Genomic DNA, 144,179 nt, shown 5'->3' with positions numbered 1-144,179 from the left:
CAGAACAAGATTCCCGTTTTCTGGCTGGTTGTGTGTTTCAGCTGCAGAATCACTCCACAGCTATGCAAAACTCCTTGCTCTGAGCAGCTGACAACATTTAATCCAAGGTCGCTGATTTGCTTTAATTATTGTCATTTTCTTTTTTTTCCTATCAGCCACACACTGCATGGCTCTCTGCGCTCCCTGATGCACAGATCCGGAAAAACCCACCCCACACCTCTAAACTCCTGAACCACCCTGGGCAAATACTCCTCAGCAAATGGCCGTAATTGTCCCAAAGGTGCACAGAGGAAGAAAGTGGGCATAAAAAAGAGGCAGCCTTCAGGCAGTTTTCACATGGTTATCCTCCCTGCGGTGTCTACCAGCCTCTCCCCTTCCCAGGCCTTAGCCCGGTAGCTCAGAGGGCTGAGAGCCAAGCTGCCTGCTGTCACAGAAGTCTGTAAAGTGAAGAGGAACCCTCTAAGGTTTCCCTCTCATTCTTTCCTCTAAAACAGCCCTTAACAGAGAAAAGCACTTGAGGACCTCTGCTTCTCTTAAGCTCCTGGATTACAGAGCTCTCCCTTGAGAGCAGGCTCTCCTCCCAGGAGGAGCAGGCAGGAGCCCTCCTGCAGCTGGGGTAACGCCTCGCCACGCCTCGCCCCACCTCGCCAGCGCTGGGATCTCACACCCACTTTAGCACCGGCAGGGTTCCCATCTGAGAGGCAAAAGCAGACAGGACCTCAAGGGAGGTAAATGCATTTCCCAGCCCTATTACCTCCCACGTGGGCTCCCATTTGGGGAGCCGGGTGCAGCCAGAGATGGGTGCTGTGAGCAGCAGCTTCTCCCTCGTGCTTCATGTAGAAGTCATCGGGGCTCCCCCGGAGGGGCTCCATGCTGGGACAGGCAGAGGAAACAGTTTTCTCTCCTGGAGTTTATTCAACCCAGGATGCACTTATTATGTCCTCAACAGGAAGCCCCTTCCAGTTATCATTATAATAATGCATGTCTCCATGGATACGTAGCTTTCTTTATAATAATTCACCCATGAAAAGGCAAGAAAAACAGCCAGTAGAAAAAGCACTAAGCTCTCTTCTTTTATTTTTGTTTCAGCCTCAGTGAATAGGAATTCACTTCATGTTTTAGGAGTCATTAAGAGCCTAAAGACTGTAGCAGCTTTTAAAAAATTGGCCACTTAAATCTGAGTTGCAGTGACGTTACTGGTGAGACTGAGCAAAGATGGCCCTGCATGAGAATGAGCAAGTCCCTGCCCGGAGTGAACCACACAGCAAGCACAAGACAAACCCACGAGGCCCAGCTTGTAGCCCCAGCTCACGGGGCAATGCACTCGGCCTGCACAAGGCCCCTGACGTTTCTCCAGCCAGCAGGAATCCCGCACTGGGGGCAGACGCTGTTTCTGTTTCGGTACTGCCCAGGGAGCAAACACACGTCCAGCTAAGCCAGGCAGCTGAGGTGGCCTGACGCTGCCACTTCTCCTTCTCTCAAATCCAAGGCCAGAGAAGCAGCAGGCAGGTATAACTTAGAGCAGCTCATAACATGCTTACATTTGCACTGACTGCTGCCGAGTGAAAGGGCCGACCAGCCAATAACGCTGCTGGGAAGGAGAGCCCACAGCCCAGGGCACTGCGCGTCCCCGACGATGGCTTCTAAAATGTTGCCAGAACCAAACCTCCAACTCCCACCTTTATAATAAGCCCTAGACTTGTAGACTTGCAGGAGAAGATCCATTTCTTTTTCAAACCCTAATTAACTGAGTCCATCTTCTAATACATACAATTTCTCCCACTGCAGCTCTTCTAGCCAGACGCCACAGCACAGGCACTTTGAAGTGGGAACCCTGCAAAGCCCTAAAGGAGCGGGACGTGGACTAACGTTGTTTTATGCAAGGCAGTGGTTTCACATACACTTTAAGCTGGCACAAGCTAGGACAGCCAGCAGATGAGACCGTCCTGCCCTCTCCCCAGGTTCCAGTTGCTCACTCCCAGCTCCACTCCTTCATGCGTGCTGACAAGCATCTGTGTGGCCAAGTGGGGAAGTGGACCGGGAACTTATCTGCATGAAAACAATGTCCTTCACCAAGGAGGGCAGTTCTGGAATGGGAAAAAGCAGCCAGGGGCAGAGGAAGGGCTGAACTGCTTCTCTTGGCAGTAATGTCTGCTTATACTGGCTCAAAGTGCATGTGAAACTACACTTAGGATTATTTAGACAATTAATGGTATTGTTACAGAAATGCCAGCTCTTGGGCAAAACCCCTCTGGCCCCGACTGTTCCCCCATCGAGTCAGTGTAACAGCTACTCACTGAGAGCTACTGTGAAAAATGCAGGTTCCTGAGCGGGGCAGATCCTATTCGGGAGCAGAAAGCAATGAGAAGAAGGCAGGCACTATATCCTACGGATAATTTTTTAGTTACGGTCAGTACAAAACCCTTAGCTGAAGGAGAAAGATAAGCTTTGTTTCTACATGTGTATGTGGGGCTGGGTGCAAGAGATGCCGCTGGGTGGGCTGTGAAGTTCCTACTGTGTCACAAGAGCTGGAATTAATGCGCTGGTTACAGCCTCTCTGCTCAGCCTGGCTGCAAATTCACGCAATCCAGCTACACGCTTCCACAGTAGTAAAGCAGAGATCCATGCAAATAAAAGATCAGCTTCAAACAAAAGCCTGAGCAGAGCTAATGAGGGCTTTGATCCTACAATTAGATCCATGCAAACATGCTCCATCCAGGCCCAGAGGTCTGTCACACACAACAGCAGTTGGGCTTGCAGCACAGGCAACCACTACAAGAGCTTGGCCTCCATCCAAATGGCCATCAGGAATCGCTGTGGGTGTATGCTGGGGAAACAGCATTAATATACCAATTAAGACGAGAAGCACTAGTTGTTCAAGCCAGGCAGCAATCAAAATACAGAGTTTTCCAACCCCACTCAAGAAAGGAATGCACACGACTGAAAACCTGCACAGAACCAGCACAAGGAGACGGGGCAAGGAGGGTGTGCTGGTTTTTTTGTTTGCTTGTTTGTTTGTTTTACTGTTTCATTTTTTATTTAGCTAGGCCATTATTAAACACTGTGAACTGTTGCCATCTATTCCATTCAAACATCACATCCACATTTCTAGAAGTCGAGGTACCCAAATTTCAGGGGACATGTCAAACTGAAACAGCTTAGAAAGTAACTATTTGAACCTGCATCTTGAAACTGCTGACTAGAATTCAAAAAAGAAATCTCAAGATAGAGTTTTTTGGGGTAATACATAAGCAAATCAAACATAGAGCAACAGGAGGAATAGATGAAAAAATGATGAGGCAAGGACAGTGACATAAGCACCACGTTTAAAATGTCAGGATCATCAGCAGTATCACTTATTCTTACCCATGAGTCTTTCAACATTACTGGAGTTCTTTAATGCTACTTTAGTCCTGTCTACAGTGTCTCTGAAAGCTGAATGACACGATACAATCAAGGCAAAAACATGCCAGTTCGTTCCCAGGTTAGTTGCTTTAGGAAACTTGTAGCATTATATACTTACCTGCAACTGGCCAGAGAAAACTGCTTAGTTCATCTTCTAATTCATTCTGTGGGACATGTAAAGAAGTATTTTATGAATATGCAAATATACCGTGACATTTTATGTAGTACATTGTTACAATATTCAAATGAGTATTAAAGATTATAATAAAAGCAAGATAACTTAGCACCTACAAAACTTTATGCTTTGTTTATGAGAAATTTAAACAAATTAAAAAATTGTTTCTAATTTGTCTGATATTTTGTATAATATCGGAGAGGAGAAGAGAGGGGAGGGGAGGGGAGACATGACCTGAATATACCCTATATTCAAAAATGCGCTTAAAAACAACTGGAACCTTGAAGATGTCTACAGCTTAGTTTAATGCCCAATATTTGATCTTGCTTCAATTTCCTAGATTTAGAGATTAAAATACCTATTTTGACGATCAGGTCTGTAAAAAGACTACCAAAAAGACATGGAGACTTTCTCTTCTAAACCTCAGACAAGCAACAATAACAAACAAACACTTTTGAATGTCTGTATAGTAACAGACATAAAATGAGTTGGCAGTTTCATTCCCATTCCTAGTTAAGAAATCTACATGTTGCCAAAGCCATCCACCTCTACTGACAATAACTGGCTTTATCTCAGCAGAGAAGATGAGAATTGGAAGAGTCCAAGACTGAACAATCCTCATGTCCTGAGCTGGTTTTATTGCTGCAGAACTAAGGCAGCATCACCAGCACGCTGCCAGATGCACCTCCTTCTGTGGGTAGCTGAAGAGAACACATTTCTTCAGCTTTTTTGGCCCTCTTCATAACTCTTAGCTAGAGGAGAGAAGAGGAAATAAAGGAGAGAAAGGACTTTGTCAAACCAAAATCTAGGTAAAGGGCTTGCTAACAGCCCATGGTTCTGTGCTCCTTATGTCAACACTGGATGCTTTCTGGCCCCTCTGATGTCCCCACAGCAGCGATTAACTATTAAGCATCCCTGAGCTGTGTCAACATCACTGCTAAAAATGTGGAAACAGAAGACTGGACAAAAAAAAAGCCATGTACCTTTTTAACCTCGTTGGAAATATGAAAAGGTTATTTACCGAGGAGCAAAAATACACTAGAAGAAATATTTAAGTGTATTAAAAGCATTTTGTCAAACAAGGGGAATCTGGAAGTACATCCAAGTAACATGGCACAGAACGTAGTTTACAGAGCACTATCTGCCAAACAGAGCCTCTTGTGTGAGAGGCTGAAACAGGCAGCCTGCTCCAAGATTAAGTCTCTCCTGTAAGACACTGATGGTCTAAATAAATTAACTGAGTTAGAAGCTGAACTTTGGAATCCAGAGAGGTACCTAACGAGCTGCTGGCTGCCTGGGTTACTGGAACACCAAAGGGACAAAAGGGGGCGACATTACAGAAACCAGCACAAACCAGCGGTGAAAAACCAAAGAAAATCCTTGTGGAACTCTGCAGCCATCTCTCCCCCATTTAAAGAGCCATTTCCCACGGACACCTCGTAACAGCCATAATACAATTGGAGATTACTGGCACCACAGTAATAAACGTTGTACCTACAGCCACTATCCTTCATTCTCAATGACCTAAAGCAGCTTCATTTATTACAGAATTTTCACAGAAATAAGAATAGATCCAAGCCCTCTGCAATCAATGGAAATACTTCCAGGAGCTCGAGAGGGCTTTGAATCAGGTTCCTATCTCCCAGCGAGTCCAGGCCTTTGCTTTATCGCAGATTCACAAATACAGGCTCTGACTGAGTTATAACATGCTCCTCTAGAACAAACCAAGGCTCACTTAAATTAAAAGACAACGAAAACTCAGCAAATAAAAAGAAGTCGTTCTTTTACAGTGTGCCATCTACCAGGGGAAATCACTACAAGATGCATCTCTAGCTCTACCTGTAGCAGGGAGAGTGCAGGGCTCAGTGCTCAGCACCACATTCCTCCCCACAGAGCCCAGCAGCTGCCCCATGTCTGAGCAGAGCCAGCCCCAGCTGCTCCAAAAGGGACCTGCAGCCAGCCAGAGCTGAGCCACGAACGACACTGGTTGGGCTTCTGGAGAGCAGATTGAAGGAAGGGGGAAAAAACAAATTGCTGGGCAACAGCAGCCAGGAGAGAGAGGTGAGAAGCAGCCCTGCAGCCCCCAAGGGCAGTGCAGGAGGCAGCCTGGTGGGAGGGTATGCAAAAAGCCTGGCAACAGGGCTTCCCACAACACAGCCCCTGAGATACAGATTTGTATTAGATTTCCAATGGTACTTACCACCTCTTACAGTGGAACATGCACTGAATACTTACTGATGTAGAAGAACTTCCCCCAGTTTATATTTTTACATCTTTTGTATCCTGCTGCCACACCAAACATTGCTCCCTACAAAGTAAACTCCTGCTTTGCTTAAGCCTTTGGAGGGGAGTGGGAAGAACAGGCCCTTCTTGGTCTTCTTCAGTCACTGCAAACATAAACCTGTGCTTGGGAAACAGCAATTCCCATCTTTCTAAGGTTTGCATAACTATAGTTATTTTCACTGCTTTCACTGCTTTTCTCTATCATAGAGATTCTTCTTTTTACCTTCACACAACATAAAAGTATGCTAATCTTCCATCCCAAGAAGCCCAGGAATGAACATAACTCATGTTTCCAAAGTCAGCATCCTGATTACTGTTTTGGGTGCTATCTTTTGCATTTCATAATTACACAGGAAACAAACTTCTGCTGGAATTAAATTACCTGTTATCAATCACTCCAATGTATAAGACCAAGGAGCACAATCTCTTATTAGTATGCAGACATGTCCGATGCTTTTAAGAGAAAGATCCCTCTTAAATTGAATTACAGCAAAATGTTTACTTGAAACAAACACATGGAATAGTTTAGCTATCAATATCCCCATACTTACTTAAGGAAAAACAATCCTTTACAACATCAGTAATAAGCTCAAAGCCTCACTGTTCAGTGATCTTACTTTCTTCTAGTCAATACAATCAACATAAAAGTCTATGTGTGAGAAAAATGCAACAGGGGAATAATTCAACTCCAGCAAGAGTGAAGCATTTGAGCACCAAAGATGTGTGTTGTGGCAGCAATCTTTATTGCTTATTGGAAAGAATTTTGTGTATAAATGTATTTCTTTCTCATTATTCAAAACCTACGATGGCACTTTCTTGTACACTGCATGCACGCGTATACAATGTAGGCAGTGTGATCACCTTCACCAAAGTGCAGGAAAAGCTACGATAAAGGGAAGGAAATGTGTTGATCCACAGTAAGTAGTTTCATAGCTCCAGCACCCAACCTGGCCAGTAACTACTATCCACAGAGTCTGCTGAAAGAGTGCGTTCTTCCCATTCCCTTGTCTGTTGCAAAAAAACTTGGATTGATTATGGAATATTTCTTTGATGGCATCAGTAGGTAATGAAACGGCAGCCTGATGCTACAGACTGGGCCAGCTCGCGTGCGGGCTGACTCAACACTGCCCAGTGCTTTTGCACCACAAAGAAGGGCCAGTTGGGGCTAACTGAAATGTATTTAGACACAAAACTTGACTAACGATTTGTATCTTTTCCTCTCAGAAGTCATCATTCACTGCTTGGGTTGGAACACCAGCAGTGCAGAGCAGGACTGCATGAAGAAGGCATCTATACAACAAAACTTACCACAACTGGCAATCAAGACGTGTAACTTTAAGTCCCAGGAGGTTCTTCCTAATACAACTTATACACACCCCTGTATGAAGTAAGTCTCAGTTCTTCCTATCTTACTGCCTGGGCTGCTGCCTCATGCAGACCGCCAGGGACTTCTAGATCCCTGGTTTATACACACCACCTGTTGGTTTTTGTAAAATAATCTTTAATATTTCTGAGAGCAAGTAATGTTTTGCACCAAACAAATGCCTTGGGGCCTTCCAGAATCTGAAAGCATGGTAGAAAAAAAACAGCTAGATGGAAACAATAGGCAGGTGGAGAACTAGAGCAATCCCACTTTTCTGCACTCTAGAATTAAGTTCTATCACACGCAGGTCTTCAGAGTTCTCTGCTGCTCTGTGTGCTGTATTCCTCCAAGGACAACTTTAGAAGAACACAAACAACAGACAGAGGGTTTGTCCAGATAGGTTCTCACCCCCACTCACAATAATTCCTCTGGCACAGACCAAGGGCCATGTCCAACATTCATCTACACCCAGTGAAACTATTATTTGGGGGAACTGGAGAAATATGTTCATAGAAAAGCTTTACACCCAATATCAAGGCAACTATAAATAGATTTCCCTGGTATCTGATTAATGGTAGGCACCATCTGATCTTAATTAAGTCAATCTGTTAACTCTACACATTGAGAGCCTTACCCCTCGGTTTGACATACGCACCATATGGTTCATTTTCCAACTGGGAAACCTGCTCTATAAACCAATAGCAGCTCTCCCAGGTGAAATACTGTGTTTATCATTCTATGACATAACACAGCTAAATTACTTACATGATCAACGACTGAACATGGAGAAATCTTTCCATCTATTTTCAGGTATACACAGCCTATTTATTTATTTTTTAATTCCATTTCATGTTGTCTTTTCTCAGCCAGCATTTGAATCTGTTAACCTGCTCAAGGACGTTCATTAACAGGGAGAGAACCAGTCATCTCCCTGTCCCCTTCCATGTTAAATACTAAACACAAGTAAACAAGTCCAGGATTTAATTAAGTTTTGAAAGTCACTGTATTGCAAAGTTCAATGCAAATGATGGAGTATTGAGAGAGAAGAAAAAAAATGTCCTACCTTTTGCACAAACTTCCTGCTCTACCTCTAGTTTCAGCACATGTGTTTCTCCACCCGCCTTTCAGTGATATTCCCTAATTACACAGTGCAGTAATGAAATACACTCAAAATCAGTCAGAAATCTGCGAAGCAAATAGACTGTGTACAGCACATGGGGAGAAGGGAATCGACTCAGCTCACACTATTCAAACAAAAAAACATGCATTTTCAAGCACTCCACCACTGCCAGGCTGCAGCACGGCAAGGATTTCAAGTTAAATCATTGCATAATATGATGGTAATGAGTTTCTCAGCTATCATTATGTCTCTGTCAGATGGTAATAAAATGGAGTATTTGTCTCTGTTCTTGGTGTGCTCAGAGAATATGCAGATATGCCAGTCCTCATTATATCTTGATAGAAACAAAACCTATTAGCACAGGTGCTGTACGTTTTAATGAGGGAGACATGTAGAAACTAATCCAGGTCAATTATAATGAAATGGTTACCCCTAGCTGAAACTGATAAAAATCTAATTACAGCCATATCAACGGGCTGTTTCATAGATGCATTGTGTTGATCTGTTCATTGTAGAAGTGTATAATGGGTTTTCACCTCAACGACTCTAGGTAATTGGTAGGTAAGGAATTATGTTTGTATGGTAGGTGTTGTTTCTCAAGTGTGTATCAATATGTAATGGATGACTATTCCTTTTAGGAAGAAACATTTTTAAACTGTTTTGTTTCTTACAGTCAAGACAATGACGCTTCCGGAACAGGACAAGTCATATTCCATTGATAAGTTACAATGAAGAAGTTTGCAGCTTTATCCAGGTCACTGAACCTTTAAGTTGAGTCCTAACTGCAATCACAACGACCCTTTTCAGGACCAGATCAAAGTAACCTACAGATAGCCAGGTACCAGTGTATTCACTCTTTTCAACTGAACTACAGATGATTTAGCAAGTGGCCCTGCTTAGCCCATTGTTTCAAACCCTGCCACACCAACCTGATCCAGAGCTTGTCCCAACCCACATTCAGGACACAGTGGAAGGCTGTTAAATAAATGCTGTTAAATAAAAAACAGGGACAGAGCACCCTGCTCAGGCAAATACAGGATGCCAGGTTTTTAAGTTAGCATGAGATCAACCCACTCGTGCCACTCACCACGTGGTCAATAACCCCATGCTTAAGTTTTCAGAGAAGAGATTCAGCCTGCCTGCAGCAGACATTGCTCTCGTTAGCACGAGGCTGGCCTGGCTGTATTTGCACGGCTTTGCCTTTGTGGGCCTTGCTATCTGCTGAAACTGTCCTGCTTAAGAATACAGGGCTGGGGGGAATAAATATCTGCAGGCTACCCAAAGGTCTGCTTGATGTTAGCCTCCGTGAGCAGTAATCAGAATGTGTTTTGTCTTGAGCAGGCCATGTGGAGGGGTGAAATAGCTGCCTAATTTTTTCTTCTTTTATGACTTACATCCTGAAAGGAAATACAAGCTCTGCTATGAGACTGCTCTAAATGAACTCCAGATGAAATCTCTGACTGGCCCAAACTCCCACTGACTTCAGTGGATGCTTTGAACGGGCACAAAGAATGAGAGCCTGATAGCTCTGAGCTTGAAAACGTATTCATATGTGGCTGCCCCATTTGTTTCTAACTCACTGAAAGCAATGGAATTGCTTCCTTGTTATATTTGTGCATAAGCATTTTTCCAGATCACAGCCATAAAGCGCTAGATAAAAACAGTCGTAGAGCCTCATAGCTTTGACAGTTGTCTGTACTGGATGATTCAGAGAATTACTTTCTTCCAGTTATCCATTTATGTACTTCCTTTACCTCCTTTAATCCTTCTTTGCCTAAAGTTAAGTTGCTTGAAATTTGTATTTTCAGCTCTTTTAGCTGCTATGCTCAGAGAGTTACAACGTTAGAACAATATTTAGTCTTTCCATTTAGTCTACAAACCCATACATGATACTGAACAGCCCCAGATTTATTTCTGCCATCTAAACACATCTAAATGCATCTCCTTTCCCTCCGTGGCATAGCGAGCAGTTTGCCAAGAGGGCTTTCTGGTTTCTCCAGGCACACAATGCAACATTTTCCTAAAGGATGATGACAGGCAAAAGAACTGAAATCAAGTTTATACATTTCTTTGGAAGTAGGTTATTTAAAATTCAAATTAACATTAAATAATAATTGTTGGAGTAGTAGAAACTCTCTTTTGCACAAGGGAATTTGCTAAGCGGGGATTTACTGGGTCATTTTTGAAAGTGGTTACAAACAATAGGTTCAAGGAAGCATGTTTGTTTTCTTATGTACTGGGATCCTTGCATTCTAGCACTGAAATCTTACAGCTTGTTTTCGGAAAACCTGTATTCATCGCAGAAGACCTATCCTGATCCCCAAAGCAACTCTAAGCAAGCTGTGCAGCCAGAGCTGGGCCACAAGTACCATGGTCAGAGCAGGGAACATCCCTGGCACACTGTGTTTAGCCCCATCCATCCTTAAGAGTGCAAGCCTTCCTCCAGGTGGTTATCCTGCACTGAAGCCTGTTATCCTGCAACAGCACTGTCCTGTACCTGCTTGCTTCATGGTCTAAGAGACACAAAGTTGCTGTTGAGGATAAGGAGGCTTTAGCAGCCCTCATTTCACACTCCCCTGACACGTCCCCAGCCATTCGCAGGCTCTCGGCAGCCGAGTTGGCCTCAGTGCAGCAAATGTGATGCGGCAGGGCTCTGTCCTGAGCCCTTTTGTGTGATGCAACAAGAGACCAAGAAGGAGGGAGCAGGAAGACTGAGAGGAATAACCAGAGATAAGATGTATCCACTACTGAGTGATTCAACAGCAGGGCCAGCCTGAAATGATTGCTCTATGTGCAACTGAACGCAAAGCTCAGGTGCTCCTCAGAGTGTGCGTAATTCTAACCCACCTCTCACAGAAACCGACTGCCTGACAAAGAGCACGCCATGTAACACGATGACCCAAATCGTTCTTGCTTACAAGTGCTATACAGGAGCCATAACGCCAGGGAAACGGGCAGAAAATCTTACTTGTGTTGAATGTGCACATATTGCCATATGGGTGTCCATCAAACATCAATCATCTGTCAACAGAGAAGTATGAAAATCACAACATACATGGAACAAATTCCTCTCTCATCTGAAATATGAATCCCCATTTGTTCAATTTCAACAACCTCCTCGCTTCCTCTCTGCCTTTCAACCTCCCCAAACTGCCAGATGATAAATTTTGCAGGAGTTGAACAGGTAGCCAAATTCTTGCCACAATCTGACCGTGGAAAAAATTACTGCACAAGACAATGTTGTGTGCAGCAAAGAGAGCTATAGGTGAGACTTAGAAGTGAAGCTACACTTGCTGCTTATATATGCTCTCAAATTAACAAGAGATAATCTGTGGATGGCCTACTGCCTATGGCATCAGTTCACAATTTTAAATCGGATCTGGGACTTGGCATGTTCCTGATGGAGATCAGATCATGTTGTTACGTAATAACTGATGGCCTTTGTAGAACTGGATCTGTACTGGCAAGGTTAACTCAACACTGATAAATAAATCACATATACATTTCAACAATCAGTGAATAGCCTTACAGATTTACTCAATACTTTATTTCCTCCAGTCCAGACAACCCATACATAAATTACTGGAGGCTCTTGTCTTCTCTTCTCTCTCTCTTTTTTTTTTTTTTTTTTTTAAACACTATCATCATTTATTTTAAAAGAGCTTATTTAGAAGTTATCAAGAATGCATACACGCTTATTCACCAGTGTAATTGCCTGGAAACTTTCAGTCTTTCTGGTGTGGCACATCTCACCTTGAAAGGGGCATTTGCATTGAGAGTTGAAAACAATTTTAAAACTCAAGGCTGAGAACACCTAGGATTGCTATTACTCATCTTTACCAGGCACTGACAGTTTTAAACCTCCCGAGTACTCAGATAGCTATGTAATTTCCTAAGGGAGTCAACTATTGTGAGACACCATTGTTTTCATGCGATAGCACTTTCAAATCATTAGCCCACCAGATTCTACACTTATCTGTAAACAGGTATGATTTATAGCTTGTAGGATGGGAAAAAATCAGACTTAAAAATATTATATTTTAACCAAAAAATGTACTCTGAATTTCTGAGGAAAATGCCTCATCACTTCGCTATTTATATTGGGATGGTACAGAAGAGAGATGAGTAAGAACGTCATTGTTGTAGGCACTGTGTAAACACAGAAAAAGACAATTCTTTTACAAAGAGCTTAAGCTCTACACTTACATATCAATTTGAGGTATCACAAGGGACTGATAATGCAAAATCAAAGTACAACTAAATACTCTGTTCTACCACACTTCGGAAAATGGGAATTACAAACAACCTGGAATTCAGACAAGCTTCCTACAGCCACTACGGCTGGATCCACACACCATCAGGGATAATGTCTTCCAAATGCTGGAAAGGACAACAGGTTTGGGGTGCAAAACCAAGAAAGAAATCAGGCATAGCCATTAGACAATAAAACATGTTTTAAGGGGACCAATAGCCCTTCTAAAAAAAAAAAAAAAAAAAAAAAAGGAGACTAAAATTAATAAACATGACTTCAGAACTGCATTGCTATATTTAATAAGGGATCATTAAAAAGCAGTAAGTTCTCAAGGAGTCACACTGCAAACAAAACGTAGATGCCAAAAGATGATTTTGAAGGATAAACTAAACTCAGCGCTCCCTAAGCCCTGCTAATATTTACTTGGGAGATGTTTAAAGCCCTGCCCCATTTAATGCCAATTTAACTACATTGTTATAATCCATGCCACTTAACTTCTCCTTCACATTTAAACCACCATTTCTACACCCGTTACGTTAGTGTACTGCAGCCAGCGGAAACCAACGCTGTTACAGGAACTTTAGCTGGTGTTATCATTAATAATTGACAGCCACAAAGCAGCTCACAACGCAGCACCACAATTTCTCTCAGCTCTCACTCTGTATGTAGGAGCCACACAAACACCCCCCCACGTTGCAGGATGACAGCTGACTTAATGCTGCTTGGGCTGCGTAACATAGCTTTTACCTGGCATTCGATACATGTAAAGATTCATGATTTCCTAGATAAATCTTTTCAAATTCTGTCAATCTGTCTTTGCTAAATGCATCCAAGTTAGAAAAACATTGTTTGATCTACAGCACAATTGTACTTTCAGAATTAAAGCCAGTGGGTTATTCTAACATCCCGGTGATCGGCTCTCCCATCCCTGCAGCAGGATCATGTCACGATGCCGTGTTTCAGTGGGTGGCCTCAAGGCAACGCAGGAAAGCACAACGCAGCTCAGAGACCTGTGGGAATACCTCGTGGTTCCTTAAAACATCATCTGTAAGTCAGCTGCCAATACAGGCTGTCAATAGCCCAGTAATAGAAAATGACTTCTCTATTTGTTTGCATTTTCAAAAATAGAATGATACGGTTTGGAATTAGGTTGACGTGAAATGGAATGCCTGTGAAACCGAGAACACCCCAACAAAAAACTGCAATTCGCTTTGTTTCTGGTTGAATTACAGATTCACTTAAGTCAATTGATAAATTTAAAGTTTGAAACTGGTGGTAATTTCGAAATAAATTATTTTTAATCAAAAAATAAGAATACCTTTCATTTGAAAATGGTTAAAAAGAATAGCAATTTGTTTCAGAACACAAAATTTCATAAAATTTGAATTAATTAATGAAAAGCATGGATGTCACCAACTATTTCTCATTTGTTTCTGCTGACATTCTGAGCTGCATTTACCTGGTGTGGCAGAATTTTATCCCCAAATATTTTAACTTGTACCATAAATACATGGAGTGGGTGACTGCTCACAGGACACGGTATTGTTAAAATACCACATGCGCAGTCGGTCTGACTGCAGAGCAAGCACTGAAATGCACCGGATCAAAACCTTTAAGTCATCAAGTTCAAACTTCAAAGAGCAGAGCTTCAGGAAAATATCATCCAATGTCAATAACAAAACTCTTCTGGAAGGATACTTATCATACTCAAGAAATACATGATAAGAAATTGAGCCATGCTGTATTCTGCTAGTAACACCACCCTCATTTTGCAATTAGTCTGTCCAAAGGACAGGGAGAGTATGTTTATAAGGCTTATTCCGTCAAACCTCCATCGGTCTTTTTCCTATTTACCCTACACAAAGCAGCAGGAGAAAAAAACATTCCCCTCTGCTGCTATAATCAAAGTAATTGTGTTTCACATCAAAACCGTTTGTTTTATTTACTACATGGATTAAAGGATTAAATTGTAGAGGAGTGCTCTGTCCAACATTTTGTGCTTCTGCTGGAATTCAGCTGCCCTTAATCTGCATATCATTGACACAGTATATTGATAAGATAATTTTCCCATTATGGCTTGTTTGTTTGTGATATATACAGAATTAAAGTAACAAAAAGAAGATTCCCAGGTCTTTTTCTTGAGTGAGGTTAATTCCTCAGCCAGCTTTATTAACAAGCCATGTATCTTGTACCTGCGGATTCTCTCTTGCAGAGGATAGCATGAACTGTTGAAGGCATTGTTACAGGACACTTAAAGGACATTGACTAAAGGAGAGAAGCAAAGTCTATGCCTGTTCCTAGCTCTGGTACAGTGAAGTGAAACAGAGTTGTAATGTTCTGAACATCAATCTGTGGTTAAATGAACCTTCTGTATGCTCTTTCTCTGCCCTTTTGGGATGTCCAGCAAGACCAAGGGATGTTTGCAGGGCATGGTGGAGCCCCTGCCACACACTACCTATATCATTGGCAAGAAGAATGGATTTCGTTTTGATTCTCAGCTGACTAAAAAATAAATTCCTCTTCCAGGCTGCTCAGGAATCCATTTCTGAATGGAGCTTGAGTGAACTGAATCTACTCTGCAGGTCAGCAAACTACTTTCAGAGTACCAGCACTGATCAGCCAGACTGCTGTGACAACTGCCACAAGATTGTGACACTTTCTATACCAGATGAGCAGATGTTTTCTGTGCAAGGGGATCCAGAGGCATCCCATGCAGTCACCTATTATTTCTGCAGCCCTTTCTGTCTTAAAAGAATGATAACCAGATATACCATACACCCTGCTATGTTCCCAGTGCTCTTGGGAAGTGCTTTTAAGTTCCCAGTGCTTTTGCTTCAGGAAATACTGACTTCATAGAAGCATATATGGCATTAGAAAAGCTAATCCAGTATTATTGCTTAATGACCATGAATGAGGAAAATATATTAATAATTGTCCCTATTCCTCTTTTATTAATATTTTTATATTTTACGGGGCATGCATTGCTGTGGTGCTGTTGTTGTTTACAAAGTATTATGCCTTTAAGGTTTATTTTGCATCTCAGGCTTCTGCTCTTTTGTGATTAAATGCATAAAAGCAAGTGGAAAAATAATTATGTAATTTATGTTCATACACTTCCTCCCTCTGGCATGCTACTTCTTGACTGCAATTGTATTTGATTCATGAACAGCCACCTATTACAGATGGGGGGACAGATACTGCAAATCCCTAAAAGCAATCATGAAATAATATTTCAGCTACACCGCTGATGTCGGGTCCATTTGCACATTTTTATCACTGATTCATGTTCAGTAATCTACAGTTTCAACTGACAGCATTTATCCCTGTTATTTTTGAATAATATTAGAAGCATGTATAGAGGTGAATCATACCACTCTCATGTGCACTTCGTACCATTGATTCAGGCGAAACAGGAAGATAATTGTTAACCCAATCTACAAATGTAGAGAGAAATTTTGAAACTAAAATAATTAGTTCATGTGTTTGTGTTGTTTCCCACTCTAGGACAAGTGTAATACTTCAAAAGTGCTAAAAATAATGTATAAACTAAAAGGGAAAAATTCTGTTAAAGGTAAAGATGCAACATTTTTCTTTTACGCCTGCATCTATTTCCTGGGTGAGGAAACTAACCTTAACTGAATAGCAAGATATCATTTACACAGCAACGACACTAATGACATGACTGTGCGGGACTTCCCACTGTGCCAAGCACTGTTCAAGATTTTCCCTTTATGGAAAAGGCAAAAGAGTGGCAGGGAAATCAAAAGCAGAAGGGGTTGAAATAACTTGACCAAGATGATAAGGTGAGTCACTGGCAGAATCAGAAACAGAAGCCAGATCTTGAAGTTTTCCAGCCTGTGCCCTCACTAAGGGACATCAGAGTTTCCTGTGGGTCCTCAGACAGACAGAGGCATTTTAAACTAAGTTACAACTCACTCTGCTGCATTCCACTAAGAATGATCTGCCATCAGTTGCAATTCCTCACTTAAACTACACTTAATTCTGCATCAATAAAATGGAGAATTTTAAAGCTTAGATCTGAGAAAATTGCTTCATTCTTTGGCAAATTCATGACCTTCTTTGAGTAAATGACATTTAAAAGTAAGAGCAACTGACAAGCTGAAGGTAATATTTTTTCATTGCAGAGGAAATCCATCAGTGCTTTATCTAATTGGAATCTGGGATGAAGAGTTATGTCATTAAGCTATACATAAGGTGCTATTAACAAAAACACTGAAATCTGATTCTTTTTTTTCCACACAAAGCAGGATTAAAAAAAAATATCAGTGCAAACCTTCTTCTCTAGCACCCCTTACCATCCCTTACCATGCAGCAGTAAATGCCAAGAGCTATACAAACATAAGCTAACCAAGTATCCATGCTTATTCAGCAACAGCCTAAAACTTTACGAACAGATTTCTAGAATAAAACTTTCAGTTAAGAACTGGGGTTTTAGACTTTAAGCTGTGTTCCATCAGCCCCACTAAATGATAACTACTGCATCAATCTATAAATGCATTTTCATAAAGAAGGCACATCATCTGGGGGTACAAACACAGTTACCAAAGCTGAGATCTCGTTCTGAGGGGATTTTCGAGAGAGCACAACACACAGAGCTAAACGCTGTTGTACCTAAGTCCTACTGAAGCAAAGTATCATTTTAAGGACATCAGTCAGGTCACAGAAAAGAACTGATGAATCACATAGTACACATAACTCCTAAAAATAGGTCAGAATGAAAACTAAACTGGACCTTCTAGATAGCTTTCTCTGGGTGAGTAATAGCCTACTCTGTGAGCTGAACACAGAAATTCCTATCTGTACTGAACCAGCCCTCAGCCTCACATCCGTCACAAAAAGAATGAAACACACACTTTGGTGTTCTCAGCAGTTACCTTGTTCACAACCTACCAGCCTAGTGAAATTGCCAAAGCAGAGGCAAACAAGTCATCATTTTATCCCAAACTGATGTTTATTTTCTTGCAAAGCTGTAGAAGGTTCAGGAGGATAGAGCTTTTTTTCCAAAGTCATCATATCAAAGGCAGACAGCGGATGATCAGAGGAAGCGTCCCCACTATTTCAGCCCCTTGGTGCTCAGTTTAATGATTTTAGACCCATTTCCAGAGCACACAAAAGTCCCAATACATATTTTGACAGGACTTAAAATGTTCTGCTGAAAGAACTGAACACTGAAAGCTATGGAAGACTGGACTAGTCTTCATGGTAATTCTTATGACGTACTGTCTTTAATCCACATCTAACCCATTTACTTTTTTATTATTTGTATTATTATTGTTATCTTTCCATGTCCTATGTATCTGTGCACATCTATATATTTAGTCTCTGCTAGTTCATGCAAGATGTGTAGTAGGAAGGGGAAGGAGGCGATAAGGGACCATGGAAGTCTTGAAGTCCAAAAACCCATTTAATTCCAACAAAATTATGGATGGACTGCCCAGACTATAGTACCTAACAAGAAAGATATGAAGACTAGTTTAACTGAAAGCAACACTATCTACCTATGGACTAAAAAAGGAAACTATGTTTTACATCCATCCCTCTAATTTTCAAACACATTTATTCCATTTACTTCATACCTCAAAGTGCGCAACACTGGCAGAGCTTGACGGGAATCCTGAAGTTCTGACCCACAGTACACTGCAGAATCTTGCAAAGATGAACAGTGGTGCCCTTGCATGTTCAAGCTTAAAAAAAAAAAAGGGGGATAGCATAGAATTTATTGCAATAATATATTGCATGAGATTTTTAAAAACAGCCTTTAAAATAATGTATACGCTTAGTTTACAGAATTTTGATAGATATGGCATCTTTCTCTACATGATAATTGCTATTTTTCTTAATGCAGAAAGGAATGGAGACAGCCATTATACAACGAAACAAAATTTCAGTGACACCACCAGACCTCAATTAAAAGTTCTGTGCCACTTACATTGCTTCGAGTGATGGTTAAGCAACAGTGACCCACTATAAAGTGGTTTATGAATTGCTACTGATGAGAACTCTTGCTGAATAAGCAGAAAAGATTCTTTAATGCCACTGTCTTACAAACAGCAGCAAGGACTGGAGAGAGACAATAATTAATGTGTTAGTATCAAGAGAAACAAAGAGCCTGCAAAGGTCTCTGTCCTTTCCTAGATAACAGACTGAGAAAGGTTCTTTAATATAGCTGGCAAAGTAATGGCTCATGGAGGGTGGACTGAGGGCAAACAGTGGTTGATTGATTAAGGTACAATTCTGACAACATCTTAGAGCCTGGATAAATATCTTTTCCTAAAAAAATAAAATTAGGCTGCAGGCAGCAAGAGAGGCCTGGTCATTAGCGCCTAGGGCACACTGATTCTAAAAGTCAAAGCAAATACCACTTCTAAAAATAACAAATGTCTATTCCATGTCCAGAAGCACAGGAATCGGGTGGATTGGAGAAGGGCTTTTATTGGCACTTTGTTATGACAGCTGACTGCCTGGGACAGTTTGAGTATTCCTCCGAGAAATCCAACCGGCATGGATTAAACAGCAAGTTATGTATTTGCACAAAGTGCTGAAGGTGTTCATGTTGTTGAACACAGGAAATAAACAGCCTCTGCCCAAAGGACCTCATAAATCCAGGAGGCTACGTTGCCAAAATACAGGATAAAGGAGAAAGCATCCACAATAGTTATTGCTTCTCCCCTGGAAACGCAGCCCTAGCTGGTCATCAACCACCAGAAACTTTGCCCTGGCAGCAGGGTTCGCACCTCATTTCTTATAAGGAGCGTGATAAAATCCTTAAGGACTATACAAGGTCAGGACCAGTTTTATAGTTCACTCAAGAGAAAAAAATAAAATTCAAGAGCATATTAACTATATGTAGTGCTTCAGCAGGGTCAGAGGAAAAAACACGACCTAGTGAAAAGCCCCAGGGGTGCTTTCTGCAGCACCAAGACCCCCCTTAAGCAGCGCCCAGGACAATGTCCTCAGAGCCCCAGCCACCACAAAGTCACCGTGGCTAAAACCATTTGCCGGGCTGCTTCTTGGTGGCAGCGGCACACTCCTGGAATTTCACTTAATTTAATTTACTGACGATTAACACGAAACCCCAATTACTGATTCAGTTACTGAGGGAAGAAAGAAGGCCTTCCTTGCCCTCTCGGCAGGCTGGGCGCCAGCCCCGCCGCCTCCTGCCGGGGTCCCCGGGCCTCGCCTCAGCCGTGCCCGGTCCCTGCCCGCCCGGCGGGAGGCCGGGGGCAGCGCGTACCGCCCGGCCAGCCGCACCCGCCTCCTCCTCCTCAGCTCCCTGCTTCTTCCTGCGGTCCCCCCGGGCTTACCTGGCCTGGGAGAGAGCTTCTCCTCCCTGCTGCAGGCCTCCAGCACCGCCTCCAGCTCCGCCACCTTCCGCGCTTCCATCTCGTGTCCCCTCCGGCGCCTCGTGTCGCATCATGGCCGCCGCCCCTCCTCCTGACTGGATTTCCGCGGGCGCCACAGCCGGCCGGGGGCGGCAAAGGCCGCTCGGCGACCCCCTGGGCCCCCAGGTGGTCCATCAGCCCCTGGCACTGACGGCAAAGTTGTTCAAATGTGTGGGGCTTCCCATGGTATAACTGGAATAGATCTCGTGAAGTAAAACACGGGATTGTAACAACAGAGAGAAGTTGGAGAGCAGTGAGGGGACACAAGATGGCTGACAGGAGCACCCTTTCACCTGCGTTTTTCTTGAAATTCTCAGGGAAAGGCAATGCTAATTTACAGCAAATGAGAAGGCCATAGTCAAGACACAAAATTCTATTTTTCCTCCTGGATTTTACGACATTGCTTCTCCTTTGAAAGAAATCCCACTTAACACACCGCCATTTGACTAACGCCAGGGAGTGGCTCCAGGGTCCCTACACCATGTGGATGCCAAACCCCCTGACATGTTCAATGAATAATGATAAATCACATGCAATACACACCAGTTGTTTCACTTGTGCTCTCTCGAACCTCTTAAATGTGAAATGCACCCACACAGAGCTGATTAGAAGCTCCTGCAAGTGTGAATTCTTCTCCCTGAATAGGTTTCTACACTACAAAAGAACATTTCATATGTCCTATTTGAAACGGATTGGAGCCTTGAAAGCAACTTTATTCTACTCCCATTATGAAACAGAGCTTTCATTGTCTGCTGCTGAAATGCTTTGAGTCATCTTCTTCCAGTAATAACTAATCTCTCGCTTTGTATCTGACAATCCACGGACAACCCAATTACAGGAGAGGAAAACGACATACCAGTTTCAGAGGGTGGACTCCAACACCCAACTCATGTTAAGTAAATTATGCTCCAAAACAAAAATCATTTAAGCAAATGTATTCTGATAATCTACTTCTAGAGCAGACAAAAATAAATGGCTAAATTGCAGCAGCACCATCTCATAAAGATGGAGCCAAATGTTACCACAAAAAAAGACTGAAAAAAGCCCGTATGATTTGAAAAACCTGGCAACTATTTATTCTCCATGTCAAATTCCCATCTCACATTTTTGTCCACAGTATTTCATGCCACAGCTTCTTAGCTTCTGAAATTTCCTGTCACTGCAGTCACCTGCCATAACACACACTTCACACCACCACATGGGGAAGCCTGCCTGCCCCAGGAGCTGAACTGTTTACAGGGTGCATCATCCTCTTCGCCTGGGTGCCATTAGCTCCTCAGGGAGCCATGTAACAGCAGGTCTATCACCCACTGAGTACAGAGGCAGAGATTTCATCCAGCAAAACTTGGTACTCAGGAAAATGGAGAATAACTGGTCTGTCTTTAGCAGGCTTGAATTTGGACCTAGCAAAGGCTACTGAAACCACAGCAGAACCAACCAATTGATTTTAACTACTGCCAGTGTTCTAAAAACACGGAATAAGGCACTATTTGTGCAAAGTGCTCAGCAAACTAGTTGGTAATACTCTGGGGCAAATCATGTATTCAACAGTTCCTGGACAGTGCATTCACAAGAAAATAACACATTCACTTGCATTCATTGCATGTCATTTAATATGAAAAACACTAATTTGCTTTCATAGCAATATATGTTTACTCGGCAGTTGATGCAAAACTTCTCATATATTACCAGCATGATGTGAAATTAAAAAAAAAAAAATATGCCGGATTCACTTTTTTTTCCTCAGAAAAAAAAGTTTTTTTTTTTTTTTTTTTGTTTGGACCTCGCCAAGCTTCAAACTCTTTGATCCAGCTTCTCTTACACTGGGTGACTGCATGGAGCCCAGACTTTTTGATATGTTTTGTTCGGTTTCTTTTGTAAGACATTACTTCAATATAATCTGTTTCATGAAACAAAAGAAAAAAGGCTGTTTAACTGGTAAGTTTTGTTTTCCTTTAAAAAAAAAAAAAAGATAATTTATTTGAAATACAAATACATCCCTATGCATTTTATACAGACTTAAAATAAGACTGGCATATCTTTGGTTTTAAGTACTTGTCACTAGTTACCCCTGAAGATCCAGCAAATTTGTCTAGGACTCTTAAAGATGGAGAGAAAGGAGAAAAAAAAAAAACAGCAGGAGTTTAAAGAATAGCATGCACATGTTATCAAAGGCAATTTTAAATTTGATCTCTTAATTCTCAAGTGTTTGATTTTGTAGAGTAATAATGCTGAGAGAGGGAGATTGAGAGTCAGATGGAAGAAACCTTAAAGGGGAATTCTTAAGTGAATTGGCAATTAATGGATTTCACTTTTAAGTATCTGCTCAGAAAGATGCATGTTGAGCATCTATCTGAACTAATGAGACAGAGGGAACCTCTATCTACAATCATAAAAAATTGAATGGAGCTAATGGGCATTTTCTTCAAGATAATCAGGAACTTCATATACTTCACATGTCAAATCAGTTACGTGCTAATGGACAGTTGCTGATCATACAAGATACATCAGAAGGTTTTCTCCAGACCGTGAAGAATGTTCATGTATAACTAAAAGCTTTCATGATTTTCTTCCTTGGAGCCAGTGCTGAAACTCTGGATTAAGACTGTATAAGCCTCCTCACACAATAAGGTAAATTCATAGCATATATTCATGAAAGAAAAGATCCAAGTATTAATGTTTGCACATTAACACCACCAGGGACCTCATTAAAATGATTCTCTTTTTCCCCGTTAGCTCTATTTTATCACACCCCACGTTCTCTTTTATGAGTACATTTGAATGAACAAGAGAGATGTCACACAAATCTACAAAGTTTGTCCCCTTTAACTTTTATTTTCACTCTTCCATTGTAAGTTCTACCATGAATAGGAATTATCTGATGATGTCCTTTCAAGGCAATGTTGTCTTCTCACAGAGCTGGATATATCTACGACATACAAATGAGTAAGAAAAAATACTGCAACTCCTTTGTTTCAGCATGTGCTATATTTCACAGCTACAAACGTTACAATCTTCAATAAAAGGAAGCCAACAGTTCCCTTCAAGTCATAAAAGCACTAAGCTTAGTTGTGAATGACTGCATATAGAGTGTGTTGTGACACATGCAGGAAGTGTTATGTTTTATAAGAAGAAAGTTCAGAATCTTCTTGCCAACATGAGTTTGATATGAAAGCAAGTCTTTGCCAAAAAGAATGCATTTGTTTTCCAAATTCTTATACAGTCTTTATTACTCATGTATTTGAGCTTCCACTTGTAAATAGTGACATTCAGCATGACTCAATCTATCATTCTCTCTTCGATATCTAAGAGCACAAACCAAGGGTGGGAATAAAGAAGCCACAGCTTTATTCATCATACAAGCAAACAAAACCATAATCCAGAACACAAAGTATCTGGTGAGAAGTAATTAACTCTCCCCCCCAACCAAATCCCACAGCTGGGGCCACAGTAAATCCTCTGATTCACATAAGAGCTGTGTTAAGAACAAAGGCTCCGTCCTTTTGATCTAAATCTGTTCATCTCAACTGCACAACCTGACTTACCTGTCACTACACGGCTGTGGCTCACCAACCAGTTTGGCTACCTTTTTTTTTTTTTTTTTTTTTTCTTTTTAAACATTTTCCACCAGACCGTATCTGCTGCCAATACTTCTAGACTCAGGGGTCCTAATGGAAAGGCAGTAGTGATTCAGCTGGGAAAAGCTCTGGTCCACCTCATCTAGGAAAGAACAGAAAAAGAAACTCGCATAGGAAATCCTTTAAGTGAAATAATTTTACAGCAATTTATAATACATTACTGCAGCTGCAAATTTAGGCAAGTGAAAAAGTAATTCCAATTAGCTTTTTAATTCAAAACTTCTAGGATTAGATTATTACAATTTCTACACTGAATAAGCTAAATTTATTGCTGTTTCTTAACATTGCGTTGTACTGTATCTTACAAAGAATATGGAATGTTCATTTATTTTCCAGTTTTTTTTTTCCTCAAAAAAAAAAAACAACTGTCATTTTTCCATAAATTATTACACAGTTGTCATTTCTGAGAGCTAAGGGTAAAGATGTTCTTTTCATTTACAAATTAATATCTTAATTTCCATTTTAAAAATTGCATTTTATTTTTCCTGCTATATTATATCCCAAAAACAACAAAAAAAAGTATTTATGTTGTAGTATCTTTACTTCTAATACTGTATGTACTTGTTATTAACAAAAAGTATAGGTGCAAATGCATAAATTAAACCAGCAAAACTAGACATGATCCTATATATTATGTTTGACACTTATGCATAACTAATATTCAGCAAAGCATTCTGTACTAACTGCCGAAGTCTTCACCCCCAGAACAGCAAACTACATCATCCCAACTGAAGGGCAACGATGCTGGTATCAGAGCTCTGATATGACAAAGCAAAGTCTTCCAGCCAAACATACAGCAGTAACTTACTTAGAACTCAGCCTTCAGATGGGTTTGAAGTCATCAACCTAACTAAACAATTTTGGGTTTGTATTACAATCATGGTTGCCAACTCTACATGTGTGCGTGCATGTATTTACACATATGTACATACATAGAACCTTCTGTCCATCACCTTCACTTCTGTGCCACGTTCAAAGCTGCTTCTGGTGTTGCCAGAAATTTTGCATGAGATGAATATCAGAGTAGCGTACCCCCTGCACAATGCTGACACTCAGTCTGCATCGGTTGACTGCTTCTGCCAACAGCTGCAAAGGTATAAGGAACGGGTTCTTCTGCAACGCGGTAAGAGAGCTATGGTAAGCATGTGTTGCCCTCCCAGGAATAGTGACTTACTCTGCAGTCATACCTACCGCAAGTCTTGGTCTTCAGTAGCCTATGAGTTGGATGATGTCCATCTGCAAGCTGCCATACCCAGGAGAAGTCATCAGATTGGCTTTTAGAAATTCCCCTTGCCTCAGAGACTGTACATGACTGAATGGTGGTGATTAACTTCAATTATACCTCTCGTGTTGTTCAGAAATCTCTAAAGAACCTTTTGACAGCTTATTAAAAAATTAAAAATAAAAATGAAAAGAGACCCATCCCTTGCTATGGCTCAAAACCACGTTTCTGTGGGAATAGCAGAAATCCCCTAATAGAGTTCATCTCCGTCTGTAATCTTGACCTCTAACACTTACTTAAAAGCTGTATTTCTTGCAAACATTAAATACACTGTTTGAAGGAAGCCTTTTGTAAAAACAAACCATTAACACATGAATTGACTGGCTAGCAAGAAAGACTACACTGACAAAATTCTTACTATATACATATTTGCAGCTCTTCTAAAAACAATTTAACAGCATACAAAAGTACATCATACATGTTTCATGAATACAGTCATGACCCTTTAACATTCAGGTTGTTTTAGCTGATAAAGGATAATACCTGCTTTTGTGTGGTTTCTATTTATGCCATAGCATTATATTAAAAATACTCTAAATAAACTGAATGCCAGAGAGTTTTACAAAATATTTATTTTGAAAAAATCACTCTGTACAAATTTAACATTCTCAACACTGAAGTTTTATAAAAATGCTAACACAGAAAGACTCACATGAAACATTAAACTGATCTTTTCTTAAATTACAAAGGAACAGAATGATTCTAAAGAAGCTATTGTAATTCTAAACATTAAAAAAAGATAGCTTTATAAGATTTTACTTTTTTTAAATCTATTACAATCAAATACATGTATCAGTGGATGACTTTTCCCATCCTTATTATAAACTTCCCCCCCCAACACTGTTCACAACTAAACCAAATACCCTAAATGGCTTACACTTTCACTGTACATAGCTTGTGCTGAAAGAAAAACTAGCACAATTTGATCATCTTTTTCTCAGTGCCTAACAAAAAGTTACTTCTATACATTTGGTACAAAATTCTCTTTACAAACCAACTTTGCTCATGTAAATTTCTGAAGCAAACTAAAAGGAAGATTTATTTGTGCCTTCAATTTAGCATAATGAAGGGACAGCGATTAAGTAAAGTTTCCTAAAGTAAAATTCAATAACTGGGAATACTGTCGTTTTTTTTTTTTTTTTTTTTTTTTTTTTTTTTTTTTTTTTTTTTTTTTTTTAAGTAATTATTGCATAAAAACTTTATATACTGCAGATTAGGAAAGGCAAACCCTGAATCTAGCAGTACTAGTTTCATAGTTCCCATCATAAAATAAGATTTTTTTCTGTACATTTTTAAGTTTCCTCTCTTCATTTTTAGCTATTTGTGAGAGCTGTTGTTGCATATTAAGTAACCTTTTTTAAACAGGAGGAAACATGTCCTCATGAAATTAAAAACAGTAAAACTGTCATATTCCTGTAAACATCATTAAAATGAAGACTGACAAAATGCAGTGTGACAGGTAAGCCGTGGTCTGAAAAGATTTTTTTTTTTTTTTTCACATTTTCTTAACACAATATATGGCTCACACCACAAACAGCAGCAAAGAAAAAGCTATTGAAAATTTCAAGTTACAGCCAGGGGTGCCAGGCAGGATCCATACGACAGAGATTATCCAAGCTATTTGCAGCTGCTACCAGAGTGTTGACTTTGCTTTCTCCTCCTTCAAACTGAGCTAGATTATGAAGTCGAGTCATGATAGCAGTAACAGCTTTTTGAACTAGTGAAACGAGCTGCTGGCTGTCCATATTTTCAGGTTGCCCAGCTGCTGAGAGTGGAGAGGAAGTATCCTCTTGTGTTTTTTTGTGCCATGCAATTATTTCATCCCGTAGCACGGTTTTTAGGATACCATCGACCTATACGAAGGAGAAAAGTCAGACTATTATATTTAATCCAGAGAACCATTAGGGCTTACAGACTTCAAACAAAATTCTAGTCAATAACATTTTGACACTTTTGGTTCCATTTTCCAGTCTCAGGTTTTTCAAGATGACTGTGGCTTCCAACTCTTTTTTTTTTTTTTCCAACTATTTTTTCTGAAGGTTTTTCTCCTTATAAAAGACCCTAATTATGAAAATACAATACATTGTTCCCCACATAAATAAATTAAAAAAAAAATCTCAGACATCATATTCAGATCTTCATACACAAATACAGTCAGTTATATTCCATTTTTAAATGACTCCACTAAATGTGACACCCCCTCCCCACCGTCCCCCCAAACACACACAGAAATCTAGTGATCGAGTGCAAAGATTCAGCATCTTTTGCAAAACCGTTTGCCCCCTCTGGCCTCCAATAGTTCAATGATTATATCATCAGCAAGCACTGCTTTCTGACAAAAAGGGAAAAAATGCTGACTGCATTATTCATATATGTGTTTTTTTTTGTTGTTGTTGTTGTTTTTTTCCCCCCTAACACACACACCTATGCACCAACTCTGTCCTTGGTTGAAGAAACAATGCCTGCAAGAAATCATTTCCTGTTTTTTCCTATCACTGATTTACTGATTAATCTGTCAACTTGAGCTTCTAAAGTAAACTTTGAGGTATCCAGTCTGAATTAACTTTTCTGTCTGCAAATAACAAATAAGTATTTTATAACACATCTAGATATTAGGCCAACAATACAACAAACACATATTCAATAGATTTTATAGGCATCTGTAAAAATGGCAAATACAGAAAATGTTAAAAGGTATTCCTCTTAAGTCTAGAAGTCAGATAAGCTAATGCAATAATCACCGCATAGCCGAAATAAGCTGGACACCCATCACTGTAAGAAGAATAAATGCACACCTGTGCTCTGATCCTGTAAATTCAACATGGTAAGTCTAATTGGGCATACATCATTCAGATGTACAAATTACAGACTAAGTCTGCAAACTCATTTACATGTATAGACATGGCTTTTTAAGGTAAAGTGATGAATTATTAAAAAAAATCTAAGCTTTCTGTACTATACATTAAAAAATCACTTCAGGATATTTTCCATCTTTTAAAAAGTAACTAGATCATATGATAGCTACAGTACGTTCTGTGCAATGTCTTTCTGGTGCAAATTGCTGCCTAAGTGCAAGATGATTCGTTTTTGGAAAGCATTAGAATTTAAAAGGAAGTTAGACAGTTTCTTTAGAAAACTACACCCTGCTAAGAGCTAGAATCCATCAAAGCAACAATATATCTTTAGCATTCTGCTCTGCTAACAAAGGGCCAAGACACATCTCTATTCACAGAAGTGTATTATGAAGATTCTAAATGACGTTACATTTGTCATTTAACTATTTACCACTGCCAGAACGTGTAGAGATTTATGAGGCTACGGCATTGAAACAATCACCCTGTATTAACATGCTTTGACAAAAAGGAAAATAAAAGTACAATTACACCTATCTTCCTCCTATTCTTTCCAAAAAGGCGAATGGCAATGACTTCAGCTGGCCTTTGCACTGTCCTTGGGTTAAGATTTAAAAACATAAATATGGACTGTTCAATTTCTATCTTAAGAAAGAAAATGGTGTTAGGTTTATCAGCTGATAAATTATAAACATACATTAAACAACTTTTAAATGTAAACAACTTTTGAAAACATATACAAACCTTAAAGTTCGGCTGTGCAAAGCAGCGAGCTACTGCAATCATAGATGCAGTCAGTGGACCAGACACCCCAATGGTGGTAAGAAATTCAGAAATGTTTGGTGTGAGCCGGAATGGAACTGGACGGTTGGCATCCAAGTCTCCAGTAGCATCGTTAATGTCAAAGCGAAAGTAAGCTACATTTAACTTGCCGGTATCCTGGATTTAAAAGCAAAATGCACAAGAGTAATAAAGAAGCAAATTGTCGTTAATGAAACGAAAAGAAAATACATTTTTTTTTATATTGTTAATAGTCAGAATAAAACCAGTTACAACTAATCATTTAAGAATCAATGTGTGATTTAGTATTTTCATTTAGCCTTTTCTATTTAAAAAAAATAAATTTTGAAGCTACATAAAAAGTGCTGTATTTGAAACCTAGCTTAATGCAACAGCTTTTTACTTTCAAACAGTGCTTAAGCAAGAAAAGTTAAAGGCATACACAAAACTTTTACTCTAAAAGTGAGCGTCCAAAAAGCCTGAATATGTATAGACTATTGCACTAAACTTAAGGAATAGATTCTTCTGTGGCAATGTTCTTTAAGGAGTTGTGCAAAGAGACAGATCTTCATTCTCTGAGTGTCTCAACTCTGGGTAAGCATTCTCCATGCATTACTCACTCCAGGTAGGAATTTGAACACCATGGCTGCACAGTGGGGATTAAAGAATCTTAATTGCTATACACAGCATAACCCTCCATGCATTAAAGTGGCATTAAAACTTTAAAATATACCACCTTTGCTCTAGTAAGGTGGCAAGCCTCATTTAAATGTTGGGTTAGAACAGAAAAATCACTATTAATAGGAGTTGTACTTTGACGTGATATCAATGTAAAAAGGAAAATATTATTTGAAAAAGGGTATTCCCCTTTTAGAAAATGAAGCTCTAGATTTTTATTTTTTATTTTTTAATCTGTTTGGTACAGATATATCCAAAGCAGTATATTTGAAGAAAGACTCAAGAGAGAATTACTGGTCATTTACATTAACAGTTCCAGTATCTACTAACAATTTTACAGACTCTGTTCTAAATTACAACCAGAGGGGGTAGAGTTGGCAAAGTGGTCTGCAGTTTAAATTACTACCTACGTCATGTGGAATCACATAATCAAATGAAAAACCTACTGAAATACACTGTTAATTATATATGTCAAATTACCATTTTGACTCATTTCAAACGTAGAGTCCAAATTTCCATTTGATCAAAGAAGACAGCATGCATCAAGGACAAAATAGAGCATACCTGGGCAATCTGCAGCATTTCAGGATTGAGTCTATTTAAATGAAAGATGAATTCTGCGAAGCCAATTAGGGCTAACTGAATAGTGAACATCTTTCGAAATGTCCAGTAATCTGTAGCATTGGGGAATGTATGTAAAGCCCACTCCTTAAGCATACTGCGTGGCACCATGTTACTCTGTACTTCTTTAAGTATATCTCTGAGAACCTAAATATGAAAAATATTAGTTGAAAGAGATTATTTTAATATACTTCCTAGCAACAATTATGCCAAAAGCAACTAAATTCTCTTAACTGCAGTATTCCATTCTAGGAAAACATTTTGAACTTGGAGACTTCTAATCCAAAACCATTTCCCAACTTCCTTGTCAAAATTCACATATTAAGTTCATCTTCTGCATGGCTACAAACTAATCTTCATCTTAAAAGACTGTTTTCTTTTATAAACTGAAAAAGCAACAGAACTGCCATCAGTCTTGTGAAAAAAACTGAGACTGAAAAGTTATGTACTGATTGAAGTATCTCCTATTCAAATCTTTCAAGAAAGTGAGAAGGGAACTAAAGAGACATTCAACCCACAATGCTGCACTTCCTTAGGGCAAGCTATTGGAACATAATCCACTTTTTAATTTTTTTTTTAGTTTCACTTCAAACTGGTTATGCATCTGTCAGCAATAAAACAAAATTCTCTATTTCAAGTCTTAATATATATGTATTTATCCTAATACTTATTTCCAACTTCAGTCATCAATATGCTGAACACTGTACTGAAGGTTATGAGCAGCCTAAATCACATTTTTCACTTTAAAGCACTTAATATCCCCTCACTGAAAGATCCCATTTCCTTATCTAAGGATGTAAATATTACTCAACTCCCAACTGAAAAAGGTTGTTCTGGATCCTACTTTATTTCTACAAATTTCCAAGGGTTTTGGATAAAGTCCTTATGTAAGATAAAGTCAAATTGGTTGCTGCTCAGACTAACACATTACTGAGGAAAGCACAGACCAACAGCAGTGATACAGATTCTTTCCATAGCTGGTCTGCAACCACAACAAAAAAAAGATTAAAACATTACTAATAGCCACAGCTTATTAATCGTTATCAGGTGAAGGTAGTCTGTAGGCAGCACAAAGAGGCAGCTGTTGTAAGTTATGCACACAAATATGACAACAATTTGATAGCTTTTTTTGGAAGGTGTTAATCAAACAAAAAAGCATAATGACAAGATTTGAAATTACACATGGGACCTACAAAGACTACAACCTAAAACCTGTGTGGTTTATTTGTACATAGAGTTGTTTACAGAAAAAGGTAAAAGAATTTTGATTGTACAAAATAGGGAACCACACTGAGTAAAATAATTAGTTTCATGTATTATTACAGCAGAATTACCTCAAAAATACAAAAAGATAAAAGTTGAGATTAGTTTTTGTAAGTGAATATTTTGCAATAGTTTTTCCCTTGATGTAAACATATACAATTTACCAAAATATTTCATTACTGTAGCACAGCCTATCCTAATTAATTAGAAAAAGAAATAGTTAGGGTATGTTCTATTGCACCAGAAAGAACGATAGTCAAACTGACTTCAATTAAATGGCCATTAAAGAGTTTTGTAACCTGAAGGAAAAATGCTCAAAGTAGAAACAGATGTTACGTAACACTTCATTTTATTTTGTAACTAAGAAAGCCTTAAAAGATGCTCTAAATAATGTCTGTGATATACTGTGTATCTTCTAATAGTTGTGTTTAAATTGGGATTGAAATTTTATAAAATATTTGCATTAACCTTAAGATAACCGTAAAATAAGCTTATTTATCAGAATTTGATGTTTGATGGAGATTACAGAGAGTTGGAATTTTCTATTTTCCAAGTACTGCTATTTATTAGGGTGAGTTTCGTCAGCTCTTTGGCTTGGGTGAAATGAATCCAGGATAAACATTACAAGAACAAGGGGAAGCCTGCATCACATACCATACTGTAACTGCTTATGTAAAATAGCAATGCTGTTTCCCATGTTATCAATTATTTTCAAAGCACTATACATAAGGGTCTAAAAGCAATCAATCCCTCATCTGTTTTCAGCTGCAGTTATCCAAAACAACCTGAAGCGGAACAAATACAGCTTTTTTTTTTGAAGCTTTCAAAAAAAATCTAAAATACTAATGAGCTATAAGAGCTCCCAAAAATACATGAAGTAAAACACAAACAAACAGATTCAAACCACCACCTCTGAGTGATGTATTTGTCACGTATCTAATGGGGCAGCATTGGACACCATGTAGCAGAGCTCTCAAGAAAAGATCTTGAGTGCAACTCATTAAATACTCCCATACCTGATGGCTAGCCTGAGTCCCCCGTGCTTGGACCGTTGCCAGCCTGTCGTAGTACCGAGAAATGGGGTTGTCGTGCTCAATGCCCTTCTTGGCACAGCGCTGCTTATAGATCTCCACCAGGGACAGAGATGAGGGATTGTCTTCAACCAAACGCATCTGTGGAGAAACCGCCACAACCCGGGGGACTAGGAGCGGTTTGAGAAGGTCGAGGAAGGATGGAGGGGAGGGGGGAGGAAACAAAGCAACACAAAACAAAACAGTTAATTTATAACCCAAGTACTCAGGAGAGAATTAGCATGCAACTATCAGTACTGCTGCAATAATCAACTGAAGTGTATCAAGAGAAATTTTTTTATTACTACATTCATAACTAATTCACAAGCTCAGTTAAAAAGAAAGCAAATATGATTTTTTTAATACTGAATAGAAACATCTCAACTACATTAGGAGAGAAAAAAAAAAGAGCACTCATTCTTTCTGCTTCTCTCTGGCTGCACAGAAGAGAGCAATACTTTGCTCAAATGCAAACAGGGGGGTTGTGATTGCATGCACTAGCATCACTGCAATAAAAATTAGTCTTAAGAGCAAAACTATTAACCTCGGTACAGTGTTCAAAGCAATTCATAAAAACTGGAGGGAAAAAATCTAAATACTGCTAAGGAATAGATGCATAAGTGACAATGCTTTAAAATAACTGAGGGAAAACAAAGAAAAACGTTCAATAACAAGAAAATTTAAGCCGCTGAACTTTTACTTCAGGAGCTGTAAGCCTGCAAAAACCCTATTTGCACTTTCACGGTGCTTCACAGACATAGCATTCTTATGAGTCTTATGTGCATGGACGAATTGCACCTATGCCCAGAAAGACAAAGCCTCTTCCATTGCCAGCTTTTCCAGTGACACTACAGTTGTACCGTTTGACAGTGACCTCTGGATACCAACAAACCTGTTCTCATTTCCCTTAGAATTTGTAATAATTAAGCTCTGGAATAGAGGAGAAAATTGTTTAAATATCTTTAAGTTGTTTGATGCAATTTCTTCAGTCATAAAGAAAAAAATGCATTCCAGAGAAAGAAGGGGTGTTAATGAGCTATTTCTTCTGGTCTGCTTCCATTAACCTCTGACAGCAGAGAAACGAATGTTCTTCAGGTTCTTTTAAGTAGTATCAAACCACAAAGAACAGAAGTATTTCCAAAGAGAGCATAGTTTAAAAACAGCTCTGTGAAGAAAAACATGTTACTTCCATAATCATGTTATATAGATAATATATTTCGGTGTCAGTGGCCTTTTTAAAAATCATATCATTCAAGATTGTATCTACTATATTTCTCTTAATTTGGCCTTGAAATGATGTAAAAGCATCTTCACCTATAGAGAGATGCTTTATTTACCTTTTGATATAATAAATCCTTCACCAGTATCTTTTAGTCTTTTTAAGGTTGGATCGCAATTATGCATTTCTAGCTCTGTCAACACAACTTGCATCATCTGGCCACCTAAGTTCTTGACAGCAAGTTCATGTCAATAGATACAATGAGCACAAAAATAAAGACTGGTAAAACTACAGCTTTTAAATATTAGATCTGTTTTTTTGTTTGTTTTGTGTTGTGTTTTTTTTTTTTTAAAGAGGTTGATGGCAAAGTAGCAGCATGTTTAGTATCTTTGATTAAAGTTTCCACTATCCATAATATATTTTCTGCTCACCAGCCAAAGATTATTAGAACTGAGTAATGCAATGTACAGAATTTGTTTACATAAAGCTCATAAGTGATTCAATGACCTTCTGAAATGAAAGCTGTTTATATATTTATATGAAGTTATTACACAGCTATAAGCTGGAACTTGCCAAAAGCTTTAATATCTGGAAAACATGAAAGTTTAACTGTTTTAAGGCATTCACATTAGTATTTGAATCACAAGTAGATCAAGTATGTTGCTAAGGGAAGACTCTGTTTTTCATTCCATGAATGAATTATTTATAATCAACGCATGAAAAAGCCAAGATGTACAAGGAAAAAGAAAGAATTAAGATTGTGTGTTCAGCACTTGTTCACCATTTCTGCTTTGAAATTGTTAAATATGTGACCATGAGTATTTTGGCAATTCATACACTTAGATCATATTGGAGCATCCCTCAACTCTCCCTATTAAAGCCTATCTAACATTAGGTTTATTGATTCTGTTATGTTCAAGCATTGCCAGGTGGTGCTGTTGGCAAAGTGCACCCTCCAAACTGAGTAGCCTTGTACAGAATCACAGAAGTACACTCAACAGAAGGCCTGCGTCCAGCATCTAGAATATGAATTGATTTTATTTGGCAACAACCAACCAGCCAATATATTTCAGTTTATTTCCCTAAAATAAACATCACCATGTATAGACGAAGTTATTTCAAACATTATAAAAACATGTTCTCAATGGGAGAACTCAGAAACTATGTATCAAATTCAAATCACTAAAAAAAAAAATAAATAAATAAAGATTCTTCTGTATTACATGGAAGAGGTAAAAGAAATTCAATATTCAATTATCACAAAGTGGGGAGAAAAATGTTTGTTCTGTCCAGTCCAAACCATCTGTAAATGCTTGCTCTGAAGTACACATACCCATTTCCTCCACAGTGAGCATGCCTCTGCCTTATATATCTGTGAATTTACCTTGTAGATATCCAAAACCTTCAGTATCAGTGACTAGTAGCTGTCAAAAACCTCTACCAATTACATTCTTTGAGTACAATATATATTTAAAAAAGATTAAAATCTCTCTTTTCAGTACCTGTAAAAAACAGATGTCTTTTTGTGGTTTCCTTCCTTTTCTCTAAGCAAGGGTTTAAAAGGCGAAGGAGCTGTAATACCCGTTCTTCTCTACGAGACTCTGTCAGGCAAGCATCATTCATTACCAGATATGGGTAAATTTTTCCATTGTGGCCTCGGATATAGAGTCTTCTGGCTGCGGTATTGTGTTTCTGAACTATCTCCACTCTGGGCATAAACCTATCCAAGAAGAAAGGGAGATTAGAGCCCCCAATCCTCTCTTCTTTAGTAACAAATAACAATTTAAAAAAAAAAAAGAAAAAAAAAACAACAGCAGAAAAAGCAAACAAACAAAAACCCCACCACAGCACAAAGAAATAAGACAGCAGAACTGTCTTACAAGGTACAATTTTGTTATCCAGTTAACCCAAGGTTTCTATTATGTTGTAATATATATATATATATATATATTTTTTTTTTTTTTCCCCCCTAAGACAACAGTTCTTGAGCAAAATTAATCATTAGATCAGATCTTGATCACCGTTTTAAAGAGCAGTTCCTCTGTGGACTACAACAGAATAAATACTCACAACTTGTATCAACATAAACCCAAATGTAATCGTCACATACAGTACAGCGGCATAGTGAAGCAATGCAAACTTACCAAAGGAGGATAAAGAAAAAATTCAAGTTGTTATACCCAAAACTGTGACTCCATATATGTACTTTAAATATCTGAAATACACATAATATCTACTTTCTCAGGACAGATAGTTGAAGAACATTTACATTTTCTTCTCCACTGCAGAACTACAACTACCCCTTCTCACCAGTTTTAGTTTACCTTGCTATCTTGATGTAGTAATGTGTTGGCTTTGGCATAAGGAATTCTCCAGGTATCTCTACTTCTGCTGTTTGAGCTGAAAAATTACTTAGAAAGCGGCACTTTTCCTCTATGAGGAAGAATTTCGGAAGCTGTTTAGTTTTTGCCTCTAGAATTTTAATCCACTTCTTCAGTTTCGAGATAAGATTATGAAGTTTCATTGATCCTGGCACACTGAAGTCAAAGTCTAAAAGAAAAAATATACATACATCCTTAGCACTTTAAATTCCATATAGTGTATTTAACTATCGACTGCGTGACATTCACACTTTAAAGGAGATTCTTTCAGCTACATGGAAAATACTTTGTTTGAGGAGTCCCACATGCAGCTCACACACCTATTACAAAGAAAACAGGTTTTAAATCACCACACTGGTCTTAAACGTTATACGAAAACTGGAAGTTAACTAATAAAATCAGCAGCTAGCACATGAAAAGGAAGACATACTACTAAGGAAGTCTGTCACCGAGACATGGCTATCTATGAACCCCAACCACAAATTATAGGTACAGGATCACCCAACAGCAGTAACACTACAACCGGGTGCTGGAGGTGAGCACGTCATACAATTAAACAGTGCAAACCAAACACGCTGAACACAGCTGTGCTACCTTTGAAAGAAAGGCTCTGATGAATATTTCATTACTATAGAATACCCTTTTTCTATAGAGAAGTGCTATAATTATACACAGCTTAAACCAATCAGAATCTAGCACCTCCTCTTTGTGCACAACTTCAAATTATTCTCTATTAAGTAAGGAAGAGTTTATTCCTTCTAGTGTGCTGTTCTGTTACTTAAGCAAAATATTAGGGAACACACAACCCAAAATACTTTATCATGTACCCACAATACTGATATGCTAAAAGCTTTCTGTGAAAGTCTGTAGTCAAACAGCCCAAAACAGAGCACAAAACAGCACAAAAACCTTTCCACTTATATAAGACAAAAGTCTACAATGAAAGATGCACCACCTTCTACCTGGTCTGGGCAGTGCCTCCCTTGCAATATTGCTGTAAAACAAACTTATTATAATCTCAAGCCTACCCTCTAGTGAGCAGTGCAAGTAATCATTCCATGGAAGTGACAAAACTGCCTCTCTCATCTCCTGGCTCCCTGAAGTACACAAAAGAATCCCCAGATTGCAACTAGTTTTTGTGCTAATGTCAGTCAAAGTAGTAAAAATATGCATTAATATTATACATTTCTTTAAATAAAATAAATAAATAAACAAATATTAAAAAGACATTCAGTTCACCATGGGAGTAGCTCTGTTTTTTGAAGTGCTCATTTTAGGATTTTTGTTATTTTGTTACCCAGTAGCAAATGGAAGAAAAAAAGAAAAGAAGGTTAGTCTTTTTTTCTCCCAGAGACAGTATATCTTAGAGAAAAATAATACTCCACTTCAACTGGAATAAAGGAAAATATGACACCAGACATTATTTGCGTACAAAATTCCTCTGCTTTGCAAACATCTTAATCCAGATAAACATGTTGTTTCGAACAAATCCACTTTCTCAGTACCTATTAATGGAGAATACTTTCTCAAGCTAACACGCTGGTTTAAAACACCTTACTGATTGTTTCACCTTTTCACACAGAGAATAGGAGTTCACCTCCACATCTGTAATGGAGATGTTCACAGAAGGCTGTGATACTTTACACACTGCACTTCAACTGAAGAAGCTTGCTCTCTGTCCTCAACGATGCTAAAGATTTTACAGTGTGATCCACGAGCTTCAAGCAAACGTGTTCATTCACAGTCTTGAACGCCTCAAAAATTGCCACCTGAATCCATCCAACCAAGCACAACTGGCAAGTTCTTACCACTTCCAATGAGAGGACAAACAGGGGACACACTTCCTGCCTGAGACAGACCTAACAGAAACCTGACAGTTCTTAACACAAAATAAAGCTACATCTTTTTTTTTGTAGAATCTTAATGCTATTTAAATGAATTTTGTACCGTAACCGCTCATGAAGCAACAAAAAAGGAATACACTTCAGTTAGTAAATTCAGCGTAACAAACCCTTCTGTACCCCCGGAACTCTTGACCTACAAAACACAGCATCACAACAATTAAAAAAATATATATACAAAAATAAATAGAAATTAATAAAATGATCAAATGTTAATTTTCTATATATTTATTTTAAAAGCCCTTCTGCTACCCTGGCATGAAATAGTTCTTATCAGTTAAAAGTAACCGGTAATTAATGCTTTTAGGACCAGCAATAGCTCGTTTGCAAGATTTGAAAGATTTTTCTGCTGCAGACATCATCTGATTCTGCTCAAGTTCAAAATGCAAGGATCTTCAACTGAAGAGGCAGGACACCCATCATGTAAAATGCCACTTAGAACTGAAACGTAAGTTTAATTTCAGAGAGGAGTTCAAATCTCTTGTACTGAAGAATATCCAACTATTCTCCAAGAGAAGAGCTGTCTTGCTCTTCAAGCTATTATTCAGATATGAAATTGCTTTGTGCTTTCTAAAAGGTTCTTTTTAAGCTCATAAGAACTTTTGGAGAGCACTGAAATATGTGAAAAATCTTCATGGCAGTTAAGAAACAGGAAGCAGAACTTCTGATTTATCACTCAGCTCCATCAAACCAAGACTACATAGACAAGACCAAATTGAACACGATGCTAACTCCAATCTCTTGATCTGAATTTTTTGTTGCCTAAAAATGAGAACAGAAGCAAAGAAACAGCTACCTGAGTAATGCTAGGCTTTCTCTTGAGAAGGAGAAAAAGGAGAGGGGACAACAACAAAAAACTTTAAAAAGATGAAAAATAATAAACAGTGCCCCTACCCCTTCCCTTTCCCCATGCTTCAGAGAGAAAACAAGACTTCAAGAAGCTTCCTTCTGATTATAGAACTTCCATTCATGGCAGAGAAATTCATTATGCTGGGTGCCAAAACTGTCAAGAAAGTTATCTTGCCCTTTAAGGGTGTATTTTGGAATTTTCCCTTTGTGTTCAGCTTGCATGGTGAGAAAAGTGCAGGAAGAAGCAGAGATCCAAACTCAGAACTATCATCTGCCCTCAGAAGAACAATCTGGGCAGTTTCTCCCCTCCTTTCACTGCTGAGTGTACTCTCAAAGGGAGCATTTTTCAGTATCTGTCTGTTCTTTGATGTCAAAGGTTTAGCTGAAAAGGATGGAAGGAACAAAGAAAAGATGCTCAAAGGACTAAGTATTTCAAGTTCCAGAAAAAAAAAAAAAAAATCCGAAGTAAAATTTGGCTTTACAACACATAATGTTTGGATGGAAAAAGATGACCTATGAGAACTCCAGTGGTCCAGCTGGATGCAGACAAAAATCTTCCAAGTCTAGGAAATGGTGAGAGAGTCCCTAACGACTCCCAGCAGGGGTCAAGATGCAATTCGGATGGTAGTGGAAGAGGTCATGCAACCACACATAGTTGGAAGTGTCTATAGAACATAACTGTTAGCTATATTTTCAAAGCTGTTATTTTGAAATAACCAAAGAAAGCAATTTACTCCTAGACAGCTTCTCAGCTTAGATACTTCTAAAACGGAGGGCAACCATCGAAATGATTTGTTCATCATCTAAACACAACCGGTGCTACTAGTCACAAACACAAACATGGAAGAGTCCTAGTGTGAAACACAGGCACGGCAGGCATGATTTCCTAATGGTTTCTCAATGTTAGAACAGCCTTTAGTTCAGTAGTGTAATTAGTCCTGTTCATTTAGTTATGCACTTTTCACTGTTATTGCAAAACTAATCAAAAACTTATTTTCATTTTCCTCATAATGAATTACATTATAAAAATGCATAATATATCGATCAGTTTAGTTTCATCTCCCACACTTCAGTTGTGATTTAAACAAATTAATTTAATAGATTAAAATAAAATCAAACCCAGCATTAAGCAAAATAAATATTTTAATCCTGTAGAAATCTATGTTTAATTATACTTGAAAAATAAAATGTGAAATCTTAAAAAAACAACAACAACAAATAAAAAAACATAAGAAATTACTTATTATTCTACTGAAGCTTTCTAAGAAACACTTTGCATTTGATGATGTTACAGGATTTTTATGTTCAGGCCTACGTTCTTCATTGCTTTGTAGGTTGTTCAATACAATTCTCCAAAAAAGCTGTGTTTAGGTAGCACACCTGGAAACCTTAAGTGCTATTTATATGTGATAAAGATAAGCACAACCAACAAATAACCATATACAAAAACTGAAAATCCTACACATTAAATTTTATTTTTTAACTCAAAAATATAACTGAATTACAACTAAACATTTTAAGGGTTTCTCTAGAGGTGTTCTGAAATATTACTTTAGATTTTTGCAGACTTGAGCCTACTGGCATATTCAGTTTTTGTTTTGAACTTCTGAAACCCCAGATCTCTCTAACACTCATATCTTGAAGGAAATAAATTAAGAGAAACTAGAACAGACCAAAAATAACTCTAAACTGAACAAAAGCTGAGAATACCAACAACATGTGTAGCAATGAAAACGTGACTAGACTATTATTACAACGTAGAGACACAGAAACCATTACTAACAATGAAAAACAAGTCCAAACTTACATTTAATGTATTTTGTTGCCCTGTAAGCTTCAGTCAACAACACACAAAATGTCCCTACTTCTATTTCCCTTCCCAGTAGCCTTCATCCATTAAAAATTTAATCATATGGTTCAGGACTTTCATTATCTGCTGTCATGCAACTGTTGTGCCTCAAAAAGGACATCATGTAATGCATCATGCGAACAAGATATGTAGGTCATATCTACAACCGAGTTACTTTTACGAGATTCCCATCAGTTCACTTAATTTCACAACATTATCAGTGAAATGCTTGAAAAAATACTGCAAGTCTACTTGTCGAACTCTGTAAATGCTCAGTAGCTACATGGACCTCACATAATTTTTCGTTTAGGCAGCTTTATGTAACTTAGAATTCTAAAAAGAATAATTTGTCAGTGCAAGATTCACATTTGCAGAGAAAATGATTTAATGCAGAAAGGGCGTGATTTTTAAATAACTATAAAAGCTAAGATCATGGAGTTTTAACTCATGCCAAAATCATCTAAGTCAGATTTAGAATAATATAAGTAAAAGTGGATTCAGAAAAATATGAAAACAGGTCTTTATAGAAACTCTATCCTTTCAGTTATGAATAACTAATGACTTTGAATTCTGTTCAGGAAAAAAAAAAAACCTCATTTTTATCTAATTCTACCATTATCTTTAAGGATAAACTAATGTATTTTAGACAGGAATTTATGTAAAACCCAAAATCCTGGTAATCCACAACACTGATGCCAATCACTGTCAAGTTCTGTCATATATAGCTGCATGGCCTTAACACTTTTCAATAAATATATCAAAACCACACTCCTCTGTACACATGCTTTTCTCAGAACTTTAAATCAAGATCAAACACGTAACACCACTGAAGAACGGAAACCAAATGAAGCAAAAAAGCTAATTCTCTGAAATGCCTTTTTTATTAGGGCTAATTAAATGTATTGATTTTAGGTTGGATCTTAGGAAGAACTTCTTTACCGAAAGGGTTGTTAGACATTGGAACAGGCTGCCCAGGGAAGTGGTGGAGTCACCATCCCTGGAAGTCTTTAAAAGATGTTTAGATGTAGAGCTTAGGGATATGGTTTAGTGGGGACTGTTAGCATTAGGTCAGAGGTTGGACTTGATGATCTTAAGGTCTCTTCCAACCTAGAAATTCTGAAATTAAATCACAGAATCACAGAATTAACCTACCAATTATGTGAATTTTTGTATTTTTTCAAAACACTGTTTTGAGCAAGTCAGCTGTTTTGAAAGACTTTAAACGATACTGTGAATTTGGAGTTCTGGAGTGATAATTTCATTAAATTCTGACATTCACCATAAAATAGACATCACTGTCCTCATCTAAGGCAGGTACTTTAGTCAGATTACTTCTAACTGTAATATTTTTGCAATCTAATTCACCTTTAAATACATACTTCACCACAGTTCTAGGTAATAAAAATGTAACAATAACCTCATTCCCTATGTTGTGGTCTGGCTTAGTTTTTATCACGTTTATTGCTCCACAGATTGATGAACTATCCCATGTTATGCTGAATGACAGAAAGGTGCTGTTTTCTATATTTTCTCTCAGAAAAATACTGTAATAGTAATAATATTTTTTTTAAAAAAGCAGAATGCTTTCACAGCTGAACTTTGTGAGGGAAATTTCCCTGGAGATTAAAATATTAGAAAAATAAAAATAAAAACCATTACCTGTTGTAAATTGCCCTTTTAGCTTCTGGAACACAGGATCTTGAGCTGTTGCCTGTGCTCTCCTAGCAAGTGACTCTGAGGCTGCACTGGAAAACATGGTGGACACATTCGACACATTCTCAAGACCTACTCCAAAAGTGCTGACTAACTTCTTGACAAAGTTTAATGTATGAGGAGTGATTTTGGCATCTGAAACAGCTCCACTTTTCTCAAAGGCAACAGAATAGCACTTTGCCAAGCCCTGCTGCAGTTGTCTAAGGACCTAAGGATTCAAAAAAAATAAAGACAAAGTCAGAAAGATCAGGCGTTCTGATTTGACAGCAAGTATTTATTCCCTTACTGTGTTTTATATAATGAAGCTATTCTCTGAGAAGCATTTATTTAAAACTGTATTCTCAAATTGTATCAGAGGGTCAATCTGAATGACAGCACTGATTCTTACTAGCACTGCAAATAAGCAAACCAATCAGCCATAACACTGTACCACAAAGCATTCCTTGCTCTTTCAAAAGCAGAAATGTTTTGATATGATTCATATTTTGTGATATATTAGAAAGTAATGTGGTATGAGGAAACACTATTAAGTCTCTGCTAGGTAGACAGAACAGAACAGCCTACAGCGCTTTGAAAGACAATTAACAGAAGTGGAATAGCACGTCCACCTGCTCTCTAATTCAAATTTGGACAATAATCACAACCTGTCACAGACCACCAGATAAAGAAGAAAACTGGTATCCATGAAACTTAGAATAAGAATATAAATTTTTAGTTAGTACAAGCAACAGCTTAAATAAATACTAAAGTTAGAAGCATTCATTTAATTGATAATTTGGGGAAATTTTTGTATTGCTTCCAAATACAACTAGCTCCTTAAAAGCTCCTTAAAACAGTTCACTAATCAAAGCAAATAGCTATGTTTTACTGTAGAGAAATCATTCTAGAGAAATATTTTGCAGCTAAGTTTTCCTTAGATGATACACACATATGAAACTATATAAAAGCCAAATACCTCTTCATGCCAATTCTCTCTGAACCAGACCATCTGATCTACAATGCCTTCCAGAGAAGACAACAGCGTTGGGTGTAATTCTCGCTGCATATGCATAATTCGACTGCATCGCCACATTGGTGCAGTGGCTCTGATTGGCCCGGGATCTGAGGCAGAGTGGGACTGATTTCCAACTGAACTTGGCTGTTGTTGGCCAGAATCTGTAAAGCAGAAAAGAAAAATCAAAACAGAAATTTAAAACTTGATAAATTTTATACTTGCCTGAATTAAATAAAGAAGAATTTACTTTAGATTTACTTTAAGTATTAATCACGTATTACCTACTGACTATCAGAAAATGTGTTTTTTAGAAAGAAAACACTACTCCATGTGCTGTTCACTGGTACAGGCTTCTCAAAGTTACAGCAATATAAATACTCTTCAAAATCGCAGGGCCCTAGGTTTTACACTACCAACACAAGCTCTTGAAGTAACTGACATCATTTCAGATAGAATCAAATTATTTAAACAATGTTCATTTTGGCCCTGTTTCTTTTTTTTGGTGCAATCTCTCACACAACTGCAGGACTAAACATAGCTGATGCCAATAACACGGATGTTGCTGTTGAGTGCTATCTTCTAGTAAAACTGATCTCTTGCTTTACAACTCCATTGTACAGTGATTAAGCACTGAGTTTTGGTTTATCAGATAACAACTTACTACTCTGAACAACATCAGCTTTCAGCAAACAGAAACCTCACTTAACCCACCAACAGAACAGCAGCTTGTGGCAGAACCAAAAGGAAAATATTTTATCAGCAATCACTAGATGTGTATGTGATAATATCAAGATTTTGGAACAGAAACCTCTATTGCTTGATTTAACATAGTGAAGTATTATAGTATGTGAGTGCCTCCTCCTCCAAAGGAGTACCCAAAGAGTTCTTTGGTATTTGAAATCCAAGAATTTACTATTTGTCCAACTGTTTTTAATGATAAAAATCCATTAAAGAATGTGTGACTATGAATAGCTAATTGAAATAATAACGTAGATTAAACTCTTCTTGGTGAGTACATTATTCAAGAAACTTCAACACAGTCCAAGTCATCTATAGGCTTCACTTTACAGAAACAAATGTAAATGAAGTTGTTTACAAAGAATTTTTTTCCTTGGTCTTTTGAAGTTGCTATGTTTTCTAGAAAATCTGGGAAGACCCAGTAAATTTAGATGAAAATCAAAATAATGATAAAGTTACAAAGAAACCAAACAATTTTATCAGTATCAAGCTCACCGCTTTTGTAGCGCTCTCGTTGTTCTATCTTCAAGGTCAAATAGAGGGTCCTTATAGGGAAGTAGACAGCCTGGGGATAGACTCTTCCCACCTATTTGGAGATGCATATATACACATTTCTCAGTTACGGAAAATTTACTGCACATCAGGTCAGACACAGATTATCTTTGTAAACGAGTGCAATTCAGTAATAATCAGTTCCTTGTTTTAAATAACAGCTTATGGAAAACTAGAAAATTAAAGATCATTTCAGTAACAGAAAACCAAAGGGGAGAAATGGTGACTCCCTCCACACACTCTGTTAGAGCATTACATAATTAGCACTTCCAGATCGTATTGCCTAATAAATCTGAAAATAGCATAATTCCAGAGTACCTGGGCCAGCTCAGAGATCTTACTCATGTACATAATGGAAGAAAAACAGACATAATGACACCGGTTAGTCTTTAAATTAGGCCACAATTCCCAGCGAGCCCCACAGCAAATGATAAGAAGGCCCATTACAGAGTAGCTTTACTGCACCTAATTGCAGCACTTAATGTAAGGGGATACCAATTTCACCAAAAAAAGATTTTAGCTTCCATGGTGAGGGGAGGAAGGCTAAAGAGATACTAACATTCAGCATCCCTTTTAAAATTAATAAATCTCCGTATCTATTAAAGGAAAGAAATTATGTATCTAAGTACTACCCACAATACAGTGCATCTTAAGACATTATTAGAGGCTTCTCCAGCCACAATTTCATTAAATCATGGATTTTTCTTCCACCCAAATGGATACGACAAGTAGTAGAAGTTTTGCAATGGCATTCAACTGTTCAGTAAAGTATTATTTATGACAGATTACTAACCTGACATACATATGCTTCATGCTGTCATTCAGGAATACTTTATTTACAAGAACTGTGAAGTTCAGGATCTAGCAGTTCAGCAAACTTACAGTTTTTAATTAGTAACACGGAAATATTTTTTATTTTATATTCCTTCTATGAACCCAAAGTTTAAAAGCAAGATAAACACAAATATCTGTGATATTTATGAACCTAAGCTCCACCTATAGTAGGACTTCTGAGTAGCCACTCATTTCTGAAATGTACATACAGGATATGCAGAGGGATCTTGACAGACTAGAGGGCTGGACAATCAGCAACTGTGAAGTTCAGTAAGAGCAAGTGACAGATTCTGCACCTGAGACAGGGCAACCCCAGCTGAATGCATAGACTGCAGGATGGATGGATGGAGAGCCGCCCCAAGGAAAGGGATCAGGGGGTTCTGGTTGACACCAAGTTAAAAATGAGCCAGCAGTGTGCCCAGGCAGCCAAAAGGGGCAACCATACCCTGGAGTGCTTCAGGCACAGCATCACTAGCTGATTTTTGGATGGTCCCTGTGCAGAGCCAGGAGTTAGACACGATGGTCCTTGTGGGTCTTTTCCAACTCAGGACATTCTATGATTCTATGGTTCAAATGGTTCTAAGATCTTAACAAAAAAAAGAGTCTCTACAGCTCCTTGAAATAAGTTTTATCTGCCTGCTGTCAGAACACAGCTAAGCACTAGTGTTACAAGAAAATACCAAGCCATGTGTGTCAGAAATCTTGTCTTAAGAACTTTGCTTTCTTAAGCTATCTGGATGTATGGCTCCTTCAAAGTTTCACCTTAATTTTATGGAGATGGAGGGAGAAACACATGCATACACAAGCACACTACAGTTATGTACCCAGACCTCAACGCACAAGGCAACTGCAAGAGCTTCCTAGGTCCAGCTGTATGTCAAAAGGACCTCACAGCTGTTTTACCTTAATCGGAATGAACAAACATCAAAAATATTTCCAGGTTCTATGAACACTAAAACACACTTTAAGCTAGACCATGACCAGTTAATGTCTCTGAGAACAGGATGTTTGAACCCTGTTCACACTAAGCAATACCAAAACAGCATCTAAAAATGCATCAATGGAAAGATGTCACATATTATCCCTGAGTGTAAGGACATGCTGTAAATCAATTTTATGCTGAGATACAGGTACATGTTCTGTTCTTCTGATTCTGCTTCACAACAGATGGTAGTAGGCAGTAAAATCTTAAAATCCTGAAGCAAGATCAAAGCTCATTTGTCATTTCAGAGGGACAAATCCAGGAAGTCAGATTCCTCACCTGACTCCCTATACCTTATCCTTATTTTTCTAATCACTTGACATACTAAATTTTCAATTAAAATGTACAGAGCCTCTGTAGAGATTTCTGACTGTGACAGAGCCTTGACTTTTCAATCAAGTCTAATAAAAAAAGCACTAAAATGTCTGCCCTTTAGTCACTAGAGCTAACAATTTTTCAGCCCTACTCCTGTGTTAAGACCATTTAACTATACATTCCTAGATGTGTACTAGTGTTCACAGAAGTGTAATACAGAATGCAGAGGGAAAGCTAAAATGTGTTCCGCACATATGGCATACACTTCCATAAGGTTTAGTCTCATTAAGTAACCCTCTTTGAACTTAAAAACACTCTGCGTATAAAGAGTAATTCACATTTATTAAATAATCAACAGTTGCAAACAACACTATTTTTAAAGCTTTATTGTTTTTAAAAATTCTTATACATCTCATCTTGAAATTAAAGATTACAGACAATAAAGAATTAGTGTTGATCCTCTGTACCTACCTGACTAATGAGGTTCAGAAGAAGTTTGCCCTCTGAGCCAACCAAGCACGTCAACAGCTGTGGAATCCAGGCCAACCACTGAATAGGTGGGACACCAATACAATACTTGTCCACTGCATCCGCTAGTGTGTTCTTATCATCATCAAAACTCAGCAGCCAAAGAACCTAAAACAGAGAGAGTTTCATGAGCCATCTCAGGGCTTAAGTAAGTTCAAGACATGTCAATTGGATTGTGCAGAAAACCAACAGATACTTATTAATATGACACTGGAGTCCTTTTAAGTGTCAAGGCCTACTCAGATGCAAGAACTTCAATCCATTATAACTGGTCAATGTTGTTTTTTCCATCAGAAATGATATTAAGAGAATGTAAAAAATAAATGCAACTGTATTTACAGGGAAGGATGGGTTGGGGGACGGGGAACTGAAGCAAGTTTATAGAACCTATAAGTACACTATTCAGATAAGTTAGTTTTGATGCAAGAACTTGAATATTTCTTTGTGTGTTTTTTTTTCCCTTAATTTATTTTAACTGACGAACCTCAAAGATACTTTTTCTACAACCATATTTAAATAAAACTATATTAAGCACTGACTGTACATCTTAAGCACTCACAAATAAATGAAGTTATATTTGTGGACTCAACAACAACACTTAGCAGGAGGGCACAAATGTAATAATTGTATTTGGTTAATGAACTAAAAAGAAAAAAGCAGTACAAGAAATTTCAGAAAATGAAACAGTATTTTTGCAGAAGATTGCTTGGGAGAATAAAGATTAAACTAATTACAGCTGACACTGTAGCAGTAGTAATCCACAGTTCCTATCCCTGAGAAAAAAAAAACAAACAATTAATGAAGTAGAAAAAGCCATGATGACTTACATGCAATGACAATACAGAAACTGTGTGCACAGTTTCAGCCTAAATTAAAGCTTTCAATCAGTAAATGAAATTCTTCTAATTAAACAAACTTGGGCATATGAACATAATTCCAGCTTTTTGCCGGTAAGTGGTGCTCCAATTATTTTTGAAATATCTCAGTCTTACCTTCGCTAAGTATTTTCTTGATTTGCTCTCATTCTGATGACGACATGCATGCAGATAGCAAGTAATAGCAGACACACCCAGATGAAGCTGACGTTCTTTCACAAAGATATTCTCAAGGTAGTCACCCCACATCGCCCATGCTTTCACTAAGACATCATGCATCTGCACAGCTGCAGAAAAAGCTTTGTTTGCTTCTTCAGACCTGCATTGTGACAAGAATGGATATGAGCTGTATACTAACAAAGTCACTAAATCATGTAAGACTCACACTCCTGACAAGGTATTCAATTACTCTCTTAACACCCAATGATATTTTTCCATGAAGTTCTCTAGCAAGGTCTTACGATTACTTTCTCTTAGCTTTCCTTAATTTCAAGAGCTATGAAAGTAAACCGTTCATAATGGAACCAATTATGCAAATACTTAAGATTCTCAAATACTCCCTGAAGATCTAAAAGACTTCCAGTACAACCCAATCACTAGAGTAAGATTCCAGGAGAAAACAAAGAAAAAATGATAACACAAGAAGAACAGAAGTAAATATGTAAATACACTAAAAATGCTTCTTTACTGATGGGAAGAAAAATACAAAGAGCAAAAAAGAGTAAAACTGGGAAGATACCATATTAGCTACTTTTTGGTGGAATACATCTTAAGTGTTCTCCCAACCAAGTCATTAAAACTACAGCTGATGTTATCTGGAAAAAGTTATCTGGAAATCCTCACCCCCACTGCTAAAAAAAACATTTTTCGAGATGGAAAGTGAAGAAATATGAAGGTTAATCATACAGGTCTTGGATTCAGAAAAAAAAAAAAAAAAAAGATTACTGGTTTGATAACTCTAGGTCTTTGCTAGGTTTCCTCACATGCTCCCAGTTCAAGATTTGGGATGATTCATCCCAATATACATACAGTCCCTCAAAACTATATAATATTTCAGGCATAAAGCTAAAGGATAAGAAATCTCAAATACACATAACAGAAACAAAGGAATTTTTAAAGTATTCCAATATTCCTTATTAAAGGAAAGTGCTCCACATCTCTCTTGCGGAATAAGCATTACAAGAAACAATACAGAAGCAAAGTAATGCTTGTTTGTCTCGTTTTTAAAAACTGTAAAGTTTTTTAAAAGATAAGTTCTTTATAAAAAATATTAGCTGGTAGGGTTACAGTGATAAAACATGGGATTACAGTGATAAATTAAGATGATTAGCTATTGAGATGAAATGATAAGAAGTAACTGTCAGCCAAAATACTTTTGTTTTTATGTTATACAAATATATTTTTTTCAGATGCTTTCTGCATCTTAGGTTGAAGTTTTGAAGCACAGTGCCACAGAAGCAGCCTGGTAAATGACTTTTTATCACTACTTCCCCTTCATAAAAACAGGACTTTTCAGTAGATTTTCTTTTCTCCCTCTCTACTATCCATCATTCTTGACATCTGAGATGATTTAGAAAAATGGTTTTTATCACCTTCCTCAGCAAATGGGCAACACGGGAGAGATGCAACACCAGAGGTGACCTTTACCTTCTGGTTTAGTTGACATACACATGATCAGTAGTCACACATTCTCAGGTTCAACACTTGGTCATTCTTCCAAAGTGTAACCTTCCTAACATCTTAACCCTGTGCAGTGCTTGAAAACACCTGTATATTTGTTTATTTGCAAGATTAAGAAACTGTAAGTATATCAGAATCATGTTTTAAACAGACTCCAATCTCCCCTGAAATGTATAGATACATTTGTACATGTCTTTAACTGCATAAATTTACTAACAAAATTTAAAAAATGGGGTCAGGGGAGAGGGAGACTTTCTTCTCTTTACACCTCAACTGAAACTAAGCTCATTTATGGCCATAAGGAAGCCCATTGCACTTTCCATCAAAGTAATTACATTCTGCCTATTTAAAATTATCTCTTGCATCCACAGAAGATATTCATCATTTCCTGACTTAAATCGCTACATGTGGTTGCAGTGTACAACTTAAAAACTGATAGATTTCATTTTGTAAGTGTCCACAATGTAGTGGTAAAGGAATTATTCCACCTAATATTTAACATCTAGCAATACTGCCATGAAATACTATACATACAGAAAGCTGCTACAATCTGAAGGTTGTTTTTTCTGTAACCACTCAATAAAATTTGACTACTGAAACGCCTGTTTACTAAATTAGAGAGGCATCTTCCTCGAAGTAGTAAGGTGCCTGTCAGCATAAAGCAAAAATACTAGAAAGCTGCTAGTTTGAAAGCAAGACTTAGACCTGTGTTTAATTGTTGTAAATCAAGCTGTCTCCAACGTATACCACATTCATCTTTTCAATTCAATTATTTGAATTGCAGTTGTTGTTGCATTTCCATATTGCATGACACAGCAGATTTTTCTACAGATTCTGATCTATGCCATCACACATTTTCCTATCCCTTGATCAGTTGCAGCTGTTAATAGGACACATACAATGAGCAATGAAATAGAAATGAAGAGAAACAAAGATGTAAGCTAGCTTTGTTTAGGTAGCCTCTAAGCTTGTAGACTGAATAAGGTTTTTTCCTTGGTTTTACATGCAGCACTTTGAGAACATAATTAAACTAACCTCCTTTTGTCGAATACACTAATTCATTGGTTTGTTAGATTAAGATATCAGTTAGACGTCTGTTCATCTAACTAAGTAGTCACAGAAACAGGAAAAAGGTATCTTATACTGCAAAGTTTTGGACAAAAATCTTCTCCCTGTCTCTTCCTGATGTAATGTCTGCTTTTACTTATTTTTTCCTACAATACTCAGAAATATTACCAATCATTGCATCTTCAAAACAAAAAGGAACTCTCACATACTTTTACTTTCTTATACAGCTGTGCCAAATTTTAGGCTGGTATAAACATATGGAACAACTTTCCTGCTCGAACACTGTGTTGAAATACTTCAGCTGCATTTCTCTCAGATGTGTGTTAATGCCTCTTCCAGCCAACATACTTACTTGTTTATCTGTGCCAAGAACATTCCCTTCAGTGCATAGAACTCAGCAGTCATCTCCTTGGTGAAGTACTTCAAATTAGTTGATTCAATAACTTCAAGACCCTGTTAAAGAAGTCTTAGTGAAAAAAAACTTTCTAAAACTCATGTTTTTCTTAAAATTAAAATACCATTGAAAAAAAAAAAACAGCCAAAACATCCTCTTGAAATTTCAGTAGAAGATAAATGAATAATAAATAGTATGATTTTTCAGTATTTTTAGTTAAAAAAAAATCTAGACTAACAATTCAATTCTAAGTCCCCGATGTTCTATGCAAAACTATTAGATAGTATGGACAGCATTCAGGCAATGGGTTACCATTGCCACCTTGAAGTTTGCTGAGCTTATAATCATATGTCAGGGTTTTCTGCCTACAATCACATTTTTTCTCCTTCCTTCCAACTCATTTTCACTGAATGTGCCAGCACCCTTCACTCATGAGTAAGTCACTCAAAAGCTTCAATCTGGTACTTCAGTCAGTGGTGCAATTGTGCTGTCCTTTTGCAAATCATGTATTTTCAAAGTCCTTTCCATTTGTCTATTTGGTAAGATTTCAAACTACATACTTCCACTTTAGTTTTTATTTGGTTAATTTTTTTTAAATACTCAACAGTATTCAGTTCAAAAAGGACAATGTCTGTCTTTGACTAACAGCTTAATACTAGACGTGGTAAAACATGACCAACAAAATTCTGGCCCTGTTCTGTACACAGGCACTTTATTTAAATCAATACATCTGACATCCCTTATAATCCTCAGTAACAACTTCAGAGATAAAGCTACCATACCTGCATACATTCATTTTTGCCCATAACTCCAGCCAACTGAAGGTAACATTTAACTTGCTGGCGAATCTTCTGAAAGCAGTCCACGATGGGTACGGTTGGAATTGTATGAATGCGACTCAGTATATCCAGAGCTACGTTGACCAGCCCTTGTTTTCGAGCTATCTTTCCATACTGGATAATTGCTGATGCAGAAGCATGAACTCCCAACATAGCATTATTGGAACTAGGATCATGTTGAGAACTATTCTCATATGCAGTTACAATGGCTAAAGACAAAACATGAAACTTCTGTCATTATAAATGAAACCATACATACAGCAAAACCTTACACATTGCATAGGAAATTATGACTTAATGGAACACTTAAATGGAAACCGAATAAAAACAACCTTGTTAAAATCCAGAAGATTATTGCATATATAAATCAAAAGAATATAAATAACTTATTTCAAACAATGTGTTGTCTGGAAAATTACATGATGAATGCATGCTGGACCAGGCAGTTTTACCCTGGTAATGATGTTGTCTCCACATGAAAATGCTGCTCCAGTGGGATAAGTCATCTGACACAATAGGTAACCTGTTCCTCCAGGTCTTTACCACAGTCTTCATATCATGTAAGCTGTTGTTCCTTCCTAGATTAGTTGGTTGCAATCCTGCATTTATTTGGGCTGCTTCTTGAAGTTCAATTATTTGCTGTGCTGCCTGGAAAAACATTACACAACAAAAGTTATGCTAACAGACAGTACAATAAGTGAGCCAATAGAAAAAGATCCTTCTGAGGAGTCCACTTTTAAATCATAAAGTAAAGATAAAATTATGCCATTTGGGGTCATTAGTTGCACAAATGACCATTAATCATTCTAAGCATGGGGGGGGGGGAGGGAACAAACACACAAACAAAACATCAGAATGCAAATTTCACTCAACAAATTGGTTATTGAACAGAAATGCTATTGAACAGTGTCAGCCATTGAGTCACCAATACAGAATGTATACCAATGGGAGTCTATATCTAACAACCAACCAAATTATTTTATGAAGTATATGAATGTGACAAAGTACTTTCCTACACACTTGCAAAAGGTCACTGCATTAACTTCAGGCTCCCCTCCTCTCCAGTTCATTTCAGGAACACCTCATTCTGACAAAAGCTAAATGCCCTGGTTGCAGACACCACCAACCTGTGGTTAATGGGTTCTTTCTATAACGCTATGAGTTTGCTTCCAAGGTTTCACTTGGGGAAGCAGTGACATGTCTTTCCTTAGTGCTAGGCTAGTAAGATCAAAATTCCCTCATTCCTTCTTTCATTTAGGAAGCAAATGCTTTCACAAAATGGTAGCGATCAAAAGAAAATCAAAACTTTTAACAGAACCTACTAGCATAAATTCCCTAATCACGATCTCAACTCTTAACAGAAGCTTGAATGTCCAGCAACTGTGTGTACTCCTGAAATGATTAAGACAATCTCCAAAAAAAACTTAACTGTGAGAAATCACTTAGGTTAAGAATGCTTTTTTTTTCCACAAACATCTACTACCCTCAAATTAATGAAAGGAACAAACAGGAGGTGGCAGTAGCCTCAAACCTACTAAAGTCAGCAGACATTTTGTTAAACTTCAACAAGTTGAAGAAGAGGCCTGCAAACTTTAATGGAATTTAATTACCTGTAGTACAATAAAACCAATGTAGTATTCTCTAAGCTACCTCCCTGCCAGATAACAGTTGTATTCACTGTTAATCAACCAAATAAGATAACTACTTTAAGAAAAAAAAGCCATCGAAATTTACACAGTGAAATCTCTTGAAACAAAATAAATTAAACAAAGTAATATTTTCCTACAGTCATCTCAGTATCAGCTCTCACAATAGCTTAACCTTCATCCTACACCCATTCATCACATAAATTTAATTTTCTCACAGGTATTTAATCACATACTATCTGATATTAAAAGAAAGTAATTACCGCAGTGCAAATTCATGGCTGCATTTGTACCTCTGTCAGTCATTGCCTAATTTATCATTTCTTCATGAGGGATATATACATATTAGATTATTTAAAAAGCTTATTTTAATTGATATCTGAAAGCATTTAAATGCTTTATTTAGCAATACTAACCCTTTCATGCTGCAGATATTGCCCATCCAGGGGAGAAGAAATTCAAAACCATCAGTGAAAACTTATCAAAAAGGAATTAATTTAGTCAAGAAGTCTTCCAGTCGTATATCAGCTCAAATAAATGAAACCTTCTACAATTATTTATATCTTACCTATTTCTTGACAGCTGCTTCTCAGTATGGAGAATTTTTCTATATTCATTCACTCTGTCTGATGCATCAACATATATTTAAAAAATTCAAAAGCCTGCTGTGTAAGCTCTACCCGCAAGTACAACTTAGTAGAGGTACCTTAGATCATGTGGATTTACGTACTCATGAATCAAACCAGACCTGACACACAGGGTGAATTGTGTCTACAGAATTACAGAAACCTCTAGATTACAAAGAACTACGGAAGTAGTATCCTCTGCATTTCTGTGGGTAAGGTTCATTCACAGTTCTCTGAGCACTGGTCCATCAAGAAACGCATCCCCCATTATCACATCTCAGATCATACTGCACAGAGATATCCCACAGTTTCCCCCTTGGAGATGAAAGGCTTCCTCCACTGTAATGAGAGCTAATCTTTGACAGATGCTTGTTTATCAGGATGCCTAATGAGGGATGCAATCAGCCCTTCAAACAAATTACTGGCATGTTTATTCCCAATCACATACTGCATGACAAAGTGAACACAACTCTCCCCCAGCCCCACTTCCATGCTCTGGGGACAGCTGCACAATCCAAATTGGAAGACACTAGGTTCCTTTTCAAGAAGCTTCTGAAAGCATCTCAAAGCCAAATCCCATTTCTTAGAGATGCATTTAGGCACCTACTTCCATTTGATTATACTTGGCAATAACATCCACTCTCAGAAGTTCTTCTCTTACAGTTGTGAATTACTTACATAATTAAATCCAAGAGAAAGCAAAAGGGTAAGTGTTGACGTTTCATACATTTAAAAGGGAAGAAGTTATCCATTTTTGTTACAGTGAAATGTGTGAAAGGACACAAGCCATACATTTTTCACCACGTTACATGTTATTTCATCTCTTGTAATTAGTAAACTGCATATTCTGTGTGATATCAAAGTTGTACCAGCTGCTTCACAAAAATATTTCTGGAAGTCTGAAAAAAGAAACAGTCTCAGCAAGTTCTCACAAGCTCTTCCCGACAGGACAAGAAATGAGTCTTCCCCTAATTTTCTAAGTGGATCATTTCCCTGAGAAACATTTATGCCAAAGAGAAAGACTAAAAACAGAATTTAAGCATATCTGACGAAGGTCACCACTGTCTCAAATCTTTTAGCTGACCTACTCATAAGTGCTCTCTACTATACTGGAATTAAAATGAGCCAATCAGTTGGAAGCAGTAACCTCTTCCATCAGCACAAACTTGTAAGGCATGCAAGTAAAGACGTGTAGGCACAGCGTATTACTGGAATATGGCCTCCCACTCAGACCAACGACGTTTTATTTCCTGTAGCAGGTGTCAGACTAGCTGAGGGGAGCCACAATAACTCTGCCCAATGCACAAGGTCTCCCTGACTGTGAAGCAACATGATCTAGCATGGGAATTCTTCATACCTTACTTCAAGATTTTAAGTCAACGTTGATCAGAACTGCCAAATGACCTAGACAGACAACTAATAATGCTGCAGACCAACACATGAACCTTTGAGATACGTTAGTTTAACTAATACAATCCACTCTCCTTTACACCAGAAGTTGTATACCAGTCTCTCCCTGTCCAATAAAACATCACATAATTTGGAGATTACATTCCCTCCCGATTCCTTTCCCTAATGCTCTTGATGGCATCTGCTACATTCCCAAGGCCCACTAAAAAAAGAGAAATAACGAATGCACCAAACTGGGCATTTTATGTACAACAGAAGCTTTCTTTCCATCATTATTTTCAACACCAATTTGCTCAAAGAACTACACAGCAGGCTCGACCTGCTGTTCTAACTTTCCAACCTGAATGCCCTTGAAGGAGCTCAGAGGGCACACCAACCAAAGTCATCTGAACATCTTCAGATGGCTTCATCCTGCCATAAAAAAGGAACAGACAAAACCATTTCACAGCCTTACCAGTAGAAAATAGCTTCGGGAATGGCAAATCAGAACATTTATCAAAATAATATGAAACTGACAAAAAAAAAAAACAAAAAAAAAAAACAAACAGTAAGGTTTGCATTTCCCAGAGCTTCATCTGAAAAGTCCTTCACAAACAACAGACCCTTAAAGCCTTCTGGTTCTTTGACCCTAATGCTTAAGCCACAGGGATGTTCAGAACTTGCTCAGCAATAACAGCGTTTCTAAAAACGCTTTTCCTTTATAGGGCATTGACATTTAGCTTAGTTTTAAAAATATAAAATAAAAAAAATTACATGAGTGGGTTACAATTGACAAAATTCCATACTACATTTAACACATTTTCAAACTAACTGAAAAGAACACTTTGGAGGTTATTTCAACATTTCCACAAGTAATATAATGTAATAATATACCTACTCAAAATGGATCTTACTTCAAAACCCACTGAATGTTCAAGAACTCCAAGTACCACAGCACATTACACATTAGCCCACAAAGAAGGCTGAGCCATTTGTCAGTTTTTAAATAGCTACCTCTGTACGCCACAAGCAGAGCAGATTCAGGTGAACTATAAAGACTTTCAAAGGAATCCCAGTCAAAACGCACATTCCACATTTTTTAACAAAGAAATATCATTAGTAGAAACTAATCAGTACTATGCAGCAGAGTATTTTATACTCACGGTTATTAGAAGTCCTGAGACCTGGCACCAGAAAATAACTGATTCAAACAACGCTGAATTCTCACCTGGAGAAGGGGAGTGTGGACATGGGAGACTACGTGAGGAAGCCTTCTCCACTCCCGAATTGCCAGACTACTCGCCATCTCCACCAGGCGCTCAATGAAGTTAAGCTGCTGCTCTTCTGGATGGCAAATTGCTAAGTATCCTCTGTACATGTTCACTTTCCAAGCCATCTCTTTTGGACAGCTCAGTTCCACCTGGTAATGCAAAAAAGCCCCGTAATGATTATTCGTCCTAAAATGCAACAGTTCTGAGCTTTTTTTTTTTTTTTTTTAAAAAAGATTTCTTAAACAGGTTTACTTTTTGTTTTAAAAATACCACACTAAAATATCAATGTTTCTCATTAGAGGAGCTTAGGCACTCTAATAATTATTCGTAAGGGCAGGCTAGCAAATAAATTGCAAATTCAGCACAAGCAGTGCCTTCATATAGTCTGCTGTTAGGGTATTTTTACTCTGACAATGGTAGAGTAGCTCAGAGACAGCTGAGCAAGCTGAAAGCAGTCTTGCAACAGGAGCATGAAGCTCACTGCAAACCAACTCACCCCATAAAGAGAAAAAAGATGCTTCTCAGTAGATAGTCTACCACCACTGAAATGCTTCAGGAGCTCCAGAACAACTAATGTCAACTTCTCACTTAAAAGGATCCCGTCCCTATCTGTCAGCACGTTATACCACCATTACACTTCCTAACTGCCTCCTCTAGGATATAACTATGTTGATGAGAATAAAAAAAAAATTATCAATTGTTTAATAATCTACAAGTAACCTTCCCATTTATGTCAAAATAATTTCTGAGTACAGGTGCAAAGTCAAGTGGTAGTGATGAAACAATTAAAATATAATTTTAAACTATTTTCTTAAAATCCTGGAAAAACAGAAATATGACAACTAGAAACAGCAAAGCACAATTGTTTAGCAACTAGATTATTATTTTACAGTAAACATACACGTAACTAAACGCGTAACTACTCCCTATCTGACACCACAGGCCTTAAATCCAGAACTCATTTGGTTTCTCATTTTTAATCTTCACATCAAACTTTTTTCGCCCTGATATGCAACACAGAAATTCCTTTACATTATCTCCATGTTGATATACTGTATCTTAAGCATTACAATTGGTTTTTCTGCTTATCCTCAACTGACTTTTATGCCTGAGCCAGCAGAGAGAAACTGCCAGGTAGCAACCTTACACTTACACAGTGAAAATAATCTCTTTTTTATTACATTATCTACTGGATCATTAAACACAGTGGCAATGTGAGCAAATGGAAATGAGTCTTGGGTCCTATCAAAGGCCACATGGTATTTTAATAGCTCAACTTTAATAGGTAGATTATTAAAAATGTTTCCCAAAGATTTATGAAAACTGATGCCATCTTTTCTGACTCTTCTGACCCATGGATCAACAATGAAGCTTCATAAAATCAAAAAAACTTGTATGCTAAGTATTTAAAAACAGACGCATTAAAGAATACCAATAAAATTGGAGTAACCATTGTAGCAGCATAGAAGCAATTATTCTTACACATCCGAATATTTATGCAAACACGTCCTGACACTTCTTTTATAAGAACCTGAGTAGAACCAAAAAAAAAAGCTCCATTTATGGCTTCAGCAGCATCTTCTCTTTACTCAATTAGTGAATGTCTCATTACTGAAAATATCTCGTGTAATATAACTGCTTCTAGAGCATATCAGCAGTTACTCGTGGTTGTCATTTCTACTCAACTCAATTTCCAAAACCAGAACCTATCTGACATGATCTATTTCATTCTAACTTAAAATACTGTACAATGTAGTTCTTATTTTAGGCTTTAAACGTTTTTCAAATACTATCACGTCTATAATTACCCAGTAAAGTCGCATACCTTAAACACAAAATACCAATGTTTAAAAGAGAAAAAGAAGTTAATTAAAATGTAAATATGACCTATAGGGTCATTGTTGTAGCTGTAGTACAGCTTGCTACTTACAGATTTAGCTTCATGTGGCCTGAAAAATGATAAAATTCATCTTTGGAGACAACTATTTAATTAGAACCATCAGTACTACAAGTATGGGAAAATTCAATTTCAAATGTTGCAGTGGTTGGACACCCTTAATTTAGGTTCTAACAAAAGACAATGCTGCCTTTAATTAATTAAACAACTTTTTCAGTTTTCACAGTTTACCTTTTAAAAACAAAACATACGGACTGCATACACCCGCTTTGCCTGCTGACAACAGGCAGTGTTATAGAAGAATAAATGCTACATTAAAAAAAACGTAATAGTCTGATTTTGAAGAAAGGAAGAGAGACATGCAATTTGACATATTTATCATGCAAGAATATGTTGTCAGAATGAAGCATGCCATTAGGATATTTTGTATACAGAAACTTAATCCTGCAAGGTACTGAAATTAAAGGATGCTCAGCATTTTTCATGTTTTATCTTTTGCAACTATTATGAAAGTAGACAGCCAACTGACAATTTGACATGCAATATTTTTAACTGCTGGATATTGGTTCAAAACTTAAACAGTAATGATGAAACAATAAAGCCCAATGAAGTGAGGGACTAATTCTCCTGGCTAAGTCTCTGCAACATGAAAAAACGCTGCCTAAGGCTCTGCCCAGAGCTTTGTCAGTAAAACTGTGTTTTAAATATGCAATTTGCTCCCTTATTCCAAGCTCTGACATCTCTAGCAGAGTAATACCAGGAATGTCACAGTATATACCAACAGTGCAACAAAGATCAGCAAGTTCCTTTCTACTTGTGATTTAATGCAGTGTTCTCACCTTTCAGCAATTTGTTCTACTGCAATCAGTCCTACGTCTGATTTACGTTTCTACATTAACTAATCAAAGACAAGTAACTCTACTTACTATGAAAAGAAGGTGTATTTTCTTAAAAATAATAGTTTTTTTTTTTTTTTAAAAATCACTCTTCTATGAAACAGTGATTTGGCATACAAAGTTAAAAAAAATAATAATAATAAACCCAGAAAAATCTACTGGCAATACAAATACAGAAGTCTGTCACGACTCCCAAGAAGCCTGAGATGGCTGCACGGCCCTATACTTTATAGGGACCTCAGGAACAATAACCATGGGCCGATGCTCATGGGATGGTTCTTAAACCAGTGGGAAAAAGATGCCTAAGAGAGGGTAAAATGTGGAAGACTTCCTCAAAATTCGCTCTCAGATAGAAAAATATCTACCTATGTATTTTCTGTCACATTGTCTCAGAAAATAGGGGCTATTTATGCATGTTTACCTAGCCATTTTAACTTTATTAACAGGAAGGAAAAAAAGAAAAAAGATATTACACTTGGAAAGAAAAGGATCTTGAAGATTTTGATCTTTTGATATATTTTCTATATGCAGTGTGCCCCCTGCCTTCAAGCTCTCTTGTAACAGGCAGAACTTTATGGAGCATTCATTCGTTAGGCACACAGCGCAGAACTCACAGTCTCATGAGTGAAACCCAGGAAAGGACAAAGGAAAGGTGAAATGTTTTACAAATGCAAGTTGTTTAGCAAAATGAATCACAAGCGGAACATAATAATGAACTCCATAATGAATCAGGAAGGTCAACAGCAGGAAAGCACAAACCATGTCTTTTATCCGTTACCAAAGGAGGAAGACAACTACTTCACCTGCTACACACAAGTTCCTTAGTTCCTAACTAAAGCTAACTATGGTGCTAGTTTCTAAATGCTATATAACAGGCAGGGCATATCCCTGCTACTTCAGATGAAAACTGTGCCCGGGGAGAATGTAGCATCTCAATCCTTGGAGATACTGGAACTCCACTAGAGTAGACAGCCTGATCTACTTGAGCCTTCTCTGAACAGACCTCCAAAAGTCCCTTCCAACACAAATAACCCTAGGATTCAGTAAGCCTGACATTAAATTATAAAAATATAGTTATCAATGCATTAAAACTTTGAGGAAGCTTTGAAACATAAGAAACATACAAACTTGTGCTTTGATTCCACATATTATGAAATAAGGAAAATATGGAATGTGGAAAAATCAAACAAGTAGTACTCTGTCATAAACGCCTATTTCACCAAATCTGCATAACATTACGATAATTACTTCTAGCACGAAACCTACCACAAATTGTCATGATTTGAAAGGAGAGTAACACACTTGCTAGTTCCTTTTTTTTTTTTTTTTTTTTTTTTTTTCATCTTTTTTCCTTTTGTTTTAAAGACTGTAGAATTAAACAGTGCCACTTCATGGAAGTCTGCTCTTTCTTACAAGTGGTCTATATATATTTTTTATTTTTTTTAAGATTTGCATGTGTTCTGGTTTATATTGTACACCAAAAATAGTTTGGGGAACACATTTGAGAGTTAATTATCTAAAAGCTAAGCGTGACCTTGTGCGTATGATTATGATTCTACTTATTTTATAAACCTATTTACGTGGATTCAAATTACTTTTCCCTCAGAAGTAGTCCATCTCTTCCTGCAACCCTGGCTGTCTTCAAATCCAGTCCCCATCTCTCTCACTGCCCATCAGTTCAAACCCTGTCTCCTCCACTGCCAATCTCACCGATGCATGCTGCAGTATTTAATTCAATGCCTCCTCCTCTCTGACAGTTTTACCAAAGGAAATTGCTTTCTTCGTCTCCTTTCTGCAGTCTATTTACCCAATTTTGTCTTCATTAAAATAACAATTAGCAGCATGATCTGCAGCATACACCAGCCATTCCAACCAATGGACACAAACTCAGATTTCATGTGTTGCTTTTTCAGGGATTTTTTTGCTCTTTTAAACACCTAGCAATATTTTGCCCTAAGTGTCTGCATATTAATGATGCACACAGGCTGCATTGCTTCCATTTAAAGTAATGCATGAATGTAAAGCTTCATTTGAAATTATGATGGTTTTAAGCTTTAAACCAGTTCTAGTTTTCTGTCTGATGCCTGGAAGCCACCATCAAGTTCTTCACATACAAAGTTATTTAACAGCATAGAGAAGGGGGAGAAAAAAACAACCAACAAACTAAACAAAACCAAACTAAACCACAAAACATCACAACTCTGTGGCATTGCAAAAATGCCCTTGACATAAGTCTACAGACGCAGAACTCTATGACTCCAGAAGACAGAAAAATATAGTTCAGGAAAGAGAGGTAAAAAAGGGAAACAATACTGTAAAGAGCAGCTTTCATAACCCAAGTAGCGCTTAACTGAATGCAGTGCTGATCCTAACACACAGGTTCACACAACCTGCTGCACATACATTCAGCAAACAATGGCCACAGCTGGATCTCTGAAAAATGATTTGAAAGATGTTCAAGAAAAAGGCAAGAGACAGGCAGGAGCCACATGTGTATATTCTGAAATCTCTTAAAAAGGATTTTGAAATAGTTTTACAAATATGCCTTAGAGAACAGTAAGGTATAACATGTAAACCAAATTTAGTTGACAATTCTCTGATTCCCACATTTTTCACACATCATAATCTCCCCTCAAATGCATTGCAGATGAACAGAGTAAATTGTGTTTAGCTGTGTTATATTTGGACAGTGGAAGTCAAGAACACTTTAGCTTTGCCTCTCAGGTGCTTAAGCAAACAAAAACAGAGGCAATGATTTTTATTTTTTTTTTATTCCCTTTTAGACCTAGAAACAGTTATATTGCCAAGGGACAATGAGCCAATGACTGAAGTATTTTCTTATTTTATCCTTTTCATAAAAGTAACGCTTGTTCCCATAAAGGTATAAGATGTAAAAATGTCCCTCTCATCCCCCATAAACCTTTGAGTTTAGTTTTATCTAATACTTGCAAGGGTCCCATCCTAAGTTTCTCCATATATCACTGCTGGCACACACTTCTATGGGATGCATTTGTAGTTTTTTAATAACTCAGCACCATGCACCAAATCTTTCACCTGCCCCAGCTACATTTCTTACATTGTACAGCTTTGTAAAGAGAGAAAAAAAAGAATCAAGTTTATCTGATGAAATGACATGCTTCAATTGCCAAAACACCCAGCTGTGTGCTGGTGTATCGGAGAAAATTTCTGACGATCAGTTGACTGTTTCTGTGAAATGAGCTGTAATACTGCCTTGTTAGAAATGTTATCAGTAAAATGAACAAAGAAACTAAACATTAGCATAAAAAGCCCTCACTCACCTGCACCAGAGCCTCCTTCATGGCTGTCCAGTTTGAAACCCGCCATGCACATTCCAGTACTAGGTAAGGATTGATGTGACCTTTTGACTGGCCGTATTCCGTCAAAGGTTCCCACTGATTCAATTCTTTAGAGCAACTACAAAAATTGAAACCGTTGTAAATTTATTTACCATCAACAAAAATTCAATAGAAGTGACTACTAATGCTTTGTATTAGAATATTATAGGTATATTTGTTTGTTCGTTTTTTTGTTTGAAAGCACTGAAAATATTTTATCCAGTTGGAAGTATTTCTGTTTTTATATTAATTTATTACCGGCTATAATACAGAAATCTGTGAACAGGAAGAAGCTGCATTTTCTGTCTCCCAGAAAAAACATTTTAAATGGGAAAAAAAAATAAAAATTTTTGCTCCAGTCTGTTTCCACCAATAACAAATTACAATTATACAAGTCTTCAGACATATCTTCTGAGGGTCTGTTAAGGGAGTAAAAAAGTAACTTTTTCATTCCCTTAAGTTTTCACTGTATCTTAAAAGTCCTGAACTAAGCTTTTTCTGGGAAGTAATGCTTTAAACCGGCAGGTTATTCTACTTCGATTGCAGGGCAGCAATACTTCTTCTACATCAGCTTTAGAGTCTTACCGAATCCAATGATCTTCCCAGAGCTGATACTCGGGGAAGATAGAAGGAGAAGCATTGTTCCGTTCATGTTCTTTTTTAGCCTTTTCCATTGCTTTTTCATAAGTTTCTTGTGCCTGAATAAAATTCATACTGGTTTACTTTTCCATCTGCTATATACACATTAACTCAACAGTCACTTTAAGAAAAAATAATATATATATTCAAAGTTTTAATTAAAAAACAAACAATGAGGTGTGTTAACTCATTTCTGAAATAGACCTTACTTAGTAGCTTTACAAATGTGATAAAAAGCTGACGAACATACTCAAAGTCTTACCTTATCTAGGTATTACATGTCCTTAAACTATGTTAGCCAGAAGAGAAGCTGTTTTAACATTTTCTAGTTTAGAAGACTAAAGTCTTCTAAATTACTACTCAGAATATTTTCTTGCTGACCAGTATATTAATCTGAGTATTTTACTGTCGGGATGATTTCCCATATCAAGAGCATACCTGTTCAAAAAAGCCATGTTGTTCATAGGCAATAGCTGTTGCTGTCTCTGGGAATTTACAGCGTTTCTGCCATAGCCCAGCCCACATATCCTCTTCTTGTAACAAAGAGTAGAGCTCAGCAAGGGAATCCAGTATTTCCTAGAACATTAAGAGCAGTGTTTCTCTGCAATCCATCACTACAAAGCATAGTAGTTAGCAAAAACACACTTTCTATACTGAAGCAAGTTGAGAAAGACACAAAAATAAAGATTTGTTCGTGTCTCTTTTTAAAATTCTAGATGGTAAGCTATTAATAATGACCTAGTACTGAGAACAACACAGCACTACATGACAACAACAACAAAAAAAAAACGCACACCTATGAACGTACAAACGTGTATTGATTCTTGTTTGGCTTGCTTAAAATATCAGATCAATTCATAGAACAAACTGTTTAACAAACCAACAACTCACCCTTTAACATAAAAATAATCTATAATATTTATCTTCCTCAACTACTCACAAATGCTACCTGACAGACTACTAAACACAACAGTATCTGTTTACAGAGAACTCAATTTTGCTTAGCAAATAACTCCTTAAGGTCATACAACAAGCATGATCTGTTAGGAAAGCATACTCTTCTTTGAAGGAGACAGAGGCGGTAGACACTTCTACATCAGATTTAAAATAAAGGGCAGAAATGGTTTGATCTATTTCTACAGCGCTGAAGATAATTACTTTGAAAACCAGATAGCAAAGAGGGATCAAGAGAGAAAAACATAAAAATATCCATGCCACGTGAAAGAAAGACTGGAGAAGTAGGTAAGATGCAAAGTAGTCAACATTGCAAGTGACTATGCACGAACATAAAAGTACAGGAATTTCATCATTGAATTAAAAACGGACACTCCTCCAACAAGCTTCTAAAGCTATTGTACTACACTGTCACCATGTTCTTCTCTCCACATTTTATAACCTTTTTCAATTAATATAACATCTCACCTGTTGAGGAGGAGTTATGCTTTCCTGCTCATAGAATTCTGTTGTCTGTTTAGGCTTAATTTGTAGGCTCAGTCCTTTTTCAAAGGCTTGATGTTCCAGCATCAGCGTAGAACGAAACCAGAGATTGTGAGTTTTCCCTAAGTATTTCAGGACACAAGGTCTGATGGGAATGGGAGGAACACACTGTGACATTGCTTCCACAAAGCAATTCAGTGCGCTTGGCTGGCAGTCTCGCTGTACTTGATGGCTACCACTGCACAAGAAAGGGCTTATTTCACCTGCCAGAGCCTGGAACAAAAACATGAGGATAGACAAATCTGAATGAAGAGCTAACTGTTACAGAATTTGGATTCAAAAGCTGGGAACAAATGTTTGATAAGTGTAGTTTCTTAGTAAACTGAAAGGCCCTGTTTCTTTCAAAATATGTACTGATGGAGATGTACAGCATTAACTAGTCACAAAAAATGGTGAACTTCTTAAAGCAAGTGAACAAGTCATTTAGCACAAATACATTTTCCTGGAACACCAGTCATTTACAGAGGAATTCATTAAAAGAGATTCTCACATGTTGCTGTCTGTCCGACAAGATCTTCCAAAGTCGTGAAAAAAGCTGGATCCAAGTCTTCTCTGCTAATGGTGTAGAAATATGACATAACTGAACAAAGGCACTCAGCAATGCTCCAGTCTAGAAAGAAAGAGAAAGATCTACATAACATGGGAAAAATTCAATACTACTAAAAAACAGTTCAGTTATATAGCTGTTTAAGCAGTACTGTAAATCCCTTTTCCAACCAACATATCAAAAATGTTTTCTTTAGCACTGAAAACTACCATAAAATCAATTTAATGCTATTTTCATGTTGATCGAGACTTATTCATTATTGTAACCGTTTCAAAAAAAAAAAAAAAAAAAAAAAAAAAAAAAAGGAAAAAGGAAGAAAGTTGATGACTTTGGTAATAGAAATGATCCAGTTAATTGGCTAGACATGTTACTCTGAAAATTATTTCAAAATAGCTTTCAGTTAAAATTACTTTCTCATTAATTATTTTAATACAAGATGTGATATACTTTTTTTTGTGCTCTGTCTCTGCCATCACAATTTTCTTAACAGTTAAAAATGAACTTACACAGTTAAATTTCTTCCTCTCCCACCTGTAAGATCGATACAGTAACAAGCAGCAATTAAGTAAACACTTAAGAATTATTTACACTACACAAATAAGAAATTACATCAGATTCTAAGGGTTGTCTGTACAAAAAACATAAGCTAAAAAAATAGAAGATAATTTATGTCAGGTCAGCTTGAACATTTCAGTATTAAAATCATTTATCAGGAAATGAACAACCAAGTACCAACCTTCACTTCTCGAAGAGAGTCAAGAAATTTGTCGTGACGGTTGGTCAACATGTGCAGCTGATTGCCAATGTCCTTCTCAGAAAGTTCTTTAGTTTTAGGTGTGCTGGTTTGATCTCCCGGAGCCAATTCAATGTCAATTTCAACATCCTATACAGAAATAACGATACAAAGCATGAAGATATTTTCTAAGTACTTTTTTTTCCCCCTGTACAAATACAAAATATCCTTCTGATCAAACTATTTTAGGTATCACTATTTCTATTAGTTCTTCATGTTCAGAAGTAGAATTGCTAATGCACTGTACTAAAGAAAGGGCTAAATGAATGAATGCAAGTTCTGAGAAAGCCATGCACAGTTAAAATACAACACATTACACACAAGGTATACAGAACGAGCTCTGCACATCATCTTCAAGGCACTTTCTCCAAATTTATTTAATGAGAAACCAAGAAGAGATGCTTTCATCAAAAACATTATTTTTCTACTGTGCTTTCTGCAAGTTACCTCTTCTTTGGATTCACTGTTTTCCCTTTCCCGAGGCTCTTGTTTGACGTGGGTTACCATAGCAAATGCCGCCCTGTCATGGCTGTCAGCAAGGTTGATAACGTTGGTGATGGAGGGCAGCATAGCACCCTGACAACTGGTCCCAATCGTAGTGTTTTTCTCACACACTGCCAGTAAGAGCTAAGGCATTAAAAAAAAAAAAAAAAAAGAGAGAACTTTTAAATAGACATTTTACTGAAGTATTTCTGAGAAACCATCCCTATGGTTTCATATTTTTATAAGAGTGGCAATAATGTGTCTAAGGTGTATTTGTCATCTTTATTCAGTAAATATAATACATTTTCATCTTAATTTGATCACGTTGTCAGTAGTTTGAAGTCTGTGACTATACTTTCGAGACTGCCTTTCAAGTCACTCCTGAAAACGCGGAATGAATAGGACTCTTCTGTGCTTAAACTCTGTATACTTTATATACCTATTTAGTGCCCTCAATCAGGTAATGTACACAGAAAATCCATGCTGTTTCTTATCTCTCTGGAAGGAGCCCTAATACTTAAGATGCCAAAGTTATCCCCACAGTCACTCTGAATTCTTGTTTTCATATGTGGATTTTAAAAACAAAAAACAACCAACCAACAAAGTTTGGTCCCATTTTGTTTTATATAAGCCAACCAAAAATGCAATTGAATTTCAAGGCAATCCCACCTAAGACTTGTCATACCTTTAGTGCATACACTGTGCATATCCTTGAAAGTTTTCTTGAAATCATCTACGATAACAACTCCTCTATTTTTCCTAATCACCATCACTTGTACAAGATGGGTTTTCTTAAGAAGTATCAACATGACCATTAAGCTTTTCCCAAAGAACATGGATTTTAAAGATTAAGGCTGCTTTCCAAGAACCAGCTTTTTCATGTCTCTGACATATCTGAGGTAACACACTTGGTATTTTTATCTTTGACATAGATAATACATATTTCAAAGCATACATAACATAACCCCTTTAAACCCAGACAAGAAAAATGCAGAATATATTTCTAGAATTATAATGGTATTTCTGATAAAAAATAATTTTCCTACCTCGATGCATTGTTTTATCCAAAAGTGATTTCCCATTGCTTCCCAGTTCTGAGAACACGTCACATACAGCAGACGCTCATAAACACGACGTTTCATAGAGTTGTCAAAGACCTCAAAAAATTTAGCTCGTATCAGGGGCTGGGCACAACGCAAACCCGAAAGAAAAGCTGGCTCAAGTTTAGCAGTAAGTTCACTACCAGAAAGATTCTCATCCCTAAAATGAATAAGGACAAAATTACACAGGTATTAGAAAAAGAAGCCTTCTACTTTTTGCAGATAAAATACTAAAATCAAAGGAGCTGATGTCCTGTGGAAGCCTACATGGTGTGGAATGCTTCCAGGTATGCCATTTTGAGTGAAACAGCAAAGAAAATACTACTGCTTGATATTAAAAAAAAAAAAAAAGAAAAAAAACACTGCCCAGAGCTATCATAAAAGACTCTTTCAGGACAAAATCCTGATTGTCTTAATTGTGAAACAGTATCAAATTTTTGTTTGAAATACCCCATAACATTCATCGATAAAAACTTCTGACCACCATGTTATTTTAAAGTAGATTTCCAAGAAAAATAATCTTTATACTCTATGGAGGTAAAAGGAGAGAAAGATTATATCTTTCACCACAGCATTTAATATACAATCATGTATGAGGATGCCCTAGTACCTTGGGAAAGACGATATTTGGGCAGATCCAAAAAGAAAATCTTTTTAAGCACTTTCCATTATAAAATTGCCTTTAGTAAATATGTATTGTGGTTTAAGTGAAACGAATCAATTCTGCATCTTAGAAAAAAGTCCCTTAACTCAAACCTAAAGAGATTGATGGCATGTTATAAAGGTCATATATGGTACAAATTATGAACCAATAAGCTGCAATAAATGATTAATTGCTATAATTACCTATAGACATAGTTAACAAGGTCTAAGAACTGGGCATTTAATTCAAGGTCTTCTGGAAAACGCTTTTCAATGTAAGTCATCATTTTCACTAGTAAAATGGACTTCTCCCGGAGAGTAGGTGTCTGTGTTAAAAGAAGACGTGATTAATTTTGTCAATTCATCTTAAAACATGCAGAGAAGTAGCATATTCAAAGTACGTCTCAGCTACCATTTTTATCACTCTTTGACTCCTAAAGTATTGAAAAATAGCTTGGTAGAAGGTCACGGTTCTTAAAAAGAAAAGACACAAGCATTTGTCCTAATATAAACTACACAGGTTTAAGTGTTTAAATGGTTACAAAAATCGAATATATATTTTTAAAAGTGTAAGTTTAATATATAAAGCACTAGATTGTCATGCGTTCAACTCTAACTTTGATACAAAATATGGTAAACCGAGGAGGTCACAAAACATTACAAGAATAACATGATTTAAGCCAGCAGTTTCTTCCTCCAGAAGAAACTGTCTATCCAAGTTAACAGAAGACTTACTTTAAACCTTTACTTTAAAAGAAGTTCTAGGCAAAATAGCTTCTGAGATCAAAAATGGGTATGTCTATAAAATGCTAAGCATCTTTAACTCATTACTGTCACATGGGATGCAAAATATTCAAAACCTTATAAAGGACACATAAACTTTTATAACAGATCCTTACAATCCTCACTGTAAATACCTGATGAATTATAGCAGTAGCTTGTATTGATCCAGTATTTGAGCATAGTCATGGTTTTATCTTCCCAATTTACCTGATTAGCTGCCATTGGGGAATTGTTTTTCACCCACTCTTCCACTATTTTTACCACTGCACGAAGAATTTTCGCATCAGTAGACTTTTCAATGAGAGATGTCAGAATAGCTTGTATAAAATTTTTTCTCATTTCCATGCTCATCACAGCCAGGCGTGTTTTCACAAGATCCAGGCTTAGCATTACCAGTTCACTGGTACCTGCTGTGGATACAAAAACAGATGAAAATTGTGTATGTATGTACAAAATGCATAGCAAAGTAGTTTTCAAGATAAGCCACTCGAAGTTTAAAGTAGCAACAACAAAATCTGTTACCCAGAAATAAAGTCCTGTATATTGAAATAACGTTTTCAGAATGACTACTTTCCATCCCTAAACAGAGTCACTCCAAAATAAACAAACAGTCAGAATATGAAAGACAAGCCTGTGAGGTTTTATCTCATTAAAGTAGGTTTGGTAAAAAGGTATTACAGAATTCCAATACTGAAAAATTGTAACTAAGCTTGCGAAAGAAATACATGATGCAACATACCTAATCAGTTCTGTTACTTTCCCGACTCACCTATCTGTCAAGCTTAATAATTTTCTAATTGTTTCCCATTGTTAGTAAAATTTGAAACGTTCTAGTGTACCTAACAAATATGCTCTGGAAACATAACAGCATCATTTCTTTCAAACCACTTTCTTCAGTAGCTTATTCATTCATAAATTACATGTTCTTTAGTAGGTATGTAAGAACATCTGAATTTTTCAATGACTCATGACCTAATTCATTTGATGATAGACAGAACTGTACAGGCTGGAAAAGAAGCTCTTTTAAGGTAAAAACAAAGGCATCAGTTCCAACAAGTTAATTTCACAAACAGTAGCTCCACTGCTTGTCAGCTCCTCTCCCCGAATACTATAAACTGTTGAAAATTTTCAGTATTTCTATATATATACATACATTCTGTAGCTCCATAAATATTCACTAACCATTCACTAAAATTTATGTATTACATTGGTAATATGAACTTAAAGTACATTTTTATCCTTCAGTACTTCAGCAATATTTCTAATACCGAAGTTATTTTCAATATGCACAAGACTCTGCGAAATCATTTCAATCCCTTTAGGATTAAGAGATTTTAATACTTTACACATCTTTTAATCATTAACATCATTAGACTGTATAATGAAATACCTGTATTTGCTTCTGCTGTTCCTGCTGTAGCCTGTGGGTTTAAGTGTTCCCTGACCATCTTCTGCAGAGATCGCATAAAAACTGAAATCAACCTGTCGATATAGCTGGGGTTGTTACTGCACGCAGATTTCAGAATCATTAAAGTACCTATTGATAAAAACAACAGTTACAGAAGTAAAGCTTTCATTGAACATAATATGAATAATATCAAGGTTTTCAGTGTGGATGTGCTTTTTCACATAGAAGAACATGGGAAATGTTCTAGCTCTATTTCATACTGTCATGAAAACAGCATGGGGACTACCCAAGTTAAAACAGCTAGGTTGAAAAAGCTTTTACTACAAGAACAGCTCTTTCGGCACATTTTAGGAATGCATGATGCCTACAGAACCACAACCCCTACAAATTACATAGCTTTTAACAATTCCTATCATAATACAAGCTTATTCACGTTCTGGCAAACCAATCAGTTTAAGCAGTAGCTACCCTTTAAAACTCTTAATTCTTTGAAAGGGAAAAAAAAAAAAGGTAAAATCTACAGCTCCTCCTTTCCTTACCACAATAAATTCAACAAAAACCTACAACATTTACAAAAGTGTGCTTTGTGTAAATGTTGTTTTCAAATTGCTGCTTTGAGAAGTTTAATTTCTTTACTTGCTCAGATATGCATAAGAAATTTGACATACAAAGATAAGCTCCTTAAACAGAATTAAAAAGATCTGCAACATTCGAAGGTTAGATTGTAGTGTTTCTTTTAAATGAGCACTGGATAAATTGTAAAAAGCATCTTTCTGGGTTAGTTTGTTGTAAAGCACATCTTAACACCTCACAAATAGGCAATTCCCAAAGCGAAATTACAACTACCTACACATATCACAGTGAAGGACATTTGCCAATTCAGTCCAGAAAGTTTTCCAGAATTGTGCAATTTCAGGTCTGTATTGCCAACACAAACAGTTCTATGCCAGACCAAATTATTCCAATACATCTCTGTCATTGTCATGTGTGGCTGAGCTTTCTACGAGTTACGTAAGTATGAGTAACAAGAAAAGACAACCATTTTGGCCTTCAGGATGGTAGAGAATAAAAATTCAGACTGCTTACTCAGAAAAAATAGTATTTTTGGAATTCCTTATTTAGTGAAAATTCAAGATCTACAAAAAAATATATCTTTCTACGCTATTCAAATCAGCTGATAAATAACACTTTAAGAAAAGTAAAAAAAAAGTAAAAGGTAGTAACACGTAAGCATGTTTACACATATTCTTCGAAATGCTATGAATACCCCAGCCCTTTTCTCCATAGCTGACAGACATCCCAAGCTCATCTTTTCTGCTAGCCCTAACTGCTTCCCACAGCTTCTTCCTGATCATCAGATTTCCATTTCCTTATGGAAAGTAAAAGCCGATGACAGAAAATCATACTAATTAACAGATCAACCTACATACTTCTGCTAGAGATACGGGTAACTTACCAAAGAGCTGAGAAGGGTTAGCATTAGTGGCTTTCTCATAATTAGTAAGTCCTTCATAAATAACCTTGCCAACCGCAGCATAAAGGCACTCCAGCTCTTCATACTTCGAAGCTACACTTGAGGTACCTGCAAAGTTTACAGAGTTTGTCTATTTTTGATAAACTTAGCCACAAAACAGGCAAGAACAGTTACACTGTGAATGTACAGTCACCTATAACCATCACCAGAACCTTATCTTGCTAATAAACCAAGACAGCACAAACAGCTCCCTCGCTTATATAACCTCTTCATTATACAACCAATACCTCTTCCACAGTGTGCCACTACTTCTAAGTAATTCATTTGGATGAGAAGTCTTAGACCACTGAGGCTTTTCTAAAAAGAGTCTATAAAAATGAGTTTGTTTTAGGATAAAGCATATTAAAGCATATAAAGCATATCTCCCTTCATTGTTTTAGCAAAACAGCAAAGCTTAACTACCAAAAATTTTACTTCTGAAGCTGAAGAACTGTGATTGCAAAAATGCATTAGATTTATAGCATGCATTTCTTGAACCAAAATTATGACAACCACAGGTTATTACATTTTTTTTTGTCAAGTAATTGTGGAATACATCATTATCTATTTTTTCAGCTTTTTTTTTTTTTTTAAAGAGGTTGAAAGTGCAAACTAAATTGGACCATTAATAGCAGAAATCGAAAAACAATACTAGCACACTGCAGAGTGTCTTTGCCCCACCCTTAATCATTTGAGTTATGTCACAATAAAGGATAAAAGGAGGAAGAAAATACTACATACTCGGTTCTGTAGGGAAAATACCCATTAATCGAGAAAGCAAACTGTGGACTGCTCTCAAAACCTTGGTGTTTCCACAAGTCATACATGCTGCTACACCTCGTTGCATGGGTTTGAAGCTACTCAGGACAGCAGGGGGCTGCAGTACAGTTAACAGGAAACTTAAGACCTCTAAGCCAGTGCAAATGTTGGCAAAGTTGGCTTGATTAGGTTGTTCCTAGAGAGAACACATACAAAGACGCAATGAGCGGGGGAAAACATAGAAGTATTAAACAGATTAGCAATGCTTCCTGTCAGTCTTTTCGGATAAGTCATCCAATATGGAACTCTAAAATACAAGGCATTGTAAAATCTTTAACCATAAACTGTTACTTAGGCATTTACAACTATGTGCCTTATAATGCTTTTTGTGGTCCTCAGCTTTGAAAGCTGCTTGAAACCTTGCTGGTTGGAAACATTTTCAACAAGGGATTATGTTTTACCTCCTTGTCAAATAATTCCTTTACAATTCTGATGCCAAATTTCATGAAACCCATGAAACGCAGTCTAAGAGTGTGTGTACACAAAAAAGAAAAAAAAACACAAACAGATTTCTCTGACACACTCATGGCTACAACCTCATCTCTATCGTATATTCATCCCTCCCTAGCCTTGACTTCTGCCCAGTCTTCCCATTCCAAGTCAAGGCCCTTCCTTCTTTTGGCCTTGATCTTTTTGTTAACTCATCTGTACCTCACACTCTGACCATCTCCACTCTGCTTCCTCATTCCTCTTTGGAAGGGAAGCAGCCTCCTGCTCTTCTGTATTGCTTGGGCTTCAGCAAAGACCACAGTAAGAATTCCAGCTTCTGTTACACAAATTCAGGTTCTTGAAGGTTCAGAAGCCACAAAAAAAAAAATTGCTCAGTCACACAACCATAGATACATAGACCCCGGACAGATGGCACCTTCAGAGAATTGAGTTATTAAACAAACGCCCTCTTGACAAACACAAACAGGTTTTCAGTACCTGCTTTTTTAATTAACTTTATCAACAGCAACCCAATACACTAGAATTTATTTAACATATTAAATAATAAAATGACTACAGACATTCAACCCCCAAACACCAAATGTTCATATTCAGATGTCTATTCTCAATCACTGACTTTATCCTATTCCATAATACAAAGTCACAAATTACCAGTAGAAAGATATATGGCAATTTAGCTCCAAATCTTCCAAGAAACAATGATGAATGAAATTAGTAATTAAAGAGATAAAGATTTATTTCCATTTCACAATGATGCTACACTACAAAAATAAAATTACAATTTAAAGTTGAAATCATAACAAATGAGCACTCAGAATACATAATCATCAAAAAATATTTCAGTGTGTACCTTAAACATCTGGTTTCAAAAGTATTCAATCAACATACGTGCTAGTCAATCCTAAAGCCCTACAAAACTAGAATGTTACCTACCACTGTCATTAGAAGCTTATCAAACCATTGCAGTTTCAGTTCTGATTTTGGCCACATGTCTGGTCGTAAAGCCGTTTTCAGAAGGTTGACACAGCGACGAGACAGCAATTCCCCAGGAGATCCAGCAGTGTTTGAGTTGTCATTTACCTAGCAATTAATCAGAGTTAACACAATGACAACTTTTTGCAACCAACTCATTAATTTATTATGCGTTCCAAGCAAGCATGTAATTTCTTACTTCTGAAATGGATGAGCTCAAGTAGTTTTATCAGTGGTGTCACACAGTATTTTACTGCATATAAAGCTCACAACTAAGAGCAAACATCAGAACTCATGTGCAAACTGGTTCCTTATTACCTGAAATCACCCATCAAAAGTATATATATAAAAAAAAGCTTAATCTGATGGATTATTACTACAACTAAGAAAAGATTAACCAATATTGAACATGTTCAATTTGGATGGTATCCATGTATCCACAAGAATCCAAAGCTTTTTACTAAATCAACCTTTATACTTTAAGAGCATGTCTTTTCTGTGCAAAGGATTGTGTTTCATAAAATACCATGCCATACAGGTTTTTTTTTGTTTGTTTTTTGTTTTTTTATCTTTGAGCTATACCCAGATAGTTTTTCCCCTTCTAGAAAAGCTAATTCTTAAAATTTGACAAAAAAGTTTTACATGCTACATGAAAAGTAATTCCATGTAGTTGATCTTGAAAATAGTCACAACTGTTATCCTTAGATGTGTAATTGACGTAGTCCTTCCCTATTATACTCTCTAAATATATGCAGATCTTGGGTAAAATAAACTTGCCATTAAATCTATTCAATAGAACAAGCATACTTTGTAGCATCAGGCAAGTACATAAATTAAGAAGAAACACTTCTGCGAACTTTTTGAAGTCTTTGGCTGACTTCAACCAAGTTCTACTAAAGTTTATTTCAAGCATGTCACTTCCAATATAGCACTTGCTTGAAAAGAGAAAGTAAAGAACAAACAAAATGCTAGAATTGATCAGCAGCACCGTTAAATGGAGACTCTTTCAATTGCAAGATCTGGCTTGCAATTGCTCACATTTAAATTTGATTTTCCAACTGTATGCAACCTGCATCAAGCTGTAAATATACAATACCACAAATGAAGTTAAGCATACCTCTCACGTGACTAATATACATAATTTGTGAAATGAAAAATATGCAAATGCTGGTTATCAAATTAAATTTCTTTCCTCAAAATATTTTATTTTGTGCATTTTTGTTTTAAAATTCCTAACCTTTGAGCAACAGAAAGCAAGTATACAAGCATCGGAATAATCCAAGCATACAAGTACCCTTATGAAAAGAAGTTTTCATGGTTTTAGCTACTCACGCTACATCAGTATTCACATATCAGAATAACCACACTACCTGGCAAGCAATTCTAATCAAGAAATTCACAACTGTATCTGTATGCTGCTTATCAATTGGCTTGGAAAGAAGCGCATCAGCTCCTGGCAAGGACTGGCTACGTCCAAATACCTGTATGGATATAAAACACAAAAAACAAAGACAACATCATAAGAAGGCAAACAGCAAGAAGAATATAGTTAAAAGAATTTCTAGAAGTATAGCCTTTAATTCAGGGACATTCAAGTTAACTGGGAAAACTAAATTGCATAGATAGTGCAGGTTAAAACTTCTGAGTCTCTGAACAAAACCTGAATTTTTTCTTACAGCACTTATTGCTCCAGTAGCTGTCCTGAATCGTTTCACTTCTTGGCCAGAATCAACAGACAACCCTCTTTTAACAGCAGATGAGGTAGAACTTGCTCCTTCTCCTCCTGCACTTGGATCCATATCTGAATCTGGCTGAAATATCAGCAATATGCATGTTAAAAAAGCATTTAACAGTGTAACAGTTCAATCTTTACTAGTTTATTTAGAATTCCTACCTGCTGGTCTTTAATTCTTTGCAATTCCCATTTAATAACTACTTCAGCAAGATCCACAGCTAATTTTCTTTGCTCTATCGTAACGCTGGGAGTGAAGCCCAGTCTCTGCATGGCACTAACCATATGCTGAACCAAGTGATGTCTCACTGGATAATAAACCTGAAAAGATGGTTTTGCACACACATTAGCCAATAACCAAAGACAGTGTTAAAATAAAGTTAAAACAGAATGGTAAAACAGTCTTTAGCCCAGTTTCCCTAAATCCATAGTATGTTCAGATTTCACTATCAGGAAAAGTAACCAGTGCTTTGAAAATAAAATTTTGGCTACAATTTTCAGTATTGACTACTGATTTCAGGTACCCAAATGAAGGTTTTCTTTTGAAGATCTATGATTTCCATGTGTCTGTCTCCCTCTTCCCCCCCAAGGACAAGTGATTCCAGTGTTTTACCAATTCATTTAGGTTGCTAAAATTTCCATTTGAACACGCTCAAATATTTTTTTCCAAAAGTACTAAGCCATCAATTCCTAAAACATAACTTGTAAGTTACATTTTGAGTTCTAACTTCAATCACTATAAACAAATGGAAATTTAACAGAATGGTAGACTCAAAGTCATAATTATAATTAGCAGAGAAAACAAACAACATAAGCTTAGGGAAATGATACTGGAACAATGCAGTATTCTACTTTTAGCAACCAGAATAACAATAAAGCCCATTCTTCCACTACTAAAAGAACAGCCTTGCATCCAAATTTAAACGAGTAAAATAGGATCTTTCTAAATTAAACGAAGCACTCCAATTTTCAAAAAACAATACAGACATTACTTGCATCACCAAGAAGCAACCCAGACAAAAAAAAATACGCACATCTATCAGCTGTTCTGTATTGGAACAATACACTGGTAGGTTCACTACTGACCTAAGGTCAGGTATATCTTTTGCTTAAACTAAATTGACATTTCAAATACTTGTGCTCCATGGGGAGCTTGTTTGGCAGCTCACAACGCTATACCAAGGAAGTTTTTACAAATAGCTGAGATACAAAAGATGTTTTAGCAAAAAGGGAAAGCACAAAGAACAGAATCAAAAGTGAAAACACTTCAGAATTTGCTATATAATGTTAATAGTTGTATTCAGTTTTAAATAAATACCTACACAGACAGCTGATGACTTCTGAAATTAAGCCATTAATTTGGATTACTTCATTTTGTAATCAAGTTGTAGTTTATTTCCTTAGTATCTATGATACAGTAACTACCAGAATAATTAGTACAAGTACCTTGAAGTGTTGTACTATCAAGTGCAAAATATGTACTAGTTGGGGAACCGTATGACCCTCTTCCACAATGATTTTTCTTGTCCAGTGCGTCAGCATCTGATGTCCATCCTCCATTCGGGCAGGCACAGCCGGAGTCAGAATGGCCATCGCTTGCCTGACAATAGCTCGCGCTTCCATTGCATGAGCTTTCAGAAGACTATGAAAAACCTAAAAGTCAAGGTTTCTGGTTAACATTAATAGTATATATATTTACAAAAGTATGGAATCTATTAAAAAAAAAACTACATGTATCTTCTAAATAACACTTTTTTTCTAGAGGCCTGCAGTTCAGTAAATATATGGTGGTACTTCATTAGGCATATACTTCTATATACTCTGCATTCCCTTTTTTTCGCTCCCTCTCCAATGTCCAACTTCGTTATCCTCTGATCCTCACATTCAGTCTCAGCTGAAATTTATCTCTTTCAGATGAAGAAACATTACTGATTTTGTTAACTCAACCAAAAGGTTTTTTCGTTATGCCCTTTAGCCTCTCTTTTTTTCCCCACTTATCTTCAAACTTCTTTCTATACTTTGCAATCTCCAAATAAATTTGTATTAATATTTGGCTTGGTCCATCTGTACTTGCTTATGGAGGATGAATTTAATTTCTATGTGTATACTAAGTATCCAAAACTACTGTGCCAAATGTAGTTGGCAACCTCCTACACCAACTCTGCATTAAAAAAAAAAAAAAAAAAAAGAAAGCACACTACAGAACTTATCAACATACCTTAGAGGTATGAATACTAGCACTGAGTCCATACCTGCAGAACTATCTTCTTATGTATGGCAAATTTTGCAATGATGTGTGCCAAAAGCAAATGTCCACTGTATTTACATGCTGGATCCACACACGCTTTGGACAGGAGGCATGGCCAAGCAAATGTCATCAGGCGTCGTAATTTGCTATTCCGGTTTTTGTTATTGTCATGAATGTGATGTGGAGCATGTTCAACCAGCAGAGTGGCAAACTGCAAGAGATATATCCTGAGAGAATCCAGCATATCAGCCTGCTTTTCTGGATCAAGTACCTAGTTCCAGGAACAATGAAAAAAGAAAGGGCAGTGTGAGAAAATAATGTATTAATTATAGAAATCCTATTTTTGCTTGTTGAATGTTTGCTTTTTAAGAAAATAATTAAGTACTTAATAAATAACTAAACACTTCTTGAATGGAGTTTAAGAAATAGAAAACAGCATCCTAAGATGAAAACTTCTTAACAGTCAGTTTGATTTGTACCAGGGTTCAATGAAACCAAAGTAAATTACAAAGATGCTGATGGTCAACCACAGAAAATTTTGCTTATGAAAAGACTGGGATTACAGCCACTTAAGGCTCATTTCTAAAAAAAAAAAAAAAAAAAAAAAAAAAAAGACATTTAAATTCTAACGATATCATTAGAAAATAAAAATTGCAGTCCAATCCTATTGATAGTTGGAAGACCATGCAACAGTTCAAAGTTATGATGTGATTTAACTTACTGCAATATTTACAAATAGCACAACAGTCAAATGGGGATTGAAAAGCCAAATGAGAGAAACAACTTATTTCAATTTTCAAATGCTAATGTAAACACTATTACCTTTGTGATAAAAACACTAGTGATGCTTTCTGGATTATCTCCTTCTGGGTTTGGGGGTCCCAACAGCTGTTCACCTTCTCCCTTTTCAAAGCTGTACAAGAAAGCAGGATTCAGGATGTGTTGCAGCACCTACAGAACATCAGCACAAAACAGTTACACTCAAATACTGAACTCTTCTGGCAGCAGTCACCATCCTAGTATTCATATGCAAACCTGCATGTTAGAGACATTTTGTTACAAATGGAAACTATAAACAATACCTTAATAAACAGATGCACACATTTTTTTTCCTCCTTTCTCTCTTTCAAGGGCAAGGATTCTTAGAAAGCATAAACTAAAATAGTCAGCACTGAAAGCAAGATAAATTGCTGTCCCTGTTTATTATCACTCTTCTTCAGGTATGATATTTTCAAGCAAATGGCTCTGCCAATTATCAAACTCGTTGACATTTAAGTAAGTGAGTTTTGTTGCCCTAGTTCCCAAGAAGAAAATTAAATCTAAATACCAGACTACTTTGATCTAATTGCTTTAGTTACCTTGGCTTTGAGCTCATCTCCAAAGTTTGGGTCATTGAAGTCCACAAACCGGAAGAACAAAGCGCGTTTTTGGGGAATACTGTAGTTTTTAGGAATCTCTTCTTCCATGTACTCCTTTAAGAAAGTCATGTTGCAGAGAAAACGACCCGTAAAAGCCCGAAGCAACTGGAAGAGCAGCTCTATGTCACCATAATTCCTTCTGTAAAAACAGAAAAAGAAAAAGCTTCGTTAGGAAAAAAAACAACAAACTACCAAAACTATTATTTTCGTGACTTGAAGAAACTAATACCAGTTTTAAATGAGCAGAGAGCCAAGAACAGGTAGTACCTGAGGAGGTCTGGTTTTAGAGCTAAAAGCAGTATTATGAAATACATTAAACTTTCTCTTCATTAACTACTAATTTTAGTATCCCTGTTTATTCATAATATTTTCAAATTTTATTAAATAAATATACACAAGATATAGAAAATAAATGGTCTTACGTACTTGCAGTAATTCAACAAGCAATATGCTAACAGCTTAGGTTCTTTCCAATTTGTTGCAGCCATATTCTCCTTACGATGTCTCTCCTGAAAAGCTTCACTCACCCACACACGTTTCAGCTGATTCACCAAGGAATGCTGATTTGCTAACCAACATTCATCATTCTTAACAATAATACTTATGATCTGTCAAAACCAAAACAAGACAAATGCACAGTCAACATGCAACAGATCTGTTAGTGGAAACAATGGTATAAAAAGCACTTTTTTTTTCCAGGTCGATTAAGGGTTCTAAAATAATCCAAAGTCATACAAAAAGTAGTTTAGATCAATTCTTAAAGGACTGTTTTGTTTTGTGCTTTTTTTTTTTTAAAGAAAGTTTTCCTTGCCATGTTTCTCTCTCGTATCACAGTTGATTAAAGAAAACTATAGCTCAGTTGAAAGACTGTACAGAAGAGGCCTTTTGCTTTAGAGATTTTAACTATCCAATGAAGACCAACAAAAATAAATGAATACCTTGATAGCCTGAAACTGAAGATCAAGACGCAACGTGGTAGTGCTTGGAGAACCAGGTCTAACAGCTGCTTGGGTACCAACAGGCAACAAAAGAGTGATAAATCGATTTGGATTAGCTGCCAGTACATCTCGTAGAGGTTTGGCATCTCTATGTTTTAAGAAGCTCTGAAAAAAGGAAGAAATAATTTTAATAATGACCTTTAAAAGCAAAAATATCAAGAGGATACATCATCCTGTAGTTTTTATATTCATCACTGAAGTTATGGAGGTTACATTTTATTTATTCATGTATATAAAAAAGCTATACAACTTCAGCGATAAGGCATAAAATTAATAGCTCTAGACCAACAAATATAAAACAGAGAACAGGCAGAATAAGGCCATGCTAAAGTACTATAAAGGTCATATAGACAAAAAAAAATAACTTGTAAAAGATCGCAAACATGATGAACCAAAAGTATTTGACGATGAGGTTTTTTTCCCCCTCTCCTCTGCCCCTACCACTTACCATAAACATTCTGCTCCACTGTGGATCATTTAAAGTGGCTTCCATCATGAACAGCTCTACAGTCTGGGATGGATGACGTGTCAAAAATTTTATCAGAGGTTCCCTGAATGGACTGCCGGCCTGTAAGATTCAAAATGCTTAAATTAAAATTGCAGAGTGCAGAATTTTTGTCTACTAATTTACTAGCACCCAGAGAGATATTTTTAAAAATAAAAATAAATAAATAAAGCAGCACTAGTTTTGGCATTTATGCAGATACAAAACACTCACAACTTTCATGATTAGGATTTACTGACAATATCAAAACTTTCTTTTAAGAAAGTAAGGCAAACATTAACATCTCCTAAGAGGACTGGAGAGCATTTTTTAGAGCAAATATTTATATCACACACTCTTTCCAATATGTGGAAAATTCATGGCATATTTACAAATAATATACAGCAAAAATATCAGCAATGTTAACTTCCACTTTTACCTCAATCAACATTGCTCGTTCTGTTTTCATCACAACTTCCAGCAGAGGTTTAACCAATGTCTGAGGGGCAGCTGGGATAAGATGAAATAGATTTATAATTGCTGAACAAATCTTCATTTCCTACAGGTAAAAAGAAACATAATTAAATTAATATTACCAGCTACATAGATTACTACTGTATCATACATGCTACTGTTTTTTCCTCTCTACATCAGCAGAGCCAGCAAGGGTTAACATATATACAATATCTACTTACCACAATGTATGGAATAAAGTTCTCTTATGGAACTTTGCCATTCCACTTGCAATATCATGCTTTCATTTTATTTTCTTTGTCAGAAAAGTGATATTTTACAGACAAGAACTAAACTCTGTGTAATGATAACGGTGATGAGGGAGTTGCAGAGCACTCACTGCTGCACTACACCAAGTAGCTCATGCATCAAAAAGCCAAGTCTTCCTTTCTAAACAATTTCTCACGTACAACCCGCAACCCCAGACTAGAAATGAAGAACAAGACAGACAGCTTTCTCCCAGCACTGCTCAGTACATCTTGCAAACAGCTGGCCACTCTGGAGCAGAGTCAGCTCTCTTCTCCCACTACATATTCTCCCCCTAGATAATAAATTCTCTTAAGTCCAAAATACTATTAGGCTTTTGTTTCATTGTGCAATTTAAAGTGAACTACATTTCAGTTAATGAGGCGGTGCATCTTCTTCAGTAAGAAAAGGCAGGAAAAAAAAAAATCCAACCTTATCCCTCTAAAACTCATTTCTAGTAAGCAGTATGTAACAAAATAGGTACCACATACATTGCATTTCCTCAACCAAATTTACGAAGTATTAGGCCCCCCCACTTTAACATGTTCTGCCTACACAGAACCCCCAAGACTACTCCCATAGATTGAGGCATAAACACATACAGAAGACTTACGCCTTCATAGAAACTGAAAATCCTGCTCTTCCTAGTAAAAACACGTTTCACATCCTGAACAGCAACTGTATCAAAATGACTCTGCCACAGACAAACGTAAGACAATTCACAGCACTGCACTCAAAGGCACAATGCACTCTGCCCAAAATACAACAACAAAAATAACATCACAGTTAAGAATAAAAGTAAATCAAAAATAAAACATGAAAAACAAAACACAACAACAAAGAACTTCCTGGTGCCTCCACTGAGTTTCTCACCTCTACCCCTTCCGCGGCAGGCTGAACCAAAACAGAAGTCACAGCATGAAAAGAAAAAGCCCACAAAAATATCAAATAAACGAACAAACCAGCATATGCTATTCTTCAGGCTGCAGTCAGAGACTGACCTCAGTAGGGTTATTTTCTCACCTCAAACTGAAAGCATGGAGACAATGAACCTCTCAGACACTCTGAATTGCTCTCCTAAGAGCTCTCCTAAGAATTAGGATGAAAAGCATCCTTTTTTCTACTTGTATATTGCTTATACATAGCTTCCCAAGTATGTCTAACAGATAAAAAGATATTAGAGATGATTAAGTTAGGGGAAATCAATCTTCTAGCATCTTCAAAGACAAATTTGTCCAACATTGATCATGAAACAACTGTCGATATTTGAACTACCAAGCTACACTCTTACTAATAAGCTGTAACGCAGAATTTCCACCGTGGTGCCCCTGTTCATGAGAAGGAGAGTCTGAAGCAACTACCTACTCAAAATTAATTTCTTACATTACTGAACATGACCTAAAAACTAGGTTTCTCCTTGAGGAGGTGGAGAAGAATAGAAGAAGGAATTTAAATGAAAGATCTCAACCATCAGGCCAATAAATTAGATCTCATCTCTACTTAAGCTGTTATGTCCTAATTTGTTCACTTATGTAAACAGGCAAGGCACAATTCAGCAACACAGAAGGACTGTCACAACATCATTTAAGTGAATGAAGAACTTAGTTGTTCTGGCAACAACTGTGAATCTTTACAACAGTTGTTAATTATTATGCCATTCTAACTGAGATGGCTAAAGCTTTTACATTATCTAGAAATGCTATTTGCATATGCAGACTCATTTCTTAGACATTTTGGATGTAGACCATTCCATTAAGAGGCCTTGCTGACTAGCCACTACGTGCAGCATGCTGAAGAAGTGCATAACAACGCCAGCATCGCCACCCAATGGCACCTTCATTACGTGCTGCTGGAAGAGAGATGAAAATTCTTCAGGTCAAAGAAATTATCGTAATAGTGCTCTGTGCCATTTCAGCTGCCAAATAAAAGGGTTTCCTGGTACACACAGCAGAGAATGGTGATCATCTCCTACTCTAATCACTCAAACCAAACAATACAACCCACTTCAAGAGCTCTCCCCACCACTGCTTTTATGTGAGTATCGCAGATTTTGGAATCTCAGTGCAGCCTCAATATGGCAAGTGAAAGGCCAGCCGCAACTAAGTCTACCCACTGGTTTTACCATCCAAGTTTTTCCACGTTTATAAGATACGATTACAGCAGCAGTACTCATACATACGGAGATTTGAACACAGACTGCCAGATCACTGGTATGAAGATCACGCTGTCTGTGACTGCCTTCAGTTTCCTACAGTTTCTACTCTTAAAGAATCTTTAGAGCAACAACTGGGGAAAAAAAAGTAGCATTTCAATTAGCTTTGCAGCCATACAGTTCTATCTGAAAGCATTTTCATGGACTTCTCCTTCAAGACTTGCGGGTTTGTGTTCCTCAAGTTTCTGACGTGCACTTCCCCCTCAACACGTTTTAAGCCAACACTTAATAAAAAATTTAAAAATCACGTTTAGAAGACTAAACACACAACTACACAGAAAACATGAACAGAAAATATTAAATGCAAAAGAATTCACCATTAAATGTTATTTAGTGACAAGTAAAAACTGTTTTACAGGTGCCGCATTGTGGTTAGAAAGACTATTGCTACATGAAGATCTGCAAGACACCTGTAATCACCATGTTTGTGTAAAAATCAATCCTAAAAGAAGAATATGAAGGCCTTACAACTACTCTGACGCAAGTAAAACATTAGTGATTAACTGGAAAATGTGCAGTTTCTAAATTTAAGAAACAAATTCTACTCCATTAGAGGACCTCTAGGTCAAATATAAAGACTGAATTCAGATTTAAAAGCTCTCTTTGCAATCACAGGAAAGAGCAATGAAAAAACACTAAGGCAATTCCATGTTTTGAGGGAAAAAAAAAAAGAGCCAATCTATTTTCATTCTAATTTGAGAAACAAAGAAATTAATACAACTCCCCCCAGTGTTTCAGTAGTTGCAATAATACAGCTCTACATATATATTAAATTATTAATAAAGTCTTGATATAATTAAAGGACTTCTGGTAACCTACATGAAAACACTCTGAAGCAGGAATTCCTTTAAGTGCAGTATTGCTGAAGAACACACTGTACTGTCATTAAGTTGACAATGGCTTAATGCAATCTCCCATTTACAGGAAAATCTGTCATCTCACAGTTCAACATTGAGACCATTGACTTGGGTGGATGAGAGATTTTGATGTGATCTCAGCTGGTAAACACTGAATTTGTTTTTCACAAATTATAAGCAAAATTAACCGGGATATTATTATTTCACAAAATTTTCAAAAGACTGTTATGAACATCAAACATTAGCGAAAAGAAAGGGATAATGCTGCTGAGCTCATCATCTACTCCAGTGATAAAAATTCTAAGCAGAAAGAACTGAAAAAAGAAGTCAGTGAGCAGTTCCCACACCAAGCAGTACAGAATAGGCTCCACAGTTAACTGTTCTCAGCAGGTAGAAAACTCTACTTACTAAAATTTGTAACATACAATTAATAACATTGTAACATGCCATATATGTAAGTTCATTAGGTTGTAACAAAATATCAGTTTGCAATCAGTTATGGCAGCATTTACAAGTGAGTGAGTTCTGCAATTCCTGAACATTAGCATTGTTTATTTCTTCTTTGTCTTCCCACATAAAAGCATTCATTAACTTACATTTCCATCACTCCTCTGTCCACCTTTGTGTGTGATAACTACAACTTCCATCCATTTACGCAGGTGTTGCTATCAAAAAAGATAATTAATATTATTCTTCTAATTATACCATTCCATTTTAGCAAGTGACAGCATATACTTCAAGAAAAGAAAGAGGCAGAAATGATTGTTTGAGGGAAACAAAGGGAAAAATGATTAGTTACTTTTGTTCCCTCAGATTGAAAAGTTAATTTACTATTTGAAACCATACAGTTTACAACTTCAAATACTTTCAACTCCTTCCAAACTGAAAAGGTAGGAATATCACCTAAAAAAAGCTGTTATTAATCTATATGCAATTAGAAGACTGAGTTTGGGTGTGAAATGTATAGGCATCTTTCTCACATCAAAACCATGGCACTCTCCTGCTAGGAGAGTGCAATAGGGGACTGCTAAAGATTTTTATTAGAATATACCTAGAAACTTTCTTTTTTAATTTAAATCTAAAGCACTCTACAGGAACAGCAAATGCTGAAATTGGTAACAATTCAATTTTTATATAGAACAAGCAAATATGACATTTAATGATTAAAAAAACCTTTCAGCTCTCAATGTAGTTTTACCACTAGCAACTGAAACTAGAATCTGAAACTGAAAGTCAAGTGTGTTGACTTCTAAAGGTTGCCTCAAATTCTCTCCACATTCAAGAAAGCAAGGCTCGTAAGAGTACATACAATAAAAAGTACAAAAATTTGAAGTCAGATAGGCAATGATGATAGGCTTACACCTGTTCAATTATTTGCTACATACATGTACATATAAATATTTAAATAGCCATGGCAAAAGAATAGAGACTTTCCATACACACACTTTAAAAATTGTAAATGAAGTAAGAAAGGAAATACCTTCCACTAAAATGTACTTAGCCTGATAGGAAGTAAAATGCATGTTCAAGGGATTACTTACTGTATTATGCTGCTGGCACCTTACTTAGAAAGAAGTATGACCAAGCAGACCTTAATATAATGAGGTATAACTTCACAAGACGAGAACACCTTAAATTTTTGGTTTAGCAGTTCTTTAGAAATTAAGACAAACTTTAACCAAGTAAATGTTTGAAGATACTCATTTTTCCTATTAATTGTAAAACAAAAACATTTTACTTGAAATTTATACATCAAGTCACTACTGAATTGTTCTTTGGCTTAAAAAATACTAGTACATGTTAAAAGACAATTTCCTCCGAAGGATCAGAAAAAACAAAACACCGCAATACTTGAGTGGGCTTACCATCATTTGATCACAGAATTTATCGTTAAAAGAGTTTGGAAAAAGTCTAGTGACAGATGTCAGACGATTCACAACATTTAGTGTCAGGCTTCGATAGTCCCCCAGCATCATAAGCAACGGCCTCATGTGTGTATGAATTTGATCAACTTCTATTGTAGCTCCTTCCAAGAACTGCAAGAGAGTATAGGTTCAAAATACAGCACAGAGCTTAGTGACTTCTGTGCAAGCAACTTACTTGAAATAATTTCTGCTGACTTCATTTTTTTCTTTAATTTTGTACTTTCAGAATGCAACAGTTTGAAAGATATTTATTGCTAGAAATATATGCAATGAAAAGATGGAAAACACTTTAGTATTCTTGATGTACTGTGGGATATTCCATGAAACAATCAAACAGGAGGCCTTAATTACAGACAAGGATTGAAAAATTGCCGTAGTTATAACTGAAATTTACAGTTATAGACAAACTCCCTAGGCACTACTTTATTAACAAATGGCTGTGAATCTGGCTGAAAGCAATGGAGCAAATGTCTGTTAAAATCCACACGCATAAGTGAGAAACATAAAAGGTGAGAAAAAACCTGGCTGCAAGCAGCCGGACAGAATATTTCCTGTTATAATTAAACATCCTGTGGGCATTGATTTATCACAGGAAAAGGTGGTAGAAATTATTAGAAAAATCTCATACCAAACGCACAGGTCAGAACAACCCTTAGTTGCTACACCTCTTACCTCTCAACTGAACTGTACTGTCAGCAAGTCCTAACTGGTCAGTACTTTTCCTTTCATGACCAAAGTAACATGAAAAGATGAAATCTGATCTCTAATTAGTCAACAGCCTAAGAAAATGTAAACCACCAGCATTACTATACTGACATTCCCTGTGACATACCATCCAGTTTACACCTCATTATGAAGAGGTTGTAAGCATTTTTATCATCATTTTCTACACATGAAGGAAAGGTATTAAATCTTATAAAATCTTGCTGAAGTAGAATTAGGTCTATCTACCAGGCTGCATGTCATAATAAGAGGACATCCTTTTCCCCATCTTTCCAGCTTTTCTCACATTATAGCCTAGCATCCACAGAACAGATGCAGCATAGCACCATTACTAATTCTAAATTAGTAATAGCACACAGACGATGCCGTCCCTTAAGGTAACTGCAATACTGTGATGCAGAGCTTAACTCTACCATATTGCTTCCATTTCCAAAACCAACCATGTCTCTACCAATTCTTTTGGGAACAAAGAGGAAACACAAGAAAAGCTTTTACAATAAAGCCAGACACGCGCATTTGTGAAAATGCTAAGAAAGGCTGATGCATCTTCCCAACTTTCCCAAGAAGATCTGTAATCGACACATAAAGCAGAGAGACCATGAAAGTTGAAAGCAACATTGTTTTAATGCACTAACCTTTCTCATGCATGCTTCTCCTGCCTCCTGCAGTTCATTATTTGTTGAATTAAGTGCCTTGAAAAGTGCAGCAATAATTTTCTCTCTTGACTGAGGTAAGTAATTGCAGGCAGCTAGAGCATCTGCAAATATCAAAGTAAATTTCTCTTTGCTAACTCAATTTCAGAAAGAAAGGAAAGAAAATAATTCTACATTTATTCTTTTCAAGCTTATTTTACTTCATCTTAAATTACATACCGCTAAAGCCCAGAATGCTTTGCCAAAAACAACAGGCATCATAAAACAAGAAAAGACTGGAAAGTCTATTAACAGAGTATTAGTTTTCATATATAACATAATTAGTCTAAAAATATTTTGGGTTAATTTCAGAAACTAAATCTTACTCATTAAGGAAGCAGCAATACTTCCCATTATTCTCCATTAAACTGTGACCTCTAGAGAGCAGTCATCAGTCTTCAAGCTCTCAAGTTTTCTGCTGATCTTGGGAAGAAGATTGCCCTTTGCTCACAAGGACACTTATCTACATCTAATTTTGTTTATGAACTTTCACTTACTTAATGCAGCAATGCGAAGAGGTACAAGTGATGGAAGACTTTTGTAACAAGGTAGCTTCATTAAGGCATTATCTTCAGCCTCACACAAATTCAAGAGCTAGGGAAAAAATAAACAATCATTTTAGCACAGCATTATGAATGATGGTTGAAACAGTATTATCAGTCATCCTTTGAGCCTTGTTTCCTTAAAGACACAGGTTTACTCAAATTACAATCCCCAAACTTCACCAACAGGCAAAAATTCTACTTGAAATTAGAGTGTAAGTTTCCATGAAAACTGACAGTTAGCCAGAGACAAGAGAACACACTAATACTGCCACTAAAGAAAAGTCAGGCAAAACTTAGTGTTTTTACAATTTGCCAAAACCTAGCAGGTCTATTTGCAAACATGTTGCACATATGGTACAGGGTGTAAAAGAACGTCTATAGAAAAGTTTGCCTCCTGAATGGCAGCGAAATACTGAAAATACTGAGTACAGGGGTAAGAGAACAGATGGAGATTAAGAGGAAAGAAATATGCTGAAAATGTCTTCAGTAATTCATATGGTCATGGGTCACTGCCCTGAGGGACAGTTCTTTTCTGTAGAACCCTCTTTGCAGAACAGTATTTTCAAAACACGTGTATGTTTCTGTTAGAAAGCAGTGAACAAGTTGTAAAGAAAACAATGCAAGTTAACAATGCCCAAGCTATGTCTATATCCAAGAACATTATTACAGTTGAGATCTTCACAAAATCAATACATCGCTCTCACCTTTATAGACATTTTTTGACACTTTGTCTTAAGGAAAAAAACGAAGGTCCTCTGCATGGACAACTATATCCCATACTTGCCTTGCTAACTGCAATTGCTGTTGGTATCAAAGCCCTTAACTTACATTTGGGCAATACTGCTAGGAAACCAAGGGACTAGACAGTTACTCCACATTAAATCCACATACTAGGGTTTTGCTTTTATATCTGATGTTATCCAAGCAGTTAGGGACTCAAAAACCTTAACGGAAAATGTATATGTTTTGGTGGTACAACCACTGGTATCATATATATGCTGTGCATAAAATAAGATTTAAATATTAAAATCAGGCCTATTAGGACTAGGAATGTAACATGAAGATTTAACATGTTAGAACATTCTACTTAGCTCAGAGCTTAGTCATAAAGGCAGACAACTTCATTGGTCCACCTTTCAAAAGGCAAATTCTTCATTTCCAGGGGAAGTTTAAAATACATAGAGAAAAATGTATTTGCAGCAATAAGAATTCTGATACCATCGTTACTTCAGAAGCTACATTCAAATATGAGAACATAAAAAGGAAGTACCTCTGTGTAGAAAACCTTGTGTTCCACAACATTTAAATCCATTGTAAACAACCGAGGTTGCAGGGTTGTGCAAAATGTATTCCCCTCCATCAGTCCAATCTGGGCATTTGCAGGTTGATGCCTAAGTAAATGCTTTTTAGGAGGAACCATGTCTTGGAGGACCTACACAATGCAATTTCGATTACCAAATTAACACCATATTCAAATGATCCCATAGACCTAGCCACTAATACAACATTAGGCATGACCACATTTCTATTCATTTGCTACTGGGGCTCCAGATATACCTCTTTAGAGATCACTAAGCAAGAAGAAAAAATGTTTCTCTGATCTAACTGAATTCAGTCAGGGAAAAAACTCAGGGAAAAAATCTCCAAATATTACATATCCTCTGTGAACAGATCTATGGTAGTTTATAACTTCACATAACTTCATAAACATTTTTAAAAAGAAATTCATAGACTCAAGCATTTAAAACATTCAGGTCCAGAAACAGGTATTTTAAGCTCCTAAAACATCAGAAAGGAGAGACATTCAGGTAAGTTTTTTTCCCCCATTACAGCAACTTTTCACTCTCCTCCATAAACACCTTAACAATATAAGGTATCAGCTGGGGGGCTTCTCTGCATGTTCCCAAATTGCAATAATGACATCTATAATTTTATATGCTGTGGAGGCCTTTAGGGCTTATGTATGTTTATACTAGCTTTTCAAGAGAAAAAATGCTATCAGCTAGCAAAAAGTGATTTCAACCAGCTTTGATCTGCATAGTCTTTCTGGATATGCCTCATACTTAGATATAAAACAGCAAACACAGGTTCAAAATAAAGTATCTATCTGGCCTGCCATCTGATTGGTAGTAGGATGCACAATCCATAACTTCAGGAAGTAAATCACTATCAATGCTGGCTAAGTGATGAAGCAGTACTCCAGCCACAGTGTATTTTAAACAATGAAACACAGTAAATGACAAACATATGCTATCAAGCCACTAAGAACTTAATTCGCTAAGGTGAGAAAACGCACTCAGAAAGACATTTTGAAAAGTCAAACTGGTAAACAACTTTAGACACGCTTGGACTTCCATTAAGTATTTCTGCTTACCTCTTTGTGTGGCTCCATAATCACAGTGACGCTTTTTCCAGTGACCTGTGCAAGTACTTGTAAAGAATGCATAGCCTGTTTTCTCACAGTAGAGTTTGGAGAGGTTACTTCTCGAACTAGATCATGTGTCACATGATGGAAAGACTTCTCCTGTGCTGCTAGGATTTCTTCTGTTTTTTCTTCATCTTTTAAAGGAGTTGCACATCTAATCAAAAGCTGTTCTAGTGTGGTCTTTGCCATAGCAACCGCTCCATTGGAAACCTGAAGTATCATGGATTATTTTTATTTTTTATATTTTTTTAAAGTACAGAACAAAAATAACAAATCTACACACTACTCAACAACAAACTCTGCACTTGTCTGTCATGAATCCTCTGGAAAAGGCACATGTTCGACTAATCTTCCCACCAATCTTCCCAAAGCTGTGAGTTGCAATGAGTGAAATCTAAGAGCTGGAACACCTTAGCAGTGGCGTCACCATATGATTCACAACTGAGAAAAGATCAAGAAGCCAATTCTCTAGGTATCTGTAACTACATACAGTTTTTTAATAAGATGAACACCTTCAAACTAAATGCAGTCCAAGTTACAGTGAATCTAGAGATCTTTCACTAATCTAAATGAGACTTGTACATTTCTACTCTGAATTGAGCAAACGCAATTATTACAGAAACGATACATTTTGAAGTAAAATCAAAATCAGAAAAAGCTCAATTTGTGTGAATTAAGAAAAAAAAGCTAGTTTCCCCCACATTACTTGATATAATACATTCATTCTTCACCTCTCCAGTTAGATCCATCATAACAAAGAGAAGTGCCTTCAGGAAAGTCTGCTGGTTCTGGAGGACCCAAATTAGTGGAAGCCGTTCCATAAGAAATTTAATTGACACCACGCCTCCTAGTTTAGCATACCAAGCTTGTTCGTAGCAGCAAGCACACAAACGTTCCACAATGTAGGAAAACAAGGGAAGTTGACAAGCCTGGAAAAAAAGAATTCTTTCAGTTTGTTTTGTCAGCTCATTGGTATTTTCTGAAATTTTAGAAACAAAATTCAGCTGTCTGAAACTAGATCATTTAATCATACATTTTTTCTAAATAAGAAAATTATGCATAGTATTACCCTTTCCTTTGACCCCAAGATGATGCTTGCAACATCAAATATCACTGCTAGAGCCACCTCTCCTATTTTGCAGAGCTCCTTCTCCTCATAAGCCATGCAGATTGCTATGGCATCAATAAGCACCAAGGGATCCATGCCTTTCGACCCATTTTCTTCGCTATGAAACATAGCTGTGCTAGGCTGGCTTCCAACCTGATAGCACTGCAGCAGAAAAGGACCTGTAATTTGTATAGGGAGAGGAGGAAGAAAAAGATAAGACAATGGATATTGAAATATGAATAGTCTTTCAATTAAATTTTACTACTTTTCTGACTAGAGGATGGCAAAACTAGTAAGCAATGTGTCAATTTGCATATAAATGGATTGTAAGGCATTCTTCACTCTTAGAAGAAAAAAAGATTACATCTACTTGAATATTTTCTTCTATGCACTACATTACACACTGCAGAGGCTTGCTAAGAAGATTTAATTAGAATGAAGAAACTTAAGAAATTCAGATTATATTAATACACGTCCTACAGTCCAATTCCAAACAAGAAGTTTACTTCATAAGTAGAAGATGCTGCAGTGCCTTGCATTTACTTAGTTCCTCTAATAGTCCCTCAAAATTGCAAGCAAAAACAACCCAATTAAAAACCACCTGCAAAAATAACGGCATCTAAGTTACACAAATGCTCTGGAGATATACACTGTTCCAAGCCCTATTTATTTTATTTGCTTCAGCATTTTAAGAGTATTATTAGGTGACGTTTTTGAAAACTTGCTTAACAATTTTCACTGCTCTATTATTTACAGATAGTTAAAAATAATTCAGCCACAGAACAAAACCCAACACATCTACCCAGAATATCATGACATACTTGTTATAATAGTCAGTAGCGTTAAGTAAAAAACTTCACCCCTCTCACGACAACAAGATCTTTAGGGCACTTCACTTACCACACTGCTGAGCTACCGCCACCATTGTATAATGGCGGATCAAGCTGGCTACAAAAGGCAGAGCACTTGGTCTCAGATCTTTGATGACTGCTGACATGAATGCCCCTGTCAAAGCCTGCTCAAACGTTTTACGAGCTGGAGTATCCTGAGCTTTGTACCGATGCGAAATAATTACACTGGGTATGGACTTCTCAGTAAAGCTGAAAGACAAAATTAAGTTCATTATAATCCTAAACTTGGCAGTATTGGCAGCTCAACCATGAACATCATCAAGTACTTGATTTACAGTTTGCTCTTGATATCAAACTCCTTTTCCACCTCCCATTTTCTCGTCACTTTGATAGAGCTAGACCGGTTCACTCAGTTGGTATTAACTTTGTCAACCACTGGTCTCAAACATGATGGATAGCTCAATTTCTTCATGAACATTTAAAGCCAGTGGTTCAGAAGAAGCCACATATATTCCAAATAATAGGTATACAGGCTTCACACTGCAACTCAATTACAGAATGTCATTTTCAATATTTTGACATTTTCCCTTTTTTAAAATGACATTTGATTTTAATCTTTCAAGACTGGAAGATTACTTATCAAATCACTGCCCCAACAGAACCTATTCACTGCAAAACTATATTTATGTCAAGTCTAACAAGTCCCAATTATAATAGCAACTATGATCTTTAGCAACACTTACTATACTGCAACTCAAAGTCAGCACACACTTTGTAGGCAAAGATGTGAAAGTTGTTTAAAAGCAATGAACTTTAGTATTGATGACTCTAATTTTGAAAGATGTAAAAAATAAAAAAAATCCTATACTGCCCTAAGACAAACAAAGTCATACATCAAAACCTATCCATCCATGAACATCAGCTGTGTGTATGTGACTATGCTACAGACTGGTCACTAAATGGAAACTAAATTTTGTATCTCTTTCACTTTGGTAAAAAGTTAGAAGCACGCACAAAACATCACAATCTTATCTTTGAAACACTATTAAACATCGGAACGCTCCAATTACTTAAATATATTAAACTACAATTAAATTTATAAGAAACTGTCTTGTTGTATCTAAAGATTGTGCATCGGACTGTGAGAAGGGGAAGAAAATTAAAATTTGGAACATTAACAGATTGCATTAAGTTTTTTTTAATTGCATAAAAAGATTGCATAAAAAACAGATTTGCATTAAATAACATGCAGACAAAACCAAGAGGAAGATTTGAAAAGTCCTGCATAAATTTGAAAGGAAGCAGGATAAACCAAAAGGTAAAAACATCATGCAGAATACATTGTTTAGACTAACCATTCTCTCTAAATTAGGTTACTCTAAAGACACTATAAATTTTACATACACATTTACGTTTAAAGAATTGTCATACTTGGGATGTGCCAGAAGTTGATATAATGCATGCTTATTATCATCCAAGCTCATCATAGCTACTAAGAAACACTTGATTACTTCCCAGGCTTGCCTCCGATAATACGGCTCTGTGTTAGCACTCTTCAAGCAGTCCAGAGCAGTTTCAATTGCCTACAATCAAGAAAGAAGAAAAAAAGATAGTAATAAAACACTATTTCTTAATATTTATTATAAAGCGATTAATCAAGGGAACAGTATTTTTAATACATAGTCACTTAAAAAACACTTACAATTTAGACTGCCCAAATTAAGAAATACAAAGAATGCCTGTCATCAGTGGAATGATGATTAGCAACTCCTGAAACAACTTTTTGCATTTTTACCTGCAAAGTCTGACAACTCAAAAAAACAAAACAAAAATAAAAATAAACTAACAAAACAAAAAAAAAATACAATGAAGTGGGTTTATATTCTGTTTCTTCATTACAGAATAAATGAATTAGAAATCTCTGTCTAACTCAAGGGATATCAGAACATATCCATGTGTGTGTGAGGTCCTAAAAACTACTTTTAAGTATGCAATTTCTATAATGTTGAATATTTATTAATTCAAATCTGGAATTGAAGGCAAACATAGCACACATTTCATCAAGTTTTTTTTTTTTTCTTTATAAGCAAACAAACTTTCAAAAAGTCTGTAATGAAGGAAAACTGAACAAGGTAACTTCTTAGCATAGAATATGTCCTTAGTTCTCAAAAAAGTCCTTACTTTTTCCATAGGGAGCTGAATAGATGCTTTACAGTCTGAAAATTCTATTGTAATGCTGGGTCCTTGAATTTCTGTGACCACATATTGTAGTTTCTGTGATTCCTTTAACATTTTCCTGTTACTTCCACCAAATTTACCAAGTACGCGATAAGCCACGTGAGAAATGCTGTCTGCAGGATTGCGCAGTGTACGCCACAAGGCCTGTATTTTTAAACATGACATGGTCAGAACAGCCTCACTTCAGAATTTTTCAACTTATGATGTATGAAAACAAAAAGTAAGAACCAAGCAAAACGTTTATTCTTTTATCTAGGTACTATCTATACAACATAACCTCCAGGAAAAAAAAATCTATATGGAATAAAAACAGTAAGTTCACAACAGTTAAACTGTAAACAGATAGTCCTAAACATAATTCTGGATTAGGCTAATATAATCAGATACAAAATCTTTGCAATACCGCAATGTAATTTTGTATTTATGGTTAATATTAGATGGACAACGTCATTAATTTAATTAAAAACAGAACACTAAAAAAACACCACCATGGGCCAAGATAAATAACCTCAAAGAGCTAGTTTCAACATCCAAAAAGAAAAAAAAGGCAATGCAGACTATATGCTAGCACTATTAGAGGAAATAGCCACATTTAAAACATTGTTCCAAATTTTAGCCACGCCATCTTCACTGGATATGTAAGATTGTAGTTAGTTGTCAATCACAATATGCTGAAAGCAATTAGTTTTGATTGTTGTTTTCAATAAGTTATCAATTTTTAAACATTTTCTGTACTAATTCATCTTGAACATAGCAATGTTCTTCCTACTGAGTCCCAATTCTTAATTTTAACCTCTCAACAGGGGGTATAGAAGAAAACATTAATTCGCTTTTAAATTTTTCAGAATTTTGAGTTTAGCAGCATAACACCAAATGGTGTTTTGCACTCAAATCAGACAGGCATGGTTCTCACAACAGTTTTTTCAAGTTTTTATAAGCAAAATTTCACATAAAATTCTAATATTTAGTGAATCAACGACCTCTTGTGGTTTAACAGGATACAACACGTTTACCTGCATAAGCTCAGCTCGAACTGGTTGAATATGATCATACAGAAAGTCTGGCTGCAAGTTGTCCACGCACAATTCAAGAGTTCTTAAGCCCTGGCTAACCAGGGTTTGAGATCCGTTGAGAGCTGACACCAAGGGATCCATCAACATTGGCAGGTAAGGGAGCAATGAGCTCAGACGAACTGGCACCGTGAGGCAGAGCTCTACAAACAAGTCCTTCATGTGTTGTTTATGAAGACCACTTTGCAACATATTAAGTCCTGAAAATCATTGATAAATTACACATTCAATAGAAAATAACAGTCCATAGAAATTTTTGAGCAATGAACTATTTCCTATACTTAGAATAACCTGGCATTTAAAATTATGTAAAGTTCATATCTCTAAAGAATGTATTTAGAAAATATATTCATAATTACAACTTCCATCTACGGATTTTATGCATTGAATGTTTTTGTAGGTACATGCATATACAGAAAGAATATCTATGCATACACTGAAATTTAGTATTAAATACATGTTAAAATACAGTAGCTTTTGAATACAGTACACGAAAATAAAAAAAGATTGTTGACCCAAACCTCAATTTTGTATCAATTTAAAAAATTTACTTGGAGAAAATTGTTTAAAAAATATCTGGATTCTTGAAAATGAACATGAAAGGTGTATGGGTCATTCACTGTCCCATACACACTAAACATATTCCCCAACTTACTACACAGAGTAGGAAGATTTCATATATTCCACAAACACAGCTAGCAGCTTTACACTGACACGCATTTTACACAATGAGTTATACATAACATACATATTTGCTAGCTACAATAAAAATTGCCCCTGCAAGTTTCTTGATTCTAAATCACGTGCATTTACATTTCAAAAGTGCTTTGTGTAACTTCAGACGACAGAAGATAGACATATGCAAAGTAAACCCAAGGATTTCACTCTCCTGAAATTGCTCTCATTTAGGTTACCCTTAGGTTTAAGTAGTTCTGCATGCTTCCTTGGTCACCTCCAATATCTCTGGATGATAGCCCTTGTAAGCATATATGCTAATTTAATCAAACTGATTCTTATTTCCATTTCTTTTTGGAAACTGACACTACTCGCATTTATATTTATCATGCACCGGCAGGTGTACACACATCCTCAACTCCAGGAGAGCCAGAGCTTCTCTGTAACATTCTTCCCTTAATACTGGTGATGGCCCGGCAACCTCACTTCTGCTACTATCCTTACACCTCACTCTTCATGCTAATAAAATTACCCATTGCAAAACATGAAATAAACAAACACCCAGCAGTCCCAAAAGAGAAAGCAGAAAACAAGCAGCAGAAGTTGTGAAGCAGCCAGAACTATGGAGCCTGAAGCAGCTGAGAGTAAATCCAAGATATTTAATCAAGTGCTAAGCTCAAAGTCAGCAGCTACTTATCGGAGTTAGGGCTTTGTGGTTTTGATGTTTGTTTTTTAATTACATAATATAACTTTATTACTAGTATTCACATAAAAAGATCAGAAACTGGGCAGGGAAATAAAGGTATTGCTCTACCTTGCAGTAAGTTTGGTAACAGCGGCAAGAATTCTTGATATAACAGATCATGACTGCCTCCTCCAATAGATCTGAACAGTGCTCTGAGCAGCAGGAAATAGTTATAGGGCTCCTTGGCAGTCTGTGCAAGTTCCATAGAGCTGTTCACAATCTTGTGTAAATGTGGCTATAAAAAAAATAAAGCTTTAAGATTAATAAATCATCAATTTTATCATCATTGCAGTGTAAGAGTTTAGCATGAGACAAGATTTTCAGATCTAAAACCTTTAGTTATTTCAAGTAAGGTGATAACACCCTAACTTTATAACCACTCAAGGAATTGTTAAAAAGTAAATCTGTTATTTGAACAGCACCAAGAAACAATAGTATTCTTTAGTTAATTAAATGCTGCTTTCACATTAGCCGAACAATCAAGTCTATTTGCTACTCTAAGCACTAATTGTATTAAAACAGAAAACCTTCTACAAATCTGATGTAATGAAGCACATTTGCTCCAGAGAACATAAGGATTGTAGCATAAATGTCAGAACGACAACAGAAGACATTTCACAATATTAGTTTACTCCAGATCTAACTTCATCATTAATTCTTAAATGTTGTGAATGTTAAGTTTACTTTAAAGACCAACTTTACAAGGAAAAAACAGTTACAGAACCAAAAATTAAGACTCAGTGGCCTTTTAGAGCAGTGGACATTAACAGTTTGCAGGCAGGAATCATTAAAATCTGTTGCTAAACACAAGGATTCTCCCATATCAGGTAGAAACAGTGACACAATTCTGGATTTTATTAAGATCTAGAAGTATTCTACATTGCTATGCAAATGCTGCAAACAGCCTTCATCATTCAATTAAATTGTCTAGCCAAGGCCCATATCATCAATCCTGATGAAACAAAAACGTAACAAGCATGAAACTGTGAAGGTAGTAAATCACATTCTTTAAATTGGATCTCCATCTTATAAAATCCAAATGACCTCGATTTTGATGACAAAAGAGAAGAATTTAACCAAGATTATAAGAATATTGCATCATATTAGTTATGATTATTGCTTCACATTACTTTCATCATTCGAAGAAACAGGGAAAATCATTGTATCTACTGTGTTCTACACAGAAAACAACTACTGAACTAATACTGCTATGGCAAATCATTAAGAAAAGAAAATATTATATAGTTATCAGTATCAGACATTGTGTTTATTTACAGGTAGGGAGAAAAGAAATGGAGGGTCACGTTGTGAGAAGGAGCAGTGTTCTAATACTACTGTGAAGTTTTTCTGTATATAAGCAGCTGTCACTTGTACAAAAAAGCACTCTCTTGCTTCAAGCTCAGAATAGTGTTTCTAAGCTCAGCGAAAGAGATGATCCATTTTCAACATACAAAATAGATTTTTGAGTAAACAAACACATTAATAGAAAAATAGAATTCCTCAATGCAAACTTTCAAAACATGACAAAAATATATTTTTAACTCGAGGTACATGTCATCACTGAACATAACATAAAACTAACAAGATTAATCAACACACACAAAAGAGATGCCAATCTAATCAACAAGATTAACCAACACAAAGAAAGAAGTGATGCCAATCTAATCAAAAGCCTTAAGTTAATATGGAAGAACAACAACAACAACAAAAAAAAACACCTATCCTGACTGCTAAGTTACAAAGATTTGTGACCACAAGCATGATTCAGTCATTTAGACTCAGAATTAGCACATCACTTTAGTTTCAAACGTTCACATAAACTCTTATAAGTAAGGCAATGATGTTACTTGGTGTTTGAACAGTAGTGCTAACAGTGGTTCAAACATGGAAAGACTATCACATGAAAGAGAGAACAAAACAAAGTTTCTTCAAACACCTGAAAATGCATTAAGAGTCAAAAAAGATTTTTTTTTTTTTTTTTTTTTACTCCAGATGACCTTTACCTTAAGCATTTGTTCATTTTCAGCTGCAAACAGTGAAACTGAGCCAAAGACTAACTTGAACAGCTTGAGATACAGATTGGAGAGTTCCACATTAGAGCCCATTTCTGGCAGTCGATCCAGAAGATACTCTACCAAAATCGTTGCAAAGAGTGCAGAGGTAGTAGGGTTTGCCAAGAAGGAATTGGCAACAATCTATAAAAGGGAACCACAAAGGAATTAGTGTCGCCGTAATTGTAAGAACACAGGAAACTGAAACACTACCAATTTAAAACAAAAAAAAAAGACCAACTTTTTCCCCTATCTTCACTACTGTGCAAGCAATTCAGGTTATTCTCAATGGAAAATAACTGTACATAATTTAAATATCCAAGTTAAAGTTTATATTTTAGATGTATACAATTGGAACTGTGTTCTGTAAAATAGCAGAACAGAACATTAACAAAACAACCTTTCAAACAAAACAGGAATTTCAAGATGTTCAATACCTTTCATGAATAAAAGTCCACTCATATCCCCCCTGCTTATCTGAAGCGCTCATATTTGTATTGCTTCACTTTAGAAATTTTTGAAAATCCATCTTTACAAAGTATTTGTATACACTGTTTCAAATCAAATCCAGCATTCTAATTTCAGCATTATTATTTAATAATTCATCTTCAGCCTTATGCACTTTAAGGAACAAGCTATTTTCTACAGGCTGTTTATTACCAATGGGTGGGAAAACAAACAAACAAAATACCTGAAGAGCATAGTTTTTTGAGATTCTCTCCACCATATACGGAACAGTAGTTTGAAAGATTTCTTTAAAAGTTAAAGGGTTCATCATTGTGAAGACACCAGCAAAATGCTCCAGAACTTCCTTTTCCTCTTTCATTCTGACTGTCTGACAGTTGGCTACTCGAACATATGTCTGTCCATTTCCTGCTATTTGAACCTATGGCAATTTAGAAAATACGTGTATTGGTTACAGAATTGGAGCAACGTTTTCCCCACTATTTTTGAAGTATCTTGCAATTAAAACTGACATTATGCAAGACTCACATGCACACCTTATACAATTAAAATCACAAAAGCCAGCATTGACCATAAGAATAATAAAATGGAGTGTGTTCAGCACAGACCTTAAAATCATGGAGTCAGGAGTGGAAAAAGACAACAGCAGGAGATATCAGTGTATTTATAAAATTACTTAATTCGAAGTAATTTACATTCACATTTCAGCAGTGCTTTGTATAATGTCAAAAGATAGACATATGCAAAGTGAATATTTTAATTGACAACTAAACTAAAAAAATTCATTTGAACACCAATAGATTTAATCCACCACATAAAAGATCAAGACTTTTACAGTCTGTTTGCCTTTATGTTGGTAAGCCAATGATAACTACTAAAAAAAAAAAATAAAATCTTGCAAGTGATAAGTACTTTGAAACTTGTAAGATTTCCCACTAAATGTAGTCCTGAAATTAAAGGCTTTATGAAATATACTACACACAAAATTTGTATTTTAGCTGACAATGAAATCCTTGTTAAAAGTATAACACAGAAATTGTATAAAATGAAAGTGCCATGTGGTAAGGTTACATACCTGATAAATATCTAAAGCTTGCATTGCATATTTTACTAGTTTTATATAAATTTGAGTCTCCTTAGGTTGCAATTGCTTATTGGGAATGAATTGTGCTTCTGAAAGAAGACAAAATACAACAGTAGTTACTTATTAAAATATAATGTGCTTTAATGCTAGACTTTTAATCATGCAATTGCAAAAGATAAGTGTAATTAAATAGTATGAAGCTTTACCACCAGGAGCTTTGCATGATGTTATGCCCCATGTGATTGTCTTGACACCACAGACCAAGGTTTTTACTAAGCTTCGGCAGTCTGTGACCTGAAATGTCTGTTTGTCTTCTTTTTCTTTCTCCCCTTGTTTTTCAAACACAGGCACTGGTGCAGGGGCCACTGGAGTGGCCGGGGCAGGAGACGGAACAGGAACAGGTGCTGCGTTTGCTGCTGTTGGTACTCCAGGCAGTGCGGCTTCAGCAGCCCCAAGTTCAGACTGTGGCTTGCATTTTTTAAAAATTACAGAAAGCTGGTATCGTGCTATAGTGTGAAATTTCAGAACAAAAACCTAGGAGCACAAGGACGAAAGGCCAATAGAAGAGCAGACCAGAGAGGGGGAGGAAAAAAAGAAAGTAGTAAGTTTCTTCTTCACAGATTGTCCTAAATTTAATAATACTAATACTTCATGTCAACGTAAACCAGTAAAATTTACAACTGTATTTCTGGAATCATTCAAACAAATGCAAACATTTTTAAACATATCAAAAAAGTATGTTTCCTTTAAACAAGTTCAAATGATAAAAATATTTGCTGAAAACTAAAAGCTCATCTCTCTACAGTTATATTTAATTTAAAATGAAAAGCAACTTCAGTTTATTTTTCAAATACTTACAATTTCAGTCTATTGACTACTAAGCATAAAAAGCTAGAATCTGTCAGTTAGTAAGATGTCTAAAACTAAAATATAAACTGACAGTGCATGTAGCACATCAAATTTAAAAAGCAACAATCAATCCAGCAGAACATGTCCCCAGCAGAAAATGTCCCCAACATTTTGCCTCTTGGCTGGTAATAAACAAGGCTCATGTTGCACAGGTATCAGTTCAAAGTTTTCTGTACCTTTCAAATAAAATAAAATAAGCTGTGCTGGGGCAATGTTTAGTAGTTCAAGGATAAAATCAAATAATCTGGAGATTACTAAAATGACCTCCTTAGTGTATTTAGAAGGATGACAGCCTGTAACACAGAAGTGTCAAAGATGGAGGGGACACACTACTTGGCTACATCAAGCAGGTGGTTTCACTTGTACTACACCATGGTTGAGAGCTTTTAGAGCACATCTGATGATTCTATGATTTTTAAAATTTAAAAAAAAAAAAAAAAAAAAAAAAAAAAAAAAAAAAAAACCTCCTCCATATAAAAGACAATCCTTAAAAACATCATCATGTCTTGTAAACATGGGGTTTTCACATCTCACAGATTGGTCTATGCCAAAAACCGGTGAGATAGTTGTCTTTCAGGATTTCACTATCCAGAAAAGAAAAAACAAACCATCCAAATAAAAATCATAAGGCATAATAAATATAATCCCTAAATTATAAATTTAAGCAGGGAAAAAGAGGAGATTACAAATACAGCATAAAAAAATAAGAAATTCCTATCAGCATAGGCATTTAGATTCCCACTTTGAACCAAGTCACTCAATAAATAAGCTGAGTTGGCAAAACATCTCTACTGTACATAAAGGCATTATCCCAGTTGCAGAGAATTTCAAAAAGCCCTTCTCTGAATTACAGAAAATGAAACAGGATGCAGACTGTTTCTATATATTTTCCTTTCTGAATGAGAAGGAAAGTGCAATTTACAATGTCAAATAATAGTATATTCAACTTATTATCAAAAATATGAAACAAATCAATACCTCCAGCATTCTCATAAGTATGTCTCTACCATTTCCATTTTCCTGTTCGCTTTTAGACCGGATACAGTCTACCAAATTTAGCAGAAGCTTGCAAGACATTGTCTGAATACTGCTAGGCAAGGACTCATCGTCAATGTTCTTGGCAAACAACTGGACAGCAAGGGAGAGATCATTGAGTGGTAAATGCTGTCGGACATGATGCACCAGGTCTGCCAGTGTACTGTACGCAAGAGGTCTATCAGTAAAAACAAGAAATGAAGAAAACACTTTGAGGACAATTATAATTGTTGCTAATTGGACTTAACTAATAATTACTGCCTGAAGCTATTTTCATGATTCTAAACTAAACCTTTCTATTTTATATGCAAACACGGTTCACACAGCTTTTTCAAATACACAAGAAAATTACTGTATAACTCTACCAAAGATGCATTAATCCATTTCACAACACCAACGTTAGAATTACTCCTCTCATCTTTATTCAACCAATGTCGAACATCCTCAGCACACATTTTCATCTACATACAGATGAGAACAAATTAGGATGCTTTAAACCACATACGAAGTAGAGCTGGCAAGCTCTTTCAAATAATCCTTGATGACTCATGATTTCAAAAGTAGTTATGAAAACTGATAAACTCTGAAAATAATTTATTTTCAAATACTAAGTTTAAACATTTAATAGAGAGAACACTCCCAGACCTACTACGTCTTCAATAAGGTACAGTTGGTTCTGAAGCAGAAGGAAATAAGTCTTCTGGTACACATACCTGAGTTTGGTAAGCAAAAGCACCTAAAAACTAGTAGACTGTTGAAGACATAGAAAGTATGCCTTCTCCTTGTTTTTCTTTTTTTTTTCCCCCTCCAATTGTTATGTGAACAATTTTAAGATACTTATTGACAAAACAACTTAAGTCTCATTCAGATTTTATGCTGGACACAAGCTTAGGTAGTAGTTTCATGACATACTGGGAAGATACTGAGTTGGATTTCCTGTGACCATTGTTTTGGTTGCTTTCTGCAAGTCAAGTAATTTTCCTTCACCCGTTCATCTCATTTTGCCTGATGCTCATGCTGTGCTATTCAAGTGCTAAAAAGCAACCGTGCCTTACAGCAGCAGAAGCCCATCCAATATTAGAAACTAATGAGGGAATGTAGAATTATTCAGGGATTTGAGTGATAAGACAAGGGGTAACGGCTTTAAACTACAAGAGGAGAGATTCAGATTAGGTATTGGAAGAAAATCTTTATGAGGGTGGTGAGGCACTGGAACAGGTTTCCCATAGAAGCTGTAGATGCTATCCCTGAAAGTGTTCAAGGTCAGGTTGGATGGGGCTTCGGGCAACCTGATCTAATGGGAGGTGGTCCTGCCTATGACAGGGGGTTGGTACTGGGTGGTCTTTAAGGTCTCTTCCAACCATTCTGTGATTCCATGAAAATGAGTTATGTAAGTATTTTGAACTCTATACAGACATAGTGCTAAGTATTAGTTAATCTGGAAAGAAACCACCCTGGCGGGCACTCAGGAAGATATTCCAACTTTTATGTCATACCTCAGTGTTTCTCGAGCAGTATATCCAGACCCAATTAGTATAGATTCATCAAAGAGCTTGTCCATGCATGGAATAAATTCTATAGTATTAAAAGAAAAAAGAAAAAAAAAGAAAAAGAAAATGAAAATGAAGGCCATACATGATGACCGGCAAAAAAAAAAATCAAAATAACATTAGTTAAGCATTAATCCACTTATCCTAGATATTTAAACCAAAGTCAGGAAATTTCACTATAAAATTTATCCCCGGAGCTTACAAGAGACAGCTTCATTTGCAAGCAAACTTTCAATTAACCTCTGGTAACTCTACTGGCTCCTTGAGTTAACTTCACAGTATGCAATCAAAGCAACAGCACTAATGCAATAAAAGTACAATACAAGTTAGTGTTGGAAAAGAAAAAAATGTTTCCATTAATTTCAACTTCACAGAAATTTTTAAACATAACAAGTTATTGCCCAGGATGAGTTTGGACAACACTGTCCAACATAAAACTCTTGTTTTGTAGGGCATCTACCACATAAGCTCTATTCCAAATATGAGAAAGAATATATGCAACTTGGGATACAAGGAACAAAGGAGAGATAACAGTAACAAGTTCAAATGAAAAAGCAAGATCAAAGAAGCATTTTCTTTCTTTCTAAATACATAACTCAAAAAGTTAATTAGGAAAGTCTACCCTAAAGGCAGATGATGGCAATGAAAGGAAGGGTTGATTGCTCCCACCTTCAAATAACACAGCAAGCTAAAATTTATTAACAAATAAGCAAAAACTCAAAAAGAGAGAGAGGGGCATCCAGCAACATTTATTCTTCAGATTTCCGAATGATATTCTAGATAAAAATTCAGCATTTTCTGAATGAAACTTGAAATGGCCTACAAATCACTGTGGTCCACTTAAATGAAAGAGATAACATGGTAGACTGTCTGCTTTTACAAGAATGTTACGTTCTGCAAAACTATAGGGGAAGAGGAAAGGAGAGCATCAGCATTGTTTGGGCCACAGGAAAAGAGATCTGGAAGACTTAAGAGTGGAAAACACAAATAAGCTATGGAAATAAAGGCAGACTTTAGATACAAAGACAATTCAATATTTTACAAGGCAACCACCACAGCACTCATGACATGAGATTAACTTCAGTTATAACTAACAACTAATACTGTGGAGGAAAGAGATGGATCAAAAATTTGCTTGGCAGGGAGGGGGAAAGAAAGAAAAAAAAGCAAAAAGGCAAAACAGTCCAAAACAAGTAGTATGCAGTGTACCTCTTAAATACACAGAAATAACTGAAATCTTTCCAGTTTATAAATACGTTATAAAAAAAAAAAGTAGTACATACGGCTCCTCAAGTCTGTTGTTAAAATGTGCTTAGCAGCAATCAGAAGCTCCTTCCGGAGGTGGGCTGTTTCTGCTGGACAGTTGGAGAGTAACTGCAACATTCCTTTTACCATTTGCTGAGAGTATTTAGCCACTAATTCCTATCAAAAAAATCATAAGAATACAATTATTATGACATTCTACTTTAAAGCTCTGCTTTCCATTTGCAAAAAAACATTCAATTAAAATTCACTGACTTCTCTTTAGGAAGATTACTGATAAAAATAGAACACAGTAAATGCAGTAGCCATTCCGTAAGTGCTTGAGGGGGGTACCACAACATTTTTACTTTGCATTCACATGAGAATACTTCTGAAAGGACAGCCAAGTAAAGGCCTGTGGTTCTACTTGCTACTCATTTGCTCTTATCTCCAACCCCCGATGCACTGCAGCCATTCTAACAGACTTCCCACCATATAGTAACCAATCTGTTGCAGTAAGAATAATAATAAAAATACATCGTACCTGGTAAATTCTTATAATGTAAGCCAAAAAAGACAATGTTTTAATTTGAGCAGCGATAAAATCAGCGTACAATTCCTTGTTATAAAGTTTATGTTGCCTGAAATGAAATTGAACAGTAGTTAACTATTCTTTTCCTCCTCTTTAATACCTTCATCCAGAAAATTCACAGAAGTATCAAATTACATCATCTTAAACAGAGGTTACTGCTTCATAAGGAAATAAATTCACCATGGGAGAGCCCAACTCTCTGCCATTCAAATTCCCAACATTTTATGCTCTAAGTAGAAATGCACAACCCTGAGGCAACCATACAATTTTCAACTCCCTACAGAAAACCAAGCTAATACATTGGCATCAAACAGTTGGCTCCCTTCCCCTAGCTGGGGCCATTTTTTCTCCAAGCAACATTCCCTCCCACAGACTTGTTCGTCTCTTGAGTTTCAACCACTTATTCAGATCATCTGGGAAGATAGGGAAAGACAAAGGTACTACTGCTGCTGCACTTCTCAGCACCACTTGCTCCTCCTTAGAAACATCGCTCTGTAAAGCAGGTAGAACAGTGGCCAGATACCTGCAACATCACAAAGCTTCACCCAAGCTAGGCTTGGAAGCACAAAACTGTATCACCAGTGGCTTCATAAAGATAAGCAACTGCAAAGTCCTACCTAACATGATCACCATTGCATACTATCTGTGGTAATACAGATTTATGTCAGAAACTGTTAAAAAAAAAAAAAATCAATGTCAAATAAGAAATTGGGATCTAGTGCACTACTGCATATATTTTTAGTGACATATGATGGAAATATTCACATTTGCCAATTATTTCAACTACAGAAGTGTTATCGTAGGACAATTTTATGTCAAATAATCATAGTGCATTTGATCTCAAAAGTAGCTAAGACCAGAAGCAAAAACTGAAAAGGTTTGAGACAAAAATATTTTGGGCAATCTTGAATAGCAGGTTAAGAAATTTATTCCATATATCATCAAAATAATACTAAAATGCTTACCTGGCTTGAGCTGAAACTTGTATTATAATAGTGTTCATAATCAAGGGCACAAATTCAGCTACCACATTGTGAATGTTCAGTTTGTAGAGCTTTAAAAAAAAAAGTATTAGAGAAATTTACAACTTGCAATTGCGTTCAACATATTTGAGAACTAATCAGAGAAAATGAAGAAATCTCAATTGATTATTATTACACCATATTTTAATCTTGAAAATAAGGTAATTATTTTTAATAATATGCCAGCCAGCAAAAGTTAGAGAAACAATTCAGTAGTAAGAAGTATTTGCATGCAAAATACTGTACTATACTAACCTGATACATAAGAACAACAATAATAGGTAGCTCAGCCAAGACCTTCAGAGATAAAGATCCTCTGGGTATTATAGAATGCTGAAAAGAGAATACATGTTTTATGAACAATTTAATTATTAATTCAAAAAGGTGTTTTAAACATTTTTAAAGAATTGCTCATTTTTGTAACACTCTATTTAGAGATAACATTTAAGGAGCACAAAGCCTGTTGGCATATACATTAAATAAAAATTCCTTTAATTATGGTTGCATAGCAAATACCTAAAGAGCTTCAATTAGCTTCTGCAAATAAACCTTGATAAAAGAAATAAACAAACTAAAATCAAGCCTATTACATTTATCTGCCCTCACAACTTGGGGTATTGTGATACATTCAATCCCATAGTTAAAATACAGTTAAAATACTCACTGTTCTTGTTTCACTGTCTTCTCTCTCTGGGTTCACTTTCACCACAATTGTTGTAATCATGCCAACCATTTCAGGAGGAGGCACAGTGTTCTCTGGAATCACCTGAGGATTCTCAAAATACCGATTCTACAAGCAAACAGACAGCAAAAGAAAATATAATAATGTTAGTTATAGTCAAAAGGACATTCATCTCATTAAAACTCTCATTAGAATTGGTATTTGGGTTTCTTTAAAGGGCTATACGTGCAGCCAACAAATTAATATTACATAAACATACCTCCGTTTTCTCACTCTATTAATACTGTGCTACAAATAGAAGGTTTTTCAGTTCAAAGTCTAAATTTCTCCATTTTATGAAGTATTTCTGTTAAACGTTTTTCTTTAGACTACACTAACCATAGCACTAAACAGAAAAGTAATTACGTTCATATCTTTAAGAGGTAAAATTAAGACAAAAATTAGTTTAATGACTATAGCAATGGCAATTTAGGAAATAAACTCACCACTACTTTCGGAAGTTCCTTGTAAATCTGCTTCACAAAGTCCAAAAAATGATGGATCTAGGAAGGAAACATTTGCTTTACCATACAGACAAATTCACGGTTTTGAATCTGTATTAGTGGTACAAGTACATAAAGTCTTTAGCCACTACTAGAGTGCACTTTTCACAAGAGTAAAGGGGAATCCGAAAGTGTTCTTCAGGTCTTTATTCTGTTCCACCATTATTAATTTGAAATGCACTTGGAAAGAAACGGATTTAACTATCACTTCAACATTGTTCCAGTACAGTATCAATAGGAGTAACTGCTATAAAACAACTAAGTCTTCCTAGTAGAAAATGAAGGAGGGAAAGCAGCAGAAGGAAAATGCAAACTTTCCAATAGTTCTCCACAAGTCACAGGAGCAACACAAGTATGGACAGAAAAGGAGAAAAAAGGCAGTTTTCCTTTTCCAGGCGTTTCCTTTCACCATCTTTCACAAACTAAAAGGGCATCAATTCTCTTCACTTCTGAGGATATTTTATTCTTTTTGGTGGTCCTCTTAAGTCTAACCATATTGCCCATAAACACCTGAAGCAAAAAGAACTAGGCTTTAACAGTTTGTTTTTTTCTCAGGGGTACTAGAACTGTGCAGTCATCTTCTAAGAATTACTTTAAGGTAATTTCATTTTCCTAACACATGATTACAAGAGGTCAACCAATATAAAATCACACCAGAAATAAAAAAATAAACCTACACATAATTCTGAAAAGAGCACGAGAGTAAGCTCTATATCACATAAGATTTACAACTTACTTCTTGAGTGATTGCTGGTCTGAATTGTTTGTGCAATTCAATAATTATTCTTAAGCAAATCAATACATTTTCTTCATTCTCTGTCTGAAAAAAAAAATAGAACTTTTAGTGAGTATACTGTTGCATTCTTCAACTACTCCAAGACAACTTCAAAACCCTGCAAAAGTATACTTAGCTGCACAACTCGTAAGTGCCCCGTTGATATGAATTTACATGAGCAAGATGCCTTTCATCTGATATAGCTTTACTCTGCATCCTCTAGGTATGGATAAAAGTATATTAAACTGATCTCTACCCCCCCAAGAAAAAAAAAAAAAGCGAAGTTTCAAGCACTCTATACTGTCAGACCTGACTACACACCCCACAGACAGAAAAATGTGAATGGGGCTATTCATGCACAGAGACGCCTCCACAATATTTGCTGTGGGCTTTGAACGACAATGTTTTCAATTCCAAGCAAGAAGCAGAACAAGATCTCTAGAAAAAGGTACTTGAATTTATATAAACTAAGCAAGAAAAGTGCTTCTGAATTAAATATTGTCTGAAGTGATAAAGAACAGTTCCCTGCATCAATAAGAGACAGGTAAGAATAAAACAGAAATAGAAGAAAAAAAAAAAGCGTGAAGAAATCCAGTAGCTAGTAAGACATCACACTGGTGAAGCCTATGTCGAATGCCTTTCCACTCTTGCTACAGAAGCACAGCCAACGTACCTATTTAAAAACTTACACCCCACAATTTTTGGAGATGAAGAAAGAGAACAACTTTCTAGAAGGCCGAAACAGTTTTAAAAGAATATACATATACACACACAAGTAAGAATAAATACCTCTAGAAATCTAAACATCACAGACAGTATGTTTTTGGTATGAAGACGAAGGTGTTCATTCGTTGGTATTCTGTGAATTATTTCAAGCACTAACTTTCGGAGTTGCTGTAAAAAAATAAGAAAGATAAAAGCCCATAAAAACAACAATTCATTATCACATCCTTTTCAACTTTAAGAAAGCCAATTCTATTGCATTGTGGTTTTTTTTTCTCATTGTTCTTAGAAGCCTGTTTGCAAAGTTTATAAGTAATTTATAAATTATTCAGAAATTGGACTTTTTCAATTTCACTCCTAATGACAGATCTGTTTTCAAGAATAAAGTGTATACAGAGATCAGTTCATTGTATTAATCAAGTACTTCACTGAAAAGGAAGTCTACTGCACACATTGGAAAAAGCTAACAGATGCTCTGCACAGTTTACCTGTGCTGGCTTCTCCTGCAGAAACTGAACTTCTCCATCTTGCAAAAAGGTGAGAAACCTGGGGATGATGTGTTCCAGGAATGTAGAATATTGAGGGGATGATGTCACATTCTAATCAAAAACAAAACAAAAACAGGAAGATGACAAAATGGGAATACTACATATTCACAGCCTGTATCAAGTTACGTTCAAAGCCACTAGTAAACGTTATCTGTGACTTTATAAGAGATTTAGTGTTTAAGCCTCTGCTGACCCACTAGAGTTAGCACTATTACTGAAACAAACAAAAGCAAACAAAAATTAATCTCTTCTCCAATCCCAACGCTGTACTATGAGTTTCTCTATTTTAAGGCACCTCAACATAAAAATAAAAATTGCAAAATGCGCAACTACTGTAAACAAAATAAAACCAACAACCATGCTTATACAACAAGAAGAACTCTCACACACACACTCACATTTCATTACCCTAGGATTCCCAAGACTTCTCAGACACTGTTAAACTGATATTTTACTTATTTCTGACAAGGTGTACACACACACACCATCCAAACTAAGCATTACTTTCCATTGTGAAAATGATCTTACGCTACTGTTTACTTGCTGGAAAGTCAGAAGAAATACTGGATGAACAAGCTTCCTCCATCTGCAATGCTGCCTTAAATCTAACTTGGACATCTTGAGGTTTATTTGCAAACTCATCTGCAGTTTACATATGTGCTGTAAGGCAACTCTCTGAAGTATCTAAGATACAGAAGCATACTGGTCTGTTTAATAAAGGTAGAGATAAGAACACAGCTTGCTTTTGAAAATCTGTACAGTTATTTCAGGGTTTTATTCACATCATTTTTTGTATAATGTAAAAGCTATATAAAACCTTCTGCTCTTATAGGTTTCCATTATTATTCTCTCCTTACTGTAAGATTTCAAAATGTGCAATTGTACACGGTATTACACCAGATGCTGTGCAAAGAAAGTCTTGTTTTTTTTTTTCAACTGGAGGGTTTTCAAGAAAGTAGAAAGAGATACTAAGAATGGCACAAAAACATTTTAAACGCAAGACAGTTGTCAATAGCAGATCAGCCCTGATCTTCTCTTCACCTCAAAGGTCTTCCCCAGAAAGTCTGGCTGCATCTTTTCCTCCTATCTCCCCTATAGTCTCTCCAATTTTGACAGCTCCCTCCTATCCTCCCCAGCTTTAATAAGAATGTTCCTACTTTGGAGGAACAAGAAATAACGCAAGTCCTGCTACATGCCAGGAAAGTGGTTCACAAACCATTCAAGGAAAAGCATAAACTCACAAAACCAGCTTATATTTCTGAAAACAACTTCCCAATACCCTTACAACTAGCCCAACAGCTGACAGTGTCAAGCAGTTAACACTACGGTGAAGCATCTCAGTTTAAAATCCCACTTCAAGAAGTCCTCCATCAATTCACATTCAGTTCTACCCCAGCTAGAGACATCCCGATTCATAACACAGCCAATAGGACTTGAACACTGTGACACTGAGCAAAGAGCTAAGAAGTGAAAAATAAAACCTGCTGAAATTTATAGTTATTGGAAGCTGAACTAGACAACAGAGAAGAGTAGACATGGAGACTATGGACACAGAAGTTTAAAGGAAACTATCTAACGTAACATGCAACAATAATGTCCATACACTTCACATTTAAAAAATGGGGAGGAGAGAAAAAAAACAACAAAGCCAACGTTAGCGGTTCCTCTTGCACCCTTAAATATTTCCCAATAAACAGAAAGGTTGTTCAGCCTGGAGAACAGTAGGCTCTGGGGAGACCTCACAGTGACTCCAACACCTAAAGGCAGCCTACAGGAAAGCTGTGGAGGGACTCTGTCAGGGAGTGTAGTGACAGGAAAAGGGGGAATGGCTTTAAACTAAAAAAGGGTAGATTTAGATTAGACTTAAGGAAGAAATTCTTCACCCAGAAAGTGGCGAGGCACTGGAACAGGCTACCCAGAGAAGCTGTGGATGCCCTACCCCTGGAGGTGTTCAAGGCCAGGCTGGATGGGGCTTTGGGCAACCTGATCTGGTGGGAGGTGTCCCTGCCCATGGCAGGGGGTTGGAACCAGATGGTCATTAACATCCCTCCCAACCCAAACCATTCTTTGATTCCATGAACTGTACTTCAACAGAAGTTAATTCATCATCTTTTTATGTAGGATCACACTACAAAATCAAGCAAGTTCCAGGAGAAGAAAGCTATTCTATTTCGAACATTATCAAAACAAGTATTGAACAAGTTCTTCCTTAATGAATACAAGAGCAAGGAGAATCAACTAAGCTTTCAGATTCTAAACACATCACTAAACTAAGCTGTTGAAAACTATTATTTTACTCAGGCATCTAATTACACCGACCTGCCATCTATGAAATAAACACATACAAAAATGCCACAAGAATGTTTTTAGTCCCTTTAGTTACTTCAGTTAGTGTTAAGCTCTGCTCAACCTGTGCACATAATGTAAAACAGTCACAGACATCTACTTACTCACTTCCAAATACTAAGGATTAAGTCTTTTAATTTTATTTTTAGCTTTAATAATACAGCTGTAGTTGTATTCCACTACATTAACCTGAACAAAACAATTCACTGGACAGGAAATTCCATTGATAACTCATAAACAACTGAAATTTGCACAGCTTTGCACATCCAGCACGGGCATGATTTAACCTTGCATAAAGCTTACTTAAAAAGATCTAAAGACGTTACACAGCACTGGAATGGGTACTTCTCTGTTCTTACCGCAGACTAAGCAAGGTCGCATCAAATCAAGCAGGTAAGGACAGAGTACATTATACAAATAGCTTTTTTTTAAGCAGCAACATAACTGAAAACCTACATACAGGGAGAATTACAGTTATTCTAAGATCTTGCATTTATTTGTTCTACAGAACAAGTTTTCTATAACTTCAGAACAGGCAAGTAGTAACTAAGTATTCAATGAAAGTAGAATTTTATTTTGGTTTAATTAATTTATGGATTTTTTTCTGATGCTCATCTGAACTTGACGGTCTATCACCTAGCAAAAGATGTCACTGGAGTCACCTCCACTCCAGATGTCAGACACTGCATCTGGTAGTATGGAATTATTCAGAGGAGTCACAGAGGACCCTCTGCTTCAGGAGGATAAATGTTCAAAATGAAATAAAATTTCAAATACAGAGACTTCTGATCATACAACAAAACAGAAAAAAAATATCACCTTTATTTAAATGGTTATTGAATAAAGATTATAAAATAAAAGCTCTCTAAATTCAAATGCTGTAGCTCTCCAATAACCTGGATAGTTGCTAAATACATCTGTAACATACGCGACATATAATATAAATCTTAAGTCTCAAGATACATGATCTTTTAACCATATAAAATCAGAAATCAAAGTGACACACTGACAAGAAGCACTGACATTCTGGAAGGGTTTTTTGTTTTTAATTACCTCAAAATTTTCGCTGACTTCTTGCATCATTTTCAGTTTAGTTTCATCGGCTGAAAACAGAAATTCAAGCAAAAAAAGTTAAGCATAAGCTAAATAATGAAATAAAACACCAGGTTTGTTGATGAAAGAAGCAGTCAGATCTTATCAGTTTAGCTATCACCGCCAAATTATAAGGCACACAATTCTCACAAACACCCCCCTCATACACCCATCCATACACACAACTCACTCGCTCTTTGACTCAAGCAAATATTGCTCATCATTTTGCTTCTTCAAAAATCAAAGTTTTAACAAAACTTAAACTGAATTCAGCACACTTTTATCAAGTGCGTAAATAATGCCGTGATGCTTATGAAACAAACTACCGAAGAACTATAACTTGCAATACAAAAGAAATCTTACGTGTATTGACATCTGTGAGAGCAGCCACAAACTGAAGGTATTTTTTCATCAAAGTGGTTTGGTCCACCACTGTAGGCCCTTGTGCTGAAACAAATGCCATCTTGGAGGAGGTGGGGGAGCAGCTCCCAGCACATAAAATCAAGATCAAAACACCTACAAATACGTATATTTGTTAGTTTATATGGCTGTTTAATAGCAGCAATTGTATTACCTAAACCTCTTCTTTTGATGCGTCAAAGTGGACGCATCTTTTTCCAAAAGCCACAGCTGACATCTCTTCAGGTTCATAAATGCAATGCCTACCATTTACAGCACTCGAGATCACAAGCAGGTACTTTTGAGGAGCTAAGGTTACTTGGTTCTTGGCATCTGCTGAAACGCCAATGCATTTTGCTGCTCCCGAGAGCAGCAGCAGGCCCCTGGGTGCTCCCAGCACACCTGTCCCCTCACCTCCTGGCCCGGCCGCATCCCAAACCCGCAGCCACCCTTGGGACGCACCTCAGCAGGACTCGCTTCCACAGGCGCCAAAAGTCGTCCCGCCATCTCCAGCTGCCGTTCTCGCTGGTGACGGAACCTGAAAGCAAATTTCACTTGAGAGGCCGGACACCCCCACCCACCTCAGCACCCCCTGGCAGCTCCCCCGCCCACCCCAACGCAACCGAGCCCCCTCCGCAGCACCTCAGGGCGCCCCCACCCCCTGGAGCCCCCCCTTCACCTTCCCCACCTCAGGGCCGGCCGCCCCATCCCCACCACAGGCACCCCGCGAAGAGGGATGCCCGCAACGCCGCAAACCCTCACGGCTCCCACCCGAGGCCTCCGCGCGCGGTGCTGCCGGGGATCCGGCCCCTTCCTCCTCCTCCTCCTCCCCGCGCCGCTCGGGGCCCGCCCCACCGGCCGCGCCGCTCCAGGCCTCGCCTCCCGCCGCTCCCCTGCAGACCCCGCCAGCCCCAGGGCCCCGCCGAGGCCCTACCGCCCCCGGCTCTCCTCACCCCAGCCCCCGCCGCCTCCTTTGTTGCTGCCGGAGGCCGGCGGCAGAGCACGGGCGCAGCGGAAGCTCCGGGCCCAGTTCCGGCCGCCTCCTCCCGCTGCCCGCCTCCCTCACAGCCTCCCCCGGCCTGGGGCGGAGCGGGGAGGGCCCGCGGGAAGGGCCGGCCTCCGGGCGCGACCCCTCAGCCTGAGGGGGGGGACGCGGCGCTGCCCCGCGGCCCTCAGGGCGAGGAGCTGCCCCCCGGGGGGCTGAGGAGGCTGTGGGGGTGAAGCAGCCCGGGGGCAGCAGAGTCACGTCAAAACATTTGAGCCAGGTGTCAGGGCTTCGGAGGCTCTGCTGGCTCTGAGGAGCGATTTACCGTTAATTAATAATTAATCCACTGTCAGCCCCTAAGCCAAACACACGCTCTTCCCCCCCCCCCCCCCCCCGCTCTCCCAGCCCACCTCCTCCACAGACGGGGGGCGTTTGATGCCTCCCAGCCCTGCTCGTTAACATCCCGCCCCGCCGCAGGAACTGCCCCCGGAGGAGGCTGCGGGGGGAGCGGACAGACACACAGACAGACACGCGGCCAGACAGACACACAGACAGGCGGAGGTGCCGCAGTACCGCCGGCAGCCTCGGGCCCCACAGCGCGGCGAGCCCCCAGCCCCCCCGAGCATGCTGCGGCTGAGCGGCCCCATCCTGCTGGTGCTGGGGGTGGCGGTGCTGGGCCGAGCCGTCCCGGCGGCAGGTAAGGGGCCGCCGCTACCGAGAGGAGCCGGGAGGGGTTCGGGGGCGTGAGGCCGCCCCGCTGCTTGTGGAGAGGCTGGGGCAGCCCGGGCTGAGGGAGCTGAGGGGGGCTGAGGGGTGCGCTGCCCGAGCTAAAAGCTCTGAAATTATTCCTGCTCCCTGCGCTGGCACCCGGGCAGCCTCCTACTAGAGGGGGGAAAAGGTAGAAGGAAGCCCAGCAGAGGACGAGGTGATGCCTTGCTCCGCTGGGTGACCTTGGGTTAGCCGCTTAATCTCCGGCTGCTGCAGTCACTGGGCTTCAGGGTGGCCCTGGCTGGCGAAGCACCGTGATAACAGCCTCCAAGGAGAAGTGCCAGATAAGCATGAGGCAGCTGACTCTTTTTTTTTTTTTTTTTTTCCCCAAGTATTGCTGAAATGAAGTGGAAGGTGTAGCCTGAATCTTCTAGAGACCTGAAATGTCTCAGCACTGGATTTCATCAAATCGCACACGTTTCTCTGTGAACTCAAAAAAACCCTGAACTCAGGGCAGTTCCTTGTGTTGTGAAATGGGAACAGAGGACTTCTCGTTTGGACACTAATGTGAAAATTACTTTCCACAGTTCTTTTCCAGATTTGTCCAGCACCTGTGATCTGTGGAATGAAATGAGGATGCTAATGGGATGCTTTGGGTTTCTTTTCATACCATCCCAGCCAGACTGGTGCAGGAAATGCAATGCAGGGGTTAGCTGACCTCAGTGCTCCCCCCTGCCTAAAAAGAAGAAAAAACAAACAAACAAACAAAAATGCATTACGGGCAATTGGTGAATAAGTGCAACTAATGAAGCTCAAAGCTCCAGTCCTCTGTAAGCAATGTCATAGCTGCTGAAGGTGAGGGGCAGGAACCCCAGCCCCAAAGCTGCACTGCTCTGCCCAGCATTGCCCCCTTGCTCACCACAAGAGAGGCAGGCAGAGCAGGGGCACAGGCTTGGGAACAGGGGCAAACCACCACATCCTGTCCCCAGCTCAACCCTAACTCACAGCTTGCAGTGTTTTATTTTGCTTTAAGGCATACGGGTCATTTAATCTTGTTGCGCTGCTACTTTTTAACCCACAGAAGTACAAAAATGCTTTCCCAGTGCTGAAACCTGGGGATACACGTGAAAACTGAATGTATCCTTTCCACAATACCAAAGTTCACCTGTTTCTGCCCACTGCAGTAGCTGGAAGAGCTGAAGTGGCTTGGGTAACGCAGCAGGGAAGGTGAGGGTGCGTGATCCAGAGCAGCAGGGTGGGTCAGCATCACAGGTCCTGCATCTTGCTGCTTCCAGTCTGGGAAATCAAGAAGTGAAAAAAAATATTTTTTAGCACTTACAGCTTTCAATACTCAAGTTTTGTTTACATTGGGATTTTTGGCCCTTTCCTCGATGGGGAAATCAGTGGTGGATCATAGAGAAGGAACTGGTACTGAGGTTTTTCCATTAGTTAGGAGTAAGGTTGGGAGAGACCTGTGGGTCAATAGAGCAGGCAGAAGGAAACTGGGGGATGAAATCTTATCTGGGTTTGAAAGTTCATGTTTTTAAAAGTTTTGCTGAGTGAGAGATTTCTTAAGGCTAGCTGGTAACTTTTGTTTTCTGTAGCTGCAGAGGACTCTTCTGTGTCCTCACCTTTGACTTCCTTACTCTGTTCCTCACTAACGCTGCAGAAATCAAAAAGATGCGAAAGGGATATTACTGAAAAGTTCTGCTTTCACCTTCACTTGCATTTGTGCTTGTGACAGTTGTGTTTAATTAGAAATTAATTGGAACAACCAGGATTAGAGCTGAGCCTGGCCTTCTTTCAATAACTGGAAGTTCAGTGACTGCATTGTTAGGATCATTACTGCACCTTCAACCAGAGCCCAGCTCTGCCCATAAAAAACCTCATCAAAGTTTTGGTGATCTAATCCAAGACTCCTTTCTGCTATTGACACATTGACACTTCTAGGACCCATTCTAACAGTTTGTTTAACATTTGAATGCATATATATGTGCAACTGTTTCTGTTCCAGGTTGTTGAATGGAAAAAAAAAAAAAAAAAAAAAAAGGTAAAGTTTTAGAATAATGCTGTTGTGAGTCACGTACCTACAGCTGGCTAATTAAAATGTGTATTGCATGTTACTTATTTATGTACTACAAGTTTTGTTTTGTTTTTCCCTCCTCATTTCCACAGAGGAGTATGATCTGGAAATAACCAACAATGGTCCCATCACAACGGGAGCTCAAGCCACTGTTCACGCCACTCTAAGGATTAAGAACAACAGCCTTGCATCAAACTTGTATCACTTTAACTGGATTTATGCTCCTCTGATTCTGATAGAGAAATACGAGCGGCAGTTGAATTCCATGATTAATGTGACTGGTGAATTTCCTGGGACTTTTCCTGTGTCTGTCTGGGTCACTCACAGAAACTGTTGGTTATGTCGGCCAGTTGCTAGAAATGTCACTGTACTTCAGATCACAGGTAAAAGAGCTTTACAACTTCCACATCTTCAGGGATTCAGTACACATCAGAATTGCCGCTGCCTTTGCTAGCATCAAAAAAAGCTAAGCCAGATGTAAATGTGGCTTCTTCCAACAGGGTTTGATTTGTGTGCCCCTTTACTGAAAGGTGGTTTTGAACAGGCTCTGTACTGACTGGGCCTTGCTGTTGTCTACCTACATCCAGGCAGCAAGTGTGATCCTGCCTGTGTTTTCCTGCTTCTAATGTGTAGGGAAACCAAGCTAGAAACCAGATGCTTCAGTAGCTGTACTTCACACATCAGCATTGTTCAGTGATGTCCAAACTTCCGAAACAAAACTGCCTATATTTTCTTTCAAAGTTCCTGCTTAATCATATTGAAATTGGATGTGAAGCCATGGCTGCACTTCCAAATATCGCAGTGTGCAATTTCAGCATATTGGGAATACTCATAACCATAAAACACAGATTTCTTTTTTGTTTTTGTGTGGTTTTGACAAATTGACCAATGGTGCAGCATGGTTAGCCTAATCTCTGATGCAGGGATTGACATGAATATCACCTGAATGCTTCCTACCACCCCTTCATTCAGGGACTAGCAACCATGTCCCTTCAACCACATGTCCTACTGCTCTACTTAGACCCTCCAAAATAGGCCCAGCTGCCAGCTGAAGATAAGGATGTGTGAGGACAAAAGAGCTAACCATAGGGCACAGCTGAAGTTTTGGGGAATAGTTATTGAGATTTTCCTTTGAGAAACGCCGAGCTCAATGGATAAGCCTTTTTAAAAGGATGTATGGCATCTTTTCTTGCTTCAGAATTGCTGTCTTGCTGAACGTTTACTTATTCCTTTCCCTCTTTACACTTACGTTCTCATGCCTTAAGCAAAAGGGATAGAAGCTTTCTATAGCTATGGAAAGTAAGATCCCATTTTACCTTTTTGCCTTCCCTGAACAAAAGCACCCACAAATGCCCAAGGAGGTTGCCAATAACTAATATAAATTACAACTCCAGTGAGTTCGGCGTTATCAGCCCTATTTTTATTTGCACATCAACTGGAGAACAGTTAACCAGTTTTAATTAATTTTAACAGGGTAAGAGTCTGTTACTGATAATTAATATCCCATTAACTTTATAATCTGATTAAGTATATCATCATGATACCTCTTTATTCATAGGTTAGAAAAGGTTTGGTTTTGTTTTTTAATCAACTTTTGCTAGTCCTTGGAAACAAACATAGGCATTGGATATCTGGCAGACATGAAAATCTAAATTTTATCCTTTCTATATTCACAATGTGTAGCGCAGCTGTAGTTCACAGTAATAAAAATTTAATTAATGGGAAAGTAACTAAAACTTTAAGAACAAACAAAACCAACGAAGGATACACGTACTCAAAATGAACGTGAAGGAAGTGCATGCACAAAACAGCTTGATTCTGAATCCCTTTTTCTAAACACTTGACATTAATCCCAGTTCTTTTAAAATCAATAGTAAACATTGTTATTGACCTCAATCAGTCCAGGATTCTTCCTCTCAGTCCTACTAGAAGCTTCACATTGACCCTTTGTATAACCTTGATAAAGTCAGTTAATCTCACAGCATTGCTAACACACGTAACCAGACTGACTAACACATTCAAAATACACTTACTTGTCTGGACTGGGGCACAGAAAATCCTATGCGATGTATTTCAAATTTCATTTTGACACTCACATAGAGCATACTATGAAAATTATATACACTGACATTCTTTGTCTGCCTTATTTTTCTGCAGAATTTATCACAGGGAATCTTACCATCGCACAGATAGAAGACAGTAGATTTATCAGGCATGGTTCTAGCTCCTCCACGGGTGCTGTGACCCGGATTTCCTTCTGTCTTCATGATCCAAGTGACTACTTCAAGTCAGCAAGATTTGTCTACAACTGGGATTTTGGAGATGGGTAGGTGTGGTTACTTTGCTTGCTTTAATGACTATTCAAGATGCCTCTGATTCAGCTGCTCATCTAGAGAGAGATCCTGATTATATCATAGGACAAAGCATGTGCCTTTACCCATTGGTACACCCTTAAGCCACTTTACAGTAGGGAGGAAGAAATATGTTCAGTTATATTCTTCCTTTTGAGTACAAATATATGTCCAATGCAAATAAGTACGCAAACAGAAATGTAAGATTTAGTTTTTGAATACATTTTTTTCTTTCTTCCTTTCTTTATTCTTTTTAAAATCTTTATATTTTCCTCTTAGTGTTTCAGTTAGCCTATAGTCCTTATAAAGGTAGCTTTCATCTTTCACTATTTGTATTCCATTCTGTGAATTCCTTTAGCACTATCCTTAATTTCACTGATTAAAAGTGTGTAAATACACTGTGGGTCTGATACTGATGTGATTTTATCAGTTTTACACCAATGTAACGCCACAGGTGTTAATCCTCATAAAGGAGAATTAATCCGTGATCATAAAGGAGAATTAGGATCACAGCTGGATGTAGCACTGGCTATTAAAGAAAATAATTTAACACTTAATGCATTTAAACTTTAAATCATAAATGTGCAAGTACTTGATAAAAACCAATTTTGATTCTATATCTCTTCACACTGCATGCAGAGTTTATCAGATTACCAAGGAACCCTTTGTCTACTGCAACTACTCCACCATGGGGAATCGCACAGTACATCTGAAAGTCATAGCTGAATGGGAGCAAATTGGAAGCATCATACATGAAAAAGAAACTATGCAGAAAACTGGTGATTTTACCACTTCTTTGAAGCTGTTAGGTAAAAAATAAAACATTTTATTCAAAACAGGATTTACTGTATATGTAATGATACAATCTAGGTGGTGGGTTTGTAATGTGATACAGGTTGGGCGTTGGTTTTCGATGTGAAGAGTTTTCTTTGTGAAACAGACTTTGTGCTGTTCTAGTTCACAAAAAATATAAAATCTGTTTCTTCTTAATTTATCAAAAGTTTCGCTGTCTTCTGTTACTGTCTTGCATACAGCTAGAATTTAAAATAATTTGTTTATAATAATTTATGGAGGATTTGTTCAATTTATGCTGACTATCCCTAAAAAATAAATTAGCTAAAACTAGCATTAGGAAAGTTTCATTGATTTGATCAGCTTTAGGAGTAAATGAACTCATATTTAAAAAAAATTAAAGGATTAATGAAGTAGTTGATTATAGCCTAAAAAAAATAAATCACAAAACATTCAGAAAACTTACAACAACTCTACTGACAGGTTTATATTTTGGGTGTGATGGAGGTATTATTATTTGTGTACATGATGCAGCTAAAATCTGCATAGTCTATGAAATCAAACCATACATGGAATTCCAGTGAATTTCAAGTTTACATGTCAAGTGTGATGTGCTTTCTTTCTTCCTCTCAGATGCTGTTAAAGGCATTAATGTAGTGGGCTCCAGAGAGACTCATGTAATGGAAAACTTGAGTTTATCTCTTCATATCAATGGCACGTAAGTAACAAACACTTCTTTCCCCAGAACATATTATCTAAGTTTTTTTTTCCTCCACTGTTTCCTTAAAAGTCAGTTGCACCCAAAGAACTATTTAAAAAAAAAAAAAAAAAAGTTTCCTTTGAAGAAAATACTGTTGAATATTGCTTTTCCTTGACTTAAAGTACTGTGAACTCTAAGAGCCTGACAGAGCCCACAGCTTTACAGAGAAGCAGAACGTTAAAATGTACACCTCCTCAGCAAATCCTCATAGGTAAATGAGAATCTTTACATCATTGTAAACAGAACGTTAAAAGAGAATGAGACAGAGAAAGATAGTGGAAAAAAACAACATTTTAAATTTCCCTTTTGAATTTTTCTCCTTGACCAATTTCCCCATCGCTAAATTAAACTGTATTCAGAGTCCTGTTGAATAGCAGCAGTTTTTGGCATGTGGGAGTGATGGGTTTGAGGAATAAGTTTGGCAAAGTAAAGGTTGCCACAAGATGAATGAGACAGAGAGGCTCAAAGCAGTGAGAGAAGTTTTTTTTAAACAAACAAACAGACAAAAAACAACAGAACTTTTCCTGTATAGGGAAAAGAGAAATGTCGCAGTGTGAATGTGATACAGTGGGAAAAGGCCAACTTGGGAAACTAATCATTTACTTCTGTAGGAATGCAGGAGAGCCATAAGTACCCTGATTCTAGCAAGAGCTCTCTCAAGCTGAACTATTTAGAACATGAGGGAGTTTTTCATATAGCATAAACATTTCAAATACCATTGAAGCACTCAGAAAAGCTCCTTCGGGGCAGGGGGGGGGGTAACACGATTGTAGAAGTCACTTATTCTCCAGAAGAGTGACCCTTATTTGTTCTGCTTTAGGGAGCTGTTTGCCCTAATGGTGGATTTCCAAAAACAAACCTAAAAAGAGCAGGGCTGTTAGGAGGGATGTAGGACAGAGGGAGCAGCACCCTGTGCAGTCATTTGCCAAAGACATAAATAGTACTGATACACAAAGCAGCACAGCTTGCATTCAGAAAGTGAACTGTACATTGACAGGACTGGAAGCTGGAGATAGCATACAAGTAAATACGAATAGCTAAAAACCATTACAGGCAAAGCTGAGATCCCTAAAAGTGGGCTTGGCTCTAGGATGGGCAATGCTTGCCAGATCTAACCTCTAGCAGCGGGGTGGGACTGCTGTGATAGGAGTTGGTGACAGAAAACCAGTAACAAAGGTTTGAGAGACGTGATCAGAAACAAAGCTAGAAAATGAGCTAAACACAGAACCATGCTGCTTTCTTTAGCAGAGAATATCCTGAGCAGATAAGGAACAAAATGCTAATGCGGTAAAGAAAAGCTCTGTTGTCTGAATCAAAGTCCATAGTGTGTAAGGAGAGTCCAGGCAGAATCAGTTGGAGCAAGGATCTGAAAATGTAAATAAACGGCATCAGCTAGACACAGTGAGAAGACATACAGCCATAAAGTGGACTGCACATAGATCATTTGATAGCAACTAAAAAGCTTTTTGTTATCGTAAGGGAATAACATGGTCCTTGTAATTTATTTAACTTTCCTGACTTAGTCTGTTGTACTCAGCTTACACTTTTTTGTTTTGTTTTGGTAAATCAGAAGTCTTGGGTGTACTTCAATAGCACAAACAGTGATCCCCACTGTGAAAAGAACAAAGAAAACCAACCTATACTCCCTTAGAAGGGGAAGAAGATTGCTTTTGTCTCTGTTGGAGCAGGACTGTGGGTTTTTCTACACAGTGGCCTGCCTATGACCCACACAGGTATCTAGCTCTCAGCTGAAAGGCTTGTTGTTTGCAGAAGCATCACAAAGACCTTTTTCAATTGACAAATGCTATGAACCAAGCGATTGTGTTGTTAATTACTTCTCTATTTGTAGTTAGCATAACAGCTTTGAAAATAATGAAGTTAATCTATTTTATCCAAGTGATTCATCAGCTCCTAACTGGAAATTTTGCAGCTTTTAATTTCTTTTTATGTCATTTCAGCCCACCGCTGTCGTTATGCTGGCTTATAAAGTCCGAGTGCATTCCACTGGAAGGTGAAAAATGCCATCTGGTGGTGATTAATGGCTCCTGCTACAATCTCAGCCATACCTTCAGCAATGCTGGGCAGTATTGCCTCAGCGTCCGAGTGGAGAATGGCGTGACGATGCTGCAGACCTACCATGAAATAAAAGTGTGGCCGACAGGTGAGCTGCAGCCAGCTTGAGCCGCACAAATTCCCAATTGTCTGGGAATCTGACAGTCTCTAACACATCAGGGATTAACTGGCCTGCAGATGAGGTTTCTGGAAACTAGTATGGATCCCCAAAAGCATTGGAAACATGAAGAGAAAGGAAACCCTATAATGTGCCTACTGTAATTGCTCTGAGCTTCTTGTATCCTGCTGAACCCTTAGTCTCAAGAGCATCTTGAAGCTAACGAGTTCCCTGGGAAGACTGAGTTACTTAAATTACATATTTTTCAGTTTAAATAGTCTCTTGCTCTTGTAGTTAGGATAACTGGGAAAACATATGCATCTGTACCACTGTTTTAATTAAGCAGTCTCAATTCTTCTTTTAGTATTTTTGTTGTTGTTGTTAAGGGTAGATTTTTCTACAACTCCATTTCATTCCATGTTTCTGTTCCCCCTACCAGCAGTCTCTGCTGGCTTCCCCATACCTGCTTGCACCCCTATGGGGTCCCTGAGTCAGATGAGAAAGTGGTTAGGTAGCCAAATAAAGAGGACCTGACAAGATGACAACAGAACTGTGATAATGTAACAGTTCTGCCATCCTACCATGGGCCAGTACTTCTGTAAATACAGGGCAGCTGATGCCAGAAGGCACTGGTGTGCACTCAGGGCTAGAAGGCAAAAATTCTTTTTGCTGGAGGCTGCCAGTTGCTGTGAAAATGATGCTGATCAAGGTTCCTTCCTATCCACTTGGGGTATCACAGAGGTTCAGACATCCTTCACAGTTAGGGCTATCTAGCTCAGGTGTTTGTTTGTTTTTTAAGCTGTTTAAACAAAAAGAAAGCAGGGAAAAATAAAAAGAATGACCCTTACAGTCCTGTATTCCTACTTCTGTGACTTCTGAAAGACCTGAAGTGAGCTGGGCTGAAAAATCTGTTCCCTGATGTACCCGTGGCCTTTGTTCTAAGAAAGTGAAAAGTTCTTCTAAAACATCTATTTCTTCTCACCGTTACCTCTTCTCAGTGTATTGTATCACTCCAGGAATGTCGCCTTGTGCTCTTTCCCAGGGCTCCAGCCAGCTTTCTTTGTCCTGCTTTGCGTCGCTCTGGTTTCAGTGATGGTAGGACTGGTGCTGTACACGACCTTTCGAAGTAACACACAACAGAAAGACCTCGTGGAGGTACTCGGTTACTCTTACTTTGAGCTGAGATAGTAATTAGATACCTCTCAGCCATGCCCCTTCTTTCATCCCCAAGCAAACGGAGCAGGGAGGGAGCATTTCCCTGGTATCTGTCTGACTTGGCAAACATTTTAAGCAACAGGCATGCTTCTGTCTTAGGGAGAAATAAAAACATAATTCAAGCTACCAGGGCTGTTATGGGTAGTTAACAATGCCAAGCACCTGCTTGCACTGAAGTATGCCTTCCAGAGGATCTATCAAGTGGTTCCATGGAAGAAAGCAGAGAGCGGATAATAAGAAAGGTTGGGTGTGTTACCTTGAAGTGGCACTAAATGGGGACCCAACATTAGATGTGACCTTCATCTCCCCAGTGCCCTTCCATCTCCCTGGTATATCTTGTTACATTATCATATGTATAATTAACATGAGCTCCTAAGTTAAAGATAGCTTTCCTGGCCCTTTGGAAAATACTTAATACATTTTACATTATGCAGCACTATGCATGATACACCTCTAGGGGGACTGCTGCGAGCCACATGTCTAGCTGGTAAAAGTCAGAAATCTATTTAAAGTTGGTTGCTGAATGAAACTGGTTGAGGACCAGGTACTACTTCTGGCCCAAACTATTCTTGCTTGTCTTAGTTGAACAGGTAAGACTGGAATTAAAAGTGCTCTCTTCAATGTTCCTTTTCCAGGTAGCTGACTTCGACTTTTCTCCACTGTCTGATAAAAACCTGTCTTCTCATTCGGAGCCAGGCTGTTGCCAAATATGTTGCAGATCATGTTTTCTTCAGTCACCTCAAGAAACTGCCAGGGAGAGTCATGAACTTCTACTTTCTTTTTACAAGCCAGTCAAAATGTACACAGTGTGAAGAACACAATTGCACTTTGGTTACAGTAACTCCAAGTTTAACTTTCTCACTTACGGTGAGTTACAAGCCCAGTGCTGCATGAATGATTTATTTTTGCCAATGTGATGAGGTTAACCACTTTGCTAAGTCCAGCACTTGAGCGTTTCATTGTGTGATCCAAAAAAGAAAGAGCCTGAAACACAGTAAAAATAGCTTTGTTTTTTTAAATTATACGGGTGTATACATTTACAGCTGTAAAAGCATTTTATTCTTATGAAAAAAATATTTTATGTGCAGGTTTGCTAAACTCACTACCTCTTATAATTTCTCTGTTCCTTTTGCTGTCTATTTCAAAGAAGATAATGCTTAAAACGAACATACCTCTCTTTCTTATGCCATAAAAAATATTAATGGAAATGCAAGTTATCCAGAAGGCTGCTGACTATACATTTGTTCTAAAAGGGAACCGACTTGTCCAGATTGGGAAAGGGTTTAGTCTAGGTGCTTCCAATGAAGCAGGCTCTCTAATTATGTTGTGTTTTTTCCTCCATCTTAAAGGAGCCCTTTTCTAAGTTAACGAGATGCTGTGGGACCACAGTGGCTGCTGACCTGCTCATGGAGAGCTAGCTGCTCACAGGGCTCCTGGGGGATGGCAGCACCTGCTGTGAAAGCCTCCCCATCTCCAGGACTTGCATGCAGTAGTGCACCACTTCAATCTGTTTAGCGTTTTTTTTCAGAACATTCGTTCTTTTTTTTCCTTACGTTACTATCCAGGTAGTCACCAAAGCTCCACTTTCAAAAATGCAATAACCAGTAGCTCAAAGCTGCTCAGCAAAACAGTCAATTTATAGTCAACGTTCAAGGCTGTATAAACTTCTTGCCTGATAAAAACTATCTTCCGTGATCAGCTTCCTCCTCAGCCAGCTTTTGCCTCCTGCTATGAAGTATTTCAGAGTACCCTGGAGGCTTTCATGCAGAACTGCATTTGGGGCCATTTCTTTTCTTAAACATGACACTTACATTTTCCCCACCTCTGAGTTAAAGCCTATGGGTATTGTGGGCTTGGGGTTTTTCATGTATGTCATAATTTCTCAGGTGCACTGAATGGGAGGGGATTTACCATTAGATTTCAGGGTTTTTATTTCACGCATCCAACTTCTGCATTTCCTTAGAGAAGGCCAGAGTCTCGGTTCGTCTGTGAATAGAATTATATAACCTCTGAAGGGCTTTGATAATTAATACATGCAAAATGGATTATCTAAAATAACTGATCCAGTAAATCCAAGGTTTTGTCAAAAAAAGTTCTTTCCAGGGCAGAGCTTATTTTGGCTTTATAAGAGAAGATGTATTTATAAGTGAACTTGTTGATTAGGAGTGGTGTCCTTTGTGTTCCTTCTCAGTGCCCCAGTGTCAAGCTCTTATCTTCAGTCATATTCAGTCACTGTTAAGAATGTGCCTCTCCTTAGGCTAGCAAAGAAGCTATTGTTCTTAGGAGCTTCAGTTTTATTGCTTATTCCTGAGATAGCAGCCACCTGAGCCATTGCCAAAGGTACGTGACTTGTTCCGGGACATCAGTGTGTTCTGTAAATGGCTACACGGTCACTGGGCACTGGGAATACCAGATTTCCAATATGAAAAACACAACTCAGAGTGACAGTGGCCCTAAACAAACTGCACAGTGACTCTCTGCACTAGTTTGGGCTTTTTTTTTTTTTTTTTTTTTTTTTTTTTTAAGTTTGGGACAGATGTGTGACACTTCCTGGGATAATACACCTGGAAAACAACCCCTTGGCACCTTAAAGAGTCTAGAAGAAGTCCTTCCTCCTCCATATTTCACTCCCAGAAAGGCACTAACTATGAGACAGCAAAGAGTGCCAGGTGTAGGTACCTGAAATGGTGGTAACTTTGGATGGAGGATGAGGATACCCAAAGGCACATGCTCTGCCCAATTTACCGTTCATACCTAACTTATGCAAAGGGTCTCATGTGGTATTAGGCTACACACATCACTTTGGGGTTTTTGTGTCTATGTGCTCTCCCCATTATGTCTGAGTTATGGCTGATTGTGCCAAACCTCCCACCATCCCACTCTCAGTCAAAAACCAAGGGACACAAGTTAGTGATATGGCAGGTAAAATATAGGCCTAAGAAAATCCTCAATTTCTTATGGAAGAAAACAGAGCAAATGCCCTTCAGAGGAACATTGGTTTCCTAAAATGACCAAAGGATGGCAAAGGAGTCAAACTATTCAGAAGAGCAGAAAAGATAAAGGGCTGCAAGGCAGAAAGTCAACGCTACCAAATAGTAGAAGATATTACTGGAGAGCAGACAGAAATGAATAGAGGTTAGAAAGACAGACATCTCTTGCAAAAAAAAAGAAGCAGTGGAAAAAGTACACATAAAAGGGCATGTCAAGAAGCAAATTAGCCAAGAAAATTTAAACAACCTTAACAAATTGAGGTATAAGAAATATTCTCATGAACATGTTCCTGAATCTAAAGTTAAACTGTTTCCTGCACAGAAGACTGATCTGTGGGTTCAATAAACGCCTCTGAAACTGAAGACAAAAGGTAATTGAGCGGTTCAGGATATAGCAAGGAGATTAGTGGAACGTAACGAGGATCAGCAGGAGGATTCATTTTGTTAACCTTAGAAATCAATGACCTGGAAGAAGGAATGTTCAGCAAAACGATGAAACTCACTGATACAAAACAAGAGTCCAGCGAGTACAAAGACAAGGAGCAATTAAATTCAGGTGATAAGCAAGAGTGGAAGCAGATAAGAAGTTTATGCAACTAAGAATTATTGTCAAGGAAATGCATCTGAGGACAAAAATGTCCCAGAAAGGCATAGTATGAATATGTATGGTAAAAGTTAAAAAAAAATAAAAATAAAAAAAATGCCGTGCTTCTCTAATTTGTCTCATATACACTGGTGCAGTAGATGTGGGGCCAAATTAGCCCTTCATCTTAACAGCAGAGCGTAAGGTTCAGCGTCTGACCAGGTCAAGGCTGAAATCTGTCTTTCTGGAAGGCAGATTACACAGCCCAAGCTGTGGCAACATTTTGAATTCACAAGACCTCTATAGCACTTGCTGGATGCTGTAGGAACAGCAATTGTTTGAGCAAGAGGATGGTGAAAAAAATCATATTTAAATGCTCAGCATTATTATTAGATAATCAGCCAACACTTCACCTTGATTTTGGAGAGCCACTGCCAGTTTCCGTGGAAACTGAAGTGCTATCCTGCAGCTGTCACAAAACTGTTCAATCCTGCAGACCTCAACTCTGACAGCTCACTAAGCACTACAAACGGGGATTTTTATATTGAAGACACCAACATGGGGAACACAGAAGCTCCAGAAACTTCTTTCTGAGCTGGGTATGCTCATTGCCAGCATGTGCAATTCCTACAGCAGTGTGCACAAGCAGAGCAGTTGCAATATATAGTTTTTTTGGGGTAGAAAATGCCATAGTTGCACAACTGACAATTCCAAGAGCAAATTACACTGGAGCACTAGCAGAAAGCTTCTGTGGTCCCAGGGCTACCCCAGCCAAATGCATTTACTCGCAGTGGTCTTGGGAGACAGGGAAGTGCCATATCACCGTTTACAGGAGGCAGAAGGGAGCTGTACAGAGATACAGAGCTTGCTGCACAGTGCCAAGCAAGGCAGCTGTAGACACCTGTCTAAAATCCGTGATTAAAAAGCTGCAGATCCACTGAGCCCACCTGCCCAGCCCTGCTTCTTGTGCAGCCCGAGGGCGCGCTGCGCAGCAGGGGGCTCCCCACGCACAGTAATCCTGCTCCACCAGGGCAGCGGGAGCTGCTGCCGGAGGCTCCAGTGATGATTTTTTATGAGCTCCTCGCTGTGGCATGCAAGCTGAATGCACAACCAGGTTCGATAAAACAACTCGAGTTGTTTGCAAGACAAATACCGCAGGTTTGGGTGCCACCCCGAGCAGCTATGCAAAATGACTCGGTGTCGGTCCCTACGCAAATAGACTCTTGCCCCACGCGGGGTGAGCTCCGTGGCTCTGGCTGGAAGCGGGTGGATGGACAGATTGAGCAAGCTATGCAGGCTGTAACACTCGTGGGAGAGGGCTTTCTGTAACTTACTCAATGCACTTGGCAAGACAACACCCCGCTCTGCGGGACCCAACATCAGCGTCCGAGTCCCTCACAGGCTGCATGAGCAGACATTTGGTGGGGTTAGGCCCACCCCTGATGGAAAACAATACAGTTTTTCATAAAGGACAGTAACTGTGAAGTGTCAATCCACAATGACTTACCTTAAATTAAGGAAAATGAAGAAGAAAGCAGCCCACAGTAGAACACAGAAGCACTGTGTGCACAGAGCTGACACAAACAGCTCCTGAAAGCACCTGGAGCCCCTCTTACTTGCTGGGTAGGTCTCAGAACAGGGAAGCAGAAGCAGCAGCAAACAGGCACGTTCTGGTTCAACAGCTCCATGAGCTCAGGCCTTCCTGGTAACACAAATGTCAGTTAAAGTCCCTTTTCAGCTACAGTTTAAGTACAAAATGAGAACGGACAACGGCAACAAAATCTCTTATTGGATCAATAGCATGTGTTTAACAGCTAAATAAAGTGATAGAGCTTTTTAATTGTCTTTTCAGCTTCCTATCCTTAATCTATTTTCTTTCATTATATACAAATTATTTATTGTAATATTTTGAATTAAATCAAAAAGAAAATAAATCAAAAAATCCAAACACATTGCCTAATTAAATAGCAATACCCTTGCTTTCATTCAATCTTGATAAATCACAGTCTTCCCTTACTAATTAACTTCTAGTTTAATGCATTTCTCTCACCACCCCAAGCTACCTAACAAAACGCTCAGCTTAATAAAAACAAGCTAATATTGAAACCGGGCAGGTTTCATTCTGCTTCAGCACAGCACCCCAGCACCTAAGTGCAGACACAGAATCAGGCTCCTGGGGCTGGTGGAAAGGCCAGCAGGAAAGGCCAGCAGCTGAGTCTCAGTGACCCCCCGAAATGGGGTGAGCACCCAAACCTGGGGAGCTGGTGTGCAACGCAAAAAGCATTTCCTAGGCAATATTGAATTTTCCTAGGCAATACTGAATTTCTTCCACGTGCGAGGAACTCACTTGTGATCACACTTGAATCCAGCGCATTTGCGCAGGTCATGGCAGACGAGGAGGGCTCCATCTTAGGACGGAGGGTGCAGCAGGTTCCTCACTGCCTGAGGAGGTTTAGGATGTAGGGTGCAGTGGGTTCCCCACTGTCCTGTACTGGCTGCTGCAGTCACAAAGGCAGAGTTGCTCTGCTCCGCTCCCCAGCAGCACCTGGCAGCTCCTGGGAGGCTCTGTATCTGCATGGTGTAGTGTCTTACCGTATTTAAAGTAAGGCATTTCTGTTACTAAATAATGTATGCATTTGTGGAGTTAATCAAGGTTATAATAGAGTAAATCTCAGTGGAAAAAATATAGGAAAATAGGAGAGCTGTTGGCTACAACAGTATTAGAAAGTGAGTGTCAGCCCCTGAGCTGCCAGGGGAAGACTCGAGTTTTTGTTCCAGCTTGAGTTTCAAGTCTAAATTATTCCAGGTAGCTCTACCTGTGATATTTTGAGCTCTTTCTTGTGATTTTTCTCTCTTTAACAGCAGTAGAATAGTGTTGCTGAACCCTGTCAAACAACTGCAAGATTTCACTTGTGGATAAAATTATTCATACTCAGTAACACAAGTGTTTCATATCACAGGTCCACCCCCACAGAAGGAGTGAGGCATCCATTTCCCATCCACGTCTCATCACAGATAGGAGTTGCTTTCTGAAGTATCCTCGAGACCGATCCAGGCCACGCAGCTTGGATCGGGAGGGGAAACTTTCAGAGGCAAGTGGATTTGCAAATAGCTGTTATTTTATTCTGCTTTTATTCTCTTCTCTCTGTTCTGTTCTTTCCTTTCTTTGGGCTTGGTGATAAGTAGTAGGGAAAACCTTCTTGCAGACAGGAAGGCAGCGTGTAATTAAAGGTAAAGAATTGCATTTAGTTCTGTAGGAGTGACATCCTTTCTCATAAGGCAGTCTGTGAGAAATCAGGTAAGCAGCACATACATTTTTGATGAACAGGAGGACCCTCACCTATTACTGACGAAGTACAGAAAGAAAAGACAGGACTCACAGTAGGGAAATATCATCCATTAAATGCCTCCCTGGGGATCAAATGGCACTTACAATTGAGAGAGAGTAACTGCCTCCTACATTTCAATCGGTACCAGCAGGATGCCTATTTGTAAAGATTTGTGCTGCCTGCATTCTGTTAGTGTAAGATGCCACGTAAATATTTTCTGACCTTTACGGTAGACGTTACCTTTTTTGTTTTCCACAGACCAGTGGCCTGATTTTACTTTTTCAAACTGGTGATCCTGCTAAAGAATGAGCACAAGAGCAACCCCCTAAGTGTGCACAGACCTGCTGAAATTGAAGGACCTGCTGAACATGTGTTTTCAGTGTTTTCTGATCAGGGCTTTAAATAAGTCAACCTTTACAACAAGACTGCTGTGGTTCTTTTTGTAAAATCATACCTGCCTTGCACTAAATACCTAGCACCAAAGATCAAAAGGCTTTTGAAATATGTCCCCTTAAAAAAAGGAAAAAAATGAGAACTTGAAATTCTTTCATTTCCAAACTGATTAATCAAAGGCAGCTCTTTGATCCAGTACAGAAAAGTTCTCTGTTCCAAAACAACGAGCACGGTAATAGAGAGCAATTACGGCTCTGTGTGTATAGTCCTTCAGGCACACACAGGGTGCTGGTGGGTGTCACCACCAGGGCTGCCCAGACTCCAAGCACGTCTACTTTTCATTATCATACCACCTGAAAACTCAACAGCTCCATCCCATGCACTAACGGATGGGTCCATTTGGCTTTCCCAGAGCTTGCAGTAACCCTTCCACTAGCTCACCCTGGGGTCTGACATATACATACGTGTGTTTGTTCAATTTGTGCATTCAAATGAGAAATGCACAGTGATTCCTTCCCATGACGGATTTTACATAACTCCTGGAAAAAAAAATGTAGTCACAAATAGCGGAGATTAGGCAGCAATGTCAAGGTCTGAGAGGAGAGATTACACGTCCCGTATCAGCAGATGTTTGCAGCCACTGACAGCCCTGTGATTTAAAGAGCTGTTCTCCATTCAGGAGCTTCCCACATTGTTACAGGACAAGCAAACAAGCAAATAACCAGCAATGGAGCCAGCCCTGCCCAGGGCTTTGTCCAGGTCAGACGGAGCTGTGCAAAACCCCCCATGCCCATTCCACAGCAGGCACAGTTCAGTGACAGGTGAACTGAAAGCACCCTCCAGGTGTCCAGCCTCAGCAGGATGTCAGACACAAGGATGCTGAGCTGCCGCGCCAAAACAGCAACCTTGCACCCATTATACTCGTCACATTTTGAGCTGCTACAGCGATGAATTGTCAATGAGTTTGGGAGGGTTGCAGTGGCACGAGGCAAGTGACAAATGTATGGTTATTGGCATGGACGGTTATCAGCAAGCAGCACTCTGCTGGTGTTCACCACACAGACAGAACACAGGCAGGCGAATCATGTGAAAACAAACAATTCCAGGGGAACAACTGCCAGGGATGGAGAAACAACTCCAAAACAAACTTTTCAATTAAAAAAGGAAAAAAAAACAGTGGCAAAATCAGGATGGTACAAAGGGACTTTCTATCCAAAAGGAGGCAGAAGAAGGCATAGCTTCCTTTAGGGAAATTTCAAAGTGAAGCAAAAAGCATAAAAAAGTAGGAGGCAATTGCATACTTTGGGATTTTTCTGTTACATATGGGCTTCTGTAGAATGTATTTCTGAGAGCCAAGGAGAAGGACAAGGGTAATCAAGGCCTGTGTACGACATCACAGCAAGCTTTCAGAAAGGTGTGTGCCATTCCCTGGCAGTGACACACAGCAAGCTCACCATCTCCTAACAAGAGGCAGCTACCGCACAGAGATGGGTGTGAATTCATGGCTCATTACCCCCTCTGCACTCACCTTTCAGGTACTGCTCTTCCATGCCAGATGTCCTCAGCCTCAGGGCTGCCCTCTGCCCTCTCCAGCCGGGCACTCCCCAGCGCTTGTCCCTGCCCCTGCTCTGGCCCTGTTGAGCAACCCAGAGGAGCACTCCCAAACTCCCATCAGCCAAATCCCCAGCCCACTTGGTCAGTTTGCGCTAACCCTGCTGCTGCTGCATGAGCTAAGGGTGTGCTCATGCAAACCCCTGTAAGAGGGCAGCAACCTCTGGCACAGAAGCGCTGAGACACATCTGGACCATCAGCATCTGCTGGTGGCTCAGCTGGGCCTGTGGAAGGGCAGCTGTCTGGGGCCTTATCACGCTCCCGAGTAAAAAAAAGCTGCTTCATGCGAAGGCATTCAGGGCGTCAGCTCATGCTCTGTCCTTTCACACCCTGGTTTACTTGCTATCAACTGTTTACACAAGCCTTGAGCCAAGCTTTCTGTTTTCTTGCCCTTTCCCTAAAGCAGTGCCCTCACTCAGTAATGCAGGCAGTGGAACACCTCCTGGGTACCACGAGCACACAGAGCCCCTCGCAGGCCCCAGGTGTGGGGCTGTGCTCTGCTGCTTCCTACAGTAATGCAGCACAGTGCCCGATGGTCAGCAGAGAAATATGAAAGAAAACAAGAAGGGTTACTTGATGCAAAGGCCATAAAGCGTTCAGATATCGCCACACATTCCCTTCAGCAGCACCAAACACAAGTGAGATTGAGAAGTATGAACAGTCAGAGCATCTTTGTTTCATAGAGACGCTGTGCAGCACGTGGGCCATGGGTTGGGTGGGCCACTGAGCCCCCTCCAAGGCGAGCAGGACCTACCAGGTCATAGGGCCCAGTCGTGAGATGAGATAAAACACTTCGGTCACAAAATCAGACCTTAAAGCAGTTTGTTGTTAGCACTAAAAGCAAATTAGGCAATGAGTGTATTTAACAGACTGCTTCAAGAAGAGACATACAAAATCATTGTTTGGAAATCTGTTACCCTAGAAGTTGCTATTTCTCATACAACATCCCAAATTTTGATGCATACTGGGGCGCATTCTTCATGCTGTATAATTTTTAAAACAGATGGGGCCTGTTTAGTTCCAAAGCTCTTGAGTATCTCAATTTTTAAATACAAATCTGGAAAATTTCCACCTAATTTATGCCTCAAAGTTAGCATGATTTCACAGCAGCTGGACATGTTTCCGTAACTCGCAGGCTCCACAAGCACAGCCTGATGTAAAAACACCCATCTAGGTCCAAGAGGGGCAGAGACCCCCACAGAATGCAAAATGTTTTCCCCAGCGTGCATGTGGACACAATTACTACCTGATTTTACTCAAGGCTTTAGGCAGGCTATGCCATGAAAGATTCATGTTTACTTCTGTAACTGTTCTGCACATGCCACACTCTTCTGGAAAGCTATTGTAGAAATTTTTGAGAGCTGACTTTCACATTTTAAGTAAGAGCATTTTTCATATTCCTTTCACATTGTAACGAAGTGCCTTAGTACCATCTGTTGAATTACTCACATGGAGCCATAAAAACATTCTCAAATAATCTAATATGCCTTTTATTTGCTGGCGAATGCCACTATTTGAAATATTTCTAATTCAGATTTGACACGGCTACTAATCAGTGCTCAACCCAGAGGGTAAACAAGTATTTCCTTTTTCCAGTGATATGCAGCATTATAACTTTTAAAATAAATAAATGCAATGTGTGTTAGAAGCCCAGCACTGAATCTTAAAGGCCATGAAGTTCTGGAGCATGACATTGCACTGTTCAGAGGTGTGAGAGCCTGCAGAGCCACAGTCACATCTTAAATGTGCTGCAATTTTTAGCCTAGAAATTCTGGAATATATATGGCTATGTATTTTTTCAGTGGCTTCCTTTCTCCTGAAACAGAGGAAAGATTGTTAAGTGTTTTATAACGGCACAAAGGGAATCACGTTGGCTCTGAGAGGAAACAACACTGCAATCAAAAAGCCTTCAACAGCGTATCAAGGATCCAGAGAGCTGCACTGAGACCGCCCCTCAGCTTCCTCCCCATGTTCAGTGTGTCACAGGAGCCAGAAGCATCATGAAGGGCATGAGGAAAACAGAGTCCTTGCATCTCAACAGCTTAAACAAATCCTGGTGGCCTGACAATCTGCAACATACTCTAAAAGCTAAAGCGTTCATAGCTATTATCCATTATTCCCGTTTCTCTAACACCTTAATAGAGCATTTAATGCCACCCCAACTGTCACAGCCTGAACGAGCACTGACACACAGGGTCCTGTAGGAACAACTCTCGCTCTGCTTCTGGAAGTTGTCCTGCTGGATTCCTGTTTATCAGGATGGCTTTTGTGAAGAAAGTAACCCAGGGCTGCATCGCTGCCAGAATTTCACTCATCTTTAATCCACCTTTACTGGTTTTGGTCTTTGCTGAGACTTTTATAGCAGCTCTGTTCCAAATAAAGGTTGCCAGAATATTGCGTTAGCTGCATCTTTTCAGGCATTTGGTAGCACTGGAGGTCTGCCAGGCCAAGTAGCACAGACGCTCTTCGATCACGAAGCTCTGCAGACGTATGGTGACAGCACACACCGAATCTGCATTTTGAGCTTTCTCCATGTTCTGTGCAAGGTCTCCACTAAAGCAGGCACCTTAGGCCCCTCCATCTCTTGCCACTAGAAATAAAGCAATGTCAGTGCCTCAGAAACCTGTAGGAGGGATGCGACGGATGCAGACACTGCAGACAGAAATGGGAGCTGAGTAAAGCACTTCACTTCAGGAATTACCTAATTCAGGGAATTACCTCATAATTTCACAGAGGAAACTCCTGTGTAGACAGCCCTTAGTCATCACTGCCTTAAGGCCAAGTGGGGGATTTTCATACACTTCCTCCTCTCTCTTCATGTGCACTTCCCTTCAAAGCCCAAACCAGACAACATTCACAGATTTGACACATCATTGTAGCCACACAATTTCTAAATAGTTTTGTGTGGTTCAGACAAAATGAGATTTTTCAAAGCTGACACAGTTGCCAAAGGACTCAAATGAAGGGAGGCTGGTGGTCAGCGAGGTAAGACAGAGGTGGCAAAGAAGATAAAGCTGCACCTTGAAAAGCAAACTGATGGACCAGGGCCGGGCCACAACAAGGAGCCTCATCACCCTCAGAGGCACACACACCAGAAGCAGTCCCCAGCCCCTGCCTCCCCTATCAGCCAGCCCATGGGTGCCAGGAACGGCCACCTGCAGCAAGATGCTGTGATCAGCTGCATCAGCACGGTACTGCTGATGCCATGGACTCCCTTGTATACCAGATTTCCACTAGCACACTTCACATCCAATTTAAAAAAAAAAATAATAAAAAAAAATATATATATATATATATTCTGTAAGAGTGTCCTGGACAGGTTGCCAGCTCTAGTAGGGAGGGATGCGTTCCAGAAATCCAGAGCTGCTAGGCTCTCTTTGGCTCACTGTATCTAAAATAAAATAAAATAAAAAGCTATTTCTCTTAAGAATAGATGCTTCATACTGAAATCTTATCTTTTACAGAAAACTGTCATCTCTCCTAGAGGTGCTGCCTTAGGGACCTGGCAGACTGGGGATATGTGCACCACCTCCAAGTGGTGGTGGTAGGGGGGGGGGGGTGGCTACAGATGGCGGGCTGTTCTTTGCTGGCCTGCATTACACTAGACGAGGTATTTCACAAGCAAGATGGCCATAGAGTAAATACAGACAGGTTGCAAAGTGCTCCTCCAGTTGTTCACCAGAGGCTTCTTCCACTCCACACGTTGATCCAGACAAGCGTTCCCATTCTCTGAAACCAGTCACCTCGGTGCTCCTGCCACCCCAAATCGCTGCCTGTCCCCAGTGCACCACTAACCTCTGGTGTTAAGCATGAAACGACACGAGGTTTGTGTGCCTGTGCAGTTCCATCCTCCAGTGAGAACCTAGGAAGTTGAAATACTGCCGAGAAGAGCGTCCTGGCAGGGGTTTCAGCCCAGGCTTGAAGACTCATGGCATTCAAAGGGATGAGAGAAGCTTTAGAGAAGTGTCTGAACTTCAGGCTACTCTTCTGAACTGCACTCGGGCACCAGCCCCCAAGGACTTCACCCAGCATTTTTAGAACCTTATTAACTAGAGCTTGAGGGAAATAGCTATAGATTTTATTCAGCAGGGACATTCTGCCGTGCGGAGCAATGCTCGCTGCATTCATTTCCTTTCCTGTAGTGTTTCAGTATTGCACATTATTTAGCCATCAGATCTGAACACAAATAATTGTACAATAAAAAACAGTGACTCAACAGGTTATTGCCACAATAACTCCTACATCTCCACTGCGTATGGAGTTAGCTGGGTTGCTCACCCCACTCAGGCAGATGCAGGCAGCCCCATTCCTAGGCACCGCGCACCATTCACCAGCCCCTATCCAGCAGCGCGCCTCCCTTATGGCCTTATTGAGACCATAGGGCAGATCCCAAACTGAGAGGAGAGCAGAGCTCTGCTTGTTCCTATTAGCAAACCCTTCATTCATTTTTACCTAATGTTGCTTCTCTCATTCTTGAATTTGCAATTAAAAAACACAGAGATGATGCACTGAAGGTAGAACAAGCAGAGGTATCTCGAGTCTGGCCCACTCTTCCCTGCAGTGTTTTCACCTTCAGTGCCCTCTCCCATTTGATTTTGTATCCCACAGCCAGAGGGAAGGGGCATCACGTCCTAGTCTTCCTTACCAATTTTTGGCCAATTTGTGAAACCAAAAATGAGAAAAGGGAGAAGGAAACCATGGAATCATTGACATAAACGCTCACACTGCACCTGCAAATGTTCTATAACATGCACGGCAGATCACAGACCCTGACCTCTGAGAAGAGATTGCAGCTCTGTGAGCTTTGGAAGCACAGAGCTGGGCAGTCCCCACGGGTTCATGCAGTGTGATGGAAAATCCCACCTTCACGTTACAGCTTCAGCCAGCTACAGCAAGCTGGGAAGGGCTCCACTGAGACCAGGACGTAACCCAACAGTTTTTCAGCAGAATACGCTCACCTAAGTCTCCTCTTCTGTTATCATATCAAAGTCTCTGCAGTTCACATTGCAAAGAAAGAACAAAAGAGAAACAGCAACAGCTTGTTCTCTGCATAGAGAACAAGCCCATAATGGGCAGCAACTCTCCCTTTCCCCCCAGACATCCCGCAGGTCTCCCCAAAGTCCCAGGGAGTTACACAGCACTAGAAGGGAGCAGGGCTGATGGCACCACACACAGGGACATGGCTGAAATCCCCCTGCATGTTCATTTCTGCTCATTTGACTTTTCAGCACTGCTGACTTCCCCCACAGGAACTCCCTACAGCTCGCTGCCACAGCAGCCGCTCGCCCTGTCACGTTTCATCGGGCTCCGGAGCAGGCTGTCCTTTCATCTCTGAGGGTTTTTCTAAGCTAAGCTCCAGCACATCATGGGGAACATCTCTGAAATCCTCCCTGATTCCCGCTGGAAACGGTGCCAAGCGAAAGAGTCATTTCCCAGGGACGCGTTGGGATGGCTCAGCTCCATCCCGCTCGCAATGTCACCTAGAAAGAAAACAAGCTACCGAGGCAGCTCTGGCAGCTTTCTGAAACTCATTTCACCACAACTTGGCCATTTCAGTCCAAAATCTGTGTCAGAGATGGGCAGGAGAGGTCAGCAATTTCGGCTTTGGGTGGGAGCCCCCTGGGATGGACGATGAGCGGTGCCCCCTGCCGCGGGCACAGCGCTCCCAGGACACGCCAGCCCAGCACTGAAGCCGGTCCTCCCCTCGGCAGCCACCTCCGATTTTCATTCTGCAGCAGCACTGGAAAGAAATGCTCAGCTACAGAAGGAAGCCTCTTCTCATTATCCGCGTGGCCTTTTTGATGAATTATGAAGAGCTCACGCTGCTTGCTAAGCATGTTACAGATGCCAGGCCACAGGCAGAATTTTGTTTTATTTTTGTTGTATTTTTGTTGTGAAGGAATTATTTTCCAGAGGTTTGCAGTAAGCTACACATTGAACTTTGTGCAAGATGGAGACTGGGTGCTCCTGCCAGTTTGGAAATGCTTGTGCAATGCTCATGCCAAGCACGTGCTCGGGATTTTGCTTTAGGGAACGCGTGATTGTTCCATCACACCTACACGGCATCATCATCAAATCTTTAATTCTTTCACAATCTTTAGTTCCTCCTCAGAGCATCCCTGTGAGACAAGACATTTTGTGAACCCCTTTTTTCAAAGAGAAACTTTAAGATTTGTATGGATCACAATGAGATTTAGGTACTTAAATAGAAAGTGGAAACCTAAATCCCACTGAGATGAACCAGAGATAAGCCCCAGAATAGGACTGAAATGCTTTAATACTTGGCTAAATTTCTGCCTAAGTGATTTGCCCAAGGTCACAAAGGACATTTGGAAAAAACAGCTCCAAACCCCACAGCTTGCTCAATAATTCCTCTCTCTGCGGACCTGCGGGATGGCAAATTGGCAATTTCACAAGGTCATTTGGGAAAACAAGACACACCTATTGTGTCAGCTAACCCCGCCGGGCAGCGGGTATCCCTGCCTGGGCACAGCACATCAATGCAGTCATTCTGCTTCCCACCCGGTTCCGAGGCAGGCGGGGAGCCTCAGCACAGGGCTGCTCTGTGCCCGGCTGACGTCACCTCGAGCAGGGCAGAGGCTTCAGCCAAAATCCCCCGAGTTCCACCCAGTTCCTTAACCACAAGGGCAGGCCTGCCCACGTCACCCCTGGTCACCCTGGAGGGGTCAGGATGAATGACCGGCGCCTTTCCAAACCCCACAGAGAGGGTTTGATGTGGTGGGGCCTGAACTGACTCTTTCAGAGCCCATGAGCTTCTTCCATCCTCATAGAAAAACAAAAATCTTCAGATTTTTGTTTTAAATTCAGATCTAGTTACTGCTGAGCTCCAGAAGCAGCATGTACACACAGGAAGCTTTATGCCTCCTTGACTAGTGTCAGGCAGAAAGTAAATTATTTATGAAAGCACTCCATGCAATATTTTATTTTGGATTTAAAGGGGCAGGAGTGAGGAGAAGGATAGTCTAAAAAATAAAAATACAAAAGTTCGAAATGCACTCAGACCCAAGTCTTTTGTTTTGCTCAGGATCTGCTCCCTGCTCAGAGGGGTCACACAGAAGCATAAATCTGGTCTCATCTCTATTTGTGTGGACAGTCCCACTGACTTCAGTGGAGCAGTTCCTCATTTCCACTGGTGTGTGCGGGATAGGGACCAGGACTTGACAAAAACATCTCTGGTGTAAGTGCTTTGGAGCTGAGTGGGTTTTTGCAAATGCGAACCCACTTTTCCTCCCACAGTCTGATCCACAAGTAGTTTTTCATTTTCCAAGCACAAGACTCTTCAATCCAGTTCTGAAATTAACAGTAGCCAGCCAGCCTCAGCCAGCCACGGCTACACAAAACTACCCCAACCACTGCGCTGCTGCAGAAGGGCTGGGATCCCAAATGCTGGGACAAACCTGACAGCAACATCCCCAGGTTTGCTAGGGATTATTCAAAAAAAAAAATTACTTTAAATTTTTAAAGTAAAGGTGGTTTAAAATGAAGCCCATTGCCTTTAAGGATTAATGTTTAAAAGCATGCCAAAGGCAGGTTTTTGAAAAAAGACAGAGCAGAAGTCATTCCTTGAGCTCAAGCCCTCTACTTGTCTGCATAGTGAGTGGCTGGAGTTTCACTGTGAGTAGAAGGACAGAACACCCTGATGGCTTTTCAGCACACAAAGATCAGACCATTGAGGCCAAGGCTTGAGCAGGAACCGCATGTGATACATCTCTTGAAAATGTGCACCAGTTCACCCCCAGTTTCAGGAGAGCCTCAGGGAACAGACCCCAGTGTGCCTCTCTCCCCAGGGACACGCTATATTGGTATTTCAACCCTGGGCTGACCCCTAAGGCTTGTGCCCACCTGTGTCGTAAATCACTGGTGCCAGTTCAGTGCCCTGATCGTTCACACCCTAGAAATCAAACAAAACGTCCTTCCTCTGTAAGAAAGGTTTCAATAAACTCCCATTCATTTTCAGTTTGAATTTCCCCACTTCTGCATCCTTTAGCAGCCACCGCGATAACTAAACCGAGATTTCCATGCTCAGAGCTTACTTTCCTACTGCCTCTTGTGCACAGCCAGGCAGACATCAACACTTCTGATCATTTGGGGCCATTTATTCCAAGACAAATACGATGCCTTTGTGCCAAACCACCCAGGGGCAGGCAGAGCTCAGCTCTTCCTTGTCCCAGCCTACCACCAAGAGACAGATTTGGGCATGCTGGTCGAAATAGGAAATTTCTACTGTAAAGGCAGGGGTTTGTAACTAAACAGCAGCTCGTACCTGTAGAATTGGTATATTTAAAATGTTATTTCCTACCGGGTTTATAACAGATCACCAGCATTTTAAGTAAGATTCCTCCAGTTGATGTATGTACATTTTTCTTCCTAGTTTCTTAATTTCCTTCAGTAAATGGGTGTTTATTTCTGCTGCTGTGCTCAGGCCCTGAATCTGGAGATTTTGACATGCTCGTTCCTCCCTTTTTTAAGCTGCATAACGAATAGTGCTGACAGGTGTATCCCAGCATCTCGGCAATAAGGCCACATGATTTCATGACAGCATAAAACCAAAACAAAACAAAAAAAAGAAAACTAGAGAGAAACTTTTCTGTAACATTTCAGCAACTGTTTCCATAGTAATAATTTGTTTCACCAAGCCACCAAACATCATTTCAAGGATTTTTCCAAATGCCCACAGAAAAAGTAGCAGCCATCAATAACCTTTTTTTTAAAAAAAAGAATACTAATAAAATAAATAAATAAATATATATATATATATATATATAAAGCCTTCAAAATTGTCACAGACCTTTTTCTTCCATTA

The 144,179-nt window shown here is 38.2% G+C and overlaps 2 protein-coding genes across 2 annotated transcripts; one reads left to right on the top strand and one right to left on the bottom strand.

Annotated features, from left to right (window-relative positions):
* Positions 1-25,574: 25,574 nt before the first annotated feature.
* On the bottom strand, positions 25,575-116,400 carry TRRAP (transformation/transcription domain associated protein). The gene is made up of 72 exons (XM_084295712.1): positions 116,339-116,400; positions 115,848-115,923; positions 115,350-115,502; positions 114,948-114,997; positions 111,489-111,599; positions 111,067-111,171; positions 110,239-110,322; positions 109,446-109,502; positions 108,943-109,068; positions 108,534-108,611; positions 108,222-108,310; positions 107,209-107,305; positions 106,706-106,844; positions 105,369-105,447; positions 103,816-104,050; positions 102,135-102,462; positions 101,920-102,017; positions 101,071-101,265; positions 100,332-100,523; positions 98,398-98,563; positions 96,852-97,108; positions 95,782-95,982; positions 95,032-95,183; positions 93,650-93,849; positions 92,711-92,928; positions 92,373-92,570; positions 91,591-91,851; positions 90,487-90,648; positions 89,169-89,265; positions 88,615-88,736; positions 87,197-87,367; positions 85,928-85,996; positions 81,943-82,062; positions 81,468-81,587; positions 80,960-81,124; positions 80,448-80,629; positions 79,962-80,160; positions 79,426-79,554; positions 78,608-78,874; positions 77,802-78,008; positions 76,518-76,676; positions 76,300-76,434; positions 75,994-76,104; positions 74,585-74,731; positions 73,124-73,337; positions 72,326-72,451; positions 70,852-70,998; positions 69,669-69,871; positions 68,883-69,004; positions 67,983-68,196; positions 66,901-67,080; positions 66,397-66,543; positions 65,604-65,723; positions 65,039-65,326; positions 64,055-64,192; positions 63,563-63,675; positions 62,921-63,056; positions 56,786-56,977; positions 52,349-52,544; positions 51,840-52,105; positions 51,016-51,116; positions 48,033-48,234; positions 46,984-47,148; positions 44,325-44,415; positions 43,053-43,252; positions 42,044-42,305; positions 35,729-35,954; positions 34,907-35,124; positions 32,132-32,316; positions 29,796-29,999; positions 28,518-28,712; positions 25,575-26,774 (listed from the first exon to the last, which is right to left on the bottom strand). Exons 3-72 carry the CDS (start codon positions 115,447-115,449, stop codon positions 26,490-26,492), a joined length of 11,514 nt encoding a protein of 3,837 aa, XP_084151838.1. The 5' UTR covers positions 115,450-115,502; positions 115,848-115,923; positions 116,339-116,400; the 3' UTR covers positions 25,575-26,489.
* A 581-nt stretch (positions 116,401-116,981) lies between these two features.
* On the top strand, positions 116,982-127,261 carry TMEM130 (transmembrane protein 130; the record flags this gene model as incomplete). Its single annotated transcript, XM_084296056.1, has 8 exons — positions 116,982-117,067; positions 119,254-119,544; positions 121,319-121,487; positions 122,152-122,321; positions 122,938-123,022; positions 125,023-125,225; positions 126,277-126,389; positions 127,085-127,261. Exons 1-8 carry the CDS (start codon positions 116,995-116,997, stop codon positions 127,259-127,261), a joined length of 1,281 nt encoding a protein of 426 aa, XP_084152182.1. The 5' UTR covers positions 116,982-116,994.
* Positions 127,262-144,179: the final 16,918 nt, after the last annotated feature.

This window comes from Netta rufina (genome assembly GCF_964035555.1).
Source record: "Netta rufina genome assembly, chromosome: 15".
In the NCBI taxonomy this organism is placed as follows: Eukaryota; Metazoa; Chordata; class Aves; order Anseriformes; family Anatidae; genus Netta; species Netta rufina.
This window is presented reverse-complemented; position numbering and strand designations above follow the sequence as displayed.

Bases quoted from the DNA above. Each gene is read 5' to 3' on its own strand.
- TRRAP (XM_084295712.1), bottom strand. From the start codon at position 115,449: ATGGCATTTGTTTCAGCACAAGGGCCTACAGTGGTGGACCAAACCACT. The intron at 102,018-102,134 runs GTAAAGCTTCAT...GTCTTCTTTCAG, and splicing joins ATCATGCAAAGCTCCTGGTG to AAGCACAATTCATTCCCAAT. The intron at 78,875-79,425 runs GTAATAGTGTTT...TCCTGGAACTAG, and splicing joins CTAGTGTTTTTATCACAAAG to GTACTTGATCCAGAAAAGCA.